We start from the raw sequence: 137,853 nt of genomic DNA, 5'->3' as shown, positions 1-137,853 counted from the left end.
AGTGTTTCGAAACTTTTCGAAACATTTCGAAAATCCCGAAAAAATCGGACACCGGCAGAATCGATCAGAAGTTTCAATGGATCGCCTGCTGCGGCTTCCTCGTGTTTCGGACGCCTCGTTTGCTGATGTTTGGATCAACTTCCCTCGGTTTTTCGCCGGGATTCCCACCTTTTCCGGATTTCGAAATATTTCGTAATATTTCGAAAATCCCGAACGGGTCGGAACACCGGTGGAAATCGATCAGAAGTCTCGCTGATGGTTTCGGATGGCTCCCTCGTGTCGCGAATGCTTCGTTTTCTGTCTGTAAGTCGATTTTTTGTGATATTTTTGCCAGACCCCGAACTCTCTCGCGTAGCGGACACATTTTCGAATGTCTCCAATACCCGAACGAGTCGGGCGAGGCAAGATTGTTCAAAAATTCCTTCGGATGTCTACGTCAAGCTTCGCACACATGGGAAGCTGTCATTGGTGTTGGATGGCTCCCTCGTGCCGCGTGCTTCAGTCTTCGTCATTTCGTCAACTTCCCTCGTTTTTCGCCGGCTTCTGAATTCCCCCCGATTTCGAAACGTTTTCGAACCTCTTCGAATATCCCGGGCGAATCAGAACAGGCGGAGAGCGATCAGAAGTCTCGTGGATGGATTCTAGTGCATCGCTCACTTCGGATGTCGTCGTTTGGCTCCACTTCCCTCGTGTTTCTCACCGGATCTGGAATTCCTCGCGTCTTCGAAGCATTTTCGAATGTTTTCGAAGCCCCGACCGAGCCAGAAATGGTAGAAATTGAGGAGAAGTATCGTGGATGGTCGTGTTTGATGACGCTCGTGCTGGATTCGTGTTTTTTCTCTTGTGTCGCTTCTTCCTTCGGGCAGAAGCAACTTGGCTTCTTTTTTGTTTGTTCTTTAGTGCCTCGTTGGCGAAAGACGCTCTCACTTCTTGCTGTGTTTTAACACGGGCTTGCCCGTTTGCGGAAGTGATAGTTGATTTGGGAATTCTCCGACGCCTCAGGTTTTCTGATGCCGATTGGAGCTCTCGGAATCTCTTCGGAGAAGTCCTTGAGAGCTTCTATTCGGACCGGAAATCATAGTAGGCGTCCGATCAGTTCTCTTCAATCAGCGTGAGTGTCTTCCTCGCTTACCAGCCGCTTTAGATAATAACAATTAAGAGTCAAGGTCCCTTCATGCCAGCTTGCTGGATCGGAGGGAGCCTCTTGCGGGTTCATTGTGTCACTTGGAGGTTACATACGTAAGCTTTATTGATTTATCCCCTCCTCGTCCGAACATTCTCGGGATTCGGATTAATTCGAAGCCCTCGAGAGTTCCGATAGGACCGGCGATCAATAATTCGCTTCCGTATCGATAATCTGCAATCGATGCTTTGGATTCAAGACATTCTCCGGAAGTTTAAAGCAATCAGAAGCTCCTGCGGGGCCGCCGAAAGGTAGCTCCGTGGTTTAGATTTTGAGAGCTTGAGCGGAAGGAGAATGTAAACGAAAACTGGGGGTCCCTGGTTTCGAGCATGGTTGTATTCGGCGACTCCTTTGTTGGTTTATCGATCTGCTTGCCCTCTCCGGAGCTCGAGTAGTATCGATTGCCAGTCCTCTGATTGCGCGATCAGCAGTTTTTACTGCATGCGATCCCGTTCGTGAGGCGAAGGATATCCCCGACATCGATATTGTCCTCCAGACCTCGGGTCGGCTGATGCTAGTTTCGGTACTTTTCTATTCTAATCGGAATCGTTCTGATTTGTTGAATAGTATGATTCTGATGCAGAGCAGGCGAGCCCCCTGGTGTGAAGCTTGTGTTGCTTCCGAGTATAGTTTGATGCTCATGCATACTCGTTAGTGATCGGTATCAGGGATGCCAGGCAAGAGACCGCATACTGCCATGTGTTGGAGTCGCTGTTGGCCTCAGGTGCTCCATCTTTGTATCGATTAGGAACTGTAACCCCAGTGTATCTCCGTCTCCCTTTGGGATTCCGACATACATTTGACTACAGTACCCCTCGACTGTTTGCGACACGGCGCAGGTGCATACCTGTCTCGTACTCCGCCTCCTCGAGTTAACGAGTCTCCATGAGATGTTCATTTAAGGTTCGGCCTATCCTCTCGCCTTATCGTCCTCGGATGATTCGGCAGTCGTTTGAGAGTGAGCGAAGCAAAACCTGCTATATGAGGGGCAACTCAAGGCTCAGAATTTCATAAGTCGTAGTAGATAGCGTAGCGATACGTTTGAGGCGACCTTTTACTGCTAATCTTAGAGCCCGAGCGGGAATAAGCGATATTTCCTAATCGGTTCCTCGAGACACAAGCGGTTCTAGTTGATTGCGATGGTGTTAATGCGAGCCTCGGCGATTTGATCTCCCCCGATTATTTCGGGTCTTTCGAATCCCCGTCACCTCGATAACACACCTCTTAAGTCTACTAGTGGTATCCTCGAACCCGTCCCTCGCTTTCAGACTCCTCTGATAAAGAGTGGATTACAGTCGATCGATTGTTGATCGTCCCCCAGCTCCGTATCAGGATTCTGGAGGGTTAAGACTGATGCCTAAAATCAAAAACTTTGAACGCATGCGTTTCATAGTGAGTAGATTCGAGGGCGATCGAGCAGTCGGTACCCTTTGTTCCCTGACCGGATATGGACGATGGGTCAATAGTCTTGATTGATTGGTCTTATCTCTTTAACTAAGTGAGTCGCTACTATCGCAGAAAAACTGAGTAATTTCACACACTGTCTTCTGGGAATAGATATATTCTCATGGGTTGATGAATCCTCGCCTTTGCCCCGCTATCCGACAGCCGCTTTCTTTAAGCGCCTGGATTTGCCGGTCAGAGCCGAACGAATCTCCTCTACGAGAAATGCTTAGTGCTAGCGAGTCATCCGTTTCGTGATAACGCTGCGCTCTCTTTCCGTTCTTCTATTCTCCGTACTAGTATGGATGAGATCGAAGCACCGCGAGGGACCGCACCCGTATCAATTGTAATTCGGAGAGCTAAGCATTAAGTGGGTTCCAGTTCGTTCTGATCTGATCGAATCGGCTGAATTTCGTATCGAGCGGAAGCTCTTTTGAGCATCCTTCCTCGGATACATGCGTTTTGATTTTCAACCGAATCCATCATCGTTAGTTCGAAAACTGACCTATCTACCAGAAGACTTAGTTGAGGTGCTGTATTCGAAAGGCCTCAGCGACCGACATATTCAGTAGTATGTAAATACGAGCTGAAATAGTCAAACCGGTTATTTCGGGTCGTAAGGTCACTCCCCTCGCAGCAGGTCGCAAGACTCGCGCTTGCGGATCGTCCTGAAGACTAATGGAGTAGGCCGTATTGGTTTGAGACGATATCTTTCGTTTACCGATTCTGGCTCAAGTATCTGAGGAGGACACTCCCTATGGAGCATCCTCTGGCCCCCCGGAGCGTATTGATTATGTTTCGGGAGGATTCTAGTACGAGTCTGGTTTAGAGACGACCATAGGCGATCTGGTGCATTTTCTCTCCGGAGCCCTCCCTCGTTAGTGATGGACGCTTACTTCCTGCTGTGTTTTAACACGGGCTTGCCCGTTTGCGGAAGTGATGGTGTCTCCTCGCTTATCGAGCGAGATTCTTCGGATCGGCGATGCACTCGGATCCTCTGGCCCCCCGGAGCGTGAATTCTAGGATTCACTGCTCCACGGTGCCATTGACTATGATAGTTTTTAACCAGATCTAGTGCTATCGGATAATTTTTGCTAAGAAAACGTAGATGATGTATGGAACCAGAGTTTCGGCTCCAGATCCTAGATATTCTATCATTCTTAACGCGGAACTCTGAGTATCTTACGAAAGATGAGGAGTACCGAGTGTAGTTCGGGCAAAATTAGTATACCTCCCCTCTTCGTGAGCGGAACGTAGAAGGTTTCCCCTAATTGCAACGGAATTCTTGAAGCGTTAATTTCGTTTGAAATCCGCTGTCCCGTCTGGGATTTGGAGTATTCTAGACCGTTTTTCGCAGAGTATGTCTCGTCACGTCACGTGGCTTTGTGTCGTTTAGACACAATAGTGATTGAGAAATCTCCTCCGAAATCTGAAGATTGTTTACAATCGTTGTCGAAAATACTTCCGGTCTTGAATTCCACTCGAGAAACACATCTGGATGAGAGAAAGAGCATAAACTAAGTGGTGTACTAGTCTGCGGTATAGGCGGATAAGAGCGAGCCGCCGGAGTTATGCTAGTAGGACAGTCGGGAGAGATGAGTATCGAAGTTGCTCTGATTCTATCAGAGCATTTAGCGTAGCTAGATATCATATTTGGTGCTTTATGCATCGGATTTGGTGATTCTATGCAGCGCATTTGATATTCATTTCATTAGTTTGGTGCTCAAATCTACTCCACCTACTCCTCTCGTCTCTAGATTTGTGGTGCGAACGCCGACTGAAACTCTTCTCACTCGCCTCCATCGAATCTTCGATCGAGCAGTTTGGTATGTAGTCTTCCTCGTGTGTGGATGAGAGTGGCTATTTCGAATAGTGATTCGTAATCTACCCTTCAAGTGTAATTCCGTCCGCTCACCCTCGAATCCCTCAGTAGTTATTAGTAGTCGTTTTTGGACTACGGATCCTCTCTGTCATTCAAGTCTTCGTTTCGTTTCTGCGTGATTCGGCGATAGACTGTCAGTGTACTCCTCGGTGCAGCGACTCTTAAGCGGATCGTTAGATTAACGGGCCGGCCGCCTGGCAAGCGGAGGGCCTTATTAGGCTAGCGATACCTCGACTCCACCACGATCTACACGGATAGTCACTCCCCGAGTCATACTTAAACTCGATGAGAATGATAGACGTTTAAGAGAGACCGTATTCCAGCTAATGATTACACTATACTCCAGACAAACTACATCACGGAATCTGTCATGATTCCGAAGCCTCTTGTTTTTTGCTTCCCTAGTATCGGTCCCGATCGATATGAAGTTAGCTTTCGTTGAGCTTTGAGATGGTTTAGTATCGTGTTGCGGCGAAACTTCTCGCGTAGAGCTCTAGTCAGTGATGTCTGAGAAGGTGACTCCTTCGACTGATGTCGTTAACTATCTCTCGTCATCTCGAACCTCGGCGCTTTGCATTTCGCAAGTTTTTCTTTTCTAGGAATTCGCATTTAGTTTTCTCTTATCTGCCTCCGTGATTTTTTCTTGTACTCGTATCTCCCAGAGTCAGTTGAGTCATATTTATTATGCTTCAGCTATCACTCGCGATCTACGATGTCGGGAAAGGGATCTCGTCCGCCTTCGGACAATAGAAACCCCTCGGAGCCTTCGGAGGGTAAGACTAACCGAACACCTAGAAAGAAATTGCAGATGATGGTGTTTTAGATCAGCTTCTGACGCGTATTGAGTTCGACCTTCTGGTGTCCGGTCAGAATGCATTGATGCATTCGTTTCATTACTTTGCCGACACGCTCCGAAACATGACTCCGAAATTCGATAGAATGTACGAGATGTTCCGCAGCAAGTTCAGCAATGATGTTGACCCGACAGTCTGTAAGCTCGCACCTCCACGCCTCGGTGACCCTTATCATGGAATCACGCAATTCGAGAAGGACCTTCGCAAACAGCGAAAACACTTTTTGGCCTGCACGGTACCATAAGCTGATTTAGATATCCCAGCATCACCAAAATGTTTCAGAGAATCGCAAGATTATTTGAGAAAGTCCTCGGAGACGTTCGCAAGGGACGTTTAGACAGCCACCTCGTGGATCGTTGTATCAGCAAATTTGCGTCTGAACATTGTGGTGAATCCTCGGATTCGTCTGACTCTTCTGACGACTCGGATGCCGGAGAATCTGATTCAGATAACCCGCCGTCTTCGTCCGATGATGAGAAAGATGATTCGGATGACAACGCCTTCGGGAACCTCGAATTCTCAGGTTATCTTGAAGAAATCGATTACTTCCCAGTAGGCCAAGCCAACTGAATCCCCCTGGTTGACTAAATTTCTGTTATTTCCCCTCGTTGTTAGCTCATCTGAATCTCTGTTGACGTTGACCTCGAATCCAATTGACTTTCTCTCGCTGGACATTTTCCATCTTCACGCGTTCAACGACATCTACAATCGGCCTAATTGCCTCGTCTAATCTCACAGTTTTGGTTTTTGATGTGCTTAATAGGTTTTCAATAAACTCGTTCCTCGAACCAGTCTACGGTCAATTTGTTCCGCATTCAAATTTATCTGGTTTCTACCAGCCCTTATTGTGATTGATATGATGATAATATTAGCCCCATTTAGAATTCCGAGAACAATCGAATGAGTCAGTCGAAGCTTCGAATGATAATGAAATCGTAGTGAAGGACGCCCCACCCGCGCTTCAGTCTGGGAACGTCGCCTCTAGAGTCTCTCTTAGACTATAACTAAGTCACTTTTATGCTACCCTCGTAATAAATCGTTGACGTCATGTGTTCTCTAGCCATTTTTCAAGTGAATTGTCGCTATTCAGAGCTATTTTGTCATTGATTAGTTACAGGAAGTGTAATTTTCAGTTGCCTCCAGAATATGACTGGGTCAAACGGTGTGGACTTTGGCTTTCCTGCGATCGGGTTCACTTTGAATTCGATAAAGTCGCACGGAGTTCCGTATCTCTCGGTTCGGGTTGATTATGATCCGCTTAACTTCGAATCCATTACGGAAGACGCAATTAAGTGGTATCAGTGGATCGATGATAAATTCGTGTTCTATCACGAACATCCTCCTCGACCTCCCCCAGAGTGCTCCGCCGAACCACATTCTCACGTGAGAAATTTCCGTTAGACTCACCCATGGTTCTGTATTTTAGGATGGATTTTTCGTGAAGGTCGAATTCGCGACTTGGCATCGGAATTCGGTTCCAGTCGAACATCCGCGTTGCAACTGTGATCCGTGGTACGATGACCCTCTGTACGATCACTCAGATCCGCCAGAATGTCAAGCCCTCGCATTCGCAGCTGTAATTGCCGATGGACTTCGAGCAGGGAAAAATATGGAGGATATTAAAATCGAGCCGCACCTCTTTGAGCTGCCCTCGACTACTCGTATCCGTACCTATTGGCCCTCGGGACCGACCCGCGCTGAGACTCTGTCCGAGATGTCGACTCTGAGAAGAGCTTTTTCAACCTGGAATCTCTAAGGACCCGTTTATCGGATTCCCTCGATCGTTCTACTAACTACTTGTACGTTTTTAGCACCATCGATTACTGATTTTAGGAAGAATATAGGCACTTCGTTCAAGAAAGATAACCATGAGGCCAGAATTACGAAATTTGATAGTTTTTTGAAGTACGCATACTTTTAAAGTAACTTTATACGAGCCAGCAGGCAGCTGACGCACTTCGCGTGTTACCTATTGCGCACTTCCGGTGTAGTCGTTTTTAACATGAGCAAGACTCATTTATACCGGTTGTGTTTCAGGTTCCTCGTTCAAATTATCGTATTTTCTCACCTCGATGCTATGTTTTATTGAATTTTGCTCCCCGAAAACTCCGTTGGACCGGAACTCTTTCGTGAAGTAATGAAGAGAAGATGGTAACGCCCCCCGTGATTTCTTTCCGTTGTTATGAAAGTTTTTCAGAAGCAACTGCCGATGCTAAATAGCGTTTCGTCATCGCCGGAACGAATTTCCTCGGAAATTCGTGTAAAGAAGTCACAAATCATTTTGAAAAATTGTTTTTTGGTGTGATAAAAGTTCCCCCGAAAATGCCCCCTTGTGTGTTCATTGATCCCTAGCGTGATTTTTTACGTTCATATCTTTGTTCTGTTCGCTTTACATAACGGGACGTTTTTGCGGCTAATTTTTATTACAGCAAAAGGCTAATTCTGAGTGAATCGTTACGAGCGAATGGACATCAAGCAGAATCCCTCGGATTGGAAAGATGCGGACCCTCGTCAGAGTATCCAAATCGATCAAATCCTAGCGATAAACCTTGATATTTCCAGCGTATCGTTCCCTCGCTGAAATCCCTCGCTATGCGAAGCCGATTAAGAAAAGTGTCAGTTTCATGGATATCTCGGAACCCAATTTCACTCGCTTTCGAGCTGTAGAGTCATATGGCCCACGTAATTATGAATTCAGACGCCTCGAGGAATCGACGGTTAGCCAGAAAAGCAGACAATTTTATCTAATGATGCCTCTAGTTTCAGATTTCTACAGCCCCCGCGATGATTGAAGTCGTAGTTCGAGCGTATCAATTCGTGTCACACTCCCGAGTGTGGTCAACGTGGATTCTGGTTGAAGTAGAGTCTCAGCGCGAACATGCTGTTCGGGCTTTCGAGTTGAATGGAGAATTCTTTCTCCAGAAGACTCCGGAGGCTCTTGGTGTACGTCCTTTTCGAAGCACGGGTCCTTCAGAACAGTGGGCGGCGCTGCATTCCGCAATCGTTGATTACGTGGATGTTACCGCCCCCCGCCCTCGCTACTCCACTTCAAGATTATCCTCGATGAGACTAATCCGTGAAAACGAATCAGTCTGCGGATGTCTACCCTCGCTATCACATCAGGACTCGAACGGCCTATCGGAATTCTGTAAAACCCGTCAAATCGCCCAAAAAGCGATGTTGCAGCTGCATCACAAGTTACAATCGAGATCCCTCGATTCGATCTTGTCACTCAAATGGAGATTCCCGTAATATCGACGAATCGCGACATTTTTCATTGTTTCTGTCAAAATAAAGCCTAATTTGTTGTGTTCTCGTAATTGCTTGTGATTCAGTAACTCGGTTTTTACCCAGTTCGATATCTGTTTCGTTTACGACTCGGTGAATTAATCATTATTTTTATATTGATTTAGCAACTTACTATGACCACTAGCAAATCGCGTTTTGATATGAAGCCGGTGCTCAATGACGCCATCCTCGATGCCGATCTCCCGCCAATCTCTCAGATTCCCTTGCCGGAAATATCGAAGGCTCGTGAAAATGAGCTCCTCGATGACCCAAAAGGTAATTTGATCGTTGGCATTGAGTGAGAGTGACTAGTTTTCTTTTCTAGAAGCCTCGCCTGAACCGTCTGTCTTCGGGATAGGCGCTGAACGCGCAGCGGAAGGAAAAGCACTCGAACAAGAAGAACTTGACTACGGTTAGTGCAATTCAGCTCTCTGAATCGCGGCTAATTGGCTCTATTTTCAGCAGAGTCCTCAGGTCACGAAAGTGACATCGGTGACGATACCTCGAAATTTGCCGGAAATTCACCCTCGAAAGAGGAAACGATCCCGCCAAATCAGCAGGTAATCCAAGGGCCTCTAAACTTTTTTGTTTACCCCGACGGAATACCTGAAAGTCCTATTCCCCTTTTCCAGGAATCGAAGAATAACGACCAGGGCCCTCGCCCAGTGTCCGAATTCGTCGAAAACGGTGAAGAGGAGATGACGGAAATCGAGATCCGAACCAATGAGGCTCTTCTGAATTTGGAAAAGATTCCCTCGATTGACGACAAGCTCAAGAATATCTTGGAATTGGTTCAAACTTTAGTCGATACTTCTGTCACCCCCGATCAGCTCAACAACTTCGTGACAAAGAAGGATCTGGAGAAGTTGGCTTTGAAATCTGACCTCGACACCCTCGTCAAAAAGGCTGACATCATCGATCGTTTGCCCACCCTCGACGTCTGGACTAATATGATCGAGAACCTCGCTCCGTTTGCTGCTCTCCAGGGATTGTCCAGTAACATGAACAATTTCCTGGTACAGCTCACGTCGATCGCGGAGGATCAACGTCGTATCTCCAAACGCCAGGGCCAAGGAAACGGTCTGGTTCAGCAGCTCATTGACCAGGGCAAGTTCGATCGTGAAGATTTCGAAAAGACTTCGTTGAAGATCACACGCGTGTACAACTCGTTGAGGGATTACATCGCCCGCAAAGTATCCGCCCTCGAGCAAGCCAACGAAGTCAGGTCACTGAAGACTCTGGTAGCGGACATCCGAGAGAAACAGGCCAGCTACAAGCAGATCCTCGATCTCGAAGATCCCGCCGAAGAGCATCGTTCGCAAGCCCTCGGAGAGATCTACGCGCTCGAAAAATCCTCGGAACTCGCACAGATTCAAAAGAATACTGAGCATATGGAGCGCAAGCTTCTCGAGAACCGTCGTCTCGTACGTTTGTGTGATTTTAGATCCCTTCTAATTCAGTTTTGTTCAGAACTCGGTGAAATGCTTCTTTTGTCACCAGAACCATGATGCGGCAAGATGCCAAGTCTATCCGGACCTCCCCTCGAGACGTCAGCAGCTCTTGAATGAGCACCGCTGTCTTATCTGCGGAAAAGCCGGATGTGACGGATCCGAAGCAACCTGCAAGGCCGCCAACCGTGTTTGTCGTAGCTGTTCCGCCTCGTTGCCCATTGAAGAGCGTCAACACCATCAGACTTTGTGCCCTCGTCGATATCAGAAGAAAATTTCTTCTGCCGTCGTCACGGCCTCAGAGAATGATGTTGTTGCTACCTCGATCGCTCCAGTAGCTGATGAGGAATTCAGTAGCAATATGGCCAAATACCTCGATCATACCGGTCCGCAACCTGCAGGTGGCTTCCGCGTCAAACCGGAGCATGTGATCCATGGATCAGGAGATTCTGATGAGGAAGACGAGCCTTCGTTGAAGCGCCCAGCCCTCGCTGCTACCTCCAGCAATGGAAACCGCGACGAGCCAAAGGCAAAGAAACAGAAGCACACTCGTGGCGGAAAGAAGTTCAAATTCGCCAAGAAAGGAAGGAAAGTCGAGAAGTCAGAAACGGCTCCAGTAGTCAAATCGGAGAACTCGATCAAGGAAGAGCACGGAAATGCCAAGAATTGAGATACCGCCCTCGTTATTAACTAATAACCGTTAAAAATTTATTATTTTTTGTTGTGTTTTTACGGGTCTGCCCTAATAAAAACAGTGTTGTTGTTAATTTCTCGCGACCTCAATTCCGGCATATGATATGAGTAAAAACTCATTATTATTTTAATTCTAGCTCATTCCTCGTTATTTACTTGCCTCCCTCGTTATCTGACGTCCAAACATGAACTGAATGCCACGAATCAGGGAAGTGCCGGCCAATTCGCAGGGCTCCCCTTCTTCTAAGTTATGGGTAGAAGTTAAACATCATACTCATATCGATCTTCGGATTGTGTGAGGCTAAAAGGAGTTTCATCCGTCTCTATGACCTCGTGTCTGAGTAAAATGATACCTTGTAAATCAGTCACTAAGTAAACGCCCTCAGGCTCATTTAGTGCATTTTGGTGCAATTTATTGCACTGTTGGGTAGATAATTAGCAGGCAGCTAACGCCGTAACTCGATTGGACTAGTTCCAGCGCCTCCGGGCATGAGATGACACACCAATTTGTTGCACTTCGGAGCATCTGCGGTGAAATAGACTCACAAATCGGTTACAATCTCCCCGTCTAATTGAATAAGCGTTCAATTGGAAAAACCTAGACCTGTAATCGGAGCGATGACTCTCAGGTGGCTCCTGAGATTAAGCCGAGATTCAGGGTAATCCGGGTCGGTGATCAATACGATCTTAAAAACCGGTCCATTCCCTCGGGATAAATAACTATAATCCGGATCTATGATGCTAACGCTAAGAGAAGGAGGAGGATGTAGATGATGATTTGCGATTAGATTAGATACTTCATGTCACTATTCAGTGACCGACGACGAAGTACCTATTATTGGTACATCAGGTGTATTTGGTGCGTCAAATACACAGTGTTTTAATCGATAAGTTAATTCTGTTCGCGAGAAAATTCTATGCCTGCAGCACGATTTCGAGCATCTAGGTCAATTATGAGTCAATCGAGCATGATCCCGATCCCTCCGCTGTGCCAATCGTACTTATCTCTCTCCCTCGGAGATTGAGATTCGTTCGAGCGCCACTGCCGAGCAACCGGCTATCACCTCGAGAACTCGAACTTAAGAACTAATGCACTATACACCTTTCGGGGCTATAACTGCAGAAGTTCGCGAATGCAACAAATTATTGCGCATCGGCTCTAATCCAGTTGAACCAGCTGGTGCAACCGGAGCGTACTGGTACAGATTTCGCAAGAGCGGAATTTGATTACATGCCATTACGTGGATTAATCGCCTCACAGAATAACTAGTCACAAGTGTCCAATTGATCGACAAAAGGGCCTTCGGGACAAGTTCTTTCTACCACGACACCTCGTTCATCCCTACACGTCACGGCTTCGTGACGACTTCGATGATGTCAAGCGACTGAAATTGAAGAGCCTCTTGTACCGAGATTTCATCTCAAATTCGTTCATCAATGTATTTTCTTCCCCCCGTATGGGAAATGGAGTTAATCGTTCATGTTCGGCGGTCTGATGGAATCAGAAGGCCCACCAGCGGAATATCTCGATTATCCCAGGGTGCGCGTTCTGAAACTTGACGATGGCAAAGGTGCCTGTCACCTCCTTGACAAGTGATATCATTTCGTAGTAATCTACAAATGAAACCTCAGTTCTTTCTAATGCTGCTTGATCGAACTGCAGCGTATCGCAAAAATCAAGGAACACGTCTCTCTAAAAGGAGGTTTTCTTCCTTTTTTCATGCATCGATGAAAATTCAAGCGAATTTACCATCCATGCGTGGTCATATCCCCTCGAAGATGCATTCACCGGTCGAAAGACCACCGAAAGCTAGTAAACTTTGAGAAATTTATGACACAACGAGATTATGCGTAAATTATTAGTGCGTGTAAACCTCGTAATCCACGTTCGAAAGAACGTGACCTCTCTTACGTGTGCTAATAAACTTGTCCTCGTGGCTGAAACCCACGTGGCTAAAGTAAGATCGGCATTAAGCGGCTCGTAGCGTTCAGTTCGTGTTTTTATATCACTTCCAGTACCCTACTCCTCCCTGATCCCGCCTTATTTTGGTTAGACGAAATGTTTATCGGTGCTAATCTGTAAATTCCAGAGATGGACGACTCTCAACCGTTCCCACAATGCCCCTCGCAGCAATTAGCGACGGCACTGGTCGTGTCAAGCAACATCTTGAACCAACCGGATGAGCTCTGCTCGTACGCTGAACGCGTCCCTCTGATCCGTGACGATGACCTCGCAGATTTGACAGATCCCATGTCTCGTGGAAACCTCTTGTGGTACATGAGAACCGGACACCTGCCACACCCTTCAAACTTCATTCGTGAAGTGACGAAGCGTGAGCCTTATATGGCTAATAATAGGCAACTCTTGGATTGGATACGCTCCATGATCAGAGGAACCTATTCGAAGACTCGTCCGGTTCCAGGCAACCGTTACGCGACGAACAGATGCTCCGCGTGCGGATCCTCGTGTATGGGCACTGCCCTCGAGGATCATAGCGAAAATGATTGTGGATTCGTTCGCTACCTTTCCAACGAGGAGAAACTGGAGTTCGCCGTAGCCAATGGCTATGCGTTCTGTGGTTACTGCAACTCTCGATCGGCCTCGCACACTAAGTGTGACATGCCCAGAAATTGTCGCAAGTGCCACAAGCAGGGTCACCAGCACTATCACGGTGTTTGTAACCTCGAGCTCACTCCACTTCAATTCCAAGAAAAGGTCCGAACAATCAGAATCAAACGTGGAAAACGCATCCGTTGGTTAGTCGAGAATGGGTACCTCGCGTTCCCGTTGCCTAACGATTATGTCCCCTCCGCTGTGCTTAATGGGATTCGTGGAAAACACATTCGTGGCGTCGGACCACTTACTAGTCCTGCAGCGGACGAGTTTGGAGTTATTCCGGAGTATGCATACCGATGGATGCCTTATCGCGGTCTCATGAACAGAGAACTGGAGCATCTCGATTTACTGGGCCCGGTCTACCTCGACGATGAGCAATGTGATTGGTTCATATTGCTCGAGGAAAGAGCACGAGAAGTCTATAAGACTAACCGCCGCTCTGGCAAGATCCCACTGATCGTGAAGCTTACATGTTATCTGCCGGATCCCGTGTTTCCAGACGATATTCATGCCCTCGGAAAGATTCAAGTGAGAACGGATGACAGTCCCCCATCTCAGGAAATACAGTCTCTTGATTTCAGAATCAAGGAGCACGTGTAGTCGAGCTTCCGAACAACGGCGAACGTAGTATCCCCCGCGCTCATGAAGTAAGACAGTCGTGAAAATGACCCATTGACTGAGTATTGTTACAGGAATTGAAGCCATTGGCCTCTACCTCGACGGCAAGCTCATCGAGAGCCCTCCCTCGAGTGTCCCAGTCGCAACCCTCGGTTGGTGTTAATGAAACTTTCAAGTTAAACTCTTGTCAGCTTGTAGGAGTATGGACCTCAGGCTAATCAGGCCAACAGCGCTGCTGTTCAGTCTGTACTGAATTACATCCACTCTAATCCACCCCAAGTGATGGATACCGACCTGAGGAGCAAGTTGATTATGGAGCCGCCTGGTGATTCTTTCAATGAGGAATTTGACCGAATTGTGGATGAGTACCAGGATCTCCAACTCAACGCAGCTATGATGGAAGTTGGTGGAATCCCCCCGAATGCCGAACAGCAAATGGAAGAGCAACTGAGTAACCTCGTTCTCCGCTATATCCGCTACAATGTCAATTGTATGCCGGATGATCGTCACTCTTTCGGAGTCGTCCCCCTCGTCGTGAACAGCTTTGAGTCCCTCGAGACTCCCAATTCTAGAGAAGCCATCATTTGGCGGATCCAGACTTGGCAGCTGATTCTGACCGGGCAATACGATTCCGAACCAGTGGGCGCAGATGTGTCTAACGACACCATCACACGCTATCTTCGATATTTAGTGGACCGTGGAAACTCTCTTGTAGGTTCCCCTCGTTGCTATGTTCGTCTTGCATTCGAGATGATCCCAGCCGACTATAGAGAGGTGTTTAAGGTGATTCCCTCGATACGTTTGTTCACAGACCCGGCCATGGATTTGATTGTGAATCGTTGGATGGCGGCGGAACCCGCAGGATTTGCCATTCTCAACGCTCCGGCCACTCAATTCCCCTACTCGGAGGAGCTGGGTGGTCCCGTTGACGAAGGCATTTCTGTAGAAGTGGAACGGGCTCGAGAACTCGAAGTTAAGGAAGCTATTCGCACCCTCGACTCTTCTCGCCCACCCCACCACTACCGCGCTAGATTTCCCTCGCTGGACGTAATCGACATCATGTTGGTTTATCCGTTCCCCGAACATAAATCTGAGGTTATCCACCGCATCAAGACGATCCAATTGACCATGACGGCCAACTGTGAGCATACGGAACGTCTCAATACGTGCCCCCACCCGCGTCTCAAGAGCTACCTCGAATTTTGGAGAGCAGTGCTCCTCGCTATTCGTTGCCTCGTCGAGAACGGAGCGTCAGCTCCGGTTCGCATGTCGGATTGCACTGTCGAGATGCTCCACGGAGGCAAGACCTCGCTTGATTTGGCATTCCCGAGTATGCGTGTTTATCGCTGGGAAACTGGGGACTGGTGGCTCATCTGGATAGAGAAGACCTTGATTCCACAACTGTGGAAAATCTCTGGTCATGTCTGTCGATGCACCGCCGGCCCAGATTCCACACGCCCTCGCGATCGTCAAGACGAGCAAGGTCAGTAATCACACCCTCGTACTCTCACTACTCGCTAAAAGACTGCTTCTGAAGTTTTATTGTGCCATTGTGTACGGCACGGCCTCCATTTTATCATCCATTAACCCCTCGCTCATTTTATTAATAAATGATCCGGTTCTTAGTGTGTTGATAGAAGTTTTGAAATACAATTACAGAGACATATAATACCTATGTTTAGCCATACCCATTCACGAGCTGACCCTAGATGCAAATAGCTCTCGGAGCTGACCGTGTATAGCTCTCCGCTCCCAATGGGCACTCCTTGAGACCTCGAGATCAGTATTCGGCAAAGGTTGAACGGCCTTCCCAAATAGCCAGAACGATGAGCTCAGAGTGAACTTATGGCTGACATAAGATATTTCCGGTGCATTTGAGCTCCATCAGAATCCTCGTCAACGGATGAGAGTAGTAGTATTTATGACTACTAGTATTTGATGCAAGTGCGCTAAGTACAGATAAGCAACTAATTTTAGAAATAAAAGTAGACCGATTTAAACAATTCCATCGTCCACCTCTTTAGGTTACAAGTCTGCACGTAATGAGAAAAAAAAGCCTTTCTCGAGAGCGAGTCTCTTGAAAGGGGTAAAATGTTATGAAATTAACTCAAGATTGAGTAGAAAGCAGGCTCGATACGATCGTTCGAGCGTCCTGGGGCGAGATCGTACTGCTTTTCTAGCGTGTTAAAATCGGTTTTTTGTTCACAGATGTGGTTAGAATTCGAGATATTTGAAGCATCGGATGCGTCAAAAATCAAAGGTTCACTGGGAAAAGTGGTAGTCTACGGAAGAAAGCGGCATCTTAGCCAGATGGGGAGCTCCTTAGCACAGTAATTCCGCGTCGGATTCATATTCGCAATGTTTTCCGCCAGTTGATGAGTGGGTCGATTCCCTCCCTCGTTCCACATAACCGAGTCTATTCTATGGTACAAGTTTAGAAACACGTACAATTTCATCTCATGTCTCTAGCTCAATCTTTTGCGGTGACACCGTGTAGTCGTAAAAGGTTGATTAAACGGGCGATTTCGATCGTCTGGTCAAGGAGGACATATTCCCGACTTCTCTAGGGGACCGAGCACGCAATCTCAGCTCTAGATCCTGTCTCATACGTATCCTCGATACATCAGAGATCTATAATGAGCCGCGATTCAAAATGCTACCTGCTAGAGAGGGTTTGTTGAAAACCGACAAGCGTCGGACAAGCCTAGCTTCCCTGTCCAGAAGCTACTATAACCTTGATCGAGTACTGGTATATATAACAGGTAACCAGCCACTCCCACCAAGTAGTAGTGCCCCACCGAAGGGTTCCGAAGTTCCTATTAGCAGATCCAGTTTCATCTGACGGACTACTTCAGGGTAAATTCGTAGTGTTTTGTCGGAAGACCTCTGTGTTATGGTGAGAAGCCACCAGACAGTGGAGAACACGCCCGCGATACCATAGTATATGACACTCCTATGAGTAGAACTTTGGTCCCTCGCAAATTGAATGGGTATTCGTCTGGTAAACGATATCCCAGAGCCAGCTCAGAACTGTTATCTGAAAAGGTCCCCCTCAATCTCAGAGTTGCGAGGCTCTGAAAGTGTTTAGCTTACGGTAAAGCGACGACACCCCAAGCCACTTCGATTCTGGAATTCTAGTTTTTGGTTGCCTCGACACTTCCGAATGTGAAGGTTTTTCACTGTCCGGAGTGATGGTCGATGAGCAGTTGAGCAATGACGAGATATGCGTTGTATAACATCCATTTAGGATGAACTAAGTTAGAGTTAGACGTAATTATAACTTGGTATTCGTCCTACCAAGGCAACGCCTCGGAGCTCACCTGACTCGTCCTCCTACTGAGCCCAGCTGATGCTACAATTTTAGCTTTTGTCGTGTAGCCTGGTTTTTCAGCTTCGAATTAGGCCAGTTCGTGGATGGACATCAGGACTCGCCCGTACAAGAGCGGACTTTAGCGTTTTGTTTCTCTGTTTTTTAATCTTTATAGCCCTCTGTCCGGTCTCAATTCTCTTTAAGAATACTTTTTTAATTTCAGCTTTTCATCTTCCTACACCTTCGTGTGAACAATCAACCATGTCTGGTACCGGACAACCCAACCCCCCGCGGAACGACCCCTCGTCAACATCTGGAGGAACTGCCGCAACCAACAACGTGATGCAACGACAGCCCTCGGAAAACTTCAAGAAGGCCCAAGTCAATGTCAAGAACGCCATCACCCGTGCAAGCTCCGCTGGCCTCAAAACCTCGGAGGACGCACAGCCCTTCATCGACTCCACTGTCGACCACGATGCTCTCGCACTGGAGACGATCGACAAACTACGAAAAAAGTTGATCGTTATTGCAGGAATGATCGAAACGGATACTCATTTCTTTGAGTCCATCAAGAACTCCTCGGAAATCTTGTCAAGCAAGGAACGAAACGGTCTACGCGAAGTGGCTAAGGCTCATCTCGACCTGAAGCCTCGGACCATCACCCTGCCCATCGTCAAGAAAACCATCAAGGAACTGCAAACTATCCTCGAGAAGCAGAATTACCACATCGAAGCGGTATCCTCCACTGACGCAGCGGATATCTCGGAGATTGTGGCTAATTCACCCGTAGACGATGAGGAACAATATGTGGACAATACTATCGCCCAACTCAATTCGATCAACAATCATGTTGCTCCCTCGTCTCAAGATGAAGACAACGAGAATCGTAATAATGCTCAGCATCACTCGTCTGTCGGATTCGCCAATTCTGGTGGAACGCAAGTTCCTCCAGTGGTCCCCCCGGTTATTTCCTCAAATACCGGGAACCACGAAGCCTCTAGTATGCTTCTCGGAACGGTCCCGAACTCCGCGTCCTCTGGACTGCCGATCTCGTGCCCGGTCTGTAGAGGTAACCACGATCTGTTCGACTGTGAAAGTCCGAAATTAACGGCTTATTGTGCTAGGAACGGTTTATGCGTTCTATGCATGTCGTCAGATCACCTGTCACGTCAGTGTCAGATTCGGGAAGCCGGGTTATCACCTATTCCTTCTGGCGCCATCAATGAGATGCATCCAGAAAACGGTGGTCGTTTCATAACCTCGTGCAAACCGATTGTAGCCTCTACTCCTCGTAATCATGTTCAATCGAACTTCCATTCTCTGTCTGACAGTGAAAGGAAAGAACACTCTGGTCCTGACCGCACTCTTGCTCCTCGGACGCAAAACGAAGTCTCCTCGGAAGAGGAAACTGACGACGCCTGCCGAGCGACTGAGAGAGGCAGAAAAATGAAGTCGAGTAACAAGGGGTTGTCTTATTACGACCTCGAAGCTATTCTACCGAAATTTTCTGGCGATGCGCTCAGATACAAGAAGTTCATTTCGATGTTCGAAAAACTTGGAGTAGAAAATCCGCGAATTTCCGATGAAATGCGACTGGCCATCTTGGAAAAGAAGCTTGTCGGAGACGCTAAGCGCTTCTATGTCGACTTAAGTGTCCCCGCCGAGGCGATCGAAGCTACCTTATCAGGTCTTCGTACCGCCTTCGAGGGTGACACTTCTGGAGTTACGGAAGCTCTGAAGCGCTTCAGAGAGCTCACTTTTCACGAGACTGACCAGAAACGTTCTTCTCGCCAACTACAGGAAGGCAAATCGCTTGTCCTACGTCTTCGAGATCTAGGGGAGGATGTAGATTCTCCCGCGTTTGTCCGCAATCTGATGGAAAAACTCCCGGTACCAGTGATGAATTTCATCAAACCGTTGTTTATCAACGGTGCGCAGCCCACGACGACTCAGATCCTCGATAAATACGAGAGCTATCATAAAGATCTTGCTTTCTTTGATCGTTTTCGGCCTGCTGCAGCCTCTGAGAGATTGAAAGAGATCCCGGACGAGTCAGTGATGACTGTATCCGCGAGCTCGAATAAATCTAAGAGTTCTAAAGGTAATTCTAACTCTGGCGTCAGTACTCGTACCGACCCCTCCGCCAACTCTTCTTCGAAGAAACCGAAAGTTAGAAATAACGACCCGCCTACTTCGAACAGAGACGGCAAGTCTAAGAATGCCTCTAAGAATTCCAAGTCGAATAATGTCGGCAATGGCTCTCCTGGTGAAGCCGGAACGGGACACTTCGGTGCTCAGCCCAATGCCCACCAGGGAAATATGACTCCTCGGAGTTATGGTTTTGCAGCCTTTGGGAACCCCCCGCCTCAGACTCCAAGAGGAGCTCCGAACGCCGGGAACTACCAAGGTGGACATCCCACGTCAACCCCGTCGACAGACAAGCCAAAGCCTCGGATTCCTGGCATGAGAGGACAACCCGGAGAAAAGCTCGAACCTTGCTATAAGCTCGGTAGAGGTTATGATGAGAGATTCATTCATCACACCTTCCCTCGAGACTCCGAAATCGCCTCGAAATGCTGTTTCATCTGTGGTCCCGGTCACTCCATTCTTCAGTGCGCTCTTTCTTCGTACGAAGTTCGGCAATACTTCCGTACCACTGGGTCCTGTCACAACTGTGCTCAGCAGACCCATCGTACCGAAGATTGCAAGAATTTCAGTACGTGTGCTTACTGTCAAGGTAAACACAACACGGGAGCCTGCACTCTGAAAGAGTACTACCGCGACCCTCGAAATTATCCATCTGACGCCCCGGCTCCAATTCTGTCTGAATTTTTTCGTGGCCCCCTCGGGGGCTCGCAATAAATTTCCAGGGGTAGACTCTGGGCCGTCCTTGGCTCGCATTCCAACTGTTGCCTCGCCAGCAACAGCGCCTCTAGAAAGACCTTCGGGTCCAGATTCTGATAAGTATCCACTCCTCTGTAGAAGTTTACCGCTATTCCTCGACCGTCTGACACAAGAAAGCCTGTATAACGCTTCCCTTGTTGAAGATTGTGGCGAGATCTCGAAACTTCCATTTGTAGCTCTTCGGACTACGGATGGTCACAAGGTTTTGGCACTAGTCGACTCCGGTGCATCGCTCTCCGTGCTCTCTCATAAGAGTGCCGAACGCTTTGGCCTGGACATCCTAGCAACAAAAACTTTGACCATTTCGGGATATAGCAAAACTACTACCGAGCAGTCAAATATTTATCAGATATCTTTCCATACGGATGGTAAACCATTCTCTATGCTAATCGCAGGTGCTCCCCGACTTCCGAAAACTAAATTTGTGTGCCCTCGTTTGAACGCAGCAGATATTAGCTATCTTCGAGACAAGAAAATTGACCCCCACAGACTATCAGCGGATAGTTCCTTTAACGGACAGTTCATTGATATGATCCTGGGTAACGATTTGTTGTCACGATTATTAGGAACCTCGAAGAGACTGTTGCTTCCATCAGAAAGATTCGTCGAGCTTACGAAGTTTGCTCCGATCATCTTTCCCCCACCTCGTTCTTCACTTCCCCCGTCCGACTCCATCAGTGATGAGATTGACGCATTCCATTGTGAAAGCTTCATCGGTTCACTGATGACTCCGGCGGATTCAAAAGATCCCGTGGATCGTCTCCATACGGAGATCTCCCAACTATGGAATCTCGAGAATGTTGGGATCGAAGAACCAGGACCTATTGAGGGAAAGAAGACGGAAATCAAAGACCTCGTTGCTGAGTTCGAAAAGAACATCCGCTACACCGAAGAAGGATATCTTCTAGTGTCCCTTCCGTGGAACGGAAAGCAATCACGCCTCGCGTCAAACCGCGGCGTTGCCGGTAAACGGCTGGAGCAGCTAATTCTCTCTCTGAAAAGAAAGAAGAATCTGATGCAAGATTATGACGATATTCTAAAGAAGCAACTCGCCAGTGGTATTATTGAGATGGTAACCCCGGAAATGGATAACGATACAGATCCGCTGTATTACATTCCGCATCGAGTCGTAGTGAAGGAATCTTCACTTACGACTAAACTGCGCATTGTATTGGATGCAAGTAGTAAAAAAGGTGGTGAGCTCAGTCTTAATGATTGCCTCGACCCTGGACCGTCCATGCTAGTTGATCTATTCGACATTCTCATTCGCTCTCGGTTATCTGACTACCTCGTGGTGGGTGATATTGAAAAAGCCTTTCACCAGGTACGTCTGGTCCCCGAGGATCGTAATTGTACTCGTTTTATCTGGTTGAAAGATATCACGAAGCCTCCTGTTAAAGGTAACATCGTCGAGTTCCGATTTACTCGGATTCCTTTCGGAATGACGTGTTCTCCGTTTCTCCTCGCTGCCACTATCGATCATTACTTAAATGCAATGACCGACGGCATCGCTGAGCGGATTCGGCAGAACATTTACGTTGATAACGTAATGTTGACCTCGAACAATAAGGCTGAGATACAAGATCTTCGGATTGACTCGAAGAAGGCGTTCAACTCAATGAACATGTGTCTTCGGGAATATATCACGAATAGCCAAGATGAGATGGCGAAATTCCCTCGGGATGAGATCACAAGCGAAACGACAGTAAAACTACTTGGATACCACTGGGATTCTGTAAAAGATACATATACGGTGAAGTTAGCAACGTTGCTAGAGACACACCCGACAAAACGTCAGGTGGCCTCCCGTATGGCTGAAACCTTCGATCCCCTCGGTGTTCTAGCTCCACTATTCGTTTCCTTCAAACTTTTGATGCGAGACTTATGGTCGGACGGTATCGATTGGAAGTCTAAAGTCCCTCGATCCCTACTTAATCAGTGGGAGGCTATTAGGAAGCAATTCTCCGAGTCATCAATTACGATACCTCGCATGTTGCGACCTAGTGGTCCATACAAGAAGAGTCATCTTCTAGTTTTCTCGGACGCTTCCAAAGATACCTACGCTTGTGCTGTGTACATACTCTATGAGTATGATGACAAACCACCCAAGGTTGGTCTCTTGACCGCAAAATCGAAGATTAAACCATCGGCTAGTAAGACTTTGACCATCCCTCGTCTCGAATTACTCGCGATTGAGATTGGAACAAGAATTGCTATGTCAGTAGAAACGGCGATGACTTCGGAGCGCCCAAGCTCCGTCAGATTCTTCTCTGATGCGATGGTCGCCTTGTACTGGATTCTTCGTAACGAGCAAAAGAAATGCTGGGTCAGTAATCGTGTAAAAGCAATCAATGAAGCATGTGATCGACTGCAATCCCTCGAGATTCCGTCCACATTTCATCATTGCCCTACCGATCAGAACCCCGCTGATATTGCCACGAGAGGAATGGGAAGCGAAGAATTAAAGAATTGCTCTTTATGGTTTCGCGGCCCGGACTTCTTAACGAATCCTCCAAGTACATGGCCATGTCGCCTCGAAGGCAATGTGAATTGCCCTTCGGACTTCCGCGAACTTATTTCCTCGGAAATAATAGCGGCACGGAAGAAATCTGACAAAAATTCTACTGAGAAATCGGTAAACCCTACTGAGCAATCGGTAGACTGTTCTGCTGAGAAATCGGCAGACATTGTCGAGAAATCGACAGATCAGCCAGAGTTTAACGCTCTGACTGAAGCCCTCCGGGGCATGTGTCTTCTAACTCAGTGTAATGAACAGTACGTTTCTTTCGTTCCATTCGAGCGAAGCAACTCCCTAGCCAGAGTCGTGACTTATACGCATTCGACCCTTAACTGCTTACTAAAGCTGTTCAAGCGTCACGTGTGGAAGAGTCCGATTATGACGGAGTTCATTAATGCCAAGTTATCCTCGTGCACCCCCGATATGGGCGTCCACACTAGAGCAATTGCTCGGAGACTTGTATTTATTGAACACTATAAGGAATCAGCTAGCTCCGGGCAGGAATTTCCGTCCAAATTGGATCCGGTCCTCGGTGTCGATGGTCTCTGGCGAGCCCATCGAAGAGTTCCCTCGCCAGTTCTTGAAAGTGAAACTTACAAGTTAATTCTGGTTCATAAGAAGCATCGTCTTGCTAGACTACTCGTGATGGAGACCCACCTTAAAAACGTGCATCTTCCTGCGACATACCTAGTAGCCGCGCTTCGAACGAGATACTGGATCCAAGCGGACAAGCAACTTGCCGATTCTGTAATCCGCAGTTGTGTTCCTTGTCAAAAAGTCAACAATAAGCCGTTTGAATATCCTTTCACTAGGACGCTCCCTCGCTTTCGTACAACTCCGTCTACCCCGTTCCAGCATGTGGGCCTCGATTATGGCGGCCCACTGAATTACCGCCTCGATGATGGTAGTAGTATCGGGAAAGCTTATTTCCTCGTATACACCTGCCTCGTCACAAGGGCAACTCACCTCGAGTTAATTCCTGACGGCACAACGGAGATGTACTTGCACGGACTGAGGAATGTATTCTCCAGACGGGGAGTACCAACCTCAATTTATTCGGACAATGCTCGTACTTTCACCCTCGGCGCAAAAATCCTTACGGACGACGTGAATCAGTATGTACCTAGTACATCCTTCACCTCGTTTCTTGCTCTTCATGCGATTGACTTCCGATACATCACCCCTCTCGCCCCCTGGCAAGGCGGCATTTACGAGAGGATTGTGGGTATCGTGAAACATCAATTGAGGAAAGAGATCGGGAAAACTCTGGAAGTCTTTTTTGTACTGAGCCACGTGATAACCCGAGTAGAGTCAATGCTTAACAGTAGACCTTTGACGCCCAACCCTCGTGATCTTGACGATTTGCCTGCTCTTCGCCCCGTCGATTTCTTGCTCCCGACTGTTCTGATTGATCTACCAACGGAACGGGACGGATTGAATCACGGAGAAGAATTTGACCCCTCCCGAAATCCCTCGTTAACTGAGCGTCGGACCCTCGATCACCTCGCGGGCCTCGATGAAGTTTTGGAGCGATTATGGGATATCTGGTCTGGAGCGTATCTGGCTTATCTAAAAGAGAACACCTATCCGGAGAAACGTACAACCACCTTACAACCTCGTGTTGGACAGTTGGTGTTTATTTACACAGAGAAGTTAGCTCGACACAATTGGCCTCTAGGAATAATTGAGACGTTGATTTACAGTAAGACTGGAGAAATTCGGTCTGCGACTGTAAGATGCAAAGGTAAAATCTACGAGCGGCCCGTGAATCATTTAATTCCCCTCGAAGTCTCCTCCTCGGATGACGTTCCCGCTCTTGAGCCGGTTCAGAGTGGTCATGACTCTCAAGCCCCTCCAGATCCACCCCGCATCGCAACATTCCCAATTCATTCTAAGAACCGCAAACCTAATACGTTGAAGACCAGCGTTGAAGGAAAGAGATTATTGAAAGTGCAAAGCTGCAGCGAAAAGTTGGATGTAGCAGATCCAAAGAAGATTCCGGATGTAGGAGTTTGTCGTTCTGGCACACCTACCGAAGGAATTGGACTGAAGTCTAATGGGACCGAGCCAAAACTCGTGCCTCTTTACCCGACCTTGGATGCTTGTCGATCAGGCGCACCCAAAGAAAGGATGGTACCTCCAGCACCGGATTCAGATGCTTGTCGATCAGACACGTCTGGAGAAGGATCCTGGCGGGAAGTCCCGAGCTTGGAAGCTTGTCGATCAGGCGCCCCCAAAGGAAGAATCGTACCTCCAGCCCCGGATTCAGACTCATCTGAAGAAGGATCCTGGCGGGAAGTTCCGACTTTGGACGCTTGTCGATCTGGCGCATCCAAGATAAGGATTGGACTAAAGTCATCTGGTCTCGAGCAATTGCCCGATAGTGGTTCCCCTCGAAATGCCAATTCATTGGCCTTCTACGGTACACCTCGATCCGGCACTGCCCGAACAACCGAATCTGCCACGGACATGGATGCTTGTCGTTCAGGCGCACCCAGGAAAAGAAGAAGACTGCAGTCTCCAGAATACGTGTCAATACCCGAGAGTGGTCCCCCTCGAATTGCTAATTCTTCAGCCTTTGATGGTAAACCTCGCTCTGGTACGGCCGTTTTCTCAGACTCAGGGTCAGTTATGGATGTTGGTCGATCTGGCACATCCAAAGGACGGATAGTACCTCCAGCACCGGATTCAGATGCTTGCCGTTCAGGCGCATCTGGAAAAGGATCCTGGTGGGAAGTCCCGAACTTGGTAGCTAGTCGGTCAGGCGCTTCCAAAGCCAAGGTACCTCCTCGTGCCCCGGATTCAGATGTTTGTCGTTCAGACACATCTGGAAAAGGATCCATACGGAGAGTCCCTAACTTGGATGCTAATCGCCACGCATCTAATAACGATTCTGCAAAGATGTATTCTAATCCTAAAGCCCCTCGACAACGAGCACCCGTTAACATGGATGACTGGACGGAGTCCTCAGGGTCTACGATCTCACATGACGATGATGGATCCACAGGCATTGGTAATCAATGCCCTGGTATCAGTTATCCCATGTTGTCTTCTCGTCCTGACACCGTTGATCATGCGAAAGCTCGATTACCCAGTCACCGTGTCCGGCCTTTCCAACCTCGCAAAGCGAAAGCTAACCTTGCATGTTATGCTTGCATAACGCAAGAAGCCGGGACTCAGACCCCCCGGAGTGTTGTCAGTCCCCTGGTCCCCGAATCAGGTCCCTGCCACACTCCAAACTAAAATGTAATTTATATTACTAAATTATTCTAATTTAGTTTATATTTATTACATATTTTACTTTCATTTAATTACCTCCCTTCTTCCCTGTTCCTTTAACCCCATTTCAGGCGGAAGTAATATTCCACTTTATTTAAATCGCCGCCATCGTCGTGTCTGCGTCTCTTCAGTCAAAGGCGCACGCTGTTTCCTCGTCGGGTCTCGCCGCGCCGCACATCCATCAACGACTGTGACCGTAATCGACCGACACCCTCACCTGGCCTAAAGCCATTAATTAAATCAGTCTTGTTTTTAGTTTTGTTCTTCTAACAATTCTCTCTTTTGTTGTTTGTTGTAGAAGTTGTTCGCGAGCCTCGCCGGCGTCTCTCTGGACACCCCTAAGCTTTAACAAGCTAGGAATCCCCTGAGCGACTCCTCGAATACCTCGCTTACTCCTTTTTTCTCCCTTTTCATGTAATTTCCGAAAGGAAATAATCGATCAGGTTTTTAATGCAGTCCCTCGCGGGTCATGCTTTTCCCCTGAATAAATCGGTTATTTAATACACGTGTTAACTGTACAGCGGGACACTTCCTTTTACCTCTGAACCACCTAAAACGGAAGTCTATTTTGGGCCCATGTTCCCACCCCACTCGGCTCATTACCGGCGGCCTTCTGGAGACAGAAGGGGTGGCCACAGGAGGTTCTAGTACGCTTCTTGATAAGTAGTCGGGCGGAGCGGGAGTTAGGTGCCGATAAAATTTTTTGCTCCTCAGTAACCATGTTGGACTTGATTCTTTTGGAAGTAGAAGCAATGAGGGTACGAAGTCGGAAGATTTGGTCCGCCGGAGGATTGGGAAGTTTTAAAAGTTTCGAGTATCTTTGACGAGCACGTTTGAGTTGACGGATAGAGAAGGAAGTCCGATGAGGTTTAGGAGGCGTGGATAAAGGAGTATGGGAGATGATAAAATCAGACAACATTTTAGAAAAGAGTGCAAACTTGTCAGTGGGGGAAGAAATAGAACTGAGGACTAAATCCCAGTCTACGTTAGCGATATCAGCGTTGAGGGATTTGAAATCACACTTCTTGTAATTCAAGCGATGTTCATTACGAAATGTAGGAGAAGTTGGCAAGGAGGCTGAGGAGTGGTTACTAACAGTAGTAATTAGGGAGAAATCAACACTGAAATGATCAGAGTTGAGTAATGGTGGCTCCTTAGAGATGTGGAGAATCGCAATATCAGGGGAAGAAAGAACAAGGTCAAGAATGTTGGAAGATGTGGCAGAAGTACGAGTGGGAAAGGTGACGTTCTGGTAGAGACCTTTAGACTGGAGGAATAAGGAGAATGGATGATTAGAAGATGGAGGATTCCAGGTAAGAGATGGGTAATTAAAATCTCCTGCGAGGATGCAAGAGGGAGATATTCATCAAGATGATCAATTAGGGCTAGTGATTGAGCTGAGGAAGCGTCTGGTGGACGGTAGACTAAGAAGAAATTAAAGGGCGTAAAAAGAGTGGAAGAATAAACTGAAGGAGAGATAAGACAAGCTAAAATTTCAGATTGGTGAAGCGGGTAATGGTGGGTCATGTTGATATCAAGGGTGGAAAGGGAGAGAGAGTTCTTATAAATAAAAGCAACTCCTCCACCACTATTTTTACGGTGAACAGTATTAGAACGGTCGAACCTGAGGATGGATAAGTCATGCAAGGAGAAAAGAGAAGAGGGAATAGTGTCGTCGAGAAATGTTTCGGTAAGAGCTAGAAGATGGTACCCAGAGGAGAGGAAGAGATCAATCAATAGTGCAATTTTAGCGAGCGTGGAAATGCCTCTTATATTGGCAAGCAAAAGTTTGAGACCCATGTCAGGTATTTTAGAAGTGGAAGTATCAGGAGCTGGAGAGGAGACAGGAGGTGAGGAATGAGATGAAACGTATGAGAGGTCTAAAAACGAGTGGGTAGGTCTAGGATTGGGGAAGGTCAAATGAGCAACGGGGCAAGAAGTTGGAGAGGGAGAAAATGAGGAGGCGGCAAATCGGGAGTCTAGAGAAAAGGAAGCGGATTCTTGTTGACGCGGTAATTGATATCAGACATGATGAAGATAGTCTTTCCAGCTTTCTTGTTCTCGTCGTAGACGTGCTTGCGAGAAGCACGGAGTGTTTCCCATTCAGGACGAGTCAGATCTCTTCGAGCACGTGGCTTCGACGGCATGGCAAGGATATCAGGGTTGGTACGACGAGCAATGTGGAATCCGTGTAGGAACGAGTCACGGTCGGAGCTGGATTCAAATTGAACTTTCAAAGGGCGGTACATTGACTTGCATTCGTGACGATGGATCTTGACTGGAACTGGAAGGTTGTTAGAGGATGCAAGATTCTGGAGAATGCGGAGTTGCTTTGTATCTTGCTTCTTGTCGTTGCGATCATCAGGGAAGCGTTCGATGACAACCCGTGTAGCTTTATCGATCAATTTAGCGGCCTCCCGCGCGATTTCCAATTTATCCAAGTGATTCGGCGTGAAAGAGGAGACCTTTGGGACGGAATTGGGGTTGGCACCAGCATTCTTGGAAGTCACGGAAGCATAAGACGTGGGAAAAATTGATTGCGGGAATACTTCATCGAAAACAGGAGGTGCCAATACGGGAAGTCCGATAGGTGACATATCTGGAAGTGGCTCACAAGTCAGAGCAATTTTCTCACCGAGTGTTTTTGATCCAGATTCGATGATACCCGACCTCAGTTCGTTGATGATTGCAGTGAGCTTCGACACATGATTGAAAAGTTCCATGTAATCCGAGTAGGCAACGAATTGAGGCGGATCGTCCGGCAACGTATCAGTATGTTTCCGTTTCGACATCATTGGCGTAGATATTCAATAGTCGGAGTAATTATATCACAGATGAGAATATAGGATAGATATCGAATAGAGAATACCAGTCGGTTCACGTCGCCTAACGGCGACTGAACCTCCTTCTCAACACCACCCTTCTAGGTGTTACAGCGCCTGCGGCGCTTCTCACATGGTTCAAACAATCGGGGTATCAGAATTCTCTTTCTCTTCTGGTCCTATAACTTTTCTTCGATTGTTGGTAGTTTTTATTAGCTGAGCAAACCGTTCCAGAGAGAACAATTAAAACACCCTTACTTTTCTGATAAGATTTCGACAAATTACTGTAGAAGAACAGGAACTTGGTAACTCTATTTTCCCCTCATCAAAAGGCAGGTGATCCTCTAATTATAAAGTTTCAACTTTTGATTGATCGGCGAATTAAAAAAAATTTAAACAAATTCTTATTCTAGAATTTGCTTCTTTTTTGAAGGTAACCGAGCTACGACAAAGTTCCTCATTCAGAAATCACGGGTCTCAGAATTAACTGTACTAAATACAGGGAATGTGTTCTTTGCCTGACTGGGTAACCCCTCACCAAAAGAGAATTTCCTTTTCACATCTTCAAAAGATGCGTTGAAAGTAGTCTTTTGAAGTTTTTGACTTATCGGCGGCGATGCCGCCTCCCTCCCCCAAATTCTTTAAAGATTTTTTTTCATATACACGGAAATTTTCTCTTAGTTTAATTTGATCCAAAACATTCTGCTTCCTAAATTTTGGACTGTTCGGCGGCGATGCCGTCTCTCTTCTCCAGAATACTTCGAAACTAAAACTATTTCACATATTTCTAAGTTCAAAAGTTAAAGAAGCCCCTTATTCAGTCTATTTTGATTTCAATCCTTTTCATTCGTACCTGAGTGCTTCACAAAAATTCTCAAAGTTCTTAAAGAAAACAAAACTTCTTGATTCATCGAAATATCTCACTCTTAACATGTCTACCTACTAAGTTCCTGATGGTTTTTTTTTATTTTCTCTATTGTGATTGTGTTAGTGGCTTTTGGTCCATTATCTCGAATAAAAACTAACTAACTAAAAAAAACAAAGAAGAAAGAATTTTGAGTTTTAAACGATCGGCGATAATGCCGCATGATTTCCCCATGAAGATTCGGACGAAAGGTTTATTGTTAACTACTATCATTTTCTGACCCGGTGTTTGTAGGATTGTGAATTTTTAAACACCGTCAAAGTTGGAACTCAATCATCCCTTCTGACAGAATTGTAGCGGTATGTACAGACTCAACAGAAAGATAGCTACTCCATCCTTTTGTTCTAAAATCTCGACCATAATTACAACTTTCATATACTGACTGTCTATGCTCTTATCAAAACAAAAAACCAAAAAACTTTTCGGACCTGGCGGGAACGAACTCACTACCCCATGGGTGAGAGTCATCTGCGTACACAGGTAGTTGGCGTGCGGACCGCATGCGGATTCAGTCCCATTTTCCGTCCACGTAGAGTCCGCAGCGGAAATTTGGTCCGCTGCGGACTGTATATGGACGCAGCGTGGACTTCGGGAAAAGAGGTGGAAGTGGGCGGCAGGCGTCCGCGCGCGGACCGTATATGGGCGCGCTGGCCGCGGCCGCGGCATGCAGTAGCTCTTCCGAAGCTCTCGGACTTCTCTCGGATAACGATAATTTTTTAATCATTTATGGAGCGTTTACGTTTCTTTCCCTATTTTTTCGAAAGTTTCGCTTTTCTTTATGTTTTTCTCTATTGAAATTTCTCTTAATTAAATTTTTCGTGTAAAATTCTCTCATTTTACTGTGAATGATCAGAAAAATATTGTGTTTTCAGTCAGTCCGATGATCCCAAAAAGAGAAGCAGCAGCGACAGCTAATATGGAATCAATTCATCGCTTTTCTCAAAGGTTTGTAATAGTATTCAGCATTTTCTATTGCTATTAAAAATAAAATTCTTTCAGTGAGGTAATTCGATAAAATTGGCCACTTCCCAAGCACAACACTGTATTTTTCCGGAGGGAGGAACCCATTTTCGAAAGTAAGTTAACTGAACAATTATATTTTATTCCGCAATTAATTGATTTTCTTTTCAGAAATACGAAGGGAAAACAGAAGTCAACGACTGAAAACTACTTCTACGACAAATGGTATTCGATGGATTTCAAGGGCAAGACTGCCGGACAAACTTCTGATTTCTAAGTCTAATTTGCTGCGTTTTCTTCTTTTTTTTATTATTTTTAATGTTACTTCTATCTTTCTTTTAATAAAATAGTAATTTTATCTCAATCCTTCTTTGTTAAATGACAATCTCAACCGGAAAAAAAGTAGGGAGAGGGCTGGCAGTGCGAGCGACAACGTCCGCGCGCGGACTCAAAACGGACCGTATACGGACCTCATACAATCCTCAGCGAATTCGTGCTGAGTCCACGCGCGGCCCATATATCGTCCATATTGCGTCCGTAGCGGACTACCTGTGTAGACCGCTACACCAAATACGCGCGGCCAGGGGCGCTCTCGAGAATGCAGTCAAGAAACACCGAGTCAGTAGTATGATTGATTTTTTGAACTTTCTTCCACCCTGTCGGGACACATCTTTTCTAAACGATTTCTACTGTTGAAATCGACATCGTTTTCAGAAGACGTCAAATTTGATATTTTTGAAAAAAGAAAAGTTCGGGCATCATCTAAGGGAAATTTCCAATCTATCTATCTAGTTTTTATAAAAATCGGTCCACTACGGAGGGAGTTATGACATGCAACAAATAAACAGACACACGGATCTGTTGAATATTATTAGTATATAAACAGACACACGGATCTGTTGAATATATTAGTAAAGATGTAGCAGGGTAGCAATCAATATGGCTATGAGAGCAAAGGGGATGCTGCCTCTCGCTAGCGAGAAAAAAAGAAGGAATGAAAAAAAAGAAGGAATGAGAAAAAAAGAAGGAATGAGAAAAAAGGAGGAAGAAAAAAGGAGGAATGAGAAAAAAGGAGGAAAGAAAATGAGAAAAAGGAGGAATGAGAAAAAAGGAGGAATGAGAAAAAAGGAGGAATGAGAAAAAAGGAGGAATGAGAAAAAAGGAGGTGAGAAAAGGAGGATGAGAAAAAAGAATGAAGGAGGAGAGAAAAAAGGAGGAATGAGAAAAAAGGAGGATGAGAAGGAGGAATGAGAAAAAAGGAGGTGAGAAAAAAGAGGAATGAGAAAAAAGGAGGAATGAGAAAAAGGAGGAATGAGAAAAAAGGAGGAATGAGAAAAAAGGAGGAATGAGAAAAAAGGAGGAATGAGAAAAAGGAGAATGAGAATATGTTGTAACTGAACTATGCAACGAGACGAGAACATGCTGGATTCAGCTGGAATTCTCGCAAAGTGCTGAAGTAGTTCTTGCAAGACGACTCTCTATTAAGGATTAAAGTATTGGATTAGTTCATATGCATAATGTTATATCAGATCATTATTATAAAGTTTGTGTAACTTTCGTGGCTCTACCACATGATGTGCTTCTTGTTTTCTCCACTTTTTCAAATCCGAGTTCAATTTTTTTTGGTTTTTGTTAAAATCAAGCATCAAAGTATTGGATAAGTTTTTAAACATAGTGTTCTATCAGATCCTTATCATAAATTTTGTTCATCTTATTTCGTCGACACTATACTTTTTTCCTCTCTGTTTTCGAAATAAAAACATTATCTTTTGTTCCGTATCGCATTGACTAACCTTGAATGTCACATGTGATTCACCACAGCCTCTGTATGATCGGGAACGCGGAAAGAAAAATGACAATAACAAAAATTTTGTGAGAAAATCATGCACTTAATGTTCTTGAAAATTGTAAACTGAGAAATTTTTATTTGTTAGAACGAGTCAACAAGCAATAACAAATATTAGAACATCGGTTTCTTTGTACCAATTACTTGTAATAGTTATTAGGGTAGATCAAGTTTATTTGGCAAGCGCTTCAAGTTGTTTTTGATGTTCCTTTGCTGATTTCATCTTTTCCTTGACAATTTCCAACACTCCCGTTGCAAACTTTTGCAGATGATTTTCAAAAAAATTCACACAATCAGAAAATGTCGGTCTTTTTTCTGGGTCCATATTCCAGCAGGTCAACATGAAGTTGTATCTGAAATTTAAATTCTCTTTTGAAATTGAAACCTTATCTTATCAATTTGCTTACATCTCCTGATGACAATACTCTGGTTTAGGGAGTCTTCTCCCTCTTTCCAGGTATTTCAGCACATCTTCCACTCCATCATAGGGCATTTTCCCAAGAGTGAAAAGTTCATAGAGACAGACTGCAAAACTCCAGACATCAGATTTTTCAGTGAATTTATGGCTTCCCAGAGTTTCAGGAGCCAACCAATGGAAGGGGAGAGGTAAGTCTTTGTGGACAATTCTGGAATATTAAAGTTTTGTCTGAAAAAATCTGAAAAAAACTGAACCTGTAATAATGTTTCTCATCATTCCTTCTAGCCAATCCCAGATCACCAATTCGAATCGTTTTGTCAGTTGTAAGGTAGATGGAGCGGAGAGCAAGTTGGCGGTGGACATACTGAAAATTAATTTAAAAAATTAAACATTCGCGTCACTATAAAATCTAGAAACTCACATTCAACCCTGACAAATAGCTCATCCCATTTGCTATCTGATAAGCGAATGACAGAAGATCCGACGTACAAATTGAGTAATTTTTCAGCGACTCCTCATTGTTTGACATTCTAGGGCTGAGTATCACAAACCCACTGTCTTCCTCGTTCTCCAGCTGGTCTTTAAAACTGTCTTGATGACTTCTGAGAAATTCCAACAGGCATCCATTTTCAGCGAATTCGGAGACAATTGACACGTGGTTTCTGAGAAAAAAGTGGACAATGAGCAAAAAAGTTGAGCAAAAAACTTCAACGAAAACTTACTCAGTACTCAATATCACTCCAACAAATGTCAAGATACTTGGATGTTTCTTGATGTTAGTGAGAACTTGGAGCTCATCGAGAATCATTCTCTGTTGTTTGGCATCTTCTTGTTTTGAAGCACTTTTCAAAACTACCGGCAACCTACTGCACCCTTTAGTGAGCTCTGCTTTTCGAACACTAGTGAACAATCCTTTTTCAATCACTTCCAGGAATTTCAACTTTTTAATATCAATCTCAAAATCTTCTTCATGATAGAAATCTGACTCCTTTGCATTGCTCATGATTGAGTTCTAAAATTTTCACAACAATTTCTAAATATTTCGCAATAAGAAAAAATGTCAAAAATAGTGAAGAAATAGATGAAAAAGATAGAACAGATAATCTTTTTTCTTTATGTTTGACTTGACGAAATGATAGGCGGAGATTGCGGGGGACAACTAGTGATAGATAAAAAAAAACCGGTTATTGTCGGAAATACCCTCCTCGAGATTGGATGACATGTGTTAGAAAAATATAAGCAATATGGGTTGTTTTTGGGTTTAGAACAGAAAAAAGCTGAGGAACAGTGACCTTTTTCTATTTTTAGGCTAATTAAATCAGATGTCATTTGGTATAAGGACAAGCTCTGTACTGAAACCTTTAAAAGTATGTTTTCTGTTAAATGAAACACAAAGAATCAAAAGTCAAAAATACGCCGTCTCCAGACAATTGATTATGGGTGACAAATTGTCACTGACAATCACTGAATTAAGGAAAAAAATGGTTGGGGTGTGAGATCAAAAGTTTATAAAATTCTTGGTTATTGTCTCTCCGAGAAGCAATGTGTTTTTTTTCGAAAATTCTAAAGTTTAGGCAGAAATTTGTGATGGGAATATTTCCAATAAATTTTTGAATTTTTGAAATATTAGTTTTGCTTAAAATAATTCTTTTAATAAAAAATGGAAAACGAATATTCCGCACTGCCACTGACTAGACAGATATCTTTCGAATAATAACAAAATATCAAATGGTCGTGTCTTATGTTTTGTGCCCACACAGAAATACAAGAGACATAGACGACAAAGAACAAAACTAACAGGCAGAAAAACGACGGGCAGAAAATACATGACACGATTTCATTGGTATAAAATAATGGTTTTGGGTTTCTTACCTCATCAACAAACTCGAAATGTTCACAGCTTCTCTTTTCTCTGCTCCTCGCCCAACTACAGATAACATTTTTTCATTGTTTTTTAATTTTAAAATGTTTTCCTTAAGGTGATGAATACCGCGCTGAACTTGTGTCTTCTGGACTCACTCAACAAGCCGTCGACGGGATTCTTAATATCAGTGGGACCGCTTATGTTTCTTTTGCTAAAAATGGTGCCAATGCCAATTTCGGGAATGCGATCGACGCAGTGACCAAGTGGAGAATGACTATGGAGAATTTCGTGAAGACTCAATCGAAGGAAGATCAAGACGCTTACGGAAAATTTTGCAAGAAGCAAGAGGAGGAATACAGGAAGAGATTCTTTTAATTTTTTTCTGAAATTTTCTATTCTGGTACGAATTGAATTGTTAAATGAATCTTTGCAAACTCAATGAAATTTTTTCTATATCACTTGCATGAAATATTTTAATTTCAGTTATTGGCTCCCGTATCTACTGCTGGAAGTATGGGTGACTTTTTATTATTAGTTCACGACCACGTGCGGGGGTGTTAAAGGCGCATCCATGTACAAAATGGTCTCCCATTTTTGAATCCGGGCCGACCGGGCCGGGCCAAGAGAAATTTCGGCCCGGCCCGGCCCGATTTTTGACAAGTCTGCTATTCAGACCTGCCAAGCTTAAAAACCCGGCGCGCGAAATTTCCAATAAATTATATGAGCCTTTAACAGCCCTGGCACGAGTTCATGAACCGATTATACAACTTTGTTCCGATCATTCATGCACTCTATAACGGATATCACATGATTAAGTCTTCTCTATGAATATGATTAATGTATCTTTTGTTATTACTTAAGTACCTGAATGATTCTTTTCGCCATAAAAAAGCAATTTCCGTGTAGGAAAAAGAAGTATAGCCACATACTCTAACTAGAAATCTTTGTAGAACATCAATACTTCCTCATTTTCATTTAAAATGCAACACTTCGAACTGACAGATATTCTCACTAAACTCGGTTTTCTTTTGAGTTTTCTGTTCAACTCATTCTTCATCTACCTTACTGTTTTCTATATTAAAGATGTCTATGGTACCTACAAGAAATTGGTCATTTTGCTCATAACTTTAATAACTCCCTATTATACTTCAGCTTAAATAATAGTGGTCCAGAGTCCCTTGTTATTTTTGCTATAATGCTTTGGGCCGGATTCTATGTGGTCATTGTTTCCTCTATAGCTGTGCAGTTTATCTATCGTTACCTGTGCTTATTGGATTCGGAAAAAGTGAGAAAAATGAATATTCTGAAAAATCTGTGCTGGATGTTCTACCCAGTTTTACCAGGAACATTATATACCGGAGCACTTTACATTCTGTGTTGGCCAGATGAGTACTCGGATTCTTATGTCAGAAATGTGATACTCGAGAATTATCAATTGGATGTTGCAAATCTTCGAAGATTTGTAATGACTCCTTACAACACCGACGAATCTATTAGATGGAACAACTTCACCTTTGGCGTCATCGCCGTCGTTCTCGTTTGCTCCCATTATTCCATCATAATTTTCTGCGGCTTCCGAATGCAGATTGGCATGAAACATGAGCTGGAGAAGTTCTCAGTGCAGAATCGAAAACTACAAAAGCACTTTTACAAAGCTCTCTTTTTCCAAAGTCTGGGTCCCTCTATTTTTATTTTCATGCCAGCAGTTCCAGTGCTTTTAAGTCCGTTGCTCCCTCCAGTTTTGGGGATCAAATTCAATTGGCAGACCGGATGGCTGTATTCATTTATTGGAGTTTATCCGCCATTTGATAGCGTTGCTTTCATGGTGATCGTGACAGAATACAAAGTGTTGATCAGAAGAAAGTTAACATACTTAAAGGATCCAGAGAAATTGAGAATTTCAGAACGTTTTCTCAATTTTTTAAACAAGAATCAGGAGTCAACGATACATGCCTCTGGATCACAACAGATGATTAACAGGAGCTCGGCTCTAGTTTTAACATGATAAGTGTGAAACTGTTTTACTTTTAGTTAATATTGCATACAAGTTTATATGTATAAATCTATTTTCCGAATCTACCTCACCCCAGCAACACGTTTCAATACAAAATACGGCGCAATTGATGGGTTTTTTGATTCTCTGGATAAAAGTTGCCGGGCTTCTCGGTTGCAGACCAAAAAAATGATTCCGTTGGATATTCCTGGAAAGAATGGTTATTTGACTCTGAGTGACTTCGCAGCCACATACCCGTGAGTAGTAAACTCGAATAATAAAATGGTCCAACCAACTCAAACATTGAGAATCCCATCAACTCGACCACGCCGACGCACACACTTGGAGTCGTCAAAAATAATAAAGATGAGAGTAAAATACATGTGGTGGTTTTACTAGCCTAAATTCCAAATTTAAAATTAGTAGTTTGTTCGAAAAATTACCTGTTGAAACCTTTTTTCTTGAGACGTGGAAACAATGGAGCCCAATGATTTCCCGTCATCCATCAGTTGTATTTTGACAAGAAGAGTTATTGATAGGATGATGACTATGAAACCGAATATCTAAAATCACAATTTTTAAGAAGACCATGACCAATATCTTACCATGTTAGAAATTCCCCAATAATATAAAAACTGATTACTCAAGAAACATCCGGCAGTGCCACAATTGGGGATTCGGGTTATTGGAGATAATGCAAGCGATAAGCATGCATCGAACATTCCCAATAGAAACCCAGTTATAGAAACAATTTCTGAAAAACAGATTTTCTCAATTTTCCGAAATGTTCCTGGAGAGAAGACAGTCATGCATCTGCTCAACGCAACTCCGATCGTAGCAGTTGCGGAAAATTTAAATCCTATCGGAACAGGAATTTCGGACACAAGAATGAAAAGAGGGTCGAGTTCAAAATAAATAGGGTCCCAGTTCTTCGTCATGTAGATTATATATGGAAATCCTAGTATGGCGACAAGAAAATTAGCAACTGATAGATAGAGGACGAGTCGGAGATGTTTATTTTTCAGAAGTGAGTCTAGTCTGAAAATCGGAAATTGGTTGGACATTAGTTTAGTGATAACTCACTTCACAAAAAGACAAAGAATCACTCCGTTAACCAAAGCACAAATTACTTGTAAAATTAAAGCTAAAATATAAGTCACAATCAGCATGTCGAAACAGGGTTGCTAGCTATGAACATGTGTTTGCATGAGACTAGAACAGAGTCACCAAACCTAGACGTAAGTTCATTGTCAGAAAAGTCCACTAGAATTTCTCACGAATTTTTGAAGTTTTAGTAAAAAGCTTGTTATGTATGTGACGTGGTGTCTCGCAATGGTTTCTTGAACATTCTGTTATGAAGAAGAGCCCGATTCTGCATGACTTGTTTCTTATTACATGTTTTTGATCTCCGAAATAGAACTTATTTTAAGATGCGTAATACCTGATTCCTGACTTTTTGGAAAAATTAAAGTTTTGTATTCATTCACAACAAGAATAGATTCAAACTAAAGTAGGTAAAAACTCATAAATTAATTTGTCTCAAACTTTGCCTATATAAAGAAAAATTGACGCTTTTTTCAAATCGAGGAACGAAAATATTTATCATAGAGAGGTCATGAGAAAACCGATACAGTACACCTTTAATTACTTGGGGGCCACACATTTATTGAGTGATGCATATTCGTTGTCTTCTTTTTGTAATACGGATGCGTCCAATAGAAATAACACGAAACAGTATTCACACGAAAATCCATCAGAATTGGTCGGACTAGTATCGCATAACCTACGAACCCTTTCGCGTACATGATTGAAATCTGAGAAACGAAAAATAATTTTCAAAAGTTGCTTTAAAAATTGAAGAAATACCATGATTAGTTGGTTTAGAACCGCTGGAATCGAAATTATCAACATAGGTACAGTGAGTGTAATTTCTGCTTTCATACTGTAAGTAGAGAGACTGCTTCTGTAAAAAAATGTTGATGAGAATTATATAATTGGACCTTATGGTTTACAATTTTTTCAAACTTCGAAGTTTAATCAACATAGTCATAGTCATAGAAACAATGCATAGCGTGACAATAATTGAGAAAATGTATTCCCCAAGACCTTGGAATCTCTGAAACATAAGAATTTCATAGTCACTTTTGCTTTTAAAAAATCTCACATTTTCAAAAGTAAACCTTGATAGAATCATGATTGCACCAAATTGAAATGGTTCACCGAGTTGTACTCCAACACCTCCTTTTATGAAATGGGGTATTGAAAACAGAAAACTGAAACTGATGGATAGAAATGTCCATACTTGGAAGAACAATGGGAATATCAGAACATTAGAAATTATAGTATTTTTCCTTCCAGACAGTTTTACCTGCGAATGTTCCCGATTATGGAAAAAGACTAGTAATCTTATAAAACACAACTGAACGGTTAGCAGATGAGAAAGATATTCGAATCCATTGAAAGCAGCTACCAGGCATCGAGTGATGTATTCATACTGATTATTACTAAAGTAAAATGTGAAAACTGATGTGAACGGGATTCTAATAATGAGAAAATCTACAATCGTACTGATAATTTGACCGGATTGCATTACTAGAAACGACTTGATAACGTAGGGATGGATGTCATGCGTCGTTTTTCCGGTCTTGTTATTTTTATGGAATAAAAACATTTTCGAAGTGGATATAATACAAGGAAGAAAACAAATGAATAAGGAACCGATGATAATTGAAACATAGTCAAAATGGTATGAGAAATTCTGATACTGGGGAAGAAAATTGATCGGGACTAGTAAATTTGAAGTCATGTTAGCAGCTGAAATATTCAGAAACTAGATGTTATAATGTATTTTTGTGTGGAGTCTTGTTCTGATCGAGTGTGTGGGAAATATTTCGAAAATATGTGTCATGTTGTTTTTGATACTTTTTCTTCGTGGGAAACAGACCGATAGACTTTTGGGTTTTCACGTCAACTTGATGTCCGTGGTAATTGGACAGAATTCTCAGACATCACGAAGCGTACTGAAATTTCTCAGACGAAAAGAATATTCTTTGACTAGACAGATGTGAAAACGGAAGTTTAATTACAAATATACAAGTCAGAAGTGGTCAAACAACCAAGAGACTGTGCCGACTCGTTGTGCTCATTTTCGCAAGATTTCTGTTCTAATCAGACCGTCTCGGACTACAGCGCTGATGGTGCTCAACAGTACCAAATGATCATAAATTAAAAACGGCGGAAGAGTTTGGACATTTCTCTGGTCAAAATTTCAGAAATCATCCATGCATAAAAGCAACGCTATCAAATGGCGGATAAACTCCAATAAATGAATACAGCCATCCGGTTTGCCAATTGATTTTGATCCCCAGCACTGGAGGGAGCAATGGACTCAGAAGCACCGGAACCGCTGGCATGAAAATAAAAATAGAGGGACCCAGGCTTTGAAAAAGGAGAGCTTTGAAGAATTGCTTTTGTAGTTTTCGATTATGCACTGAGAACTTCTCCAGCTCATGTTTCATGGAAATGTGCATTCGGAAGCCGCAGAAAATGATGATCGAATAGTGGAAGCAAACGAGAACGGCGGCGATGACGTGGAAGGTGAAGTTGTTCCATCTGATAGATTCGTCGGTGTTGTAAGGAGTCATTACAAATCTTCGAAGGTTTGCAACATCCAATTGATAATTCTCGAGTATCACATTTCTGACATAAGAATCCGAGTACTCATCTGGCCAACACAACATGTAAAGTGCTCCGGTATAGAATGCCCCTGGTAAAACTGGATAGAACATCCATCCTAGATTTTTCAGACTACTCATATTCATTGTTTTTTTCCGAATCCAATAAACACATGTAACGATAGATAAACTGCACAGCTATAGAGGAAACAATGACCACATAGAATCCGGCCCAAAGCATGATAGCAGAAATAACAAGATACTCTGGACCACTATTATTCAGGCTGAAGTAGAATAGAGAGTTATTAAAGTTATGAGCAAATGGTCTCGCGTAAACTCAGGTATTTTTTGGCGAGGGTTGGGCAGTGAAAATGTTAAAAGGGCCATGTGGCCATTGAATGGGGCAAGTTGCCCACAAAAAGGGTCACATGGCCCAGTGGGCACTAGTTTGGCGCGGGTTGGGCACAAGCTGGAGAGTTGGTTGCCGAAAGGAGAGGCTGGTCGGATGTGGGCACGAGTTGGGCACCTGTTTGGCGCCGGTTGGGCACCACATTGGCCCGAAGTGGGCACAAGTTGAGAAATCGCGCTCTACAGCACACGCTGATTTTTCACCACGATTTTTCTAATTTATTCCGTTTCTTTTTCAATTCTTTCGTCCTTCTATTTTATGCTACTTTTTTCAATTAGAAGATGAGACAATCTACACAGATCCGCCGATAAAACAGGTAAGACGCTAAATTTTTCTTTTTTTATCTTTCAATTTTTGACAAATTTCAGCGGAACAAGAAATAAATTCAGCAATACGAGCATCTTCATCAACTACGCGCTCCGGCTACTCCACTGCTCGTCTCTGTTAATTTTCGCATTTACTTTAGATTTTTCGTTTTAATTTATTTATTTGTAACTTTTACTAAAAATCATATTCTTTTCCTGTATTCCTATTCCCCATTTTAAAGTTTAACAAATTCTAGTTTATTTTAGTTCATTCTAGTTCCCCATTATTACTGAAATGATTATTTTTTGTTTAATTTTGATGAATAAATAGTAGAAAAGTACAAAAATGTGTAATCTGATTAATTATAGTGCTAGTGCGAAAGGAGAGAAATGCCGCTCGTTGTACCAAATCTCGGCACTTTGCCCACGAAATGGGCCATGTGGCCCTCAAAATCGGCACTAGTGCCGGCGTAGGGCAGGCCCCGCGGCCCTTTTCTCTGCGCCATGCTGCCCATTTCATGGGCAAAGTGCGAAAAAATACCTGAGAACTTCCAGTCCGGAGAACAAAATTCCAACAATTGAGAAGAAAATGACCAACTTCTTATATGTTCCAGACACATTTTGAATGTAGATAACAGTTAGGTAGATGACGAAAGAGTTGAATAGAAAACTTAAAAGAAATCCGAGTTTAGTGAGAATATCTGTCAATTCGAAGTATTGCATTTTAAGCAAAAATAAGGAAGAAATAGTGTTTTTATACTGCGAAGATTTCTAGTTAGAGTCAGTAGCTATACTTCCTTTTCGTGCTCTTTTGTAGCGAAAAGAAGAGTGATTATTCAGGGTCTTAAGGAATAACAAAAGATACATTTTTGATCAGCTAAATTGATGGAACAAAAATATTATTTACTTAACAATGCATTATGGGGTGGTTTTGCAGTATTCGTATTCCATTTTTGTCAAAGACTATTCAAAAATATTATTCACTTCCTTAAAAAAAATCAACAATACATTATAAGGCGGTCTTGCAGCTTTAAGTCTTGCTAAACAGATTAGGGTCACGTCAAGCTATATACATAGAGATTACACAATCCTGTGATCTTTAAATTTGTTAGTCCAATGTCGATGTGTTGCTACTGTTCGTTATAGTGTTCGTTCTGCGCATACTTCCAGAAGTAGGCACGGGAGCCAATAATTGAAATAAGCATACACATCTCTCTAATAAAGTTCTTAACTACTTTCTGGGATTACCTGCAAAATATTATCTTCACCGTCTCCCAGTGCTGAGTTTTTACATGCAAATGATGTAGAAAAATTTCCAATGAGTTTGCAAAGATTCATTCAACAATTCAATTTATACGAGAAAAGAAAATTCCAGAAAAAAATTAAAAGAATCTCTTCTTGTATTCCTCCTCTTGTTTCTTACAAAATTTTCTGTAAGCGTCTTGATCTTCTTTGGATTGAGTCTTCACAAAATTCTCCATTGTCATCCTCCACTTGGTCACTGCGTCGATAGCATTCCCGAAATTGGCATTGGCACCATTTTCAGCAAAAGAAACATAAGCGGTCCCACTGATATTAAGAATCCCGTCGACGGCTTGTTGAGTGAGTCCAGAAGACACAAGTTGAGCGCGGTATTCATCACCTTAATGAGAATATTTGAAAATTGAAGAAAAATTGAAGAAAAAATGATACCTGCAGTTGGACGAGGAGCTGAGAAAAGAGAAGCTGTGAACATTTTGAGGTTGTTGATGAGATATGAAACCCAAACCATTTTATACTACTGAAATAATGTCATGTATTTTCTGCCCTTTGTTTTTCTGCCCCTTAGTTTTGTTCTTTGTCGTCTATGTCTCTTGTATTTCTGTGTGTGGGCACAAAACATAAGACACGACCTTTTGATATATAAGACGGTTGAAATTTCAAAATTTTTTGCTGGCGAATAAAAAAAAGATTTCAGTGAATAATCTGTACTGAAAGTACAATATTTCCGTGAATTTGAATGATTTTGCAATAAACTGGCAATTGCAAGAAAAAGTTGCTCGTGAAGTGCAGAGTTTCCGTATTTCGGTTGGGTTACGTCATTTTCTGTACTTTTCTTAAAAGCTTGTTCAAAAGTACAGAATCGGTATCGATACCGATTATGTACCAAGAAATTCCTCCAGATTTGGTATGCATACCGATTCTGTACCAAAACAAAAACATTGTAAATTTTGGATAAAAGGTCACGAGAATAACTGGAAATCCACGATTTCGTATTGTCAATTTTTTTTGGGTATTCGTTTTCCATTTGTGTAGTTGCCCGCGTATAAATACGGGGTGATAGGTTCCGGATAAAAATAAGGCGACAAATACACAGTTTCTTACAATAAATAAGGTTTATTGCAAGAAATTAGAATAAGAGAGCGTAAACTTACAAAACCAAAGTTAAACAACCAACGCTAAAACCAGAACTAACTCTGAAAGCCAACCGACTCCAGAAACTACTTGTTGCCACGTGGAGTACACGTGTCCACGTGAACTGACGCGCTGAGGTTACGGTAGGCGCGTAAGCCTTTGGCGGAGTGTCGTTGCGTATTTATTGTGAGGACTCGGAGAACTACAGGGTTATGATGGTACCTTGCCACCGGCAACTGTGTCAAAGACTATTCAAAAATATTATTCACTTTAAAAAAAGTCAACAATACATGATAAGGCGGTCTTGCAGCCTTAAGTCTTGCTTAACAGATTTAGGGATAAGTCAAGCTATATACAAACAGATGACTTAATCATGCGATCTTCGTTATAAAGTCCACGAAATATCGGAAAAATTTAAGTTCGTCTAATTCCAAGTAAATTTGTTAGTCCAATTTCAAAGTCTAGATACTGTTCGTTATAATCTCCGTTCTACCCATAATTCTAGAAGTGGATACGGGAGCCAATAACCACTTTTTAAAGATTTCCTGCAAAATATTTCTTTTGCGGTCTCCCGGTACTGAATTCATCCATGCGAAAATATTTTCATACGTTTGCAAACATTCATTTAACAATTCAATTCATACCAGAATAGAAAGATCCAGAAAAAATCAAAAGAATCTCTTCTTGTATTCCTCCTCTTGCTTCTTACAGAATTTTCCGTAAGCGTCTTGGTCTTCCTTCGATTGAGTCTTCACAAAATTCTCCATAGTCATTTTCTATTTGGTCACTGCGTCGATCGCATTTCCGAAGTTGGCATTGGCACCATTTTCAGCAAAAGTAACGTAAGCGGTCCCACTGATATTAAGAATCCCGTCAATGGCTTGCTGAGATAGTCCAGAAGACACAAGTTGAGCGCGGTATTCATCACCTCAAGGAGAACATTTGAAAATTAAAGAAAAATGAAAAAATGTTACCTGCAGTTGGACGAGGAGCCGAGAAAAGAGAAGCTGTGAACATTTTGAGTTGGTTGATGAGATATGAAACCCAAAACCATTTTATACTACTGAAATCGTGTCATGTATTTTCTGCCCTTTGTTTTTCTGCCAGTTAGTTTTGTTCTTTGTCGTCTATGTCTCTTGTATTTCTCTGTGTGGCACAAAACACAAGACACGACCTTTTGATATTGTGTTACTGTTGTTAACGTTTCCCACATGTTTAGCGCTTCATTTTTTCATAAGTTCAGTATGAGAACAGACATAATATCAAATATAATGGATGTACCCTTCTCTTCCCTGTTTTTTTGCTTTATTGAACACCTTTTTATATCTCCTATGGAAATTGCATATTCATTCTGCGATACGTTTTTGTTCTGTTAGCTATCTGGCGGCTTGTAAAAAAACTCTTCTGTTAATTTCGAATCAAAATTAGGAAACGAGTACCTTTACCTTATCTGGTTTGTATAAAATTCTGAATCCAGTAATGAATTCACGTGCGAAAGCCCTAATTTTTTATGGAGCTTTGAGTACTATTATATTGGTTGTGTTGGTTTTTCAATTTGATAAGGTGAGATTTTGAGTTTAAAAAGTTAACTTTCAGAAAGTTTTTCAGGTATCTTACAGTCCATCACTTTCTTCGAACCTTTTCTCCGCCTCGAACATTGAATTATGGAACCGTTTTAGTAGACCTCAAGCAATAGGTGACGCTGAAAAAGTAGAAAAAGTATCGATCGACAAAAATTGTGAATGCATATCCAAGAAGACACAAAAGTCTTATGATTTTTGCTATAAGAATCCCAAGAACGCATCTCTAATTGGTCGAAAGTTTAACTGCAGTTATCTAAAAATATTAGAGGATTTGAGTAAGTGTACCTAAAATGAATTTCACTTGTCATTTTAATTTCAGAACTTGTCGACGCCCCGGATCAATCTTTAGTGGATCTTGCTAATCCAGATAGAAACGAAACTATTTTTGTATCAGCGATATCAGACAATCATTTTGGAAATTTTAAGGAAATGGTGAGTCTGAATGACAATATGAATACCGAAAAACCAATATCCTAATTCAGTACAAACTAATCAAACAACATTGGCCGAATCAAAAAGTCATCCTTTATTCCTTAGAGCTATCAGCTATCTACATTAAAAAACTGAAAACCGAGCGAAATGTCGAAGTTAGGGAATTCGACACCTCGAAGTATCCGAAACATGTCAAGAATTGGGCGGAGTATCGGTTCAAAGCGTTAATTTTAGCGGTGAGTTACATATAATTTTTGGTAGTTTAACAAAACTCAACTTGAGTTTCTTGCCAGGAAGCAATCCGTGATTTTCCTAATTTCTGGTGGACAGATTCTCATAATCGATGGAATCGACCGAAACCGCTTGCACAGTTCTACGGAGAGATTGCAAAATGTATGGGAGACGTGGATTGCGACAAGGTATCTGTCCCTGGGGAGGTAAATATTTTAACATAAACTTTCAGAAGTCATCGATATTCATGTTTGTCAATGCATCGCATAGCAACTATGCAGTTCTCACTGATGGGCTACTCGACTATTTCCCCACTTATGGTGTCAACACTTTGAAATATAACGATAAAGGGTTACAGCTATCCGCTGCATTCGTGTACCTTGCCAGGACACCACAGACACTAGAGATTTTGAAATGGTAGGTTGAACACAAGTATTCAAAAAAAATTGCTAACTGACTCACTTCAGGCACACTCTCTGTGCTCTTGAGGAAAGATGTATGAATCCACCGTCAGCTAAACAGAAATGCGACCGAGAACCACAATGGGATATATATGCAGGATGCTTCCGGTACGATCAGTCTTCTCTCAATCTGCTGATGTTCAATTTGTTTCGAGACCATAATCATTATTTTATGGATGCTGGAGAGATTTCGAGAACTTATAGTCATTATTAATTGATATTTTTAGGGTACGGGTGCTTTAGAATTCAGAATTGGAGAAGGGGTTTTGTTCAAAAAAGTATAGTATAAGATTTTTTTCTTGTTTCTTATCAACACATAAAAAATATTTTCGTCTGAAGTTTCGAAATTTGCAAAACTGTGTTAGAAACTGTCAAAATTTATCAAAAGACGTCTTATGCCAAGTGTAATGAATAAAAATTGAAAAAATTATCAAAAACTATAAAATAAAGTTAGAACAATAGTAACCAAAACTCCCACTGCCTTTGCTGAATTTCCTTTTTGAATTTCAAAGGATAGCCTCACGTCAGCTCCAACAGAAGCGGACAACCCAACTTGCATGTAGTTTCCATTAGCCATCACTTGAGAATTGGAAGTCTGATCTCGTGGATATCTAGAAACTATTTTAAATTCAGCACTCCGTACCTCCTGACTCACTGTTTATTCACTGCAGGTGTCCCACTTCCTGATCCAATTTTTAGTGTCATCTGGTCACTGCTAGCCGGGAAAGACATCTTTTGCATGTTCAACGTGAAATTGAAATTCTGTGAGTTGTCACGGAACTCATAGGTGAAATTGTTTGCCGCAGAAGTCCAAAGACTTGGAGAGAAAATGTACCCCTTGCGACCAACGTACGGTCTCTTCCATGCAGTGTCATCATTGATTGTATTGAGATTGTAGTCAGCTTTTCCCCTATAGATATTCATGGTGAAGACGTTCGTCGGCAGCATTTGAGGGAACTGATTGGCAGTCAAGGTGTTTGAGCTGTAATAATATTAGAAGTTATTTTTATACAGAAAAAAAAACTCACTCATATTGAATTAGTTGTTCCCGTTTATGAGTTGGTGTCTGCCCTTGTAAAGTGATGTACTTGTAAAGTGAAGTAGAATCGTAAAAACTAAGTTTAGAAAGGTAGAATGTTGAACAGTCAACGCAAATAAAAGTGTTTGCGGTTCCTTTGACACTCGTCGTGCTATCGTTTAACGTATTTGCCAGCATATTTCCTCTGGATGTGACAAAAACATTGTACTCTCCAAATCCATTCAGAGCGGATGCATCATTTCCAAGAACATAAGAACCGGATTTTTCTTCCGAAAACCGAACAATTGATACAGATTGACCAGTTGAACTTTTCATTACTTTTTGCAATTCTGAAAGTCTTCCTAGAAAATTGGCACCAGTGATGCTATCTCCATCGTAAACGAAATACTGAACGAGTGGAGAATCAGAAGATCCAGCTCTTGTACCTGGTGTCAATACGACCTGGAATTGTTATACTAGGAATCAAAGTATTCAATCTATTATATAAACCTTCTCTCCGGCCGAGAGAGATGTGACTGTTGTGAAAGTGTTGTCAGCCATTGATCGTAAAGAAATGGGTTCTCCAGTTCTTTTTGAGACTTTTGTATAATTGTCAACTGAAAACTTTTAATGTTTTGAATATTATTTTATGTAAAACTAACTTGATTGGTACACATAGCTCATAAAGAATTTACTGTCCCCTGATTTTCCAACAACTTGAACCTTAGTGCTCTTTGCTGGCATCCAGAGCTGCTTATCAAAAACTGGGTAAGAAAATTGGTGGAGACTGAATCTTGAGTTCCCGTTGTTGTCAAAAATGATTACAGAATCATTTTCTGATGCAAGTAACCAAGAGAACTTGAGAAGAAGGACATAATTCGTTGGAATGACAAACTGAAATCAGAAATTGATTTGCTTTTAATCAATATTCAAAGGGAATACCGTAAATGTGCAGTTAGTTCCATTTGGGACATCAGTCAGGTTATTAGCGCCAAGTGGTAGATTTCCGCCAAGCATTACAGAAGTTATCGGTTGTGTGTAGCATGCTGAAAACAATACAGCTTCAAAACCAAATAAGAAAAAATTATTTTATTTCAACTTACAGAAATCTACAGCACCAATGAATCCTGCTATAGAACATAACAAAATAAGAAACTTAAGCATTTTTGGTTGGTAGAAAATGAAAGACACGATATTTAGAAGGTATTTATTCAGAATGACAAAGCTATCAAGCACCATAAAACCAAACAATGACGTTGCGGTGTGCTTGATAACGTTGTGCAATAGTTCAATAGTTAAAATTTGGGGGGGGGGGGTGTCTTGTCTGAGTCTAAACTTTTTTATTGCTTGAAATGCTATAGGTCTGCAGCTTAAATTGAATAAAAATCATTATTTTGTAGCTCCAAATTGTGATAACACAATACATATTGAGGCCGTCTTACCGTTTTATGTGACATAATCTCATCTTTGGAACGGACAAAAACTGAAATTATGTCCAAAATATGTCATAAGTATTTCTAAGTCGCCAGGTGATGACTCGAAACTTTTTTCTGATTTCTTGAACTTTGTCTAAAGTTCACATGTTCTCCTGATGTCTGAGTCAACGTTTTATGGTTTCCTGCGACAACACCATTAAAAAACAGACTGTCAGAAAATTGAACAGAATTTTCAAAAAAGTTTTAATGTTTTGATACCGCTGTTATCAGTTCGAATTAGTGCCTTCGTATTAAAAAATCAAACGAAAAAGTCAATAAAAAGTTTCACAACGTTTCATGTCCCCATTTTAGAGTTTTTCACTTGTACAGGTGGTTTTCGGTTTTCTGAATAATTGCAAAAGAGTATTTTCATGCCAGCGAATAAGAGTTTGTCATGCCCGTGATATGGAAACAATTTCAATGAGTTTGCAAAGATTCATTCAACAATTTAATTCATAACCGAAAAGAAAGTTCCAAAAAAAAATTAGAAGAATCTCTTCTTGTATTCCTCCTCTTGCTTCTTACAAAACTTTCCGTATGCGTCTTGGTCTTCCTTCGATTGAGTCTTTACAAAATTCTCCATAGTCATTTTCCACTTGGTCACTGCGTCGATAGCATTCCCGAAGTTGGCATTGGCACCATTTTCAGCAAAAGAAACATAAGCGGTCCCACTGATATTAAGAATCCCGTCGACGGCTTGTTGAGTGAGTCCAGAAGACACAAGTTCAGCACGGTACTCATCACCTTAATGAGAACATTTGAAAATTAAAAAAATAAAGAGAACAATGTTACCTGCAGTTGGACGAGGAGCCGAGAAAAGAGAAGCTGTGAACATTTTTAGGTTGTTGATGAGATATGAAATCCAAAACCTTTATTTTATACTACTGAAATTGTGTCATGTATTTTCTGCCCATTGTTTTTCTGCCAGTTAGTGTTGTTCTTTGTCGTCTATGTCTCTTGTATTTCTGTGTGTGGGCACAAAACATAAGACACAAACTTCTGATATTTTTTGCTATGGGAAAGATCTATGGAACAGTTTAATTAATAAATTGGCTAATCTTGCATCTAAAATATGCCTGAATCAATGAATGGCCATCCAAGGGATTTCAATCAAATCGAAGTTTTGACCATTTTTTCTGAATATAAAGGATGTACTCTCTTCTCCCTGCTGTTTAATCTATTGGACATCTTTTATATCTGCTATGGAAATTGCATATTCATTCTGCGACACGTTTTTGTCCTGTTAGCTATCTGACCGCTCGTAAAATCTATTTTTTTTCAAATTAAAATTAGGAAGCCAGTATTTCGAAGCTTCACCTCCTTCTTATCCAGTAATGAAACCACGCGCAAAAGCACTAATTCTTTATGGAGCTGTGAGTACTTTCATGTTGGTTGTGTTGGTTTTTCAATCTGATAAAGTGAGATTTTGAATTCTAAAAAATTATTAGTTTCAAAAATCATTTTGTAGTCATTTTCCACTTGGTCACGGCGTCGATAGCACTCCCGAAGTTGGCATTGGTACCATTTTCCGCAAAAGAAACATACGCGGTCCCACTGGCATTAAGAATCCCGTCGACGGCTTGCTGAGAGAGTCCAGAAGACACAAGTTGAGCGCGGTACTCATCACCTTAATGAGGAAATTTGAAAATTAAAAAAATAAAGAGAACAATGTTACCTGCAGTTGGACGAGGAGCCGAGAAAAGAGAAGCTGTGAACATTTTTTATTTTTTTTTTATTTTGAGTTTGTTGATCTGATATGAAACCCAAAACCTTTATTTTATACTACTGAAAAGTAATTAATCCCTCAAATCTATCCGTTTCAGGGCAAAATATTGCGATTATGCTGTCCACTTGAAATTACTGTAACTCTCTAGAAAGCGCACATACAGAAAAGTTGTCAACTACAAAAATGAAGCTCTACCTTTGTTTTGTATGATTCATAAAAATTTGCATTGTGGGAAGAATAGGACATTTTCAACTGAAAAAAGACAAAATGTGATATCATTTTGGCAGGTACTTTACATTTTGGAGTGGCGTGTTTGATTGAACTTTGTCAGAAAGTTCAGACGATTTCCTGGTAATACATTCTATATGAAACAGAGAGTCAGAGAATTGAACAGAACGTTCAAGATGGAAATTCGAATTTGACCATATGAAAAAGTTTTTTTAAACATGTTAAACAATTTCAGTTTATTGCTCATTCCAATTTTTGGTGGTAATTCGCTACAGTTGCTTGGGTTGCTTGAGTGCTGTTTTGGTCGCTCTGAAATTAAATTTAAAAAAAAACAATTTTACAATTTATGAATCATTTTCCGATGAAGTTACAATAAGCCTGCTTTGATATCTCGTCGATACTGAAATAGTTGCAATGACCATCAACGAAAAATCGCGGTAACGGAAAGACACGTAGTTTCAGATAAAATCACATTTTGATACCGGAGAAGAAGCGCCGTGAGCAAATGACTCAAACAGGCCACAATTCTGAACTTTTGGACTTTTCTTATCTAAACTGCAACATCATTTTATTCAGCGTCATGTCCTCTTTTCATTGAATAAACAGATAAAATATAGAGTTTTGTGTGTATTGTTTGAAAAATATTGAACCCACTTTCATTGTCCAGTCTATATTGTTTAGTAGAGTTGTCTAAAATGAAAGTTACTCTACTTTTTGTATTGTTGTCTAGTGCAACTTTGGGCTTCAGTGAGTTTTTAAGATTTTATAATAATTACAGAAAAGTTTTCAGCTTGCCCAACAAATCCCATTACTACGGCAACACTTACGGGAAATTTATCATTTGGTGCCACTAATGTTCCTCCAGGAACTAACTGCACATTTATGGTTTTCACATCTTATAATTGAAACTCGATAAAGTTAAAGAAATTTCAGTTTAACATCCCAAACTACTACGTACTACTAATCAACATTTTTGCAACAGCCGGATACAAGGAGGATACTGTAACCATTTTCGACAGCAATAATGATCCAATATTCGTATCATCCGATAATCCAATGCCTGATTTACATTTTCCTCCGATATGGATTCCAGCAGGGAGTGCGAAAATTCAAGTTATTGGTGTATCTGGTCATAGTCAATTCCTGGCCACCTACACATACAAATCGCGTAAATTTTTGATTGAGTAGCACCAAAAATAAGAATCATAAAAAATTTTCAGTCGATAATTACCAGCAAATCAGAACATGGACTGGAGAACATTTTTCATTGAAGTCAATAGTGGATAACACTTATGTCACAATTACATCTTCTTCACCTGAAGAGAAAGTTTGTAGATCAAACTTTTTTTTTTACAATTTGATATAACATCATTCTAGGTCATTCTCACACCTGGAATGAAGCAAGGAGAAATTGATAACACGCTTCAAAATTATTTCGTATATGATGGAGATAATATCAACACTGCAAGATTCTTAGGAAGACTCTCTGAATTTAAATCTTCAATGAAGAAATCAACAGGCCAAAGTGTATCAATAATTTTGTTCTCAGACACAAAATCGAATTCCTACGTTCTCGGAAATGATGCGTCCACGTTGCAGCAATTTGAAAAATATTCTGTTATTCTGACATCAAAAGGGTCAGAAATGCATGGAGTGATGAATGACATCAGGAAAAGTGCTTACACTTTTATTTGCACTGATTGTTCTACGTACTCTTGGACTCAACTTGCTTTGGACTTTGTTGGAAATATTCAGTACGGTGGTCACATCACTTTACAAAAACTAACACCAACTCATAGAAAAAAGAAGCTGGCAAAATATGAGTGAGTATAATAATTTTTAGAATTTCTAAAAAAATGAAAGTTTTTTCAGCATGATGACATTTACAAATCAATACTTCACGGAGATTTTGCCCACCGAGGTCTTCACTATAAATTTGCATTTGGCGAAAGCTGAGTACAATGTGTACAGCACGCAAGATGATAATGAGTCTAGGAACTTAATTTCTGGGAGATCCTCACCAAACTTGTACACAGCTAATAGCAAAGATAATATTGGAGATATTTTGAAGTATCAAAATAGTACTGCTAGTGATCACCGGTCAGCAACTTTTGCTGGAACAGGAATACGACTCTCCTTCGAAATTCAAAAACGTAGGTCAGCTTCAGATGGATACTATACATCATTTTCAATAACTCGCATTTTATCTTTTTATATTAATAGAGTTTTTAGCTTATTGATATGATTGTTCATTTCGTTCTTGATGAAGTATTTGTACATAACACTTTGAGCACCGAACGTGTTCAAAATGCTTCCCTTCAAAAAATACGGGGCGTTTTGTAAACGGTGACGACGTGAAAGATTTTTTGATACCATTTGTCGCGGAATTAATAGGTCTTAATTCACGACCTAGCTAAATCACCAAAGCCACACAGGCTCTTACAAATAACAATCGTCTCCACTAGACTACAACTTTACACGAACAATTCATTAACCAATTCTACGTAACCTTCCAACTTCTCCTCCGGTCAACTCCAACTACAATCAGTCTACCGAATGAACGTGACCTTGGCCTACGACGATCTGACCTTTCGATAACCATCTGCCCCACATCTTTCTGCATATAAGGAAATGGAATCAACGGGAAACTTCACTCTTGCTTAAAAGAAGCCTCCTCAGCTCCCTTGCAAAACCGTCGTCACAACTACTGCACCGTCGAAGACTTCTGTGGATTCGAAGAAGGAACACCGATGGATCTCAAGATTCCCTCCTTTGGTTAGTGTAATTGAATAAAGTTGTTTATTATTTCTCTCTCTCTTACTGTTGACGCCAAACTCATCTGACTTGGGGTCCGCGCCCTATAAGTCAGAACATGGTGCATCGACCTGTGGACACAACCCATAGGTGGCGAGAATACTAGAGATGGAGGTTTACAATAATCAGGCACTAAAGGATACTCCCAACACAACACTTGTGAGAGCCACAATGAAAAGAGTCACACCAAACCCTAGCTCTGTTCTTATCAAGAAGAAGACGTGGCACTGAGCAGCTAAAGGGATCACAACTTTCTCAACCACTGAACCACTCACAATTCGCTATTCACCCAAACACCGAGTAGCTTCAACTCCACATTCTCGTATCACACTACGGAACATGTACGAGTTTGTAACTAGTGCTCATAATGCACACGACTAGTGCTCATAATGCACACGACTAGTGCTCATAATGCACACGACTAGTGCCAACAAGGCACACGACTAGTGCTGAAAATGCACACGACTGGTACCAATAAGGTACACGACTAGTACCAATAAGGTACACGACTAGTGCTCATAATGCACACGACTAGTGCTCATAATGCACACGATAAGTGCTGATAATACACGCACGCGATAATGTTAATTTTATCTTGTTTTGTTTTTTTTGGTTTCTTAAAACCAACAAGTACCTACACAAATTCCACAAACATATAGTATCGAGCGAGCACAACTTCACTTGATCAATACAAATACAACTTGGTTCACACAATAACCCCGATACAACATCGATCAAAGCAACACACCCACGAGATCCTCCCTTAACGGACTGTCATTACAGTTCCATCTGCGGATTCTTCGTGCCACACCGGCATCACTTCAGAAGCACCACTTGTGGCTTTGAATTCATCCACCAGTGCTCAGAGCACCTCTTGCCGCCCCCCAGTGTCGTGGAATTAATAGGTCTTAATTCACGACCTAGCTAAATCACCAAAGCCACACGGGCTCACAAGAATTGTCACAGTCCACACTAGACCACAATTTCGGATAACTATCACACGATAACATATCTATGCTGTCCTACAATTATAAAATCTATTGTAGACACTACTCACAGCAACAACAAACCATGATTAATGAAGATAGCTCACCAAGCTCCCTCACAACTATTTCAGTTTCACAAACTTCCAAACCCACATACATTATCTCACTACAACTGAGGGATCAACTCAAATCACTCGAGCAATCAGTTACAAACTACGATCAACACTTGTACTTAGGATTCGTACACATTCACAGCAGCAACTGCTTTTACACGATCACAGCATTTTGGGAGCCGCCACAGAGTTCTTCTCGTGGCCCCCCAGTGTCGTGGAATTAACTAGCCATTAATTCACGACCTTCAATAACCAGCCTAACAACTCTATGGCGTCTGTTAGATTCACAAATATCTAACCAAAATGGCTATAAGAAATGGTTTTGACAATGAATTCAATACGTGTTACGTGACCTTCCCGAGGAAATGCTCAACAACTATCGTCGACTACTTGCGTGCCCTGACCTCTGATTGTGCCGACCCCAAGATAACGATCGCCCTCGATTTGCTGCATATAAGGAAACGGAATCGTCAGTTCAACCACTCTTTCTTCGACTCTCGTGGCTCTACTCTTGTTCAACACTCTCTCGCTCTACTGGACATTCAACTGCTGGAAGCTCCATCAATCGACGCCTCAACCGCGTCTCCGACAACTACTCCACCTATGCTCCGGCTCCCGAAGAACTCGAGACACCTAAAGTATCCTCCTGACCCTTTAACACTATTGAATAAATCTGTCACACCTTTCCTCTATTGTTATTCTCGCATTCTAAGTCTGACGGGGTTCACCTTCCCTCTAACGTCAGCACATGTTCTGACTTATAGGGCGAAAAATCAGTGTGTTCGATCGGGACGACTTGTTGTGGAGGATCTGGTGCGGGTGACCGGGTGACAGACAAAGTTGAATTGTTTGGTTCCAACAATGGCGGAAGTACGCTGTTCCCTGTGCTATTGGTGGGGAAGGATTGATGGAGCTCGCCTTTATGTGGAATTGAGTTGCTTTTCTTGTAAGCAACGTCGTTGGAACTGGTAATAAGTTTGTGGTTGTTACCAACCAAGTTCTTTGACGTTGTGCGACGACGAGAATAGTTTATTGGACGATCGTAGTGACCCATTGATTGGTTGTCCGAGATGTTGAGACCAAATTGATCCACGTCCTTGGGTTGGCCAACGGTAACATCTTCTGGAGAGCCAGCGGCCGTTGGCGCTGTGAGAGTGTATGGAGCAGCCATAGTTGACAGACGTGTGATTGTTAGGCGAGGGCTCTGGTCGAGCGAAAATAGTGACTTGTTTGATTTCGAGTTTCTTTATATGCCCAGAATGATTGTTATCAGAGGTCAGGTTACTCGTCCGTGGGCAGGGGTCGCATGTCACGGGTCGTATGTCACGTCAGTATCGACGAATGTACAGAAATTGTAATCCCAGTTTTGGAAAGAAATGATCACGTGGTTTGGATTGTGTGATAATTATCAACAATCGTTGTCTAGAGTGGACTTTAACAAATTAATTTAGTGTAGATTGTGACAAGTCTGTGTGAATAGTGAAGCTAGCAATATCGTGAGGCTAGTAATATGATTGCTGCCATGACGGTCTTGTTATTGCACAGAAAGTCTCTGAGTCTCATATGCATGGATGAGAAAGTGTCTGTGGAGTCCTGGTAATTTGCGAGCAGTTCTTCTGCGGATTCTGGTGTGAACATAACGTTGTCCACATAAAGATTTTGTATGATCTTTTCATGGATTGGATACAAGACAGAGACCGGGCAAACAGGAAAGTTGTGGTCTATGCTCACAACTTGTCTCGTCACGAGAGCAGTCCATATCGAAGTCGTACCAGACAACACGACAGCAAGCTTCCTTCTGGCAATGAGAAGATTTATTGGCCGCAGAGGGTCCCCTAAAACTATAATTTCCGACAATGCACCAGCATTCACATTGGGATACACTATGATCAATGCTGACATAAACACATTGATTAACTCAAGTCAAACACTCACGTGTTTTCTCGCATCAAAAGCGATAGAAGTCAAACAAATTACACCATTCGCTCCCTGGCAAGGAGGGGTGTACGAAAGAATTGTAGCAATTGTCAAAAACATGTTTTATAAATCCATCGGTCGACTACAACTGTCGTTCCTCGAAGTAGAAACATTGTTGATAGAATGTGAAGGGATTATAAACAGCCGCCCAATAACGGCGAATCCCGTAAGCATCTCGGACACAGAAGCAATACGCCCAGTAGACTTCATCAGTCCACAAGCTGAGTTATCCCTCCCGAACCACTCCGGAGATACCACAACGGCCCACATGGGGTTAACAGAAAACAAACCAGAGAATACCTCAAACATCTCGACAATATCCGACTCCAATTGTGGGACCAATTTTACAACTCAATGTACACAGGGTACAATGCCCCAACATACAAAAACAAATCACACTGCACAATCGCTCCAGAACCCAACCAAGTAGTTCTGGTCCACACGCCAAATCTCCCGCGATACAGATGGCCTCTAGCACGCATCATAGAACTACTCCCATCCAAAGATGGACAGGTACGATCCGTAATCGTAAAGTGCAAGAACAAACTTGTAGAACGCACAATAAACCAACTCATACCGTTGGAACTATCGACGGCAGCAGTTGAAACCACCCCAGACGCCCCACCTGTGGCTTCGGGTCAACCCACCAGTGCTCCGAGCACCTCTTGCGGCCCCCCAGTGTCGCGGAATTAATAGGTCTCAATTCACGACCTAACACAATATACCAAAGCCACACCGGCACCAACACACTTACAATGGTCTCCACCGGACTACAACTTCACATGAACAATATACTAACTAATTCACGTGGCCTTTCAACCTTCCTTCCTGGCAAAGCAACTCCTCTCGATTCTATCAAATACCCGTGACCTTGGCCTTCAATCGTGATCGCCCGACGTGCCCTGGAGATAACGATCTGCCCTACTTCCAGTGCATATAAGGAAAGGAAATCAACCAGAAGATCACTCTCAACCAGCTTCCTGCGAAGCCGCTCATTGCCAATCCCCTGCCATCAACATGTCGTTGCCGCCGTCGTCCGTCAAGAAGGAGTCGTCTGCGAAAGAGGAGAAGAAGACCGTCGCGCCCGTTCCCATGGAACTTGGTGACGCCCCTCTCGTGAAACCGACCATACCGCTAGTAAAGGAACTCGGTTAGTGTTGTATTACTGTTCAATAAAAGTTGTTAAACCTCTTCTTTTTATTACTGTCGCCAAACTAGTCTGACTTGGGGTCCACACCTTATAAGTCGGAACAATTGCGGTAGTTCTCGATGAGTTGTTTGCGTCGATCGGTTTTTCTGTTGTAAACCCGCTCTAAGTTTGCGCGGAGATCCTCATAGGCGCTTTCCGACAACTCATCCGACGTTATAAGATCCTTTGAATCGCCTTCGAGTAGGGATATCAGGATATTTTGTTTCAAGATGGTATTGATTGACGGATTTGAGTGGACCAATGAATTGAATCTGGTGATGAACAGAGAATAGTGATCTGTGTCGCCGGAGAATGGCTTGAGGGTGTTAAAAATTGTGGTTAAGTCCGTGTGGTAGCTTGCTTGGGTGCTGATTGGTGAACAGTGAGTTGGACTTGGACTTTGAATCAACGGACTGGGAGATTCCGGTAACGGTGCTTTGTTGGATAATGTGGCATCATCTTTAGATTTGTTTCCGTTATGTGAGCTAGTCGGACATAATTGGTGGGCTTCGCGTGTGGACTGGGGGTCCATGGTTTTTAGGGAGTGTTCCTCACGTAGTTGCTGTTGTTGTTGTTCCAGTTGGTCCTGGACAATTTCGAGATTTTTTCTCATTGCCTGAACCGTTTGGATGAGGAAACTTTGTGCTTCTGCGTATTTGTCAACTTTTTTGTCCATTCTTTTAACAGCGGTGTTAAGTGTCTGTGTGAGCTCGGCTTGTATGGTTTCACCGAATCGGTGTAACATTGCTTCCATATCGTCAAGTGTTATCGCAGGATTAGCGTTGTAGTTGTTGTTTGGGAGAGTGGGTGGAGTTGAATCACTCATATAAATTCTGTGGTGTGGTTCTGACGACTTTGGTTTAGTCAAAATTGGACCATTCGGTTCGTAAGATGACGGGAATGAGTGGTGTCCCGTATTGTTCGTAGTGGAGCGTTGATAGTGTTTCTCAGTCGGGCTCGGTTGGTTGCCAACTAGTTGTTTCAACATCACTTCGATGTACTGCTGAATTGCTTTACATCTTGTGATCAAGGTGGGATAGTTGAGTTCGTTGATGTGATCACAAAGTTCGAGAACATTGCTGGTACGTATTTCCGCACTGGAGCACAACGCTGGGTGTTTCATAACAAGCGATATTGCTTCGCTGTCTGATTTTTCGAGCTTTATGAGTTGCTCGTTAAGCTTGTTGTAGCTTGTTCGGAGTACAGATATTATCTCCGGTTGTTGAGGATCTGTGAGGATGAGTTGTATATCCTTGATAATTTGAGCCGTTTTGCTAGCTCTTTTAGTGAATATTGTTTTGGCAGGGCCAAGATTGGTCCAAGGAACTTGGTGTTTGGTAACAGATTCAGTGGATGAGGTGGAGCGAGTTGATCTATTGCGAGTTCCACCGGCATTCTTCGAAGAGTTGCTACGGCGTGCACGACGGCTGGAGCACGAAGAATTCCTAGACGAGTCTGAAATGATAGACCGTTAGTTTTGAGGGTATCGTGGATGCTTGTGTTGATCAAATTGGTCTCGCGGTTCTTATGTGAACTTTTGGTATAGTGGTATTGGTGGTGATCGAGAGAAGTTGTGATTACTCGATACGATATGTTTACGGTGGTTCAGTGGTAGAATGCTCGCCTGCCACGCGGGCGGCCCGGGTTCGATTCCCGGTCGATGCACCATGTGCTGACGTTAGAGGGAAGGTGAACCCCGTCAGACTTAGAATGCGAGAATAACAATAGAGGAAAGGTGTGACAGATTTATTCAATAGTGTTAAAGGGTCAGGAGGATACTTTAGGTGTCTCGAGTTCTTCGGGAGCCGGAGCATAGGTGGAGTAGTTGTCGGAGACGCGGTTGAGGCGTCGATTGATGGAGCTTCCAGCAGTTGAATGTCCAGTAGAGCGAGAGAGTGTTGAACAAGAGTAGAGCCACGAGAGTCGAAGAAAGAGTGGTTGAACTGACGATTCCGTTTCCTTATATGCAGCAAATCGAGGGCGATCGTTATCTTGGGGTCGGCACAATCAGAGGTCAGGGCACGCAAGTAGTCGACGATAGTTGTTGAGCATTTCCTCGGGAAGGTCACGTAACACGTATTGAATTCATTGTCAAAACCATTTCTTATAGCCATTTTGGTTAGATATTTGTGAATCTAACAGACGCCATAGAGTTGTTAGGCTGGTTATTGAAGGTCGTGAATTAATGGCTAGTTAATTCCACGACACGACACCATTGGATTCGGAAAAAATAAAGGATTCCAAACGTGTTGTCCGTTTCCAGATTGATCCACGTCATAAAAAGTTATGACGTGATTTGTAAAAAGTGACGACGTGAAAGATTTTTTGATATCATCGGATTCAGAAAAAATAGAGGATTCTAAACGTGTTGTCCGTTTTCGGATTGATCCACGTCATAAAAAGTTGTGACGTGTTTTGTAAAAAGTGACCACGTGAAAGATTTTTTATTATCATCGGATTCAGAAAAAATAGAGGATTCTAAACGTGTTGTCCGTTTTCGGATTGATCCACGTCATAAAAAGTTATGACGTGATTTGTAAAAAGTGACCACGTGAAAGATTTTTTATTATCATCGGATTTAGAAAAAATAGAGGATTCCAAACGTGTTGTCCGTTTCCAGATTGATCCACGTCATAAAAAGTTATGACGTGTTTTGTAAAAAGTGACCACGTGAAAGATTTTTTGATATCATCGGATTCAGAAAAAATAGAGGATTCTAAACGTGTTGTCCGTTTTCAGATTGATCCACGCCATAAAAAGTTATGACGTGTTTTATAAAAAGTGACGACGTGAAAGATGTTTTGATATCATCGGATTCAGAAAAAATAGAGGATTCCAAACGTGTTGTCCGTTTCCAGATTGATCCACGTCATAAAAAGATACGACGTGTTTTGTAAAAAGTGACCACGTGAAAGATTTTTTGATTCCATCGGATTCAGAAAAAATATAGGATTCTAAACGTGTTGTCCGTTTTCGGATTGATCCACGTCATAAAAAGTTATGACGTGATTTGTAAAAAGTGACCACGTGAAAGATTTTTTATTATCATCGGATTTAGAAAAAATAGAGGATTCCAAACGTGTTGTCCGTTTCCAGATTGATCCACGCCATGAAAAGTTATGACGTGTTTTGTAAAAAGTGACCACGTGAAAGATTTTTTATTATCATCGGATTCAGAAAAAATAGAGGATTCTAAACGTGTTGTCCGTTTTCGGATTGATCCACGTCATAAAAAGTTATGACGTGATTTGTAAAAAGTGACCACGTGAAAGATTTTTTATTATCATCGGATTCAGAAAAAATAGAGGATTCTAAACGTGTTGTCCGTTTTCGGATTGATCCACGTCATAAAAAGTTATGACGTGTTTTGTAAAAAGTGACGACGTGAAAGATGTTTTGATATCATCGGATTCAGAAAAAATAGAGGATTCCAAACGTGTTGTCCGTTTTCAGATTGATCCACGCCATAAAAAGTTATGACGTGTTTTATAAAAAGTGACGACGTGAAAGATGTTTTGATATCATCGGATTCAGAAAAAATAGAGGATTCCAAACGTGTTGTCCGTTTTCAGATTGATCCACGTCATAGAAAGATACGACGTGTTTTGTAAAAAGTGACGACGTGAAAGATTTTTTGATTCCATCGGATTCAGAAAAAATAGAGGATTCCTAACATGTCGTCCGTTTCCAGATTGATCCACGTCATAAAAAGTTATGACGTGTTTTGTAAAAAGTGACGACGTGAAAGATTTTTTGATATCATCGGATTCAGAAAAAATAGAGGATTCTAAACGTGTTGTCCGTTTTCGGATTGATCCACGTCATAAAAAGTTATGACGTGATTTGTAAAAAGTGACGACGTGAAAGATTTTTTGATTCCATCGGATTCAGAAAAAATAGAGGATTCCAAACGTGTTGTCCGTTTCCAGATTGATCCACGTCATAAAAAGATACGACGTGTTTTGTAAAAAGTGACCACGTGAAAGATTTTTTGATTCCATCGGATTCAGAAAAAATAGAGGATTCCAAACGTGTTGTCCGTTTTCAGATTGATCCACGCCATAAAAAGTTATGACGTGTTTTATAAAAAGTGACGACGTGAAAGATTTTTTGATATCATCGGATTCAGAAAAAATAGAGGATTCCAAACGTGTTGTCCGTTTCCAGATTGATCCACGTCATAAAAAGTTATGACGTGTTTTGTAAAAAGTGACGACGTGAAAGATTTTTTGATATCATCGGATTCAGAAAAAATAGAGGATTCCAAACGTGTTGTCCGTTTCCAGATTGATCCACGTCATAAAAAGATACGACGTGTTTTGTAAAAAGTGACCACGTAAAAGATTTTTTGATTCCATCGGATTCAGAAAAAATATAGGATTCTAAACGTGTTGTCCGTTTTCGGATTGATCCACGTCATAAAAAGTTATGACGTGTTTTATAAAAAGTGACGACGTGAAAGATTTTTTATTATCATCGGATTCAGAAAAAATGGAGGATTCTAAACGTGTTGTCCGTTTTCGGATTGATCCACGTCATAAAAAGTTGTGACGTGTTTTATAAAAAGTGACGACGTGAAAGATTTTTTATTATCATCGGATTCAGAAAAAATAGAGGATTCTAACCGTGTTGTCCGTTTTCGGATTGATCCACGTCATAAAAAGTTATGACGTGATTTGTAAAAAGTGACCTCGTGAAAAATTTTTTGATTCCATCGGATTCAGAAAAAATAGAGGATTCCAAACGTGTTGTCCGTTTTCAGATTGATCCACGTCATAGAAAGATACGACGTGTTTTGTAAAAAGTGACGACGTGAAAGATTTTTTGATTCCATCGGATTCAGAAAAATAGAGGATTCCTAACATGTCGTCCGTTTCCAGATTGATCCACGTCATAAAAAGTTATGACGTGATTTGTTAATAGTGACGACATGAAAGAAACAACTGTATTCAATTTTTCTAAATAAATTTTACAGTATAAACAAGTACATCCCGGAAGAACAGAATATGAAAACTTTGATGTCACGTTTCCCGAATTTCAGTTCTTTCTTTGAAAACCAAGCCTCCCTGTTTCCAGCTTACATACCTCGAATGCCATTAGATTGCTCTTAGGTGTCATTTTACAGTTTCACATTGTGCTCGAACAAACCTATTACATTTTTAATTGTATTTCTGATACTTGCTCGCTGTGTTGACTTTTGGGCAAAACGTGTTAAGTGGGCGTGGTCTATTGCACTTAAAAGGCCGATAAGACGGTCAAAAAGTAGTCAGATTCCTTTGGTGCGTAGTTCTCTGGAATTTGAAAATGACTGCAAATTTTAATGTGTTACTTTTCATTTTGCTAAGTTTCGCGTTAACACTGACAGCACAAGAATTCAGTGAGTTGTTAAGATACTTTCTGGTTTAAGTTTTTCTTGAAATCCAGTTTGCCCGACAGCTCCAATCACAAAAGATGCCGGACTCACTGGAGTGTTACCAGCTGGAGCAACAGGTCAAGTTCAAGTTCCAGCCAACACAACATGTACATATACCGTGAGTAATTCTGGAATAATGTAAAGTTTTTATATAATGGGTTACAGTTCCAAATCCCGAAAGGATTCGCTCTCCGAGTTGACACCACCGCAGATTATGAAGTTTCGATGGAGAATTCTATAAATTTTGACAATATTTTGTGAGAATTTTGAATGTTTTCTGAAACTAATGTAAGGTTTTCTAGCATCTCTCCTCCAGCTGTCAACGTGGTAGACTACGCGATGAACACCGAAGTTCCATTTGAAATTGTGTCGAAAACTGGAGACTTGGCATTTATCACGAAGTATTCCTATATCGACCGTGGGTTTTTGCAGATGAGTATAAAATTTTTAAGATAAATTGCAGTGTCCAACTACAAGCAAGTAATAATTCCCACTGGAACTCATTTGAACACCACCTTGGATCCTAATAAGTATTACACTGTGAAAGCTAGCAATGACAATGACCAAGTCAACTTGCAATACGGATCCCGGCAAAGTAGCGTCGCTGACTTGACTCTTTCTGAAGTATTTATGTTCGATGGGAATGATATTTTCAACTCGAAATATATTGGCAGAGTGCCAAGTGTTTACGAAAAGCAAAACCTTTTTATTCAACCTCCAACACTGTAACTCTCGTCAATTTGTACGGTAACCCATCGAGCTCGCTGTTTTTGGGAAATGATGCATCGGGTATGACCAGTGCATACTGTAATTTTTTTCTTAACTTTCCCATTTTCAGTCATAAAAACGCTGAACAACTATGGAGTTCTTGTGATGGATTCCGATAAGGAGTACGATGACTGGATGTATCTTTTGAAGGATGCAACAGTTGTAACAGACTCATGGTATACTGTAATTTGCAAGGATTGCACCACGTTCTCAATTGATTACATGTTATTCGATACGGATAAGGACTATTCGGTATTGAAAAAGTTTCTTGAAAATTTTTGAAAGTTTCTATATTTTTATTTTAGAATGCAAACGGGTTTGTAGAAGTCCAAGGAATGACTCCATCCCATAAGCTGCAAACTATGCTGCATTATCAGTAAGTTTCTGGAACTTTGGGTTCTAATGATTGTCTGATTTAAAAATTTAAAAATTTCAGATACTCCACCTCCAACAATCAAAGCTTCCCACAAATCATCCCCGCACCAATGGCCACTTTCCATCTCTACAATTCATCCTTCCACTTCAAGCTTCGGCCTGGTACTCTACAAAAAGATTTCGACACCTCGTCAGGAGCGACTCGATACGTTTCATCCCCTCAACTCTGGAACCCCGATGCCAAGTCATCTTTCGATTACACGTTCTCCGATTTCAACAAGAATTTTAACTTTTCCATTAACCTGCAGAGTCTCAAGTTAGAGAATGATGGTGATTCATTGAATGTCGAAGTGGGAACAGCTGACGGGGACAACAGTTTGGATAAGAAGTAGGAAACCAACTTGAAAAATAGTCAAATATAAAAAGCAAATTTTTGTTCCAGGTACACCAAAACTAGTCTGGAAAACCAACAAATTGCTGGAATCGGGAGTTATCTCAAGCTAGTGTATACCGGAACAAAAAATTCAACTGTTTTGTTGAATTTTGAGATGATAGATATGACAGAGACTACTGTATCGATGGAGACCACAACAAAGGAATCCGTCTCTTCTCTGCCGCTTTGGGTGCTAATTGTAATGCCATTGTTTGTAATGTAACTTTATTAAAAATTGTAAATAAAAATATATGAATAGTTTCCGGCAAATTTTTATTTCGGAATCGCAATTATTCCAATCACAAACTATACTTTCACCTTATCTTTCTAAAAATAACTTCAAAAGTGTCGGCACGTTCTTCTGACGCACTTTCGGCATAGGGTCATTTTGTTTTTATTAGCGGTTCTCCCTCCCGGAAATGTTTATCAAGACACTGTTATCAGTCAATTGGAAACAAGCGAGGAACACTAAAAATGTAGCGTTTCTTTTAATGCTCACACCTACGAAATCAGTTTATTGTCATTTTATGGGAAGTTGCGGTCTTTGTTCAGTGAGAAGTCGTAGTTTGGGTGCGTTGAGTGAGGTGGAAGGGAATCAATTTGTACTCGAGAATCAGACGAGCTTGAATGATGTAAGACATGCACAAAGTTAGAAGAAAAAAAAGATACATCTAGCTGAATAATGTTTTGCACTTCTTGACTTCTAGATTATCCGACGCACCGGAAAATTGACAGAATTTCAAACTTTTCTAATGAGCATTGCTGAATTTATTAATAAATCTTTTGAATTCTGCTTGAAAAATGCATGAAATCCAATGCATGTGTGAAAAATTTGCTTGTTTCATTAATATTTCTTTTTTTTATTCTGTTTTACACGGTCTCCCACACTGCGAAGAAACTGCAAAGAACGTGAAGCCGATTTTTTCACGTTTTATTCAATTCTTTTATTTTTCGCACTGAAAATACAATATTTTTAGGTTTTTTAGACGTCGCAATGCATAAAAAAGGTCTCGTCCATCAGAACTGTAGAAAGTAAATTTTTCTATTTTATGAGCCAGACAGAAAGTGAATTTTGGTCAAAAATTGACATTTTTGATGCAGAAAGACAGATTTTCAGAAAAACAGGATTTTCAGCAATTTCAGACAACAACGGTTTCAGAGCGTCCTCCTGCAATTTTTGTCTGAAAATGTTTTCTGCCAAAAAATGTATACTCACGTTTCCGAAAATCTGTTTTTCTGTATCAAAAAAGCCAAAAAATTACGTTTTCTGGCTCATAAGATAGAGCATTATATTTTCTACTTTTTTGATGAATGGAAACTTTTTTCATCGATTGCGAATATCTGAAAATACTGGATTTTCAGTCCAAAAATAGAAGAATTGATTTGAAACGTGAAAATATCGGCTTCGCGTTTCTTGCAGTTTTTTTTTCGCAGTGTGGGAGACCGTGAAGTGTTTAAGACACATTCTCTGTGAAACTCGAGCTCCGAGCTGTTACCCACTGTACAGAAAAAAGTCAAACCGGTTTTTATGGGTTGGTATCATGCATAGTGGGTACCCAGACAACTAATAACATATTGGTCCATATTTCATTTGGCTCCGCCCCCTACCCTCTAAAATAGCCCCTCTGGGAGGTGAAAATTCTAAAAAAAAATCTGAAAGTTTTTTCGATTAAATTTTGACGGGAACAAATAGAAAACATTATTTCAAGCATTTTTTGTGTTTTGACCATATTTTTAGCGCCTCATTTTCACCGAGAAAAAATGTCATTTTTGTTAAATTTTCGGGTTTTTTTCAAACTTTTGTTTATAACTCAAAAAACTATCATTTGTTTGAATGAGATCTTTTCATATTCGGAATCTACAGGAAATTTGAAGTAATATAGGCAGTGTCCGGTCAAAAATCTCGGGGTACCTATTTTTGCTACAGAGCAAAATATGCAATTTTTTGAAAAATTTCAACGTATCCCTACTCATGGAGCAAAAATTCAATGTCGCCAAATCGTTTGAAATTTTGTCAGAATACTACACTATATGTTATCTATTTATTCCCAAAATTTCAGCTCATCCAGTTTGATCCGTAGCTTTTTTGAAAATCTGTGTGTCAGTTTTCAGTGTTCCAACCGAAAAAAATTCCATACAACACCGAGTGGCGGGGATCAAACCGGATGAGCTGAAATTTTGGGAATAAATAGATAACATATAGTGTAATATTCTGACAAAATCTCAGCCGATTTGGCGACATTGAATTTTCGCTCCATGAGTAGGGATACGTTGAAATTTTTCAAAAAATTGCATATTTTGCTCTGTAGCAAAAATAGGTACCCCGAGATTTTTGACCGGACACTGCCTATATTACTTCAAATTTCCTGTAGATTCCGAATATGAAAAGATCTCATTCAAACAAATGATAGTTTTTTGAGTTATAAACAAAAGTTTGAAAAAAACCCGAAAATTTAACAAAAATGACATTTTTTCTCGGTGAAAATGAGGCGCTAAAAATATGGTCAAAACACTAAAAATTCTTGAAATAATGTTTTCTATTTGTTCCCGTCAAAATTTAATCGAAAAAACTTTCAGATTTTTTTTTAGAATTTTCACCTCTCAGAGGGGCTATTTTAGAGGGTAGGGGGCGGAGCCAAATGAAATATGGACCAATGTGTTATTAGTTGTCTAGGTACCCACTATGCATAATACCAACCCATAAAAACCGGTTTGACTTTTTTCTGTACATCGCCATGCTCGAGTTTCACAGAGAGTGTGTCTTAAAATCTGAAAAATCCGAAAATCGAATTAATTGTTTTATAAACTCATTATTTTTATATTCTGTTTTGAAAATTATACCATAATTATCTTGATGCCCAACACTCTCTAACTGACCGGCAGTCAAATGAGACACACCTCTAAAAATACCAGCATGTCGGACTGTCAAAATCGGTACAGGACTCTTTGCTACGTAACATTTTGAACCAAACAATGCACCATGAAATTGAGACATCTCATAACCAAGTTGATTCAAAATTACAGTCAAAAACAACAAAAATTCATTTTGCTTCTTTTTACAAAATGTTATTCTTTTTTCAACTTGATATTAAAGCATATGTTTCAAAATTTTTGGATTTCAGTGCAATTGGTTTTCGAAAATGTTCAGATTATTTTGTCGTTTGTAGTTTTTGTTATTGTTGTTCAGGAATCCACAAAATTGTTATTCACTTGGATTTTTTTCAATTGTATCTGATTTTATAAGATATCATTTTGCTCTTTTTGTTATCATGTGTTGTTATCCCTAGATTACTAAAAATTTCCAATTTAAAATACAATGAGTCAGCGGAGATTCTGACTTTTTGAAAGCACTTGAGTATAGTTTGAGATTTTCCATTATTTTCTTTTGACGGAATAATACCTCTGATCATACATATGTTTTGAGTTCAATTCTGAATGGCAGTTTCTGAAAAACACTATATTTTCTATTTTATCTACCCAGACAACTTCTAAGCATTTATTTTTTGTTTTGAACACTCAAAACACACATTTCTCATTTTTTCAGTTTTTTTTCTATTGCAGATTTTTTTACAATAAGAAGTTGATGAAGTTGCATAGGTGACTCAAATGTTACTACGTTCGCATATCTTTTTTTGTTGTTATTATTCTTCATCAAAAACATGAAAAATTTTAAATGATTTCATAAGCCTATTCTTCATTTATGCACATTTTTTAAAATCTCCACAAATCTGTTGATAATCTAATCACCAGGAAGACTCGTTGAGTATAAAAACTCAGTCTGTAACTTTGCTCATGTAGGATTATTCATACTTTTCATGGTTAAAGATCGTTTGCTCCAGTCAACCGAAATCTCAAAAAATGTATCTTTCTTAGAAATACAGTGTACTTTGTTCATTTGCTGCTTAGTCTTACGTCTTGATAGATACAATTACAATCTAGGCAATAGATTGACTATAACATTTTATTGTTTTTCAGAAAGCCATATAAAAGAGATCAGGAAAACTCAGAAGAACGCACTTTTTGAAGCAATGGAGGACATTAATGTAACTGCTTCCGCGTTGCTACCGGTAAGTGATATTTTTTACTTTAAAGGCTTTTCTAGTCAACTATTACAGGCCGCTCTGGTGGGAACCGTGCTGAACTGGGCAGTGTTTTATTCAATTCACAAGTTGAAATCGTTCAATCATTCGTTTGGATTCTTGCTCACTAACCAGACGCTTTTTGATGCACTCAATTCCACGTCGTTCTTGTTCTACTTCTGCCCAATGGTCTTATTGTAAGTCGGACTAATGTTACGGGGAGAATCAAGTTGAGAGTTCACATACATATTTACAGTAGGTGCCAGGTCTCATTGACAGTCTTATACTATCCATATAGATATTTCTTGAAATATTTTGAATCGAGGGTTAAATAACTTTTCCACAGACTAATCGTCAGTCGGGCCGATTTGAAACATTTTTACGGGGTCGGCTTGAGTACAACTTCTAAATACAAATTGTTTGAAATTTTTTGAGTTTTTTGACTGAAATAGTCATATTCTTAATGAGCGATTGAAAAAATTTCACAATAAAAGTATAGAAATAATAGGATCATTTTTTGAATCCGGCCCGGCCAGGATTTCTTCTGCCTTTAAAGTTTCAGAACACACGTACAGAAAAGTTGTCAACTACATAGTTTCAATTTAAGTTTGATCTACACATGGTGACATTATCTCCAAGAAACCCACCTAAAATTTCAGTGATGTACCGATCATGAAGCAGTATTCCCATCACTGCGGTTTCGTTATCCTCCTCTGCTCTGAAATCTCTATCATGACTCATTTGGCAATCTCCTTCAACCGATTTTGCGCAGTATGGATCCCTTACAGCTACCAGAGTGTATTCAGCAACAAGAATACCAAATTTTTGATTGCTGCCATTTTGATCTTCTGTGTTTCAGTGGCATTGCTGTTTTATGAAAGTTAGTTGCTCCCTCTGAACTATTTAAATGTCATTCACTTTGATTTCTAGAGCTCTGCTATCTTTACTATGATGAGAAGATCCACTTCTTGACATTCAGTACTTCGGACCTTTGCAGTTTCATTGGTTGGTATGGAGACTTTCTGAAAAATGCGTCGATTGTTGCATTTGTTGTTTTTATGGATATTCTGACCGTTGTGAAAGTTAGAATGATAACGAAAAAGGTAGCGTTGTAAAATAATAAATCAATAATCTATGCAATTTATTTTGCAGGTGGAGTCGAGTATCAATGAAAACGCTCAAAACAAAATGTCCTCCCGTGAAATGCGTTTCTTGAAGCAGACCGTTGCTCAGGGCTCGGTTTTTATGATGGAGCTCCTCGCATACTTCTTTGTTCCACAGTACACCACCAATAAAATGATTGTCTTTTTCTCAACTTCATTTGCCTGGGTGGCGATGCATGCAGCTGATGGGTAACTTGGATCTAAGAGGATAAAGTTGTTGAAAAAAAACTTACAGAATGGTCGTGTTGATTTTTAATCCAGAAGTGAGAAGATTCTTGTTCTGTCAGGGAAGCAGTCACAAGGTCACGTCGACGAGCCAGATTACTGTCAACTTGAATCATCAATGAATTTTATGACCTATTTTGTATCTAATGTAATTATTCTGTTATGTTCGAAGCCTACTATCTTATTCATTATTTTCATATACATATTTCCAATCAAAATATTTCGAAAAAATAAATAAAAAAGGAATGAATTCACAAAAATGAGGTGATTAGACAATCTATAATACGTTTACTATCAATTACAGCACCGTGCAGTAAGATATTCAATTTGCCCTTTTTCAGTGGAAAATTACCTATTTTGAGAGGGTGTTACGTCATCACACAAAGTCAATTATGTATAAACCATACAGAACAAAGGTAGAGCTTTATTTTTGTAGTTGGCAACTTTTTTGTAGAAGCACTCCCTAGAGAGTTATGGTAATTTTAAGAGGACAGCTTAAAAATCATTATATTTTGCACAGAAATCGGACAATTATTTTGTCGATATGTAACTTTCAAAGGAGTGCTCGCACAAAAAAGTTGTCAACTACAAAAATGAAGCTCTACCTTTGTTCTGTATGGTTTATACATAATTTACTTTGTGGGACAATCAGTGACACCCTCTCAAAGTTGGTCACTTTCAACTGAAATGTTTAAATTTACATCTTACTGCACGGCACTGTACATTCATAGCCAGTATTTTTTGGATGTTTCCAAATTTGTAAATACAGTAACCTCCGCTAAGATCATGTGTCCATAAGAAAAAAGTAAGATCAAGATTCCATGAAAAACATCCAATAAACCCATTCTAGGTGCGATTTGATTTCAATCTCCGAACTTTCGTATCTCTCTTCTCCCTCCCCTCCATCCTCTCAAACATGCCCGATTTCCCACCGCCAGTTCATCATGTTCATTCAAACTAGGCACGATATTGCACTCCGCCCACTTCCACTTTTTCAGTGCAAACCCAATTTGAGATTCAGATCAAAGCAGGTTGAGTACACTTCTGTCCTTCCGGTCTTCTTCAATGTGCCCATTTGAAGAAATGATGGACTCCTCGGAAGGTTCTATAATGCTGTCCTCTTCAAGTTCTTCCATGTCTTCTAGTCCGGCTCCTTCCTCTTCGAATGAAGTCTGTGAAGTCTGTGGAGATCATAAAGTTAACAATAAAAGATACGGAGCATTCGCCTGTCTTGGGTGTACTGTATTCTTTCGGAGATCAATCACAAAAAACAAGAAATACAAATGTTTAAAACATCAAAACTGTTTTATTTCCAATTGTAAGTTTCACTTTATCTGTGTTGTCAAGTTTAAACAAATTGTTTTCAGTATACCGATGCGCGTGTAGATACTGCAGGTTCCAGAAATGCCTTCGAGTTGGGATGAGAGGAGAAGCTATCCAGAAGAGAGATGTTGTGGGCCCGCGAAACTTGATAATCAGCCCTGAAATTATTTTTGTGGAGGGTAAGAATCAAATAAGGGGTGACAATTTAAAAAAAACCATAAAAATTTTCAGACCCCAGTTTCCTCAAACCATGGGTTGAATTCCAGCGAGTGCAGGTTGCAGAGCATCTTCCATATTTTGAGAGCCATCAAGTGGATCCGGCTTTTTATAAAGATAGTTCGGTAAGCTGTTTCCCTTGAGTGCAAGAAACTGAAAAGTCTTCGTGATCATTCATGTCATTACACTCCCGTGAGGAGACACCATTCAAAACGGAAAATCACATTATTCACCGTAATTAGTCCGGGACGGAAGATCGAATGAACGCGGTTAACCTCCGTTTGGAGGAATAGAGAATTATGAAAAAGGGGAGAGTTGACGAGTGATTGGGAATATGTAGTAAGGAACAATCCGAATGCAATCATTTTAGAACTAGCCTTTAAAAAACCAGACGCTCTGAAACTGGACGCTTTGAACTTCTGAAAAAAAAATTTACACAGTAATAACCATATGACATGTCAGAAGTAAAGAAAAGGAAAACATTATTGTTTTTTATTTCTCTTGCGATCAAACGGTTTTGAATTCTGAATTGTTTAAATTTCAAAGAGACTTTTTGAGACACTTTTTTGGAAACTTTGAAATAACTAACTCGAAAAAGTTGTAAAAAACATGTTGTATTTTCGATTTGCTTTCTTCCCACCAATCTTTTGCTATGTGTGTTGAACGTGCTGTTATGGTATGTAGCCTCATCTCAATTTCACTTTCTCACGAAACAACCCCATGTAATCTAATGGTCTCTTTTGTGTTCCGAGGAGATGTTATCAATGATCACGCAGACTTTTCGTTCTTTTCGTCCTTTTCGTTCTCATCCGGCGGAATTTGTTTCGCTTTGCACATAACATTTTAATGAAAGGGGATTCTTTCAGAATACTGTAAAATACCGCCGAAGGGCTCGAGCTCATGATGTGGATATCATGCTGAAATTGTGTCTAAAACAAGCAACGGAATGGGGTAACCAGTTGAAGCCTTTCAAAAAGTTATCTCTAGTGTCTAAGAAGAATATTTTGGCGGAGTATTGCTTGGCATTTCTGCTAATTGATCAAGGATTCAAGACTGCAAAAGAAGCGGATTCAGGGATTTGGTTGCTTCAAAATGGAAGCTTTATGCATTCAGATTATTTTTTTGGACTACCATATGCAGCTATTGACATGGAAAGTATGAAAATTAAGACACAGTAAGTTGTTTCATAAATATATCATTACAAAATTTTCTTGCGGTTTCAGACTTCACTATAACTTTGTGTCGGATCTCCTGGAAACCGTTGCCAAACCATTTCGTAGACTGGAAGTTGATGAGGTGGAATGTGCCGTTTTGAAAATTTTAATGCTCTTAAAACGTAAGATTTTTCAAAATGTTCACCCAACCATATTTTTTATTTCCAGCTTCTTGCTCCGAACGAGCCATCTATTGCGGTCAAGAAGGTGTCGTTGCTGGGCTCTATTCTAGATGTGTGGATGAGCTTATGGAGCACACTATGGAGAGGTTTCCTGGAAATGGCGAAGAAAGATTCGGTGAATTGATATTATTGATCAGTGCAATAAGATGTGGGGTGAAGACACTTTATAATCAAACTCGGGTCTCCGATCTTTTTAATTTTATGAAATTTGATAATAGTGTGAAAGAGGTTTTGTTGACTTGAATTAATTTCAACCTTTCTTTTTTTGTTACGGATTTCCACGGGTTTGAGACTTTATTCAATAAATTTTAATTATTTAAAAAAAAATTTAGACTCAAAATGCCAGAGCACTAGCCTTGAAAGTTCCCTGCCCATTGTGTACAACTGTAACAATATTTGACTCGGCTAACACTTTCACCGTCGAGTTCACGCTTGCTATCAGCTTCCCACTTGCATCTAATACCGTCACACTGCTATTCCGCATTTCCAAAAACTGTAAATTGACTTGATATGGACCTGGTGCCACGATTTTCCAGGTGCAAGGAGACTGTAATCCTTGCATGCCATATCCATAAGATGTGAAAGTAGAGGGAGACATTAGGAGAGTTGTATTGCAATGAGAGTTGTCTTCAATTGGAGGGAGTGGTATCTTGCAGATGTTAGATGCTGTTGTATCACAGTCGGTTCTACTCCATAGTTGATGTACTGTAAATATCTCTAAGCAGTCTAGAGATTCTGGCATGTCGTCTAACTGATCCCGGAAATCGAAATCCCAGAGAGTACCATCTGCCCAGGCATAAGAGTTATTGAAAACTCGTTTTGCTCCGAGTCTAACATTTTCCGGAACTAGTGCCATCCGGTTTAGAATAAAATCGTTCTCCTGCTTTGAATGGATCGACACAACATGCCCATTGTTTTTTTGACATTCGATTTCTGCTTCATCGATAGATCCTTCCACAACATAATACGCGGAATTGTTGAAATTTTCAAACCATTTGCCATCGGACTTGTACTTTGATCCTGAAAAATAATTATTTCTGTGCATACCAACACGAACCTACCATCTACAGTAGTCGGCAGTTGACAAATAAATGAATAAAAATTGTGATTGCAGTTCGAGGAGAACCATCTTCCAACATGCGATCCTTTAGTTATCATGCTAACACAAGAGCCTTCCGAACCATTCACAAGAGGGTTCCCCGGGGCAAAGTTACTGTAGCTGGAGTCAGAGTAGTCATCGTTGTAACAAGACGATGAGCTATTTCCAAAACAGTACGATCCTAACCAGATTCTGTCTTGGCCTTGGTCAGATGCATATTGAACAACGGCTCTATTTTCCTAAAAACAAACTTTCGAACTGGAAACCAATTTTTAAAAAAAAACTCACGATTGCATTATTTATAGTGACAAGTGTCCCTCCAAATAACCGACATTCATAAATTTCAGAATGTATTTGGTTGTCTGATCCATAATATCGCAAGCACTTATTCATAACTAAATCGTACCCATACATGCATGTTAGATTTTGCGATAGGGTGGATAGTATAAAAGACAAAAATAGGAAAATAACTTTCATATTTTTGACTGGAAGGAAATATGACTAAAAATAATTATATCAGCAACTTTTATAGCGGTCGTTTGCAACAATTGAAAGAGTTGATATTCTGATTTTTGTTTCCGAAAAGGCGTTAAGAACAGATTAGAGTGTTAAGGTGTACTTAGTAGAAATTTGATGACAAAATTTTTGATTTTCGAAATATAGAAAGGAAGCTATGAGCACTTGATGTATGTAGTCTTATTAGTGTTGCCATATTGCTTTATTCCAGAAAAAAATTCTTATAAATAATAATAACGGAAAATTTATTTCAAACAAATTGATTATCAAGCGACCAACACTTTTGCCTTAAACAATCCTCCACTTTTGTGAACCACAGTTACAAAATTTGACGAGGCGTATACTGTAGTCCTAGATGTTGCAAGAGCAATCTCGTTTCCGTTTTCATCAAAAACTTCTACAGTACTATTCTGAATATCCACGAAGTAAATTTGGATAAAATATGGCCCTGGTGATATTATCTGGTATGTACAAGGTGTGAAAACTTCGGAACCGATGTTGTAGCCATATGATGTAATGGTTGTGGGAGCCATTAGCATAGTAGAGTTGCAGTGGGAATTGCCTTCAATTGTTTTTGGCTCAAGTGGTACTTTGCAGACAAATGATTGTTGAATATCACATCCGGCTCTCATCCATAACCCAGTATCGGTAGTCATCACTAAGCAGGGCCTCGTGTTGTCAGCAATATCGAATTGGTATCGCTTATCGAAATCTTCAAACAACGATCCATCGGACCATGCATAGACGTTCGGAAAATACTCTCTAGCGCAAAGCATTAAAAAGTAGACACTGGAAAATGTGTTCTTGATGAAATCGTTTTCATGTTGAGAGTTGATTGAGGCGACGTGACCATTATTCTCTTGACAAATACTCTCCGCAACTTCCAGAGGCGCATCATGTGTCGTATAATAGCAGTACCCATCGTAGTTTACACATGACTCTGCTCCCTTAATTGTTCCTAAAGTTAATAACGGTTGAGCTATTGTCCTGTGTTAATATCTTACCATTTGTTGTAGTCGGCATTTCACAAATGTAAGAATTACTTCCGTCCACACCATTGCAACTGGAACTATACCATTTTCCAGATTGTGATCCAGTTGTTACCATACTAACACATCCGCTATATTGGGACCCTGGTGCAAAATTATTTCCAATTGAGACAGGTCCCGAAAAGTCATCATAGAAACATTAAGAGGTGGAATTTCCAAAGCAGTAGACTCCAATCCATACTTTACTCAAGTTATTGTCACTAGCAAATTTCGAAATTGCACGGTTTTGCTGAAAAGAACTCCCTCTTACAGTCGAAGCAAAGACTGAAATCCTTTGAAACTCACAATTGCATTCTGAATAATAACCAATGTCCCGCCATAGCTTCGACACTTATTCTCAGCAAATGTATGGTTCTGAGGTTCATTGAAAATCTGAAGACACTTGTCTAGCACCATAGTGAAGCCAGGGTCACATATTAGGGTCTGTGATACTATAAGTTGAAACAAGCAGGAATAAAGAATGACGAGTTTTATAGTTTCACAATTATTCATAATGATTCTCCTTCTTTATTTATAGTTTATCCTAACAACGATTTTTTGGTCGATTTTTTTTGAATTATGTCATGAGAAATTCCGATTAATAACAAGACAATCAGAAACTATAACAAAATGATGTGAAATGACCTAGTGTTCTATGAGAATGGTCGTCGGAGTTTTAGAGCAAAACACAGAATAATTTTCTTTGTTACTGATAACAATTTGAAATGATTACACGCAAATTTGTTTAGTATTTGATTTTCTGGAAAGCTACAAATTGGCTAACAACGGCGGTCGATTGGGAATTTTTTATTTCTGTCGGCGTACTGGCTGGATAATAATAGAAATTAGTAAAATTAAAAACAACATTTTCATTTATAGCATAGTAGATGACCTTCGATAACTATTTTGTGTAGAATACATTTAGCAGAGTAGCGTGTGTAGTTTTGTATTATCTGTGATGTGCTGCTCTCAGTTCCAAATATAATAAAAGAAATTTCTGACTTGAAAAAATGATTTTTTGATTTTATTTCCTTCTCGGTGCAGAAGTTTGGTCACACAACCTTATCACTGAGTTAATCACGTACGGAGAGGATGATGGACAAACTACATGGAACAATCGGAGCAGAAATCACATACAGTTTTAATTATTTTATGATGCCAGCAGTTATCAATTATCAGAACGAGTGCTGATTCCACATGTATGGGTTCAATTATTTACATAAACTCATTGTAAAACAGAAAGTGGATGGGAAGTTTCGTTCATTTTAATTTTCAGAAGTTAAAATTATACCAAGAATACAAAACTCAAAGTAACAACAATAGATGCAAATAATTTAGAAACAGAAGCCAATTTTGTGGTTGTTGCAACTGTTGTAGTAGTAGTAGTTGTTGTTGTTGACGAAGAGTTTGTTGCCTGTTGTGGTGGATTTGTTGTAGTTGGTGTCGTCTTCATAATTGTTGTGGAAGATAGCAATGTTGTTGTTGTTAGTGATGCCGATGTCTGTGTCTGTGTCTGTGTCGTAGTAGTTGGAGGCGTCTGCGTAGTTGTAGTCAGCCGAGGTGGTCCTTCTGAAATGTATCTTACATGTGACAGTAGTTCTAACCACACTCCTAAACTCACGAATGATAAAAAACTGCGTGAAGATTGTAGAAGTATTATCTCTTCTTGATTTGATATCAAGCTTGTCACCAACAAATGGAATACTCCAAGACATTACTGCATTCCCCGGAATGACTGACGTGTTGTAGTAGCTGTTATCTGGTGGATTATTATATACTGCTACTTGAACTGAAGAACTCCCTGGAATGGTAGAAACAATCTGAAATTAAACCTTTTAGTTTTAAAGCTTGTTGTTCATTACATTGACACCAGTCACTCCCGTGTAATCAAGTGAGTCTTGCAAAATTCGATACGTCACAGAAGATTCTTGATCCGCTCTTTTCACATGTAGACCAGTAGTTGTGAAAGCAGTCGTAGCAACTAATTTCTCTAAAATTTAAGCAGAACAACGTTTTTAAACACAACAGAAAACGTACGATTCTCTCCTGGCTGAATTCGGAAACTGATTCCGCCGAGCGATTTCATGTGAAACGTTCTGCTTGGAATTGAGAAAGTCTCAACGTTCGAGAAAGATATTCCAAAATTTTGAAAATAAAGTGGATTGGCGAAAATTTGAGTGTTTGCTCGTTCCGCGACGCTTGACCGGAATCCATCATAGAGAGTAACTTGAGCATCAAGACCTTGATCCCATCTACTGAATGTCACGGAACTGGCATTATCACTATTCAGAAAAAGAGTGGTTATTGTCGCCGGGTTCTGCGAATTCAATTGATAGCTGATAGTTTGAGTATACGAAACATCGTAGACGTGGAAGTAATCTGAATTTGGTCTATGTTCCATTCATCCGATTATTTTGGATAAAAAAAATTACTATTTCGATCTTGATTCAATGTGCTTAAATACATAAATCCGGTCAATGTCTGCAACTGACTCGTAGTAAGGTTTGTGATCAAATAGACTGATATAAAGACTTCGTATGCTTGAAGTGCTCCGGTGATGGAATTTGTATTCAAACGTACATCGTTGAGTCTGAAAACAGTTTATTTGTATTTCTGAATCTCAATTAAACTTACGAAGTCATACGATTATTGTAATCTACTAAATAGATTTGCGAGAGTAGAGATTCATCATCATTGCTTGCAGAAATATAAATACCATACGACGATTGTCCGGGCAACGAATTTGATACATTTCCTCCGATAAAAGTGTTGAGATTGATCAGTTGCTCGACTTGCTGGCTCCCATAAATAAAGCTAGTCAGTAGAACAAATGATAGAAATTTCATTTTGGAGAGTTTCCCAGTCTTCCGGTAACAGTCCCAACTCGCCTTTTATATTGAAAGTTTTTTGCAACATTTAGTATCTAGTTTCATAACGATACGCAGTGCGTAATTTAAAAATTGTCTTTTTTATTGGATTCTCATCAAGAGACCATTTTATGAGGTGAGATAAGATGGTTTTTTGGTTTCATTTCGAATTTTGATTCGTCACTACTATAAAACGTGAATGAGAGAGTGTGCATCACTTGCAAAAGAGAGAAAATGCTTCGGCACGTTAACCACATACCATTGTTTATAATTTCCGAGTAGGAAACGTTTATCTCTGACGAATCGCAATGTCAATAAGGGTGACGATAACTGATAGTTATTTGATGTGATAATTCAGAAAGATCAATAATTTCTAAATGAATTTATCACTGAATGAAGTCAATAGTGATTTACAAAATTCAGTTATAAAACATCTCGATTCCCAATGAAAGTTATACGGTCTATCCGACATCTGTGATTTTTCTTGTATTCAACTGCATTTGAAGTCATTCACATCGTTTTTTTTCAGAAGAGAAAGTTCAAAATTTTGTCTAATTTTGAAACGATAAAAGTCCAGAGTATTTATTCATTTTACCATCTCAAAAATTACAATTAAATCAAAACCACATAGCTTAAAGAAACAACAATCGAAACAAATAATTTAGAAACTGATGCCACTTTTGTAGTTGTTGCTACTGTTGTAGTTGTAGTTGTCGTTGTTGTTGACGAAGAGTTTGTTGTCGGTTGTGTTGGTTTTGTTGTTGTTGGTGTTGATGTTGTTTTGACAGTTGTTGTAGAAGTTGGCAATGTTGTTGTTGTGGTCGGCGTCTGCGTCGAAGTCTGTGTCGTAGATGTCTGCGTCGTAGATGTCTGTGTTGTAGTTGTTAGAGGCGTCTGAGTAGTTGTAGTCAGGCGAGGTGGTCCTTCTGAAATGTATCTTACATGTGACAGTAGTTCTAACCACACTCCTAAACTCACGAATGATAAAAAACTGGGTGAAGATTGCTGAAGTGTTATCTCTTCTTGATTTTATATCAAGCTTGTCACCAACAAATGGAATACTCCAAGACATGACTGCATTCCCCGGAATGACTGACGTGTTGTAGTAGCTGTTATCTGGCGGATTATTATAGACTGCTACCTGAACTTGAGTGTTGTTTTTATTGTTGATGGCAAGAGTCTGAAATACTTTTTAATGATTTTAAATCAAAATATCATGGAGCTCATTACATTGAAACCAGTCACTCCCGTGAAATCTTGTGAGTCTTGCAGAATTCGGTACGTCGCAGAAGATTCTTGATCCGCTCCTTTCACAAGTAGACCAGTAGTAGTGTATGAAGAAGTAGCAAATAGATTTTCTTCAATTTCAGATCGTCATCTCTCATTTCGGTTTTTTTAAACTTACGACTTCCTGGCTGAATTCGATAACTTATTCTTCCCAACGACTTTATGTAAAACGTTCTGCAAGGCACCGAAAATGTCTCAACTTTTGGGAACAACATCACAATATCTTGAACTGCTAGTGGATTTGAGAAGATTAGTACATCCTCTCGTTCGCTTGAACGGAAACCATTATAGATGTTAACTCGAGCATCATCACCCTGATCCCATTTACTGAATGTTACGGAACTTTGAGATCCGGTATTATCTCTGCCAGAATTCAAAAAAAGAGTGGTTGATTGGTCCGTGTCATAACGACTTATGTCTTGAATATCATCAGCTTCGAAGACGTGGAAGTTATCTGAATTTCTCTGTTTGTTTAGAATCCTATATATCAATATTAAATTACTGTTACTCCACTGATCCCTTGTGCTTTGAAACAAAAATCCGGTTAATGTCTGTAACTGACTCGTAGTAAGGTTTGTGATCAGATAACCGGAGCTGAAGACACTGAATGGTTGAAGTTCTCCGGTGTTAGCGTTTCTACTCAAACGTAAGTCGTTAAGCCTGAAAACAGATAATTTGTATTTCTGAATCCCCCATAGTGAAACTTACGAAATCTTTTGGTTATCGTCATTTACTAAATAGATTTTTGATAATAGAGATTCATCATCAGCACTTGCGGAAACATAAATGTTACACGGACTCTCATTACGGCTAAATGGATTTGATACATTTCCTCCGATAAAAGTGTTGAGATTGATCAGTTGCTCGACTTGCTGGCTCCCATAAATAAAGCTAATTAGTGAAACGAATGATAGAAATTTCATTTCGAAAAGTTTCCAAGTCTTCCGATAACAATCCCAACTCGCTTTTTATAATGAAACCACTTTGCAACATTAGGCATGTAATTACATTATGATAAGAAGTGAGCGAAAAATGTTTATTCTTTGATCCTGATTGAGAAACCATTTTATGACTCAAAAACTGATTTTTCGATCCTATTTGCTCCTCTCAGTTCAGATACGTCACTACTACAAACCAAAAAGATGTTAGGAAATAAGAGAATGTCAATAAAAATTTGTTTCGCGGTGCAAGGAAAATGGTTCCGCTTGTTATCTTTATACCATCCTAATTGTTGATAGTTTCCGATTTGAAATTGTTTTATCTATGCATTTTGAGTGTGACGACATGCAATGCTAACAAGAGAGTCGATAATTAATCATCATTTGATGAAGCAAATTTGAAAGAAGCACACTATATGTAATAGCAGAAACTTTCAACCCGATATGGGATTGTTGATTGTCTTAGGCTCCCGCTATCTGGTTCCGATCTTCTTTACGTGAACAAAATCGAAAGTTATCGAGCTATTCACGTCCTGAAAAAAACGTTTTTTTTCCCTTTGCTCATTTACCAAAAAAACTTTTTTCCGTATTCTCCGGTAAATGACTCGAGTGAAAAACATTTTTCCGGAGGTGAATAGTTCAATTAGTTTTTCGGCTCGCCGCGCTCGAAAATGTTGAGGATCAGTTCGGTTCTGCTCGTGCTCGAAAACAGTTACATTTCCATTCATCGCAAACTTCCTAAAGTCGACCTAATGAAATTCCTCATAACTGATTGATTGTTCTTTTAAAAGAAACTGACAAGTTTATTACATTTTTCGTTGTTGATCTTCAAAATAATTACAAAATAAAAAATCAAGAAATAGAGCAAGCTGCCGAGTTGAGATGTCCGGGACGTAGATTATTCGCCTTCACCGTGATCGCATTTTCAATCGACGTCTCCAATTCTTCGTATCCTTCGATACTATTAACGTTCACATCTGCAAGAACATGATTAGTTCCCAATGGTACATATTCGCTAACCTCTCTCATGATCCACAATCTCCCAAATACTTTTCTTCAAACTTCTCGTCAAGAAATACGTCTCTGTCTGCCCTCTATCCTTTACATTAATCCTCCCGCGGGGACTAAACTCAAATCGTCCAGTTTCCATCGCCTTCTCGTATGTCCATTTGCTGCATTGAATCTTTCCAGCCATTCCTTGAGATTCCATTTGAGACGCCAGCGTGACAGTCTCCCCGAATAGACAATATTTTGGCGACTTTGTTCCAACAACTCCAGCGACAATCTTTCCAGAGTGCAGGCCAATTCTCAGAAGGAATGGATTCTTCGAAACAGGGTCCACCACACTTCTTGCTTCCCACATCATCCCTAATGCCACGTGACACATATTTTCAGCGTGCTCCGGAGTGAACTCAGTAATCCCCGACACTGCCATATAGCTGTCGGAGACTGTCTCCACTTTGAAGACCCCTCGGATCACAATAATACGATCCAATTTTTTAAAAATCTCATTGAGAATTCGAACGATGTCCTTAGGAGAACATTGAGGTATGGTTTGTTGGAAAGTTGGTAGATCACAGAACATCACCGTAGCGTCATGCTCTGCAGCTTCAATATGTTCTCCACTGAGCAACTGTTGAGCAATACGTTTTGGAAGCATATCTTTCAGAATTGAATCAGTCTTCAGACGCTCTTGCTCCAATTCCCTGGTCATGGTTTCAAGCTGCTCATTGTTAGCTTCTAGTTGGAGGCTGGAATTTCAAAATTGAACAGAAAAACTGTTTAGAACTCACTTCACTTCCACATCCGTCAATCTTTGCTGGTTGAGAAGAATCAAATCCCGTGTAGCATCATGAAGAGGCATGGCGGTCAGTCTCATCCCATACTGCATCAACTCATTTATAGATGTCACGTATGGAGAGCACAGGTAGATGATATGTTTCTTGGAGGATAGTAGCATCATCTGCCCTTTCAGTTTAAGATGGTGTCCCTGTGTTAGCTCGTTTGATTTGTCCTCCTCCTCTTCTAACGCTTCCCTGAAATATTCCGCAGTTAGAGAAAATCTTCCACTGACTTACACTTCCTGTTTAAGCTCCTCCTGGCTCATTGCATCCATTAATTTCTTCTTCAATGGAGACGTTTTGACTTGGAGGACAAATACCGCATTGATAAAGTTGCAAATATTTTCAAAATCCAATGGGATTTGAGGGCGATTGATTTCAAAGATACGGAGGATTGGAGTCCCAGGTTGAAGGAGCTCATTGGGGATATGATTGCTGGAAATGCTTTTTTTGTTTTATCTTGCAGTAGTAAGACTTACTGTAGCTCACTACCGCATTGAACCAGTTTGCAAGACTCATCAATCACAAAGTGATAAGGGAGAGCTTTGGAAAAGTCGTCAAGTGACATTTGGAGAGTGTCATCCAAAATTTCCGGAAAGTTCGGGTTAGAGGAAGCGAGCAGGCCGGCATGAGAGCCATCTGAATCTCGGCGGTTCTCTCCGACGTTCTAAAATTTCATAGCAAAATATTTGTGATAGTACTTTTCCTTACCTTAATCAAAAACACCACATGCTCCTCCACTCTCTCTCCATTATTCATGTGCACACTTCTCTGAGTTCTTCCTTGCACTACCAAGTTGATATCCAAATCGAAAACTCGTTTAGCCACCTCTCTCACCACTCCTTTTACAATTGGATACAAACCAGGGCGGCCAGTGAAATAATGCAGAAGGAGATCACCGTCCGAGTTTTCCTCACACCTGAATGACGGTCCACGTAGGTTAGCCTTGTATACCACATGATCAATAAAGTAGTGGAGACTATCAAGACTATCCAGAAACCCTTTCAGGTTTGGACTCATGCTCCGGACTAATTCATCCCATCCAATTTCCATGGAATATGTAATCAAGAAGCCGCCGTACATCTCCCAGACCTGGTCTTTCGTCACTTCTAAAATTTACACAATACATAGATACATCAATTTCAGTTCTAACACTCACTTATAACAAGAGAGACACTATCCACCAGAACATAAGTGTCTGTATCCGAGTAGTAATGATTCACAATATTCTCTTTTCCGTTCTCGAATCCAGCCTTCTCCAGAACTTGAATCCAAGTCTCTTCTCCATAGTTACGACAGATGAGTTGACGAATACTCTCATGAATGAATCCGAACTAAAATACGTGTAATTTTGGAATAATTTCTACCAGGTAGCTTACCATTTTATATCCGTTAAAAAGAGGAAAATAAACGAAGTGAAGTGGCCGAGAGAAAATAATCCTTCTCCTTTTTCTTCCCCTTTCGTGACATGAATACTATAATTTCTGACGACTTGCTGGCATTACCAAAAATAATCCAATATCTAATTCAGGTGGCGTGAGGAAGTTGTTTATTTTCTCATTTCTGACTTTGGCACACCTTCCAGTGTAAATGATGTCGAATTGTTGAGCAGATGTATGAGAGCTAGGTAATGTCTAATCTGAAGAAAAAAACTTCATTTTTCAAAAACATTTTCGAGTCTTACATCAAAGCAATAGTGAAGTGACTATTTCAGATGACAGTGATTATTAATGGAACAATGAGAAGAGCCCTAAACCATTATCACACAGACAGAAGACACATATAGTAATAGAAGATATGTAAACAGTTGAATTTGGATTTAAAAAAACAAAAGATGCGATAAAAAACAACATCAACATTTATTGAATAACAATTAACAAATTAGTCTTCCTCCATATTGACATCCTCCTCGCCTCCGTCGTCCTCCCCATCAGCATCACCACCATCATCTTCCTCCATTGGTTCGGCATCTGCGTTGAGATCAAGATTCCCGAGCATTGCAGTGATGGCAATCTGAAAAATTAAACTCATATTCAATTTACCGGAAAAACTGTATTTGAGGTGCGTGCAACTCTATTGTTCAAAAGGTCCGTCCGCGTCGGAGTGCAACTTTATTAGAGGGGCACTTCAAATAAGGGGGCACCTCAATTACAGTTTTTACGGTATTAATGGGGTTATTCAGGTCATGTAAAAGTGCATTTTAATACGGGTTTTCCTCCGAGAAACCATTTTTACAAATCTCCGTTTAGCGTTGGTCTAACAACATTCTTCCCCTTTTTCGTATTTTTCGACATGCTTATGTAGGAAAATGGAAAAAATATATTTAAAAAAGTACATTTTTCACCGTTTGTGAATAAGGCAAAATATGTATTAAAATACATTTTTATATGACCTGAATAACCCCATAACAAAAAACCTTACTCTCAATATTTGCTCCGGTGAAAACACGTTGATCCAATCAGCGCGGTTGGCGAATAATGGCGCGATGAACTGCTCTTGGGTGGCATCGAATGCGAGGTCCAATGCATCAAGACGGATTGGGTTAGGTTGTTTGATTTCCTCAACATCAGAATCCGAAGATTCCGAGTAGGTATCTGCATTGGACAGAAGAGTGTCCGTATCGCAGCCAAGGGAGGCGGCGTTGCTCATCTGAAATGAGGTGGGATTAGACTCCGTATACAATTAGGGATTCCTTACATTATTAGACACTGCGGTTCCGATAGTTGAGACCAAATCTGAAAGTGTAGTGGATTGGAGAACATAAGCTAGTGCAATTGCAGTAAGAAATTTAGAACTGGGTTATAACAGTCTGATCTATGAAACTTTAAAAAAAATGTAACCAAAAACCCGTTTATTCTGGAACAGTAGGCTTAATATTCTCTTTATTATCTTTGTGATCCGCATTTGGTTGCTCTTCATCAGCGATCCTTTGATACATCATCCGAAGCATGATTCTCAGAAGTCGCTCCCGAATAACGACACCATTGAAACGAGCAGTGCATTCACGAAGGATGTTCTCAAGCATTGTTTCACCTGAAAAACAACAAAAATCGATGAGAATCAAGTAGGAAAGTGTTGCACCCGTAAGGAAAAGAAATGGAGAAGAAAACGAAACAAAAAGGAGCGAACAACACGAAACATTATTTTCACATGAAATTTCTTTTTTTGGTAAGGGGTTTTGAATGTTCTTTTTTCCATCTTTGCACACCTTTTTTTGGGAAATGCAAATAAAATAGTTGTATTGTTTTGAGAGAAACTCACGAATGGGGGTTTGGAGAGAAGAGGAGACTAATGACAGCTGGATGTCACGTCCCTGAAAATGTTTTGAATGAATAGAAGAGAGAAGTAATATAAATGAAATGAGGAGAGGTGATATGAAAAGCTGTGTAGTTTACATGTCTAGTTCTCCGTAGCCATATAGTGATTTTCGTCAGGGCCGGTATCTCTGGAGGCAGCTCTAAAGTTGATGTAGGCATCCTCTTCTTCGATCATCTGAAAAATGCATTATTTTTCTATTGATAAGTGACTTATATGTACAAAATTACTTTTTCTGTTTTCAGGATCCAGCACCCAGAAAGTTTTTCTATTCCCGATCCTGATTTGCTTCCAGAAATATTTCAAATTTCAAATTCCTTGCAACTCAATCTCATTACCTCATTCAATGCCAATGTCTGCTCCCTCATCCAGTCTTGATCCGAATCCTTATTCAACTCGGCTAACAGGTGACGCAATGAATCGGAGTAATTCATTTCAAAAAAAGTGTCAAAAAGTGGCTAGAGTGTCAAAAAGCGGCACGAAAATTGCGCAATAATGTTATTAAAGTCGGCACTGTTTGAAAATGTTGCTCAATAACTTAGATTTTCTGGAAAACTTGGCACAGGTTCCAGTTCTCCTTCCGTACCTACACATATTAGGTTGGTGCATAATTTTCTTTCTTTTTTTGCAAAATTTTTATTATAAAATATTTCAAAGTAAATCAACTTCAATTAGGCGAAATATTGTCCATCAACATCCATGACTTTCTGCCAACGACCAGGCAATTTTTTGATTCCCTCCTGCCAGAACTCAGCCGGGCGCTCAGCGAAATATGAGGTCAACTCCTTTTTGATATCCTCCTTTGTCTTGAAATTTTTACCGTCAAGGTGATGTTGGAGGTGGCTGAACAATCAATAATCGGAAGGAGCAAGGTCAGGAGAATACGGTGGGTGGGGTAGAACAGTCCATCCGAATGACATCAGCTTGGCATTGGTCACTTTCGAAACATGAGGGCGAGCGTTGTCATGCTGGAAGAAAACTCTTGCTTTTTCTCCACGACTCGAGGCAACTGCTCGTTTGAGTTTTTGCAGTTGGGAAGAGTACACATCAGCTGTTATTGTTTTGCCCTCATCCAAAAGTTCCCAGTACTCGACACCACGAACAGACCACCAGATGGAAAGCATCACCTTTTTCACGTGAAGTTCAGGTTTGGCAACGGCTGCTGGTTGCTCATCTTCGTCAACCCACTGGGCCTTCCGTACATTGTTAGAGTAATGTACCCACTTTTCATCCCCAGTGATGAGATCATCCAGCCAAGCTTTGGTTCGGTGGGACGACAGAAGAAACATACTCATATCCAATCGACGCTTCTTGTCAAAGTCCTTCAAAGCATGAGGAACGAAACGACCCAGTTTCTTGACCTTTCCGATGGACTTCAATCCACGCACAATAGTTGAATGATCAACTCCCATTGCCATCGCAATTTCGCGACTGGACTGGTATGGGTCCGCTTCCACATTTTTCTGCAATTCGCTCAAGTCCAACTCAACTGGTCTTCCGGGATGCGTCCGGTCTTCCAAATCGAAGTCGTTCGCTTCGAATCTTTCGATCCAAAGTCTTATTGTGGGAGCAGTAGGGGCATGTGCTTGATAAATATCAGTTAACTTCTTTTGAATATCAGGTGATTTTAAGCCAGAAAGAAAGAGAAACAAAATCACATGCCGAATATGCATTCGGTTGGGGACAAAAGGAAGCGGCATTCTCGCTGGGAAAGGAGCGAGCAATGAAATAAAAAACTGATAACAAGACACTGAAAGGGACTTTCGATTACATAAACAAACGGGTTGAAAAACCACCTTCCTGATCAGAGACCGAAGGCCAAAGTCACACCTTCAAAAAAGAAAGAAAATTATGCACCAACCTAATACAATACCTCATTTTTCTTTTTTTAAAGTAATAAAGTGTAATAATCTACATATCAAGATGTTAGTTGTTATTGAGAATGCGCGAAATCGAGTGGTGTCGTAAAACCAGCGGGCTCATTTGTTTTTGTACACATCTGTTGCGGGAGAGAAAGCGAGGGCTCATTTATGTTTATGACCTCGTGATGAGGTGTCGAGGGGAAGTTACTGTCGGAAAGAAATAAGAAGAAGGCGACGACAGAATTTTCATGTGATGGAAAAAGGGGGGAGGGGTACTAATCAGTGGACCGGGCTGAATTCTCGTTTGAGGGGTCGAAAAGTTTTTCCGTGTAATGAATAGTCGAGAAAATTGAAGACGTGGAAGTTTTCTAGTTTGCCGGGTAAGTTTTTGAACAAATTGCTCGGATTTCAAAGTATGTAAATTTCACAGGCATAATTTTTGGTTTATTTCAGAACCCCCACAATTTCAGTATTCACAACAATTTCATATAAACAAGCTAGCTTATAACACTCGAAAACTGTAACAAAAATGACAACTATACTTAACTGACACCAGTGTGCATCTTCGAAGGCGTTTCGAGAAAATACTCGAAAAATTCCTCGAACAGAGTTTCGAAATTTTCTCGAAAATTTTTCGAGAAAAAACTTTCGAAATTTTTCTCGAAAAATTCTCGAAACTTCTTTCGAGAAAGTTTCGAGGAATTTTCGAGAATTTTTCGAAAAATTTTTCTCGAAAAATTTTCGAAACATCTTTCGTGTATTTTTTACTCGAAGCCACGTTTTCTCGAGAAATTTTCGAGACTTTATTTTTCAATACATGCAAAAAAGATGGTAATAAAGCAGAAGTAAACGCTCTGAGTTCGTTGAAAAACTAGTAATATTCTTTATTCAAAAAAATTGTGTTCTACAGAAAAAAAATGAGAAAATTATTCAAAAAAGTAAGTATCAAAAATAACAACAAAAGGCATAACAGTTTTTTGAATAAAAAAGATAATAAATGCCAAAAATGAAAGAAAACGAGAGAAATCAGAACGAAATTCAGCTATACTCTGACAGGTCATCATCCTTATCTCTCTACTCGTCGCTATCGTTCATTTCTTCATCTAACCTTCCTCTCTGACTCGAAATGACGTCATCATCATCCTCAGATTCGTCTCCAGAATCTGAATATTCGTCATCTGACTGTTCAAAGCAATTCTCATTGTCAGAGAATTCTGCACGATCTTGCCTTCTGGAAAATTACAACGTATTTTTTCATTTGTAAGACAATAATGCTCACTTAATTTTCGACAATTCAGAGACGGTTAATAAATTGTTCAATGTCTCCAGTTTGGCTCGGTTTCTTTTCCTCTGGCGAACGAAATCAGAACATCGGCTGTAAACTTTTCGAATAAGGTTTTTTTTTTTCAATTGAGAGGATTTACCTGAACGTTCTTTCCGAAACGGACGACGACGCAGGGCTGGCAAGAAGCTCTAGAGCGATAACCGACAACCTCTCAAAGTTCGATGACTGAGTCTTCCAGAAATCAAGTGGAGAAGAGCATGTCGGTCTATTGGTGGTGAGAAGGGCACGATAACGAACGAACTCGCTCTGAAAAGCATTCTATAATTGATAAGATTTATTGATTTCATACCTTAATATCGTTTTGAACGATGGAATCCGATGCTAAAGAGCTGTTCAAAAATTCATCTATATTTTCGTTATCAACATGACTGCGTTGTGCATTAATTACTGTTGGCGGTGCTTGATCATAAGTTTCCACCCAAGCTTCGACATCTTTCCATTCAAGAGGTTCAATCCACTTTTTCACATATGCGTATCGATGATCGCAAAGCATGGTGCTGAGAAGTCGATAATTGGACATACATGTATCCAAACGCTTTCTAACAAGATCAGCCAACTTTTGTGCCAGTGGTTCATCACTTTTCAAAGTGATAGTTTGCAAAAATATCAAAGTGGGAACGATTTCTGAAGCGAATGAGGAATCTCTTTCCATCTGAAACAGCAAACAATGATTATTTCGTTTATTTTTGTTCAGTTCATTCTTACCCGCAGAATTGCATCATGAACCGGCTTCAAAATTATTGACAACTGTCTCACTTGATCAATTTCCGACGATTTCAGCAATAAATGTTGAAAATCAGCCAAATTTTTTGCCGATTCATGCTGTAAAGATTATTTACTGAATCATTAATTGAATCTTTTATGGTTTGACTCACGTGTGCAAGATATCGGCACAAAAGTATACTTATTCCACCCCAACGAGTTGGTGCTATTGGTAGAGGGAGCGGAACATTAATTCCTTTTGCAGATGACATACTGAACAGTTTTGTCAAAAAATAAAATAAATTCGCAGGACTTACGCTTTTAAGTTTGATTTTAGTTCTTTGTGGCTTCCCAAAAATCTGGCAAACTTCTGAACATGCATCTGAATCTTATTGACTTCCTTAATTTTTCCAAAATCAGTGATAATCAAGTTGAGCACGTGACATGCGCAGTGGATTCTAAAAAAACCCAACTGTCTTTTACTTCTCATTTTTATTACCTGTCGATTTGATGCCTATCAGCTAAAGAAACCAACGGGGAACCAGCGTCTGCAGTTAGAGTTGAACAGTTAGAAAATTCTAAGCCAAACTCATTGAGAATGTCACAGATAGCTTCTCCGATTGATGCCGAATCGCCTTTTTTCACTGCTCGCAAAGCCAAAAACTGAAAAATCACACTGTTTTTAATCAAATTTTACAGATTACCGTGATGTTTCTTTTGAAACTTGCATCAATATAACTGACGTGTGCCGAATAGAAGTGGAAATCTCTTTTTCTATCAGAAAATCCATCGGAGAGTAATGTGAACTTTCCGATTGGTTCAAGTTGTTTTTTGACTTTTGACACATGATTTGACGCTATCTCATCAATCAAAACTCTCATTTTCATTGCATTTGGCAACACGTAGTCATCGGGAATTTTTTGAAGAAAATTCTGAAACTCGGGATTCTCGGCAAAACGGAAGGGAACCAAACCCGTTGCAAACGCTCTAAAAGGAATAAAAAGTATTATATATTACATTCTAACCTACTTCGCCAACTCTCTATTCGCTTCTTCATTTGATTTTTCATCGGAACTTGCGGCAGTTCTCTGGAAACGCATACATGTTTAACGTTAAAAACTGTTTTTCTTACCTCTTTTTGTATGATTTCCTCTATTTCCTTTCCGTGCATGTTCTCAATATGATTCTTTAATCCAGATGTCGTTCCAAGATATTTTAAACGTTTTCCACACGATGGACAATCAACATACTCCATTGATGGATCAATTTTTCCTTTAAAAAACTTCCACACAATTGATCGATTTTTGACATTAATTTTCACTTTTTTCGGTGACGGTGGAGTCATACTGAAAAAGAGAAAAAAATCTATGCAATTATCAACTAAGAAAAACAAAAAAAAACTGAGCGAAATTCAACGAAAAAAAAATTGAAAATAAATAAACAACGACACTCCGAAATAACGCATTGCGCTTTGTTTATCCAACTTTCGAGGAATCCTCGAGGATTTTTTTCTTTCGAGAAATTTTCGAGAAAAATTTCTCGAAATTCTTTCGAGAAATTCTCGAAAGTTTTAAAAAATCTCGAAAAAATTTCGAGAAAATTTCGAGCAAATTTTCTCGAAATTTTCTCGAAAAATTCTCGAAAAATGTGTTTTTCGAGAAACCGAGTCTCGAAGATGCACACTGACTGACACAACATATACACACAACAAATTCCTAAACAAAAAATATGCTCACTGCTCACGCTGCTCCTCCACCGGCTCTTCCGGATCAGAATCGAAGACGTATTCAACGTCTTCGTCTGAATCATCGCTGTCCTCCAACTCATCATCGGCATCACCATCAGAATCACTAAACTCCTCATCTTCTTCTTCTTCTTCTTCGATGTTTTCGTCATCGTCATTCGGAACTGGCGGCGGCGGTGGCATCCCCCAAATTCCATTGTTGAAAAATACAACGCCGTAATTTTCCTGAAATGTTTATTATATTACACAAGAAAACGTGAGTCATCAGAATCACTTACTCGAATGGTGGCACGGAAATCCACTGTGTCTTGTCGCTCCTGGTCTTGAATCGATCCGGCATTTAGAGGAGCTAATGGTCGACGGCTCATGTTGAGTAATATCTTAGAAAGTCACGATGAGGACGTCGACCTCTGATGAGTAATAAAGTGGGGGACGGGGTACGGTGCTGTTTATAAAATTAGTAAGGGGGAGAAGAGGTCGGTGCGTACAATAGTATGGGTGGGCGGAGTCAACACAGGTTCAAAGGTTGGAAGGGAACCTGAAAAAATTGAGGGTCAATACGGTCCGAATTTCAGATAGAGTGCATCAGATCCGAAAACATTTTTTTAACACAACTGTTTTTTAAGTTTTTATTTAAAAACCATAATATTGCATAATACAAAATGATCAGATTTCAATCGTTGCGGGACTCCTGAAGTTGCTCTTCCAAGTCATCATCGACTTCCATCTCACTTTCAGAATCCTCATCATCGTCGCCATCATCATCTTCGCTTTCTGTTGCCGAACTAATTTCAGTCTCATTATCGTCGTCCTCTTCATCTTCCTCCTCCTCCTCCTCTTCATCATAATCCCTTAAATTCTCCTGCGCTATCTCAACCCAAATATTGCCAAAATCGAAATTAGGGGTGTTCTGAAAATTTCAAGGAAATTTCAGGCAAATATAATTTAAGCTCCTCGAATGCTCACTTGCTCTTCCTGGTGACGTGCGATAGACTCTCGATGCTCCTCGTGTTGATCCGAACTCTCATTGAGTTGGGCTAATGGGCGGCGACTCATTTTGGACAGGGGGGGTTTCTGGAAACTGTGGTTTGTAAACCTGTAGGTTTAGTAGTTCGAGCGATAAACAAAAAATATATTCTTTTCATAGCAATAAAACCTCCCCATTCCCTCTTCCCTTTTTTTCCCCACCGGTGACACATTAACCGTGAGAAACAATGAGGGTAGAAGCTAACCGCCATGTGGTAGAAATGATTTTTTTTTTGTTGTTTTTCGTTTTGTTTTGGAATGAGTCAAGGAGACAAGGTCAGTAATGTTTTATTGGAAAATGAATCAAATGCATACAGAAAAACGATGTTTACAAAAGAACGGAAAGGGACGAGCGGGAGTCAGAGGGGAGATCCCTATGGTCAAGAGAGATAAATAGACTGTAGTTCACATTTTCCATGAACATCTGAGCAGCTGTTCAGGCTCCTCCCACTTCTGGAGCGATGCAAAGTCTTGAATCTCTGCCACCAGTGGCAAGGTGCTGCGCGTATATTTTGGAGCAGCAGAGAAAAGTGATGTCAATTTTGGAGTTTACGATATGAAGAAGAACTACAGAAAACTTCAAAGAACCACAGTTTGCAGGAAGTGGAAGACAGTACAGAAAAAAACCAAACAATTAAAAGTTACATAATTAGAATAGGGACTACACGAACGTGCGCGTAGTCCATGTACGTCTCCTGCACCCTGAATGTCAATCTCCCTGGATTCAGCAACTCTTCTTGAACATTTTCACCAAATTTTCTTAAGATCTCAGCCTTGATCGTCGGAGCTCCATCGACCCTTTCCCCGTGCCCGGTGATCAGTGTGATCGCTGAAAATTCTTAATTAAAGGTCTTCTGAAAAGTTATTTATTACGTTTGTGCTTTGCTTTACTGTTTTCTATTGCCGATTTGATGTCGCTGACATACTCCAATGCCCCTTTTACAGTGAAACCATGGAGATCAAATATCAGTTTTCGAGAAAATCCCAATGAGTGATTCCTCTCACGAACCAGGTTATTTATTACAGTTTCCAACATCTTCTTGACTTGTGTATTGTTTTCTTTTATTCCTTGGCTTCTTTGATTCTGAAATCTATGAAATCATTTAACTTTCTGATTATATAAACAGATTCCCTTACATGAAGCTGCAAAATTATTGACCAAAACAAATGATAACGTTGCAGATATTGCTTAGTCTTCAAAAAATCGTTCATGTTTTCAGCATATATTTCTTGAACCAGAGGATTACATATTTCTGGATGAGTCGGAGCGACAAATTCCTTTTGCAGTTCTTGGAGTTGTTTGGAGGAAGTGGGAAGTTCCATACTGTAAAAGGTCGAACTCAAATAAAGTTTTTTTTAAATTAAAAAAAAAACTTATAATCAAATAACTATAAAAAAAAACAAGCCGCCATGATTGTTTCTATATGGGCTGCCAGGAACAGAGAGTTTAGAAGGACGCCGCCGATGTTCTCTCCATCTCTGTCGTCTCTTTTATGTCGTGTGTGGAGGAAACTGTCGAAGGAGGGTGCTCTCTGCATCTGAAGCATATGGTAGACAAATTATGATATCATTTGAAGAGATTTGAGCATTATAGTTATACAAAGTTTATTGAAATCCTAAAATTTAAAATTAAGGAATGTAATAGACAACATAATTAGAAAAAAATTAGACAGAGGTACAAAAATGAGCTCCTAACACCTGATAGCATCACTATACGTTGGTTTCTTTGGAATGGTCAAAATCAAAACTCCCGGATTGCCGCCATCCACCTTGATATGGAGTCCGTACTCCTTCTGAAGCGCTTCCCGGATGATTGACGCACTATTTACAGAATGGTTACCCACACCAGTGAGCAGCTGGATATCTGAAATTTTTCAGTTTGTTGGTTTTAGAATCCTAATTCTGAATCCACTTACCAACGCTCCGATGGTATAGATGTGGAGAGCCGGAGTTCATCTTTTCCACAATTTCCTTCACGTATTCCAAAGCTTTCATACAACTAAACCAGTGGAGGTCGAATTTCAGATGCTCAACTGGGATGTTGAACAAATCGTCCAGAGAAATATTTCTCTGGCGCACAATTTGGCTAACATCGGATTCGGAGTTCTGAAAATTAGCTTCATTTGAAATTTGATGAATTTACTTTTTAATTTTTTCCAGAAACATACATGAAGACATCTGATTGTAACCCGCCGAATCTTGTCCTCTTTCAAGTAGGTAGTTGTCCTGAGAAAACTTCCTTCATTAAGCAAAAAATTATGAGCTATCCAGTAATTGGAAATCCCATATTTTCCATTTTGAAGGTACTTGTCTTGAAGGGATTGCAGTTGATCCATAGCGTCCTAAAAGCGTTTTATCATTTCAATTTTGGGAATTTATAAGAAAAACTTACAAAGATTCCGAATGATTCATTGACCATTTTGGCTGTGACACCTTTGAAGACATACTAAAAAGTTGTATTATTAATTTTTAACTTAGAATTGGAAAATGATACCTCATTGCTTGAAACATTACCAATGAACAGGTTCCGAAAGGAGTAAGTTGCTTTCTGGAAAATAAATCTATATTTGAGACATTCCATTACAAAAAAAGTTACCTTCCCAAATCCCAATTCCTTTCTAGCCAAGTCCACATTCTTTTTTGAATCGTAGTAGGTGATCTTCACAATATTGTGCGGGTATCCCGTCTCTCTTTGTAACTGATCGACGTGTCTGGCGTTGAGTCTTGAGTTGTTTTGTCTGCGTGGCATATTGGGAAGATTCTGGAAAAAGGATAATGAAACATGGTGAGTTAAGGGATCGAACAAGGTGAAATAAGAAAAATCCGAGACGATGTACAAAAAGCGTCAAGCCTAGTGGTTTTAGGACTTCACTCTCCGACGCCTTCTCGATTGCATTTTGAATTATAACTAGCACATTATCTTGTTGGGTTATTACACTTTGGAGATTATTATTTCTTGGAAAAGGAACAAATTTTATATAACACGAAACTAACAATACTTTTGCAACAAAAAAACACTGAAAACACAGAGCTATTACTCCTTAAAATCCACGAATATCAATAATCGTAACAGTTTGAAAAAAAGAAAAGTGGAGAAATCAACCAAATGGAATAAGAAGAAAAAGTAGAAAGAGGAAAATAGGAGATTTTTTTCCGAATGACCATTACATACGTGAGTAATACAAAAATCTTTGTCTCCCCCTTCTTCGTGGCAGTGCTCCTCATCGACCTTGTGACAAAGAATCAGAAAAAAAGATTTGGAAGGGGACAGTATGGCACCGTGGTTCAGAGTAAACAGTTAGTCATCTCAAGGAGACGACTCCATCGGAACAAGTGCATTAGTAGATGACAGAAATAGATTCCAGCTACAGTGAGATTGTTCCTTTTCCTATCAAACTAAGATAATTTCAAAGCTGAAGTCTCAATGAGAATGAGGCTAAAACAGAACTTTGCGATGGGATGCTGTAGAACTAGGTTCGATTGAAAATTAGACAGAAAATGGAGAGAAGGAAAATGGAGAGAAGCTGGAGATTTTGAAATACAGTAGCGAGCATAAGTGAGCACCCCTTCATACTTTTATGTGTAACTCTGCCCAATCGTGTCCGTTTTGCAAAAACTTTTTTTTGAAAGGTAGCCAAAGTATTCATCAATAGGGATATATGTTTTTTGAAAAATTTCCATTACTGATTTTTTCGATAATCGATTTTTCCTGATCTTGATTTGAAAATCCGAAAAAAAACTTTTTATTTTTCTCTTGGAGTTATTGAGTTTTTAATGTCAAAATGTTGGAAAACACTCAAATAAACAAAAAATTATGTTGAATCAACATTCTACTTTCTGAGCATCGTGCCACAGCTCCAGAAGTCAAAATTAGTGCCTTCGGGAAAATTATCATAACTCATCAAAAAATGCTCCAAATGTGTCGAAACATGTATCAAAAAACGTGTCTTGAGTTTTTCTACAAACCATCATCAAAAAGTTTTAATTTTGGAAATAATAATTTTTCTAATTTTTTTCACTCAAAAATGATTTTATTCTTATTTTCTCTCCATTTCCCGATATTTTCTGGCTATAAAACGAGCACACTTTTCAAAAACTGGATACAAAGTGCTTTATCACACATAATAAAACACATATCTGTATTATTTGATCGTTTTATAGCCAGAAAATATCGGGAAATGGAGAGAAAATAAGAATAAAATCATTTTTGAGTGAAAAAAATTAGAAAAATTATTATTTCCAAAATTAAAACTTTTTGATGATGGTTTGTAGAAAAACTCAAGACACGTTTTTTGATACATGTTTCGACACATTTGGAGCATTTTTTGATGAGTTATGATAATTTTCCCGAAGGCACTAATTTTGACTTCTGGAGCTGTGGCACGATGCTCAGAAAGTAGAATGTTGATTCAACATAATTTTTTGTTTATTTGAGTGTTTTCCATCATTTTGACATCAAAAACTCAATATCTCCAAAAGAAAAATAAAAAGTTTTTTTTCGGATTTTCAAATCAAGATCAGGAAAAATCGATTATCGAAAAAATCAGTAATGGAAATTTTTCAAAAAACATATATCCCTATTGATGAATACTTTGGCTACCTTTCAAAAAAAAGTTTTTGCAAAACGGACACGATTGGGCAGAGTTACACATAAAAGTATGAAGGGGTGCTCACTTATGCTCGCTACTGTATAAGTTAATTTTAGTCAGCAATCAAAATTTTTTGGGACTGAACTTTTTGGGACTGGTTTGAGAATTAGTCCAGTAGCTTATCCATATTAGTAATTGTGAGAGTCTACTACAAAGGCAAATTTAATTTTTGAATTCAGAAGAACTTAAACTTACTATTCATATGTACAGTACCGTAAGATATTCAATTTGGCCTTTTCAGTTGAAAATGACCAACTTTGAGAGGGTGTTACTGTATCACTGATAGTCCCACAAAGTAAATTATGTCCAAATCATACAGAACAAAGGTAGAACTTTATTTTTGTAGTTGACAACTTTTTTGTACGGACACTCCCTAGAGAGCTATAGTCATTTTAAGGGGACAGCTCAAAAATCAAGACCAAATTGTATATTTTACTACTGTATACCACTTTCTAATTCGACAATTAAACCGGTTGGAATATATTTATTAAAAAATTAAAAAATTCACACCATGCAAAAACATACAGATCAAAGGCGCCGAACTCTGTTGCGCCATGTGGGTTACGCAGACTTTTCATGTTGGGAGGTCAAGCCGGTGAGAGGTAGAGAGGAGGGGGGACATTTTACATTTAGGGGAGATCATTTCATTTTAGGAGGCGTTGTCTGTAAGATGAGGATTCCTCTTGGCACAGTTGCAAAAAGTTGTTTCAATCCGAACTCTTTTTACAGCATATATACCCCTATGGTAGTGATTTACAAAAAATATGTCACCAGTCCCCTATGACGTCATCATAGGAATATATGCCCAATAATCGACTTTTCACCCAAAAATTCACAAAAAATTAAATTTTCCAGATAACTCTGTGAAACTTTTGGTACATGTTAGGAGTGTTTCTGACTACTTCTACACAAATTTTCAGCCCTCCAGGCACCCCAGAAACAGTTCAAGTGAATTTAATTTTTATGTTTTTTCAACTTTTCTCAAAAAATCCCTCTAGAAGCCATAAAATTTTAAATCGTATTCTTATTCCCCGCTAAAAGTTCTATTAGATCCAATTAAAATCATCAAAAAGTAGGGGGACCATTTTGAGATATTTCGATTTTTTCAAAAATCACATAAGGGTCCCCCCTTATGAAAAAAATTTTTCACGAAAAATTCGAAAAAAAAAATTTGTTCCGAAAACAATCAGAATATTGATAAAACACATGAAATAAACCAATTCCAAAATTGTTCACCTTAGAAATTGGTTTGAACAGATTTCAAATTTTGCTTCATCAAAATTTTTTCCCATTTTTTGAGGTTTTCATCAATAATTTGTACAGAAGCCATAAAATTTCAATTAATGTACTGAATTCCCGCAATATTTAACACACGATCCAATAAAAATCATCGAAAAACAAGGGGACCATTCTGAGATATTTTCATTTATTTCGAAAATCACATAAGGGTCCCCCCCATGGAAAAAAATTTTTGATGAAGCAAAATTTGAAATCTGTTCAAACCAATTTCTAAGGTGAACAATTTTGGAATTGGTTTATTTCATGTGTTTTATCAATATTCTGATTGTTTTCGGAACAAATTTTTTTTTCGAATTTTTCGTGAAAAAATTTTTTTCATAAGGGGGGACCCTTATGTGATTTTTGAAAAAATCGAAATATCTCAAAATGGTCCCCCTACTTTTTGATGATTTTAATTGGATCTAATAGAACTTTTAGCGGGGAATAAGAATACGATTTAAAATTTTATGGCTTCTAGAGGGATTTTTTGAGAAAAGTTGAAATAACATGAAAGTGAAATTTACTTGAACGGTTTCTGGGATGTCTGGAGGGCTGAAAATTTGTGTAAAAGTAGTTAAAAACATTCCTAACGCGTACCAAAAGTTTCACAGAGTATTCTGAAAAATTTAATTTTTTATGAATTTTTGGGTGAAAAGTCAATTATTGGTCATATTTTCCTATGATGACGTCATAGGAGACTGGTGACATATTTTTTGTAAATTACTACCATAGGGGTACATATGCTGTAAAAAGAGTTCGGATTGAAATAACTTTTTGCAACTGTGCCAAGGCCCAACACAAACATTCTCACTCTTACAGATAGTGCCTCTTAGGGGAGATCATTTCAAATTTTGGCGAAGTAATGCACAGGGAGGAAGTGACATGTAAAGCAATGTATAACATATACGAGAGGGTCATACAGTAAGATACAGTTATAGCTAGACAATAATTTTCTACTTAAATTTTACAAGAACAACTCCCGGGTTGCTTGGATCCTCTCTGGTCGTGCAATAGCCCAACCATCCCAAATCTCGCAAAATCGCATTTTTAATGACAGCAACGCCATTAATACTACGATTTCCATTGCCAGTTACCAAATGGATCTCTGTAAAAATCAGATGTGCTTTATTGTAAAACCGTTTGGCTCACCTTTGTACTTCTTCTCCTTTTTCTCTTTCTCCACTACCTCCAGCGCATATTCGACTGCAACATTAACAGTCAGGTAATGGAGATCGTAGCGATTCGGTGGGGATCTGCACTCGTTGAACTTTCTGCCTTTTTCATACATTTCCATCTCGATTTTTTGAACAACTTCACTACTGCTCGCATTTTTCAGTTTCTCCTGAAACAAACTGATAATTTCAGTGAAACATTAGTTTCAAGTCATACATGAAATTTACTCATTTCTAAAAAATGAGCGTTTTCGTGATGGGTTGGACGTACATAAGTGGTTGAATGAACTCCACAGCTATCCTGAAGCGTGCAAACTGTGAAAATTAGAAATAAATTGATTCTTACCGTTGTCTCATGTCCCAACGACTTCAAAGCTTTAGTCACGTCTCCTTGATTCTCACGGTATGCTTCATTGACGGTCAACGTATCGTGGCCAGTCCGTTTTCTTAAAAAGTCACCGTTTTTCTGGTCACGATGTTTTCTCGTGGACATCTCTAAGTTTTCTGAAAAAAACTAGAACAGGTTTTGATGGTTTTAAGACAAAACACTAATTTTGAAAGAATTTATTTCAAAAACTTGATACAATTCTATGTAGAATGAGAGGACAGGAACACATGTCCAACAACTGTGCACAGAAGCCCACATGGATTTCTCTTCCTACTCTCTTCACTACAAATTCTGAAAAGGTCACTGACCTACGCATGGATTTGGAATGATGAGTCAGAAATTGAATTTATTAAATTAAAAACGAAAAAACAAAATTATCACACCATCGAGTTACTTCTCAATGAAAATGCAGTAGTCGAAGGATCCTGGGATACGCCAAACAACAGCCATCGGAGTTGTTCTAAAAAAGTTGCGATAATCAGTTTTATTTGATTTTTTAGTTCTCACTTCTGATCACTTTCTTATATTCTGCAACAATAATCATAAATGCAATACTATCGAATGATGGGTACAATGCAATGAGAGAGAACAACCACCCCGTCTTTGTACTTCTATATCCAGTAACGGTGCTTCAACTGGTGTCAACAGAACCGGTGCAGCTGACAGAACCAGAAAAATTGTTGGTCTAAGAACTTCTTCAGCTCCTTTTTCATATTGAAATGCATTTTGATCCCACAATATAAGATAACGAGATAGTGTGAGCAGACTAGGAATAAATCCATTGTTATATTCTGAAGACTTTCTATTTTGATACGACCATCGCTGTCATATGAAGCCATGATGAATCTAGGGACTTCACACTCTGACAGAAAGTCTGACAGAAAATCGTAATAAATGGGATATCTTTTTTTTTTGGTTTTCAGAAGGATGTTATGAAGATAACGGAAATTAAAACTGAGGAGCTAGTTGTATGCTCACAAAACACTTATTCATCAATAATGGAAATTAGAAAAATGAGTTCCTTGTCTGCATGTGACGTTATTACTGTAGCTTCACAAAGAGGATGAAATTTTATTAAAAACAAGATCTTAAATTGAAGAAAAAAAAAGTAATTAATTATCACACCATTCTCACTGACAATGCTGTAGTCGATGGATCTATGGGTACATCTGGTACCTTCTTTAGGAACTTTGCTGAAAAAAAATTAAACTCATTCGTTCCTTTCAAAAATCCCACTCACTTTTAATAATCTTCTTGTATTCTGTCACAATCAACATGAATGCAACGCTATCAAATGGGGGAAATAGACCGATGAGTGAAAACAGCCAGCCAGTCTTCCAATGTACTTCCATACCCAGTAGCGGTGCTACGACCGGGGTAAGCAGAACCGGCGCAGCTGGCAGAACCAGAAAAATAGTGGGACCAAGACTCTGTATAACCAATGCTTTGAAGAACTGTCGTTGAAGTTTTTGCTGTGGCACTGAGAACTTTTCGAGCTCCTTCTTCATATTGAAGTGCATTCCCAGCCCGCAATATATAATGATAAGATAGTGGGAGCAGACAAGGAATAAGTCTACTGAAATATTCTTCAAACTTTCTATTCTGAGATGACCATCGCTATCATATGGGACCATGATGAATCTTGGGACTTCACTGATATTAAATTCATATGTTGAAAGAATTTCATTTCTGAAAAAATAAAGATGTTAGAACACACATGTAAAAAAAATATACCTCATATAGCCATCTGTGTAGTCGTTGGGAATACAGAAAATGTGAAAAGCATAAGTGTAAATAGCTCCCGGAATAATAGGATATAAACCCCATACAATTGTTCCATAACCATCAAACTTTTTAGCTGATTTTGTTCCAAATAGACTTAAATAACGGTACACAAACTGGACAGCGATAAAAGCAATAATCAAAGAATAAAATCCACCCCAAATTGAGATTGATAATAATAGAAGTTCGTGAGGAACTCCCAACTTGCTAGAACTGAAAAATATCAGCGATCCATTGAAGTTATGGGCGAATGGTCTTCCTATGACTTCCAATCCAGCGAAAAGTATTCCAATCACAGCAAAATAGACTACCATCCGTTTGTAGGTGACAAAAACTTGTTTGACATGAAAAATAGTCAAGTAGATCAAAACGAAGTTTGATAGAAAGCTAATACAGAATCCTATTTTAGTAAGAATATAAGCGATATCGAAAAGGGACATGTTGAATGATAGAATTGTGATGAATGGTATCGTTAACCGTAAAATGAAAGCTTCTTTTTTCTGAGAAGTCTGATAAAGACAGAAAGGGAAATTAGAGTTCTGAACAATAACAGAATAAATTGAAGCTACAAAGTAAGAACCACATTATTCATCGTTACACGTGAGAGGAAATTAGAAAAAGGCGGTTCTTGTCTGAAAAAGTAGTATTGTATTCACTCCCTCTGTTATACTAATGAAAATACTCCTACCCAAAAAATATTGTTGATTGCTCCTTCGAAAAATTTCATAACAAAATTCTTTGCTCTGGATTATACAAATTCAAAAATTTCTTATAGAAGTGAAAGACTTTTATAAATGTACAGAAATTATGAACTCCATACTACCTAATCTAAGGCAACTGTCGATTTTTGAAACTTTTTTTTGATTCTTTAAAAAAAGTTTCCTGTATTCAAAAGATTTTCAGATTCAATAACTTCATGAACAGGAAATGGAAATAGTTTTATACTTGGTATATCAATGAGAAAACGTGATAAGAAGAAGGATATGTCCTTGTTATAGTGATAAAATAATAACTTAATCCGACAACTTCTGCATAATAATCTGCTTTGAACTTTTCCTTCTCCCAAAAACAAGATCTCTCTCAGCACTGCATCCAGGGATCAACCTCCAGACTGCATTCCGATATGAACTATGAACCATCAACACTGATAAACTCTCTCCAATACCATGCAACCCAGCCACTATAACTGCGATATTCATCCATTTCTGTTCCAGATTATCCGTGAAAAATGCTAGCATAGAGTAGGTAATAGGTGCTACCAAAAACACCACGGGGATTCCGGTTTGAAATATCAAACCGATAAAAAATTGTCGCTGAATTTGTCTGGTAAGAGGGGATGTCGATTTCGTAGGAGCAATAAAAATGTAGTATACTGTACAAGCGGCATGGAATAACCATGACCAATTGAATGAAATAAAAGGAAAGGGATAAGAAACCAGGTGTAAAACCGAATTGTATCAGTATCAGTAGTCACTATGAAAACGTTTCCAAAGAAAAATTCAGGAGTTGGACAGGGGTCCAATGCCAAAACTTGTAGTCTAGCTGAGTCTGTGTCTCCAGGTACACTCCAAAACATACCAAATAGTGATAGATCGAGTATGAAAATTGCAACATGATAGATAAATCTAGATGTTGATTTTTTGAATTTGAATCGATTTTCTTGAAGAGAATTACTCCGACTTTCAAATAAATAAATATAAGATCCAGAAGCACCTAAAACACAACTATTTTGAGATAAAAATATTTTGAACGTCTAACTCACAAAACGCTACGAGAATTGCTAAAACAATTTGAAATAAATATGGAATACCATACCAACTAAATAACCCAACGCCAAGAAACCCGAGGTAGGAAAGGAATATGTATGGAGTAGAGAAGGCGCAAATAGTAAAGTCGAGCCAGGTGCACCTAAAAATGTTCCAGTCTGAACTGCATGAACCAACATGAAACTCTACAAAAATACTTACCAAAAATGATTAATCAATATCGGCCACTTGACAACACTCATATGATTCGGAGTGTTCTTCACAATAATATAAAACGTTAAAGCTTGAAATGGAAAGGCAATACCTTGAATTATATGACTCGGCCATGCGAGACCTTGCCACGAAGCCAGAAAATCATACTGTGCGTTACATTTAGGATATTCAAACAAGTAATATTCAGATAAGGTGGAATACATTTGACTGAAAACTCACGAAAATGAGCGGGAAACTCTAATCAAAATTGAAAAGTTGCAGATCAGAGAGCAGGTGATTAGTAGGGCGGAATAACATAACTTTTGATATCTAGTGATTTCATTTACTCGGGGTCAATAAACAAAAATCAACATATTAGGAACTCAATCATTTAATTTTTGTCTGGAAGCTTTTGTTTCGCTAAGTTGTTTTCCTTTTACATTTGCATCTTGTCCGATTTGGGAAAAATGAGTTGCAATTTCATGTGTTGAAAAAATAAGGAATTTTTAAAACTTTGAAAATACTTACCACTTTTTCTGATATCAGGTTTTGGCGTATCATAAGATTTTCTCAATCCTCATATTATTTGTTATTCGGATCATGAACATCGGTTTTAAACTCACAGATACTTTGGTCGTCTTATCAGTATGATAAGGTTGTTTTTTAGACTAAAAGTCAATTCATTATTTGCCTAGACGGACCAAAGGTTTGATAGAGTTGTTTTTAACTGATAAGGATTCATTCAGTTGCATATAAAAACCACACCGTTTCAATCTGAAACTCAACATTTTCTACAATTTCTACAATGAAAACTGCAATAATTTTCCTGGCTCTCATCGCTGGCATCTCTGCCCAATTCAGTGCAACTGCTCAACAACAAATCGTTGATGCACACAACAAACTGAGATCTTCTATTGCAAAAGGAACTTATGTGGCGAAAGGAACCAAGGAACCGGCAGGAGCTGATATTTTGAAAATGGTATGTTTTTCGCAGAGAAGATATTTTATAATGACTCATTTAGAAATGGGATTCCTCGATCGGAACTTCCGCCCAGAACTACGCAAACACCTGTCCAACTGGCCATTCTGGAGCCGCTGGACTCGGAGAGAATATCTTCTGGAGCTGGACCAGCGGACAGTTTGGAGCCCTCGACCCATATGTAAGATATCCTGATCATATTTTTGATTGAAGTCACCAACATATTTAGGGAGTAACTGCATCCAACTCCTGGGAGAAGGAGTTCCAAGACTATGGATGGACTTCCAACACTCTTGACGTGACCACTTTCAACACAGGAATTGGACATGCTACCCAGATGGCATGGTCGCAGACCGGAGCCCTCGGATGTGGAATCAAGATGTGCGGACCAGACCCATCGGTCAAGAACTATAACCGACTTGTCGTAGTCTGCCAGTACAAGAATCAGTGAGTCATTCTCTTTCTCAAATGATATTCTATTTTATTATTTTTCAGAGGAAACGTGCTGAATAGGCCAATCTACAAAAAAGGAGCCACTTGCTCTGCCTGCCCATCACCAACCAAGTGCGAGACCAGCTCCGGACTTTGTGTCTAATTGGACATCTTCTCTTTATTTGTTTTCTGTAAATTGTTTCAACAAATAAAAATTTCTGATTATAATTTTTTAGCTGTACTTGTAGTTATGGAATTTAGAGTACTACTCTTTGTGTTGGCCATAAAGATGATGTTTTCGCACGAAAAGTTGTAAGAAGTAGTGCACTGATCAAAAACAATGAGTCTAACGTTCAATATTTCTCACAGAAAACACGTTTGATTTGAATAAGTTTCTTTCTCTGTATTGTAAATGTTCTATTAAAATGTGTAGGATGTTGTTATGTAAAAGGAAACCGCGCCACAGTTCTGGTATAAAAAATGCAAAGCCTCGGATCTTTGATACTGTCTGCCCTCTATAAAAGACTGCACAAAAACAAAAAACCAGAACAAAATGAACTCTCTGTTTTTCATTTCACTGCTCTTCTCCATATTCTATGCCAAAACTGCAACGGCCACTTGTTCAACTAACTTCACACCGTTCCAGGGATTAAACTACGCAGTGAGTTAGAATATTAAACGTCTAGATCGTATTAAATTCAAAAGTTTCAGTTAATTCCCACCAACGCTGACTGGGACACTTCCTTAGTGGCTTGTCAAGACTGTGGCGCAGACATGATGGGAATGCCGTATGGCGACAACAAGACATTTGTTGAACGTATTTTATTTTTCAGTCTTTAAAGCAGTTGTATTTTATTTGAAAATTTCAGAAACACTCGGAGTAAACACTGTAGCATGGGATACCGCCTGGGTGAACATTAAAAGTGATGGCTGGTGCTCATTCTACACTTTCAAATCGAACAAGCAGTTCTTTGGCACAAACTGTGAGAGCACGGCTGCTTATGTTCTTTGTGTCAAAAACTGAAAATGTATTATTTGTACTCTGTGAATTTGGTAACATCTGTTAATGATAAATTTATATTACCGAGTTTCTTGAAGTTTACAGAACACATAAACCAGACACGTCTTAAACAGAAAGTCCGGAGCCGCTCTTGTTTTTGATCAGGATTACAAGAACAGTTAGAAAATTACAATCAGAAAATTTTATTTATTGAAACAATTTACAGAAAACGAAAGAGAGAAGATGTCCAATTAGACACAAAGTCCGGAGCTGGTCTCGCACTTGGTTGGTGATGGGCAGGCAGAGCAAGTGGCTCCTTTTTTGTAGATTGGATTATTCAACACGTTTCCTCTGAAAAATAACAAAATAGATTATCACTTGAGAAAGAAAATGACTCACTGATTCTTGTACTGGCAGACTACGACAAGTCGGTTGTAGTTTTTGACCGATGGGTCTGGTCCGCACATCTTGATTCCACATCCGAGGGCTCCGGTCTGCGACCATGCCATCTGAGTGGCATGTCCAATTCCTGTGTTGAAAGTGGCCATGTCAAGAGTGTTGGAAGTTCATCCGTAGTCTTGGAACTCCTTCTCCCATGAGTTGGACGCAGTTACTCCCTAAAATTTGTCAGTGATTCGCAATCAGGATAATGGGGTGTCTTACATATGAATCGAGGGCTCCAAACTGTCCGCTAGTCCAGCTCCAGAAGATATTCTTTCCGAGTCCAGCTGCTCCAGAATGCCCAGTTGGACAGGTGTTTGCGTAGTTCTGGGCGGAAGTTCCGATCGAGGAGTCCCATTTCTGAATGAGTCATAATAGAATATCCCAGCTACAAATAACGTACCATTTTCAAAATATCAGCTCCAGCTGGTTCAGTGGTTCCTTTCGCCACATAAGTTCCTTTTGCAATAGAAGATCTCAGTTTGTTGTGTGCATCAACGATTTGTTGTTGAGCAGTCGCACTGAATTGGGCAGAGATGCCAGCGATGAGAACCAGGAAGATGATTGCAGTTTTCATATTAGAAAATGTTGAGTTTCAGATTGAACCGGTTTGGTTTTTATATGCAACTAAATGAATCTTTATCAGTTAAAAACAACTCAATCAACCATTGGTTTGTCTAAGCAAATACTGAATTGATTTCAGTCTAAAATACAACCTAATTATTATACTGATAAGACGAAAAGTATTGTCAGGGTCTTAAACTAAAGTTCAAGCGTTGATCTGAATAATGAACTGAACGAGTAAAATATTCTAACTCGGACGTGTTTAGGACATTGTCGCAAAGTTTCACGGATCCGCGCTTTCTTCAATAAGATTACTCTGTCAGTATATAGTTTGCTTATGTATTCCTGAAACACTCTCAAGTTTGATTCGTCACTCAGACAGTTGGAAATCTCTCGAGAACTTCAAAACCCGACATTGACTCAGACTCAACTTGTTTTTCTCTATTGTTATTACTGCCAATATTGCTCATGGGATCTCGATTTCACCTGTAATCTTTCTGTTTGAGAACAGACATATATTAAGTTTAATTATGCGTTGTCGGGAAATTCAGTTATCACAAGATTTCTCTGTCGAGCAAAACATATTCTGAGGCTTATTTGTTTTGAAGCCAATTTAAAATAAAATAAACTTTTAAAAATGGATACTGCGAATGAAACAACGCTCCCCTTAGTGCCTGTAAGTATTATTTTTTAAATTTTGAAAAAAAAACTTTACTTGTTAGATCTCGTTCCTCGGCTCTGTTGTCAACTGGGCAGTTTTATACGCATTTTACAAGTTGAAATCTTTTAATCACTCTTTTGGTTACCTCTCTGCTAACCAGGCCATAGTAGATGCTCTCCATGGAACAATTTTCCTGCTATACTTCTGTCCGATGGTTTTATTGTGAGTTTTTCTATTCAAATATTTTTCTAAACCAGCAATTTCGGCTCTATAGGCAAAGAATGGTCCCAACCGCAAAGAACGGTCCCAACCGCAAAGAATGGTCCCAACCGCAAAGAATGGTCCCAAAATTTTGGGTGACCCAAATTTCCGAATTACATGGTCCCAACCGCTAAGAATGGTCCCAACCGCAAAGAATGGTCCCAAAATTTTGGGTGACACGAGTTTCAGAATTGAATGGTCCCTACCGCAAAGAATGGTCCCTCGAAATTGATACGAAAAACTTTTCACCATTCTCTTAGGCTTAGGTTTCTTAGAAATTGGTGAAAAAATTGACAAAATCGGTTATTAATCGTATTTGTCAATTTTTTCCCAATTTCTAAGAAACCTAAGCCTAAGAGAATGGTGAATAGTTTTTCGTATCAATTTCGAGGGACCATTCTTTGCGGTAGGGACCATTCAATTCTGAAACTCGTGTCACCCAAAATTTTGGGACCATTCTTTGCGGTTGGGACCATTCTTTGCGGTAGGGACCATGTAATTCCTTGGGACCATTCTTTGCGGTAGGGACCATGTAATTCCTTGGGACCATTCTTTTATTTTTTGGGACCGTTCTTTGCGGTTGGGACCATTCTTTGCCTATAGAGCCGCAATTTCTAGTGACATACCAATAATGAAAACCTTCTCCCATCACGCTGGCTTCTTACTACTCCTGTGTTATGAAGTTTCCGTGATGACTCATCTCATAATATCCTTAAATCGCCTGTGTGCTGTCTGGGCGCCCCGTCGATATCCGAATTGGTTCAGTGAAAAGAATACTAAACTCTTGATTGTCTGGGTATGGTCTTTCACTGGCTCTGTCGCAGTTTTGTTTTATGAGAGTGAGTTGGTAACCGGGATCCGTTATGATAGAAGTTTTTATTTTGTATAGTGCGTACACAATCAAGGGATTTGTCTGAATGAAAATAATAGTGAAATTACTTCAAGTTTTGTTTCAGTCTCCTGTAACTTCTACTATGAAGAAAAAATCCGATTCTTGACATTCACCAATTCTCAACTCTGTGGATACATTGGTTGGTACGGTGACTTCCTCAAAAACTCATTTATCGTAGCCGTCATTATGTTTCTCGACTTGTTGACAGTAATTAAAGTTAGAAAAATGTCGAAAAAGGTACATAAGATATTATTATTATTCATTAATATCACGTGACATAATTTCAGGTTGTCGCTAATATCAGTGAGCAAGCGCAGACTAGACTCTCGTGTCGAGAAATGAGATTTCTGAAACAGACAGTGACTCAGGGAACGGTCTTTATGTTGGAATTGTTGTCTTATTTCTTCATTCCACAGTATTTTGAGAACAAGTAGATTGTCTTTTTCGCTACATCGTTTGCCTGGGTGGCTGTACACGCGATTGATGGGTAAGGAAGCGTTGGTGAAAAGTATTACAGTAGGACGTGTCTATTTACAGAGCGCTGGTTTTTCTGTTTAATCCGGAGGTTCGGAGGTTTCTACTATGTCAGGAATGTAAGCACAGGACAATATCACTGAGTCAGACTACCAGTTGATAAATAAAAATATAAACTGGCCGAACATTTTTTGAACATAATGATTTTGTAAATTCGCTTTTGATTAAATATATGATTACCGCAATGTCATATGCCATAAAACCCTGTCCTATACATTTATTATAGTCTCGAAACCATCCAACAGGAAAATTTTTTACTAGAAGTGCTAAATTAATTAATAATTCTTTGAATTTCAATATAAACTGTTTTCTCAACTAAACTTGTCAAATTTCGGCAAGGATTCAAAAAATAAACTTATTTTATATCATATTTTTCGAATTTTTTTCAATTATACATCAAAAAGTCCGAATTCTTGAGGCATAACTAGTTTTTGATGGAATTCTGAATTATGTTTTTTAGTTGGTCATTTTTTGTATAAGCACTCTCTAGTTACAGTCAATTAGAGTTAACCGGTCAAAAATCGCACTACTTTGCACTGAAATATGTCAATTCGAGTTTTTCTAACGATGTTACGATTTTCTTACGACGTTTCTTTCTTCATCTCAGCTGCTTTTTGGCGGAGTTTTTTGAAGTGCCGATTGAAATACTGGAGATACTGTAATTTCTATGAGAAAGAGTACACTTTGTTTTAGTGTGATATTTTATCAAATTTATTATGTGATTAGTTTCAGAATGTACAAGTTTTTACTCTAGTTTTATGACTTGCTGCATTGAAAGGTTGGAATGATGAGTTCTGCGATAACGTTCGATAAAATAAAAATGATTCAATAGGAAGTCCGGCACTTTGCAACATTGCTCCGTGTGGCCCAACATTCTGGAATTGAGAAAAAGAGGAATATAAAGTATTTTTTAGTTTTGCAACCAAAAGAAGAAATGATAATCTTTTCCCAAGCAAATTCTGGTTTTGAACTTACTTGAAAAGAGAATACAACAAATTTGCTAGCCGAAATTGTCGATTAGTGCGAGACGATTTGCCTAAAAAACAATTGGCATTGAATTTTTAGACCGAATTTATATATAACCTAGACAGATGCCGGCTTTCACGAGTTTTATCTCGGTTCATCAGAAATAGTTTCAGACAAACTAGAATAGAGAACGAGAAAATAAATGTAAATATAATCTGGAAGAAAAAATAAATTGCTATTGTATCATATAGTTTTAGGAATCTTACCAGCTTATGAGTGCTCCAATACATGAGAAAACACTTGTTAATAGCACACCCAAGTGCAGCACACGTTTTTCGAATATTGAAATCATAACGGCAAAACCCGAATAGAACTATTGGCTCGGCGAGACGAAACGAGGCGGCTATAGCAAGAATTGGAAACGGGGGTGAAAATATGCTTGTGATTGTGTAAATATAGTGGAGCGTAGACGGCCTGATATTGTCAAGGCATTAAATTGTTTCCACTTGAAAAAACTAACCATCATTCTTTCCATAGAAATTGATAAAATCACAATTGACCTTGTCGCTTTAAGACTAGTAGATGGGAGTGCGATATAAATTAAAAATTGTGATATTCAAACAAGTTTTCCGTGAATAATGAATAGAAAATGACAGATAAAAAGTAAAAAGTGTGAAAGAAACGCATAAGAAAATCTACAACAAATCGACAATTGAATATCAGAATTTCATCTTTTTCTCTGAAATTAGTGGATTGGTTTCCTTCCTATTAGCTATAGCTCACCTAACTTGTTATAATTTTTGAACAAGAAAATGGTAATTCCAGAAGTAAATACAGCTGACACAACTCCTACTAAAGATATGGCTACAGCAGAGATATTCATGATAATCATTTTGAAAATGAATTTCTCCGAGTTCTAGACTTGCAACAAAGAATGGATTGGTCGAGAGAGGGAGAGTGAACAACAAAGTATTTTTTGATTAATAACATGCTAGTAAAAAATATTTATGACAAACGAGTATTTGAAAGCGGATTAGCAAAAAAATTAATTTTTTCAGGGTTGTCCTATGTTAAGTTTTTCTGTTCTGACCTTGAACTGCTGAAAACTGCTGAAAACTGCTGAAAACAAACAATTTTACATTCAAAAAATAATCGAAAAAATACAGAAAAAAATTACACCACTCTCATCTGCTCTCTCCTAATGACTCGTCGCATTTCCTCGACTTCCTCCTCGGTATCAAGGATATTCCCAATGACTAACAGATCGAATACACCTGATCGTCGGTATCAGTGATACTCATACCTTCCTGGGAAATCTTTTTGACTTGGGAAACTGGCGGAGTCGATCTATCACTCATACTCGCCTTGCCAATCAGCCAAAAAGTCTCCATGACACCTTTCCCCTTGATTATCACCTCTCCACGAGACCGAGTCTCGTATTGATACGGAAAACTATTGGTCAGTTGGGTGTGCGCGGCTTCTGTCATGTGGATTAGCGATGGTTTTCCGTTCGATTCCATTCGGGACGCCGTGTTCACAGTGTCACCGAATAGACAGTAGCGGGGCATCGAAAGACCGACGACACCGGCGACGCATGGGCCTTAAACATGGGCAAATTTTATTTTTAAGCTAAACGTTTTTTTATTTAAAAAAAATGGCAACTCACCACTGTTAATCCCAACCCTTAGCTCTACACGTTCTCTCGGTAAGTGAGGAATTCGAAATTTCTGACAAAACTCCATGAAACGAAGGGACATCTCCACGATTTGTCTGAAAAAATGTGCTAAAATGTATATCACAAAAAAAAGGCCGAACCGGGGATTGAACCCGGGACCTCTCGCACCCAGAGCGAGAATCACATCACTACACCACACAGGCAAACCGCTCAGGATCAAATTTGGTCCAAATGCGGATGAACACTCGGCGTCAAAATGATACCAAAAAGACATCAAATTTGGTCCTAATTCAGACCGATTTTGATCCTCGGCGTATGTTCGCCGTTTACGAGCGAACTTACGAGCCGCCGATGTCCAGTTTTTGGAACTTAGCGCTCTACCTGTGTAGTGGTATGATTCTCGATTTGGGTGTGAGAGGTCCCGGGTTCAATCTCTGGATCGGCCCATTCTTTTTTTTTGTTGCTTTTTTTGTGTTTCGCAAACAACTTACCTTATATGATTCACACCATTCCTTATAGGCAATCCGGACACACAGAGGTAACCATCTCCGATGGATTCTACCTGAAAGCAAAAATTTTGAAAAGAAAGAAGAAGAAACATACCTTATAAACATCGTGCTTCTCTATAATTGCATCGAAGTTACTAAAAACTTCATTCAACAAATTTACCGCTTGAAATGGAGTACACTTTGAAGCCAGATTGGTGAACTTGACAAGATCCGAGAAGAAAACGGTGACGATGTCGAAAGTTTCCGGTTCTACGGCTTGACCGGCTTTCAGGCGTTCCGCTACTTGTCTGGAATTATTTCTCAAAGAATACACATTTTCAGCGCAAAATTCATCAAATTTCAACAGAAAAAAGATACAAAAGCACTGTAATTCAATCATTTTTAATGAAAAAACTAAAACTATTGTGAACTTTGAAAAATGTATAGGTCGATGCACCTTTTCGAGAACTGCCTGCATTTTTCCGATTTTTTTTCTTAAATTACGGAGCTTGGAAAATTCCACCGTCTCACAACGGTCAGCAGAAAAATATAAACCGCGACGCGCACGCAACCAGGCTTGGTCGGAGAAAAAATTTCGGAGAATCGGAGAATCGAAATTTTCTCCGAAAAAAAAAAGTCGAAGAATCGGATATCCGACTTTTTCTCCGAAAAAAAAGTCGGAGAATCGGATATCCGAAATATTCTCCGAATTTTGTTCTCGGAGAATCGGAGAATTTCGGAGAATTTCGGAGAATCCAAAAATGTTCCCAAAAATGCTTCTAAAACGGATTTTCTGTTGCGTTTCTCAGAATTCAACTTTCTAAAGCATGTTTAATCCTCATAAAGAGCTTTCACCAGTAAAAATACAACAAAAACAGAGTTTGGAGTGTCGTCGTCTCCGGTATTCTCCGAAATTCTCCGAATTTTTTTTCGGAGAATCGGAGAATTTCGGATAATTTCTCCGAAAAAAAAAGTCGGAGAATTATCCGTCGGAGAATCGGAGAATCGGAATATCCGATTCACCGACTCCGACCAAGCCTGCACGCAACGCGACTCGGAAAAATTCAACATGTTCGTTGCGAACCTTAGACCGCGCACTGTTGTGTTATTGTTGGTTTTTGCTGCAATTTCTTTCAATTCCGCACAAATTCTTTTTTTTAATCATCATCAGAAATTTCGGAAATTGCAGAACCAAAGTTTTTCCGAAAAAATTTCTCCGAATTCGAAAATTTCCCGAACAGGATTGAGTGGAATTTCGCCTTCCGTTTTCCTTCATTTCGAAAACCGCATTCCGCTCAACCTTGTTTCGAAAGTGCCGAAAAACAATTAAAGAAATGTTTCCGTTCCGCACGTCCCTGCTCTGATGCATTCACCATAATCAGTGACCTACTTTGGCAACATTCTACTCAGAAGGATATCCGACTTCTTTTTCTCCACGGACAACTCTTTCGTCCTCTCCTGAATATCCACCTCCAGACTAGCCGTATACTCTTCAAGCATAGCAAATACATGATCCATCAGATTATCTTTCGTCTTCGGTGTCATTTCATGTATAATATTACAGATAGTTTCAGCCGACGGACGGTCGTCTGGATTCTCCGACCAACAGTCTTTGACCAAAGCGATTAGGGTTTGATTCACGTCTGGGTCGGTGTGAAGATCCGGGCGAAGCACATCTCTACCGCCCTTCTTTACGGCGTAGATTATTTCTGAAACAAATAGGAGGACTAGAAAAATCTAGGCCAGTCAAACTTACCTTGATAACCCTCCTTCCTCTTATGCAAGTTCCATGCCTCTTTTTTCGTTAAAATCTCCGAAGCAATTATAGCAAAAGAATAAATATCCACACTTGGTGCCATCTGACTAACCGTCAATGATCCTCTTAGTACTTCTGGAGCCACCCAGAGCAATCGTTTCTTCGCTGGTCTCTCCTCCTCATCTACCAAAAAATCCAAACCGTAATCCGATAGTTTCACTTGCCAGCTCTCATTCACAAGGCATATGGCAGAGCGGAGCCTTCCATGAAGACGCAGAAAACTTTTGTGCAGGTAGTTCATGCCCTGGAATTGGTGAGAATCTCTAAAGTGGGGGCGATTTCTAGTACGGTTAGTGCAAACTCTAGCTTCAAACATGTATGCTTTATACCAGTTATGAAACCGGAGGTTCTAATACGGCCGGTCTCAATTCGGGCTGTTTTGGCACTGTTATAACTAGGGAAGGATCCCAGGTCGAGATGGAGTAACAGGTCGAGATATATATCACCAGAACTTGTGAATAAAGTTGTTACGTTTTGTGGCTTCTAACTATAAGTGCAAAAATGAGCAACACTAACGTTTTTCTTTTTTTTTCTATTTTATTCTGTTGTAAGTGTATTTTCAATCGCTTAGATTGTACAGTCCACTATCATGCATGCGCTGGCGTTAAAAAGCTTGTTGCGTAGCTACTCAAAAAACTAATCGACATCGAAACATCACAAATAGGACCGCCCGTATTAGAACTGCGCCAGAACAGTCCGTAATGAGATTGGCAGAATTAGAACCGTCTGTTTCATAACTGATAAGATATGCCTGTAGGCACAATCAACTATCATACATTATACACCAGTTCGTTGCACAGTGACTCAATACTGCTCGGAATCAAAACATCTCGAATCGGAACCTTCCGTAACCGCCTGTTTCATAACAGGTTTATATTATAGCTTGCCTGTTTGAACCTTAGTGGCGGCAAGGCTGTCAAAGTGGCGGCGATTAAATGCATATTTTCAATTTTAACTAAAGACGACGACTCACCTCCGCCACATCCCTAATCATACAAAACATAAAGAAATAGTCCATCGAGAAGTTTCCTTTCATTATGATATCTCGCAGCGATCCCCTCGGACACATCTTCCACACCGCCATACATCTCGACCCATCAATCGATAATCCGATGAACTTGTTCAGATACTCGTCATCCAGTTTTCTAAGTTTCACTAGTTTCAATTTTTCGAGGTTAGTAAGCTCATGTGTCTGATGAACAGTCGTTAGGACTAGGTCGTTCTCCAGAATCTGTATTACATAGTTCTCATTGAATTTACGGATTCCTGAATTCCTAGTGCTTCCGGAGACGTTATCATCTTCAAATTCCTCTTCAGAATCCGCTGATAAAACCGACTTTCTCCGATGATTGTTCATTTTTGGGAGTCTCAACTTGATCGCATGGATCTGCCACTCGGAATTTAGGCGTTCTTGCTCGGCACATCGATTCCTTATCATGGAAGTGAGGCACGTGAAAATAGCTAGTATCAGGAGGCCTGTTACTGTCACGGCGACGATTATCAGGATACGGTATTGATCGAAAAACGGGATCGGGCAGGTTTTTCCGAGAAACCCGCAAATCGGAGTGTCTAGGGGGCGGACGCCACCCCAAAAGTGCCAGACATCGGTGGGCTCATCTTTGTAGGCGAGAGTGACTCTCTGAAAAAAAAAACTAATAAAATTCGCTAAGTATCGCTGCTGGCGACGATATGGAGCCTATTAAAAACCTCGAACAATATATAGCCTCTTTAATTCTGATGGGAAATCAGTTTTCAAAAATTGCTGAATGATCTAGAATCCAGACATCATGGTTTGAAAACAATTAAAACCTACCGCACTTCCATTGACCAAACTGATATTCATAAGCGATATCTGGTCATAATCATTATTCAACGCATACACTTGGTACAATGGCATCCGTGACAACTCATCGTTTAGCGTGACCAGTCCCGTCATTCCTGGAAATTTTTAGTTTATTAGTAGAGCGCACTTGCAACACATACCATCAAATGCCGTTGTGAACTGAGGAGTCAATAATGACAAGTTACGATACACTTTGGGGTCCGTGGAGTTCAGGCTAGACACTGCTAAGCCGTACATATAGAAGACGTCAAATAGATGACGTGCGTAGGCGCCCATGAACTGAAAATTAATGCACAATACCTTACGGCAAATTGCGAGCCACAATAAAAAGAAGCGAGGAATATATTACTTTATTCGTTTTCTGTGAAAACTGCTCCAACTCACCGTCCCATTCGCAGCCAAGCATTCCGGAGCCGTACAACTCAATGGTGGTTCTCTCACTGCATAAACTATATTCTTGGTCATGAATTCCAGAAATCCTTTGTCACGCACTTCACTGTTGGTGTCTATCTGAAAAATTGATACAGAAATTGGGGGAGCAAATAAAAAAAGTGAATCACCACAAGCATTTTCGCAGCTGTACTCTTTGCCAAGTCCTCGAATCCATCTGGCTCGAGTTGGAAGGATTCCCACACTGGCGGTAGGCCGGTTTGTGTTACTGTAAGTGAAAATTGTGTGATAAACGGTACATGACTAGAAAGCTGCAGCTGTACGGATTCCGAATCCGTATGAAATTTTGACGTTTTATAAAAATGAAGGAAGATACACGACCGTTTAGTTAGAGCTCGTTAAGGTGACTGAGATCCGGCATTCTTTGTAAATGGTGCTCTAACTAGTTTTGTTCTTATGCTAGGAAAACGTTTGGAGCAAATTCTGCATTCTCATGATGCAAGAATTCAGAATCTGTATTCAAATTTGATCCACGGTCAAAAATAACCGAGTTATAGCAATATTTAGCCAAAGGTGTTTAACTGCGTCAAAGTTGACACACGATCACTGTGAAAAATTGGGCGTGGCCTAAAAACTCACAGAGCTTCTTGCCGACCGCTGAATGGACTCCAAAACCAACACTTCTCATCGATAACATCACATGAACGTATTCACTGGTATTCATTTGTTGGCGTGCAGCTTGAATCAGGTAGTGACGTTTCTCGACACCGGTTTGAGCACACCAGAGGATTACTGAAAAACTTTTACTTGATAATCCCCGTTTCCTGTTTTTTATTGATACTGTCACAGGCCAGTCTCTGACCTGTCTCTACTCTCTTTTCCTCGGGTTCTCTCTCGACTGAGATGACGTCTTACTCTCGGTTTAGCGGGGCGTAAACAACCCAGCGGCCGGCCGAGAGTCCCTTTTCTCCTCTTTACATTTTAGTTTATACTTCACTGGTGCGGGGGAAGGACGAGAGTCCTTCTCCTTGTTATACCGGAATAATAAAAGATTGCAATCTAAACTCAATGTACCTAAAACAGACAGAAATGTTAAAATACAGAGCAGGCGCAATCTGGTATTTTACAATACCCAACTTCAGTTATCCAAACTCACCCCTCGCTTTTGATTTGACCAACTGTAGGGTATTGTTGAAGCTATCGGGGTTTTTTTTGTCCAATTCTTTTTTTACGACCACTCGCACCGTCTGAGACATATTTTCTTGGTATAGCAAAGATTCCACGTCGAGGATAGTAGATTGACAGTAATTGAACTCGTTTTTGAAATAGAGCAAAGCGATACGTTCCCAGGAGTATAGTTCCAGAAGTTTCCAGACGACGACGCCAAGGCTGAAATGCGGAAAAATTACTGAAGTTCAGTCAGTTATTTCATTTTGCAAGTCTGGTTATAACAACATGTAAACTGTTAAAGATCGTGGTGACCGAACTTTTGCACTGTTCGGCCAGCAATCATAATCCCTAACTAACCAGTGACAGAAATATTTATGTATCTATTGAATACGATAACAAGTATCAAGAAAAAAGAAAAACTTACTGAAATTAAATATACCGTAAAAACTCTATTTGAGTTGCATGCAACTCTATTGTTCAAAGGGTCCGTCGGAGTGCAACTCTATTAGAGGGGCAATTCAAATAGAGGGTGCAACTCTATTGTTCAAAATGTTTTTTAAGATGAAATTTTAATTTTTTAAAACAACAAATTTAACAAGATTGGATTGAAATGAGATTAATCAATTTAAATTTCATCAACATCAAGTGATTCGTCACTGGAAAATCCTTCAACTTCTTCAGTTTCAAAAAATGCGTCTTCGCTGATTTCCGAGTTATCGATCAATTCCTCAACTGTGTCAGTTGAAATTGCCGCTGCGGGGCAACTCTATTAGAGGGGCAATTCAATTAGGGGGTGCAACTCTATTGTTCAAAGCGTCCGTCGGAGGGCAACACTATTAGAGGGGCAATTCAAATAGAGGGGCAACTCAAATAGAGTTTTTACGGTACATCAGAAAGGATTAAACATGATGTTAAATAACTAACATAAGACAGAAGCGTACACTCATAATGAGATTAGTAAGTCAGAGAATGGGATGAGGTGAAAGGTCAGTCAGAGCTGATGGAATCCATGCGACGTGCGGCGAGAAAAGAAGTTCCTGTTGAATATGTTGTTACTGCGTGTTTTAGTGAATGTATTTGCTGTGAAGAAGTCATCAGTGTTAATATCATTTTTGCCTAATTGCATTTTGAGTATCATTTTGCAATGTGTTGATTGTCTACGATGCTCTAGGGAGGCTTGGTCATACGTTGATTGGCTGATAAGAAATCAGGGTCAGACGGTGTAAGATACCTGCCAATCTGTCGGCTGAAGAGGCTTTCGACCTGATATTGCATTTTTTTTACGGTCTACTTACTTCTTTATCATATTCAAGCTGGTAACGTTTTTGGGACATCCTTCACGAATATATTTAAAGAAGAAAACCGGAAATAGGACTGAACCTTGAGCGACCCCGGATAAAGCCTTACGTTTAACTGAGTACGATTTGCCCACTTTCACCACAAATTCGGAATAAAGAATTGATTAATCTGATTTGCAACAGATTAAATCCAACAACGACAAGTTTAGCTAGTAGTAAATCATGTTGCAATCGATTAAATGCATTTTACATTATCGAAATAGACAATATGAGTTAGCCCGATATAGGGTCCATATTAGAACCGTTCCGACAATTTGTTTTGGGTGCTGTTTATCAGTACTTTCTGTAATGAAATCACAAAAAAGTGAAACCATAATTTGTTTTCGATGAAAAAATGAGTGGAAACGGAGAACATGTTGAAAATTTATAGTAAGAATAATTTTATAGTACGCGAAACAGCCACAAGCAGTGGTGGTATGAACCCGATCGAATCAATGAAACCTCAGGTCGCGCATGGGTCCTGAATGAATCCATAATGGATCCGTCTGACAGTATCACAGGTTCTACGCGCGATCCACTTTTTCATCCAAAATGTGAATCAGTGAGGTGATGGTTGAAGTTCTCATTGATTTTTTTTTCTTTTTTTGTGCGAAGTGATAAGTTTTAAATGATTTTTATAGAAGTCAAATAAACACGAGTCGCACCCGAGTCCTGCGGAGCCCGCAGGGAGGCGGGGGGGGGGGGGCACTAGTCAACTTACAACATGGCCTGGCAAAAGTTCGGCAATCAATTGTTTTTTTGTTACTTACGTCTCTGAGCTCGGCAGCACCGATGTAACATATGGGAATCTTGACATATCCGAAAACTCAGATTCAGTCACAAACCCCCATCCAAGCACTGGTTTCTTATAGAGCGTAGACAGGGTGCCCATCATTTTGAGAGCAGGAGCGCAAGGAGGACCAATGACTACATCGTAATCATTAGTTTTCATGAATGAAATGCCTGCTTTCACAACGGTTGATAGATCGCATTCGGTGTACTCCACGTGGAATCTGAAGAAGAAGAAGAAATTTGTTGGATTTTCAGAGGACTTTTGGGACACACTCGAAATCAAAATCCTTCAAATAGCCGTGTCCTTTTAAATACTGCAACGCCAGAGGTACTGCACCGCCCGTGTATCCCCAACCGATCGAACCGTTTTGAGTCTTCAAGACTGCAGCTATACCGACACGGATGAGGGGCCTAGCAGTGATATTTTGACAAGATTTTGATTCAAACAAAAGGAAAATGGATATAGAAAAATGAAGAAGACGCATTTTGAAAGAAATAAGGAATGAATAGTAATAATAAATGAAGTAAGGGGTTGAGTTTATAAAGCAAGAAGTAGGCGGAAGAAGGGCTTCTTCTGGTTAACGGGAGGAAGTGACGTAAAGGATCAAAATTATAAATTAACAATGTTGGATATTTTTGGGAGATTAAGGATTATGAGAATTCTGTAAGAGAACGAGCGATGGGAAAAGATCTATGGGCACACCACGCGTTTTCTGTTGATTACTCAGGAAATCTTGAGCGGATTGCCCATTGTTTTGGCGATTTGCTTACCAATTGGGCCGGCGTGCACTTGCCCAACGTTTGATTTATTTTAATTTTGAGTCTCTGGCACTTCTTGTTGTTGCTGGCTGTGGGAGGTGTTGGTGATTGGGAGAATTCACTGGAGATTGAAGAACACACAACATGAGCAGATATCGATCATTTTCAAAAAAGTACTTTGATTGAATATTGGTATGGTTATGTTTGAATTTAATGGAAATTAGTCATTTTCATTTTTTCTGTCTGTGTTTATGGCTATGTATGAGATTGGGATTCTTTCTAACTTTTAGTGTATCCATGTACTAGACTTTGTCTAAAAGTTTGGCAGTTTCATTTTTCACATAGTTTTTCTCACGTTTTAATGGAAAAATTGAAAGTAATTAATCAATTTTTGAGAACACAAACCAAGACGAGAAAGTGATACGAAGAGAAATTTTTATTTACCACTTTGCTATTAACTTTATGTGATAATTTTATGAGACATACATTTTTGTGGCTCGCGATATTCGAGAGTATGCTGAACTTTATGCTGGACAAAACGAGAAAGAACGAAACAAGAATATGCTGGATTCTGCTGGATTTCTCACAAAGTGCTAAAACTGATTCTCGCGAGGCGACACTCTAGTGTGAAGATTTTGGAGCGTCTTGAAATCTTTTTTAAAAGGTGTGACTCCTAAATCAGACTCAGACCAAAGAAATCAAAAAAAAATTGTTTCTTTCAATGATGTATTTCGTTCCATTATATATCTGATAATGCTCGCTTACATCTAACAATGCTCAAAAAATGCTCCTATGTTTGGTCGTCGAAAATTTCTAACTGAAAGAATAATCATAATTCATTTCTATTGAATCAAGAGATATTGTGAATATTGAAAATCATAACTGAAATGAAATAAAATAAACTGATTTTCCTGTTTTTCCATTTTCCTGCAACGAGTCGAACGTCTGAACACAGTCGAAAAGAAAAAAACAAGTGTCGGAAGACGCATATATCCAATTTACATATTAACAATCAATGAACCTAGTTTTCTTGAGAAACGTGTCTCATTCTTCGAATAGTGGTTTGTATGAAAGTATATCTCTTCTTCTTCGCCTAGCAAATTGAGATTTCATCTGATATGGGAATGACCCGAAGTGTCCCACCTGGAATCTTCCCATATTTTGTACACAAGTAGTGTCTGGCGTAACTAAGAAAAATCCAAAATTATAGCGTCGCTCTCTGAGGTTTCGGGGAGTTACACAACTTTTTTGGAAATTTTTGAAAATTTCGGTGTCTCCACTTTGAGATCTCGTAACTTATTGAGTTTTTAAGCTTCCGTAATGGTTTTAAGCTCATTCGATAGGCAATAACACTGACTTCAAAAACTTCTTTTTGAGCTGTCGACAAAACACATAACCTGCTGAGCTGTAGTAGAAAGTGGGAAAAAGTTGTCAGTGTGAGGTTTCGAAAAATGCCAAATTTCGACACTCGGGGAACTGGGGACTACTACCTGCGTACTCCTTACTCTGAGTTATGTCTGTATACGTGTTCAAATATAGGTCAAGCCTTTGAGTTACGGGAGTTACTTCAGTTTTTTAGAAAAATTTCAGCTTTTCCACGTAGAAGTATTGAAAACACTATTGAATTCAAGAAAGAGTTTGTCCTGAAAAAAGCAGAAACAACCGATGTTCGTAAGTTTAATTTAAAATACTGCAAAAACTGTTTTCCTCTCTTTTTGAAACATTTCTACAGTCTCAATCTTTAAAATGTGTATTTCTTTCGATTTTCGAAGTCTAATTTCTGAGGTTTTAAACATTTGAACACGTCAAATTTTGATCAGATTTGGATCATCCAACTAATCTTTTCGAAATTAGATTCCATCAAAGCTTAGACAACAGTTATCTGTTTTTGTACAAATTAGCGCACTGATCTGAAACATCTCTTAGTTAGTCATGTCTCTGTCTGAACCACTTCCTGGTTATGTATATCCTTCAGCACAAACTTTCTGCCTTTCTGGAACAATATAACTTCCGTCGTCGTTCCAAGAACCAATTCTTTGTAGACTTTATTTACCTGATAAAATTGTGTCAGTCTGGAAGTTAGTCTAACTATGTTATTGGCGAAATCAACGTTCTGTTGTTGGTATTTCTCTCCAATTACCTCCAATTTCTCACTTTTGATTGTATTTATGCATATTTCACTTAACCGATGCGCGAATTTTAGAAGTTTTGATCTTATGCAGTTTCTTTTTTCAACTTTCGGTGTTATTCACTTCAAAATAAATCTTTTTAAACAGTTAATTTTTAATCATGGTGCTCCGATCAAATTTTATAATCATAGACAACTGGGACAGCCAGTTTTATACTGTTTTTGTGGTAATGCCCGTAAAACAGGAAATTGGAAATAAATTTGAAATGAAGTACCGTAAAAATTGTATTTGAGGTGCCCCTCAATTTGAAGTTCCGCTCTAATAGTGGTGCCCTCCGACAGACCTTTTGAACAATAAAGGTGCACCCTCTAATTGAGGTGCCCCTCTAATATAGTTGCCCTTCACTGAATTACATTTTTCTCTTATATCATCATTAACTGACTCCGAACTGTTCTATCTCATCACTATTTTAGCATTTTTGGGGTCAAAACGTAGTTTTCTATAAAAATTCAGGATTTTCTCCGTTTTTTACGTAAAAGTTCGATGAATTCGACATAAAAACTAATGAAATCTAACAAATTCAAAAGATAGTTGGGTCCCGGGGTCGGGCAAATTCGCCGACGAAAAATAGAGGTGCACCCTATTTGAATGGCCCCTCTAATAGAGTTGCCCTCTAACGGACCCATTGAACAATATAATTGCATGCACCTCAAATATTGTTTTTACGGTATGCATATTCATCTAAAATTATTGAATCGTCTATGAGAACTTAACAGTTTGTTTTCTTTTAATCACAATTCCCTGAAACCCTGTATCATACAAATCCCTTTTTCATGTATCGTACTCTTTGTTCGCTCGTTTCCAGTTTTTTTAAACATAAATCAAAGCTTCATAGAAAATTTTCGTAGAACTGAAAATTATCTTTTCAGATATTCTGATGTCAGCACCCAATTTCAGTAGATGCGACGAAAAATTAGTTTTAGCTGTACAGAACTCGATCTTTCTTCATGCTTCAGAATTACTAATGTTGATTTTATCATTCATATCAGTTCCAATTTTAGTTGCAACATTGCGAAAGATTATAAAAGATTCATATTTCCATATAAATATTAAAATGATAATTGCTGTTCACTGTTTTTCCATTTTATTGCATTGTATCGGAAGGTCAGTTAATGTCAATATTAGTCCTTTTTTTTAAAGAATTTTAAATTTTAGAATTGTTCAACATTCTTCGGATTTATATTTGTGGTTGACTCCACTACCAGTTTGTGATAAAAGACAGTTCTTTGGGATGTAAGTTCTTCTGTATCAACTCAATAAGGTTACATATTTTCAGATGCGTCGTATCTCGGAGTTTATTCAGTTTTGGAGTTTATTGTTCCAGTTTCACAACTGTATTCATTGCAATCGAAAGAACTATTGCGACACATTTATCTAGAAAATACGAAAATGGAAAGTCTAAATATGGAGTTTTACTTGTTGTGTCACAGGTACCCGTTAGTTTATCTAAATTTAGAAATCTATACTTTCTCAGATACTGCTCAGCTTGGTTATTATTATCTGCTTGTTTTCCGGCGATGACTTCCCAGACCGCCCTGCTTACTGCATGTTTTATAGCCGAAAGAATTTCGCGACAATTGTTGAAATTGTGACTATTACTTCTAATCTTTTTTCATTTGCCCAGTGCTACAGACTGTATAATATCAACATGGTCAGTTTTCAGTTTTTTAAAAAAATTTCTTATTTGTTTCGAATCCAGACTCTTCGTGCAACCGACGCAGTGACAAATTTAAGTCAGAAATATCAGATTGAAGAGAACAAAACTCTGATTCCAATCTTATTGAGTTTCACATCTCTGGATTTTGTTTTCATGGTTATCTATTTCCTGAGCCTTTTAATTGTGGATATGCTTCGTCTCGAAAAGTCAGATAGTACATATTTGGGATTACTTGAATGTGAGTTTCATTTTTGATGGAATTGCAGAACATGACGATTTTTTTCAGTGATTCAATGTGTTCCGGTATACGCAATCGTAGTGATTTTTGTAATGTCGAGAGTGATAAAGAGAGTAAGAATTCATTGTTTTTTAGTATAAAAAAAGACCATCAGTTTGTTATTCCAGATTCATCACAAAAAAGCAGTTAAACTAAATGCAGAAGTGCAAGTCAAGGACGAAGCTTATTTTATTTATCTGAAACAACAATGGTCTCATTTCAAATAGCTTTTGTTTGTTTTGTAGATTTTCATCATTTGAAAAGAATTCTTCGGAAACAGATTGTTCAATAAAGATCATGTTTATAGTTCGAAAACATTCGAGAACTGAGTTTTGATCTAAACCGAGTGTTAATAAAAGTGATGGAAAAACATATAAATTCTTTCATTATTTTCTGTTAGAGATGAGCCAACGGTCCCATCAAATTTTAGGGTACATTAGAGTGTTTCTGAGTAGGATTTCGAGGTCCGAACTTATCATGTTTCACAACTGCAAAAAATTTCATTAGAGAAAAAAACTTCCTAATGAAAAGCCTCTAAGAGGAACATATTCTCGGAATGCCAAAACAAGATCAAGCATTTTGAAAATACATGTTTTCGAAAGAGTTGATGACTTATTCTTAACAGATAGACGCGACAGTCATTAATCTTGAACGGCTCATTCGGTTGAAACTAGAGAATGAGCAAAAAATGGGGATTGGAGAACGGAAGCGAAGCATTCTATTCTTATTTTCATCAGCACTTACTTTCACTATCTGTTATTCGATTTACAGTTTCAAATGAAAAATTGTACTACGTAAGTCTTCTTTCTGAACTTCAAGCTGCATTTTTAACAGCATACTTGCTCTCCAAACATTTATGCGAAGAGGGATCTTCGAATTCTGATTCTAATGCTGTCACTTTAGAGCAAGCTATCCCAGTTTTTCAAGTTCTTCAAAAAGTAATTCTGGGGGAGAAAGAGCGCAGCAGAGAACCAATTTGAAGCTTTCTTAGCAGCCTGCGTAGGTTTGTTAATGGCTGGAATCATCTTATGTTTTCTTGCTTATTTTGGTTGGCCATGAAAAACCTACGGATAGCTTTGCTCAGTTTCAGATTCAACTACAAGAGGAACTCTGTTTTGTCCCTTACTCCTGTCCTTTTTTAGTTATATTAACCGTGTTGTTTTTGTTTTAAGTATGAACGCGTCTATCTGAAATTTTTGACATGAATATTCAGAACACTGCAAACATAACATGACGTATTTTTCATAAGATAAATAGAATCGACTCCATGAAAACAAAATATGTTTTTCATGTTCATTGTGTATTTTGCATGCATTTTTTATTGTTTATCATTGTTAGTGACAGTTTTGATAGATGATGTGAGAAGATTACGCAACGGGAACGTTCACTGGGCGTACCAGGAATTTGTGAAGTGGCACTGACTGAAGAATTTGAAAATAATTGTGCAAATATTATAATGAGGGTTATGTTACTTACATGTTTGAAAATACGTGGCTGATGCACAAATGCTGGTAACCATCCACGTGCAGAGATCATCAATCCAGAACGAGGAATGACGGGCTGTTGGTCAGTGGAGGAAGTAGTAGGTTTTGTGAATTCTTTTTCTGGCTGGAAACGGAATAATTTATTTTCAATTAAACAGCATTTATTAAAAAACAAAAATTTAAAACACCCTATACACTAATTTTTTTTAATTCTAAGTTTTGTATAATAAACGAATTTGTCGAAATGACACAAAAAGAAACCTTAGATATGTGATCTGTCATCTCGTAGCCCCCTGAAAGAAAATCCGAAGAACCCGCGCCGGAACTTTTTAGGATCAAAAGTGGTCCAAAATAGGATCAGATGTTTTTTTTTCATTCGAGTTTGGAACACTTGTGATCCTGGTTTACTTGTGAATGCTTATGTTGTGGCCCACAACTTGTGGGGTTTGGAGATCAATTACATACCGCAGGTGCTTCGTAGTCTTTGCACGCGGAGAAGGTGGCGACGGTTGCAGTGGTAACCAATAAAACAAAGATCCAAATAGATTGCATTTTACCTAAGGAAAGGAATCGATAATAAATGGATGAATTGTCTTAGGGAATATGGAACTTCTTAGAGCATCAGAAATAAATAATTTACTTCAGTATAAGGTAACACCTCAAAGTTGACTTATGAACAATAGACATCTCGATCTAGGATCAGAATGTGGAATTCGGCGAAACGTGTTAATCAACATTAAAAATTCAGGGGTTAATCCAGATGAATTATGTCTTCAACTCTATATTAATTCCTTACAAGTCTCAGTTCCACACTCTTGGCGAACCTTATATACTGGAATTCTATTCGTACGTGTTCGACGTCTCTAGCACAAGTGGGCGGCGCCGCTTGGACCAGTGCTCTGGTGATGTGGCGGGGTATATTCATAGAAAATAAAAAGAGTACTTGTTACGTTTCTAGAAAATTGGTCCACAAAAAAGGACTGGCATGTCAAACGAGGCATACGTACTGTGATTAGCATTTGTTACACCAGACTTGTCAAAAATCGGGCCGGCCGGCCTCCGGAATAGTGAAAAACATCGTCAACTAAGAAGTTCTTCAGTAAACCTTCCCCCCCCCCATTTCTCCTTCATTATCGATTCAGCTTTAAAAATTCGTGACCAATGCACCGTGTGCCCCAAGTGTTCGTAGTAGCAGTTTGTTGTTTTTATAAAGTGACTCCTGTACAATCTATATTATCGGTTCTCCTGCATATCACATTGGTTTTTGTGCACCCATCGGTGCCTACTGTATTTCTGACACCGTTTCAATTTTTATTGTTTCGTTATTCACATTTGAAGAGCCCACGTATTCTCAAAAAATGTGTTGACTTCCATAACTGGTGCGATCGCCGCTATATCACATTTTGTGCACACTAAAATAAAGCCCCAATATTCAATAGAAATGGGTGGATTCTACTAACACGTGGGAGCCATTGTGACAGGTGTTGTTGTTACAAATAATTGTTGACCGGTATATTACTGAATTCCTGTGGTTGATCGTGAAACCTTCCTAGCAGCGGCGCAGAGTCTCTTTTTCCTTGTCACATCTGGATGTCTGGCACGCGACCACGAAATCAAACGCAGTACTTTTTTTCAAAAGCTGGTCATAATGTTGTCCTGATTCAAAAAATATACCGTAAAAACTGTATTAGAGCGACATATTTAATAGAACGACACCTCTAATCGACTTTTCATTAATTTTTCATGTTTTTTTCTTCTGATTTCACTTTCATTTGCATAAATCGAACCTGAATGATTTTAGTATGTCGAATTCGTTTGATGATCTTGCGACGGACAACGGAAAAAGCAAAAAATATGTCAAAACTACAGCATTGCGTTCAAGACTTTATGTTTCTTGACAATAAAGTTTATGAAAGTTTTTGAAAACTTCGTTCGAAAAATAAAACAACAGCCTCTAGTAGAACGGCAGCCTCTAATAGAACAACAACAAAAACCTGCTCGAAAAATAGAGCGACATGTCGCTCTAATACAGTTTTTACGGTAGTTATTTTCTTTTATCAGCCCCTAGAGTTTATTTTCTATGCAGGGAAATACAAGTCTCAATACTTATCAGCCACCCTGTACAAAGGCACCACGCGATCCTTTTCAATATTTCTTTCCCTTCCTAAGATTCTGGTACCCTGATTCTTCTCATTCCCTTATTTTCAATTTCCAGCTCCCGTTTTACTTCTATTCCCCTTATTGTATTCACTTTATTATTCTTCCCTTATAAAGGCTATAGTAAATCACTGTCGTCCCTTGCAACCCTTTCACCCCGTGCAATGGACACAACATTTTCTCTTGAAAGTTTATAAACGATGATATTGATTTTGAAAATTAGTTTTCCCTTTGAATTTTTTATTGCGGTCCCTATAGTAGTATGCTTCTTGTTACGGTGTTTTCACCAACGGTTAAAATTATTATCGAAATCAGATTATTTCTCAATCTTGATTTATGAAAATTCAATTTTCCAAGGCAGACAAAAAATATAAAAGAATTTAATCTCCTGGCCCGTTAATGATGTTTTTCTGTGTTCTGAAAAAGCTGAATAATATATTTTTCCAACCAACCGAAATATTACTTGCTGTTGTTTTTCTAGACCTGATTTTTTTGTTGAAAATTTAGTTCCAGAGAGCAATGCCACCCGACACATTTGAACCGATTGCAGTTGCCTACCAAAATATTCGAGGTGTCCCATTTTATATGAATTTTGAATATAAATTAAATTGGGTCACATTCATGACTATTATTGATCTACTAGTGAATACTATCGGCACTTTGATATTCATTCAAATCCCTATATTTTATTTCAAAAATAAACAGAAAATCAAGAAAATCGGATTACGACTTGACGTTTTTCAATCATTTTTGTTGATGCAGATCTGGAGTATTTGTATGACAATCGGAGAATTTCTATTGTTCAAGATTCCAGTCACTGGAATTTTCACAAATTATTGTGCTAATAGTAATCCGCAATTTCTACTGAGATTCGTTATGTTTTTCTTTCATTGGGCACACTATTCCTCTTTATTGTATACATTATTGTTTTGTGTACTAAGAGTTGCTATTTTGTACTCCAAGTCTTCTGAAGAAAAGGAGAAAGTGAGTAACAAGACATCAAGTAGTAGGCGCCGTGCTAACTGGCATGCGCCCGCAACGCAACCGTATCCTAGATAAATTCAAATAACTTTTTAAAATTCAGTTATTCTACTACCTCATACCACCTTTCATCATTTTTCCTTTTCTGGCTAGTGTACCTCATTTGTTAGCCGAAGGACTCTGCCTACAAATGGAACAACCGTATCCGTTTGGGGCACTTATAATAAGTTCAAGATTTTTTGAAGAGAACACAGTCAGACTTGAAACATTCTCTATTTTAAAATGCAGATTGATATGTTACAGGCACTGTCCGCATTTGGTAATTTTGTATTAACCGCGACGGTGACTTTCACTATAATTGGGTTGAATATTGCAATGTTTTTTAAAATAAGGAAACGGAAGATGTCGTGAGTTCATCAATTTTGATGTAGTAGACTTGCGAATCGGGGACTTGAATATATTTTCAGATCTGTTGGTCAATCCTACTCCACTCAGAATCAAAAAGTGGCAAGAACGCTGACAGGAACTATGATAATTATGTTAATTCCCTTAATCGTTTATCTATTCGTGGCGGTTAGTTATTTTAAAAAATTCAAAAGAGATCATCTAAAACATAATGCTTAGACTGGGGAAATCATACCTAACAATTATTTATCTTTTATATTGTACGGTGGTGCTACTGCGAACGACATTCGAGTTCACATCGTCACCTGCTATTTTTATTTTACACATCCGGTTTTTAAGAAGCACGGGATGATAAAGAAGAAAGATGTCTCCCAGAAAATGACAAGTCAATCAGAAAATTTTTGACACTATTTGAGAATAAATGATTATTTTATTAGAAAAATGCGACCCCGAAGTGGTCTGGATCAAAACAAGTTCACCGTCCGTGATATCCGATTCCTCAAGCAAACAGTTTTTGTTTTTCTTCGAAACTTGTTTTTCTTCAGAAAATTTCTATTGGGAGAGAAGGCTACATATTCCAAAGAATTGGCAACGTACGTCATTCGAAATTCGTTTGACTGGCCGAAAATGACTTGCCTTCCAATAGAAACCAGATCAAAATTTGATTGTCTTCAGACAGTCTCCAATTCGATTTTGAGGATTACTTTCACAGTTTATCCTGAAAAATGATGGCAATATACGGCTTTGTAATAGACCAATTACTGTCTGCGACCAAATCGTTGTCAATAAGGACAACATAACTGTGAACGCAACAGCGTTGGAACTGGTTAGCATCATTAGATTGAAAATGTAGCTGTGATCAACCAATTTATCAACCATTATTAGTCCAAAAACCAGAAAAACGACTTTTGGCAATATGGCTATAACTTTTTTCTCCCTTCTCTTTGATGCATTTCGTTTGCAGGTGTTAGACAGGAAAAAATGTCCAGTCATGTTAGGGAAAGTTTCCCGTGCCCACCCTCGGATATTTTTGCATCAGAAATGTATCCAAACCTTTGCTACCCACTTTTTGTTTAGGTGGGTGTTAGGTGTTCAAAGATTCAGCAATCAAAGGACAGAAAATATATTCTAAGGTTCTTTCAGGGATCTTAATTTGTTCTCTCCAAAAAAGGCGTTTAGTTCTCGGTGGAAAAAATTTGCAAAGTACCGATGGTTCACCTTATGATGTTTTTATGGGTACACCTCCAACAATTACAGATAAAAAAAGCATATCAGACTTTTCCAGGTGTTTTATCAAACTGCGTCTGACTTGGACTAATTCGTAACGAAGAATTCCACAACATGTATTCGATGACTTTATTGTTTACCATAATCAGTATTCAAGACATTCGGCCCAGTACTTGGAATCTCTTTGGCAACTCAGAAATGATATTATAGACACAATTAATAAACTCTTATTGTACTGTTGGCAGGTTTGTCAAAGTTTTGTCTATTTTTCAAAGTATTTTATTTTTCCATTTTCATTCAGCCATACTATTTCAATGGTATTTTACCACCTTCAAAGCGTAAGACTCTTCGTTATTCCTCATTTCCCCTTTTCAAGTCAAATAATTGTATCTTGCTTTAAGAAATTCATTTTCTTCTATTGAACCCATTTTCGCACTTTTCAGTCCAATTTTTCCATTCTGAAGTTTGATACTAAAAATAAAACAGTTAATACCCTCAACAATGAAACTTCTATCAGGGACACATCAGGTTATCCTTTTGCCGCGGTTCTCTACTTTTTTCGCGAATAGTTTGATTATGACTTTGAATCCATCATATACGAAGAATACGAAAAAACGAAGTCGCTGGTCAGCCTTTTCCCTTTGACATTTTCATTCCGAAACTAGTTTCCTCGCGTGAATCTTCGAAAAGAGAGAGGAAGAAGCAAAGTATGTAGACGCTAGTATGATCAAAGAGATCTGGTGATAAACAACGGTCAGGAAGCCCCACCCACTGATAAGAAAGATGATGTACGCTGATGTCGAACATGGCTTCTCCAATCGAATATTTTCACCTCTTATTCTTTTCATTTTTCTTTCTTTATAAACATTCTAACTGCTTAATTCACTTTCCAATAGCAATGAAATTTTCTCTATCGGTGATAGTGCTACTATCACTATCTGTTGCCGTGGTATTTGGATCAGAGTGTGGTGACACTACGATTCCATACAGTTTAGAGGTGAATGAAGGGGATTTATTTAAATTGTGTTAGTGACAAACTTATAGTCTGAATGAAATTTCTGAACCTTTCATTTTCAATGATGATTTAATTGATTTATTTTATCTTTCTGTTGAACTTCTGTTGAATGCCTCAACGCAACTTATTGGCTCAATAGGCAAAGCATGGTCCCAACCGCAAAGAATGGTCCCAAAATTTTGGGAGACACAAATTTCAGAATTGAATGGTTCCAACGTATTTTTTTATAAACGTGGTAGAATTTTAAATAACAAGCCACGTTGAGAATCGTCCTTTGTTTTTTGAGTGACACGTCATTTGTTTTGATGATTTGTTTTATTCCTTCTTGCTGGTAAATTTGCTGCTTGATGTGATAAGAGATATAGCTCCATACATTGAAATATGCCTATTCCAGAGAAAATTATTGAATCCAGGTAAGAAACAACCACAAATTTGCAGATTTTTCATATAATTTTCCATTCCCACTTACTTGGGTTTTTTAAATGCTAATTGGACTACTCAATAGTGTTTAGAAGGTAACTTAACGATTACGGTTTCAAGAATAACCCTTTCAGATTTTCAGATATATTATATTGTGTTTGAAGCGAAATTTTATTTATATCAATCTATCGTTGTTATTGGTTTATGTTGATATCTTACAAAATGCTCTTCTAAGTCTCAATGAGGTTTGTCGTTTTCTTTTTTTTTGTCAATACGTTCAATTCGATTTTAATTTCAGGTAGCTCTCTGAAACTCATACACAACGATACGTGGATAATTCCCAGAGTTGTAACAGTTTCGATTTTGAGGAGGCCCGAGTTCGCCACGTGAAATCAAAATTATTCTAATTTTCACGTACTTTTTTTTCTGTTTTTTCACAAAAGTGTAACTGTTACGTTTCTGTGTTTGTCTTTTTAAAATTCCTTCAATAAAATTTTTTGTGAACATTGTTCCAGTCTTACCAACTTGTCGTTAATCAAATCCTAATAAAGAGAAAGTTTCAAGTATGAGTTAACTTTTCCAGAAAAATTCGACTAGCTGAGAATTCATAAAACTCTGTTAAAAATCACATACTTTTCAAAAATCCGCCAGATTTCAACAATTATGAGTTTCTCATTTTTTGCCAAATACAAAGAGAAAACTGTCGAGGAAAAAAAATTTTCGAATTTGGCCTGTCTTATATTCCAGCACGTTTAATTTATTTCTCATTCCCGCATAATTTCTTGCTGGACATTACGAGAATCTCGCGAGACGAACGTGAATAATTTTTCTGTGAGAAAAATAGAAAAATCTATGCTAAAGTGTTATTTCCGTGATCTTTCATTGTGAATCAAGTACAGTGTTCCTTCATTTTGAACTTTTTTCGAAGGTCACGGTTCTAACAATGTCAATTTTGCTTTATTTTCAACATTCATTTCGTAAAAATCTGCATGAAAAAAATGAGTAGAAACGTCAAAATTATATTATTCCTCCCCATTCGGGTCGGGATAATACATTTTCCTGCTTCGGTATCGATCGAATAGAAACGAAGTTTCTACAACAAACACAACGATATATATTACAGTTTTATTGCTTGTTTTTAGGCTTTTAGTGGCGTTGTTTTTGGTAGCTCTTTTAGTGGCGTTGTTTTTGGTAGCTAGGTGGGGTAGGTAGGTGGGGGTGTGGTCCGCGCGGCGCGGACCACATTTACAGATGAAACAGGGGCGTCAAACAGTCAAACAGTAACGGGAAAAAACGGGCAAGTAGATTGATGACACATTGATAGAGGGCGGAGGATACATTGATTGATTTTTAGAATTTAGAGAATTGGAATGCTCGGGATGAGAGGAAAACGAGTGAGAAAACAGAAGGAAATCTTAGACTTCAAATTTAGAGGCATATGTTCTTCATGAGGGTCGCGGACGTCTTTTTGGCTCTCAACTTCTTCTCAGAATCCTTGAGCATCGGGGCTGTCGCGAAGATGTCGTTCTGGGCCTTGGTCGCTTGTCCTCCTTCCTCTCTTCCTGATTTCTTCTCCGTTGTCTTGCCCATCGTTGGTGCTCCTTCCTTCCTGTAGTCGTGGTGAGTTCCTTGCAGTCCTAAACGTAGCATCCATCTCTTTTCGATCGACGAAAAAAACGGCGAGGTGGAGAAGGTTTTTTCCCGTTCAGCATACTTGGAAGACGATGACGTTGCTTTGTTGTTTTTCTCTCCATCTTGGCGACAGTCGTTTTGGAGTGTTTCCTGGCTGATCGTCGACGGCTATGTCCTTCCCCGACGCTTGCTGTTCGTTCTAGGTCGATCGCGCAGTCATCTGGAGCGTTGAGATTGGCTTCTGGTGAACTTTTCACTCCTGTGCGTTCAGCGACTTGGAGTTTCGATCCTTCTGAAAATACCTCAGCTTATTTCTCGGCCCTCTGTCTCTTTTCGAAGTGCGTTTCGTAGGGTGGGGACTCTAGGGTGGGAAACGAAACGCACGTAGAATGGTTCATATTTCTCTGTTCGCCGCTCTGTTAACATCCCGATCGCGGTGGGACCTTTGCTCATAATTGTAAGCGCCTTTAATCGCGCACTCTGCGTCTCTCTCGAAAACTCGGTTCTCTCTTCCTCACAGGAAAATAACTATTATTCCTCCCCATTCGGGTCGGGATAATACATTTTCCTGCTTCGGTATCGATCGAATAGAAACGAAGTTTCTACAACAAACACAACGATATATATTACAGTTTTATTGCTTGTTTTTAGGCTTTTAGTGGCGTTGTTTTTGGTAGCTAGAAACTGAAAAGGCGAAGTTTATCTTGAAAAGTCTAGCATCGCCACCAAGACTTCATTGCGCATACAGATGTGTTCGCTCTACCGCTGTGTTGGGAGCCAGCGCTCCTGACGAAAGATTTAGATTTCTCTTTCCAAAATCGACTGAAAAGAAACGTAGTATTTCCTTATGGGCATCGCTACAAAACACCTAATTGGCGTATTTTCTGTATTCGGCAGTGACAAAAAAACGGGACACGAGACTTGGTAGATGCGCGCACCAAGCAATTCTCGTCTCGATGCTCTCGAGGTGACTGCACACCCCGCTGCTTGTGAGCCTGGAACGAAACGACTGTATTTAAGCCTTTTCCTTGCCTGTGGCCCCTTCTCCGTCAAATTTTCTCTTTTCTGGCCTGGACCCGTAGGAAGACATACTACTCGACTTTCCGGATATTGAAATCGGCGTTTCTACCCGCGAAAAACAGCATCTTGATATCAGTTCTCTAGGAAAAACCACGAAAAACTGAACGATTCCTACTGTGTCCCTAAAATTTGCTCGGGGATCTCATGCAAATGCTAGGTTCATCAAACCTTTTCTCAAAATCTCACTGGATCCTTATGCGACCCTTCATCGGTCTTGCTCACCTTCTCGTCGCTTCAGTTTTCTCCTCGCACTCGATTACTTTTATGCCTCTCTACTCTTCGCGCTCGGTCTCAATTTCTGCTCGCGTCTTCTCTCGACCGGGACAGTACTTTCAACTAACTCACCTCTACTCTTTTCCGCTTGACGACCTTCCGACCGACCAGCTTTCCGAGTCTCCGCTCCACTCGTCTACGGACCGTTTCACCAAGCGACGGCTTTGTCCTCTGCAACACACAGTATTGAAAATCAACGATTCCAGAAATCGTTCTCGGCCCAGGACCGTCGGAGCCAGGCTCCCTTTTATCACTTCCAGCCGGTGCAGCACCGCTTCATCTCTCTTCTCCGACAGTCTGACTGTCTTTCTCTCAGGTCTCTCACGCATGAGCCCCGTACACCCGGAAACAAGGTTCCCAATAACACTTTTGTTCTATACCGCTCATTATTTGCCCCTATCTCTCTACGGATTCAACTCGCCCGGGGCGGTTTCTCTGGAGAAAAACTGCTCACCTCTGAGGCTCCGAGACGGGTGATTCCCTCTCTTCGCGAAGAGCCCGCGACAGTTCTTCAAATCTCTTCCTTTTCTGTGTTCCAGAGTCTCTTTGCAGCAGCGAAATCGGCATCACCAATCGAACGGTCGCTTAAACCTCCAACACTGTTCGCTTAAGCCTCCAACACTCGAATTCAACAGATTCGTCCGCGTAGTCGCTCTCTCCAGCATCGCGGCCGCTCGCGAATCGCTGTCCACCATTTCCGACTCGCATTTCTCGATTTGAGCATATCAAAAATCTTCTTCAGGTCTTCTTCGTCCGGACAATTGTCCAATTTCTTTCCATGCAAGTTGGCCACCTTTGTGTTAAAATCAGCTTGCCTTTATTTCGGATTATCTCCTCGATTGTCCATTCTGCACGCCTTCATCTGCCACCTCGACTCTCCACTTTCCGCCTGACACTCCCTTTCTCAAGGACTTTTCGAATTTTCTCGGGAAAAATTTTGACGAAAAACTTCAATCCCGCTTATAAAATTCACTGAAAATGCATTATTGTACGAATTTCTTCGTGAGAATTCGATGAAGACTTCACTCCACGCTTCTAAAATTCACTGAAAATACATTAGTGTACAAATTTCTCGAATTTCTTCGCGAGAATTCGATGAAGACTTCACTCCACGCTTCTAAAATTCACTGAAAATACATTATTGTACAAATTTCTCGAATTTCTTCATGAAAATTCGATGAAAACTTCACTTCACGCTTCCGAAATCCGCAGAAAATACATCATTGTACGAATTTTTCTCCGACGAAAAACTTCACTTCAAATTTCCGAAAACCACTGAAAATACGCTTTGTACGACTTTCTTGAATTTCCTCGTGAAAATTCGACGAAAAAACTTCACTTCAACTTACAAAATCCACTGAAAATACGTTATTGTACACATTCCTCAAATTTTTTCGTGAAAATTCGGTGAAAACTTCACTTGAAACTTACGAAATCCACTGAAAATACATTATTATACGAATGTCTCGAACTCCTTCGTGGAAATTTGACGAAAACTCCGCTTCAAACTTACAAAATTCACTGAAAATACATTATTGTACACATTCCTCGAATTTTTTCGTGAAAATTCGACGAAAACTTCACTTTAAACTTACAAAGTTCACTGAAAATACATTATTATACAAATTTCTCGAATTCCTTCGTAAAAATTCGTCGAAAACCTCACTTCACACTTCTAAAACCACTGAGTAATACATTATTATTCACAAATACCCACTCTAACACGTAATTCAAACAATTTCTACCAAAAAACGAACGAAACGCACGTAGAATGGTTCATATTTCTCTGTTCGCCGCTCTGTTAACATCCCGATCGCGGTGGGACCTTTGCTCATAATTGTAAGCGCCTTTAATCGCGCACTCTGCGTCTCTCTCGAAAACTCGGTTCTCTCTTCCTCACAGGAAAATAACTATTTTTTTATACAAAAGAAGGACCACGTTTGTCCGCGAGATTCTCGCAATGTCCAGCAAGAAATTATGCGGGAATG

The 137,853-nt window shown here is 39.8% G+C and overlaps 37 protein-coding genes and 1 pseudogene across 38 annotated transcripts; 15 read left to right on the top strand and 23 right to left on the bottom strand.

The window, feature by feature from the left end:
* Positions 1 to 3,206: 3,206 nt before the first annotated feature.
* GCK72_020544 lies at positions 3,207 to 5,932 on the top strand (annotated as a pseudogene). The gene is made up of 4 exons: positions 3,207 to 3,249; positions 4,357 to 4,452; positions 5,317 to 5,597; positions 5,645 to 5,932. Coding segments are annotated over exons 1-4 (708 nt in total).
* Positions 5,933 to 6,508: 576 nt separating this feature from the next.
* Positions 6,509 to 7,118, top strand: GCK72_020543 (uncharacterized protein; the record flags this gene model as incomplete). Its single annotated transcript, XM_003102558.2, has 2 exons — positions 6,509 to 6,745; positions 6,789 to 7,118. 2 exons carry the CDS (start codon positions 6,509 to 6,511, stop codon positions 7,116 to 7,118), a joined length of 567 nt encoding a protein of 188 aa, XP_003102606.2.
* Positions 7,119 to 7,826: 708 nt separating this feature from the next.
* Positions 7,827 to 8,614, top strand: GCK72_020542 (uncharacterized protein; the record flags this gene model as incomplete). The annotated part of the gene is made up of 3 exons (XM_003102586.2): positions 7,827 to 7,872; positions 7,925 to 8,079; positions 8,129 to 8,614. The coding sequence occupies 3 exons, from the start codon at positions 7,827 to 7,829 to the stop codon at positions 8,612 to 8,614; spliced, it is 687 nt and encodes a 228-aa protein (XP_003102634.2).
* Positions 8,615 to 28,016: 19,402 nt separating this feature from the next.
* On the bottom strand, positions 28,017 to 28,832 carry GCK72_020541 (uncharacterized protein; the record flags this gene model as incomplete). Its single annotated transcript, XM_053733643.1, has 1 exon — positions 28,017 to 28,832. The coding sequence occupies one exon, from the start codon at positions 28,830 to 28,832 to the stop codon at positions 28,017 to 28,019; it is 816 nt and encodes a 271-aa protein (XP_053582556.1).
* A 3,930-nt stretch (positions 28,833 to 32,762) lies between these two features.
* GCK72_020540 (uncharacterized protein) lies at positions 32,763 to 34,011 on the bottom strand (the record flags this gene model as incomplete). The annotated part of the gene is made up of 5 exons (XM_003099322.2): positions 32,763 to 32,943; positions 32,998 to 33,216; positions 33,263 to 33,372; positions 33,430 to 33,670; positions 33,731 to 34,011. The coding sequence occupies 5 exons, from the start codon at positions 34,009 to 34,011 to the stop codon at positions 32,763 to 32,765; spliced, it is 1,032 nt and encodes a 343-aa protein (XP_003099370.2).
* GCK72_020539 (uncharacterized protein) lies at positions 33,153 to 35,247 on the top strand (the record flags this gene model as incomplete). Its single annotated transcript, XM_053733642.1, has 3 exons — positions 33,153 to 33,196; positions 34,317 to 34,375; positions 34,988 to 35,247. The coding sequence occupies 3 exons, from the start codon at positions 33,153 to 33,155 to the stop codon at positions 35,245 to 35,247; spliced, it is 363 nt and encodes a 120-aa protein (XP_053582555.1).
* An 820-nt stretch (positions 35,248 to 36,067) lies between these two features.
* GCK72_020538 (uncharacterized protein) lies at positions 36,068 to 36,877 on the top strand (the record flags this gene model as incomplete). The annotated part of the gene is made up of 1 exon (XM_053733641.1): positions 36,068 to 36,877. One exon carries the CDS (start codon positions 36,068 to 36,070, stop codon positions 36,875 to 36,877), a length of 810 nt encoding a protein of 269 aa, XP_053582554.1.
* GCK72_020537 (uncharacterized protein) lies at positions 36,221 to 37,587 on the bottom strand (the record flags this gene model as incomplete). Its single annotated transcript, XM_053733640.1, has 5 exons — positions 36,221 to 36,475; positions 36,958 to 37,073; positions 37,121 to 37,265; positions 37,309 to 37,428; positions 37,471 to 37,587. The coding sequence occupies 5 exons, from the start codon at positions 37,585 to 37,587 to the stop codon at positions 36,221 to 36,223; spliced, it is 753 nt and encodes a 250-aa protein (XP_053582553.1).
* Positions 37,588 to 40,140: 2,553 nt separating this feature from the next.
* Positions 40,141 to 40,686, bottom strand: GCK72_020536 (uncharacterized protein; the record flags this gene model as incomplete). The annotated part of the gene is made up of 1 exon (XM_053733639.1): positions 40,141 to 40,686. One exon carries the CDS (start codon positions 40,684 to 40,686, stop codon positions 40,141 to 40,143), a length of 546 nt encoding a protein of 181 aa, XP_053582552.1.
* A 1,949-nt stretch (positions 40,687 to 42,635) lies between these two features.
* Positions 42,636 to 42,988, bottom strand: GCK72_020535 (uncharacterized protein; the record flags this gene model as incomplete). The annotated part of the gene is made up of 2 exons (XM_003099383.2): positions 42,636 to 42,895; positions 42,946 to 42,988. The coding sequence occupies 2 exons, from the start codon at positions 42,986 to 42,988 to the stop codon at positions 42,636 to 42,638; spliced, it is 303 nt and encodes a 100-aa protein (XP_003099431.2).
* Positions 42,989 to 45,126: 2,138 nt separating this feature from the next.
* On the top strand, positions 45,127 to 46,568 carry GCK72_020534 (uncharacterized protein; the record flags this gene model as incomplete). Its single annotated transcript, XM_053733638.1, has 7 exons — positions 45,127 to 45,210; positions 45,256 to 45,505; positions 45,550 to 45,662; positions 45,713 to 45,898; positions 45,956 to 46,081; positions 46,126 to 46,310; positions 46,361 to 46,568. The coding sequence occupies 7 exons, from the start codon at positions 45,127 to 45,129 to the stop codon at positions 46,566 to 46,568; spliced, it is 1,152 nt and encodes a 383-aa protein (XP_053582551.1).
* Positions 46,569 to 46,784: 216 nt separating this feature from the next.
* On the bottom strand, positions 46,785 to 48,536 carry GCK72_020533 (uncharacterized protein; the record flags this gene model as incomplete). The annotated part of the gene is made up of 7 exons (XM_003091332.2): positions 46,785 to 46,965; positions 47,010 to 47,336; positions 47,383 to 47,834; positions 47,883 to 47,989; positions 48,035 to 48,266; positions 48,315 to 48,418; positions 48,476 to 48,536. 7 exons carry the CDS (start codon positions 48,534 to 48,536, stop codon positions 46,785 to 46,787), a joined length of 1,464 nt encoding a protein of 487 aa, XP_003091380.2.
* A 795-nt stretch (positions 48,537 to 49,331) lies between these two features.
* On the bottom strand, positions 49,332 to 49,682 carry GCK72_020532 (uncharacterized protein; the record flags this gene model as incomplete). The annotated part of the gene is made up of 2 exons (XM_003099333.2): positions 49,332 to 49,591; positions 49,640 to 49,682. The coding sequence occupies 2 exons, from the start codon at positions 49,680 to 49,682 to the stop codon at positions 49,332 to 49,334; spliced, it is 303 nt and encodes a 100-aa protein (XP_003099381.2).
* Positions 49,683 to 50,304: 622 nt separating this feature from the next.
* GCK72_020531 (uncharacterized protein) lies at positions 50,305 to 50,565 on the bottom strand (the record flags this gene model as incomplete). Its single annotated transcript, XM_003091335.2, has 2 exons — positions 50,305 to 50,474; positions 50,523 to 50,565. The coding sequence occupies 2 exons, from the start codon at positions 50,563 to 50,565 to the stop codon at positions 50,305 to 50,307; spliced, it is 213 nt and encodes a 70-aa protein (XP_003091383.2).
* Positions 50,566 to 51,496: 931 nt separating this feature from the next.
* On the top strand, positions 51,497 to 54,517 carry GCK72_020530 (uncharacterized protein; the record flags this gene model as incomplete). Its single annotated transcript, XM_053733637.1, has 8 exons — positions 51,497 to 51,548; positions 51,592 to 51,686; positions 51,735 to 51,969; positions 52,022 to 52,128; positions 52,179 to 52,624; positions 52,674 to 52,954; positions 53,481 to 53,576; positions 54,399 to 54,517. The coding sequence occupies 8 exons, from the start codon at positions 51,497 to 51,499 to the stop codon at positions 54,515 to 54,517; spliced, it is 1,431 nt and encodes a 476-aa protein (XP_053582550.1).
* Positions 54,518 to 55,017: 500 nt separating this feature from the next.
* GCK72_020529 (uncharacterized protein) lies at positions 55,018 to 55,545 on the top strand (the record flags this gene model as incomplete). The annotated part of the gene is made up of 1 exon (XM_053733636.1): positions 55,018 to 55,545. One exon carries the CDS (start codon positions 55,018 to 55,020, stop codon positions 55,543 to 55,545), a length of 528 nt encoding a protein of 175 aa, XP_053582549.1.
* Positions 55,546 to 63,184: 7,639 nt separating this feature from the next.
* Positions 63,185 to 65,092, top strand: GCK72_020528 (uncharacterized protein; the record flags this gene model as incomplete). Its single annotated transcript, XM_053733635.1, has 10 exons — positions 63,185 to 63,257; positions 63,305 to 63,411; positions 63,459 to 63,550; positions 63,596 to 63,711; positions 63,757 to 63,917; positions 63,968 to 64,082; positions 64,132 to 64,313; positions 64,367 to 64,437; positions 64,498 to 64,824; positions 64,879 to 65,092. The coding sequence occupies 10 exons, from the start codon at positions 63,185 to 63,187 to the stop codon at positions 65,090 to 65,092; spliced, it is 1,458 nt and encodes a 485-aa protein (XP_053582548.1).
* Positions 65,093 to 68,897: 3,805 nt separating this feature from the next.
* GCK72_020527 (uncharacterized protein) lies at positions 68,898 to 70,458 on the top strand (the record flags this gene model as incomplete). Its single annotated transcript, XM_053733634.1, has 6 exons — positions 68,898 to 68,936; positions 68,985 to 69,145; positions 69,608 to 69,828; positions 69,879 to 70,051; positions 70,101 to 70,300; positions 70,347 to 70,458. The coding sequence occupies 6 exons, from the start codon at positions 68,898 to 68,900 to the stop codon at positions 70,456 to 70,458; spliced, it is 906 nt and encodes a 301-aa protein (XP_053582547.1).
* A 961-nt stretch (positions 70,459 to 71,419) lies between these two features.
* GCK72_020526 (uncharacterized protein) lies at positions 71,420 to 73,514 on the top strand (the record flags this gene model as incomplete). Its single annotated transcript, XM_053733633.1, has 6 exons — positions 71,420 to 71,654; positions 71,704 to 71,838; positions 71,891 to 72,000; positions 72,742 to 73,049; positions 73,099 to 73,211; positions 73,258 to 73,514. 6 exons carry the CDS (start codon positions 71,420 to 71,422, stop codon positions 73,512 to 73,514), a joined length of 1,158 nt encoding a protein of 385 aa, XP_053582546.1.
* A 91-nt stretch (positions 73,515 to 73,605) lies between these two features.
* On the bottom strand, positions 73,606 to 74,784 carry GCK72_020525 (uncharacterized protein; the record flags this gene model as incomplete). Its single annotated transcript, XM_053733632.1, has 3 exons — positions 73,606 to 74,291; positions 74,486 to 74,609; positions 74,659 to 74,784. 3 exons carry the CDS (start codon positions 74,782 to 74,784, stop codon positions 73,606 to 73,608), a joined length of 936 nt encoding a protein of 311 aa, XP_053582545.1.
* Positions 74,785 to 75,152: 368 nt separating this feature from the next.
* On the bottom strand, positions 75,153 to 75,993 carry GCK72_020524 (uncharacterized protein; the record flags this gene model as incomplete). The annotated part of the gene is made up of 2 exons (XM_003116040.2): positions 75,153 to 75,844; positions 75,891 to 75,993. The coding sequence occupies 2 exons, from the start codon at positions 75,991 to 75,993 to the stop codon at positions 75,153 to 75,155; spliced, it is 795 nt and encodes a 264-aa protein (XP_003116088.2).
* A 1,206-nt stretch (positions 75,994 to 77,199) lies between these two features.
* On the bottom strand, positions 77,200 to 80,991 carry GCK72_020523 (uncharacterized protein; the record flags this gene model as incomplete). The annotated part of the gene is made up of 12 exons (XM_053733631.1): positions 77,200 to 77,483; positions 77,536 to 77,734; positions 77,777 to 77,904; positions 77,952 to 78,293; positions 78,347 to 78,504; positions 78,549 to 78,802; positions 79,424 to 79,707; positions 79,760 to 79,961; positions 80,012 to 80,139; positions 80,187 to 80,522; positions 80,571 to 80,728; positions 80,777 to 80,991. The coding sequence occupies 12 exons, from the start codon at positions 80,989 to 80,991 to the stop codon at positions 77,200 to 77,202; spliced, it is 2,688 nt and encodes an 895-aa protein (XP_053582544.1).
* An 867-nt stretch (positions 80,992 to 81,858) lies between these two features.
* Positions 81,859 to 84,629, bottom strand: GCK72_020522 (uncharacterized protein; the record flags this gene model as incomplete). Its single annotated transcript, XM_053733630.1, has 8 exons — positions 81,859 to 81,983; positions 82,027 to 82,757; positions 82,800 to 83,042; positions 83,085 to 83,282; positions 83,327 to 83,514; positions 83,559 to 83,956; positions 84,007 to 84,181; positions 84,615 to 84,629. The coding sequence occupies 8 exons, from the start codon at positions 84,627 to 84,629 to the stop codon at positions 81,859 to 81,861; spliced, it is 2,073 nt and encodes a 690-aa protein (XP_053582543.1).
* Positions 84,630 to 84,728: 99 nt separating this feature from the next.
* GCK72_020521 (uncharacterized protein) lies at positions 84,729 to 85,496 on the bottom strand (the record flags this gene model as incomplete). Its single annotated transcript, XM_053733629.1, has 2 exons — positions 84,729 to 84,860; positions 85,269 to 85,496. The coding sequence occupies 2 exons, from the start codon at positions 85,494 to 85,496 to the stop codon at positions 84,729 to 84,731; spliced, it is 360 nt and encodes a 119-aa protein (XP_053582542.1).
* A 3,602-nt stretch (positions 85,497 to 89,098) lies between these two features.
* Positions 89,099 to 91,416, bottom strand: GCK72_020520 (uncharacterized protein; the record flags this gene model as incomplete). The annotated part of the gene is made up of 10 exons (XM_053733628.1): positions 89,099 to 89,255; positions 89,304 to 89,399; positions 89,449 to 89,615; positions 89,659 to 90,021; positions 90,075 to 90,191; positions 90,245 to 90,344; positions 90,571 to 90,734; positions 90,815 to 91,058; positions 91,101 to 91,159; positions 91,204 to 91,416. The coding sequence occupies 10 exons, from the start codon at positions 91,414 to 91,416 to the stop codon at positions 89,099 to 89,101; spliced, it is 1,680 nt and encodes a 559-aa protein (XP_053582541.1).
* A 2,066-nt stretch (positions 91,417 to 93,482) lies between these two features.
* On the bottom strand, positions 93,483 to 94,164 carry GCK72_020519 (uncharacterized protein; the record flags this gene model as incomplete). Its single annotated transcript, XM_003099324.2, has 3 exons — positions 93,483 to 93,670; positions 93,715 to 93,925; positions 93,979 to 94,164. The coding sequence occupies 3 exons, from the start codon at positions 94,162 to 94,164 to the stop codon at positions 93,483 to 93,485; spliced, it is 585 nt and encodes a 194-aa protein (XP_003099372.2).
* Positions 94,165 to 94,532: 368 nt separating this feature from the next.
* Positions 94,533 to 95,590, bottom strand: GCK72_020518 (uncharacterized protein; the record flags this gene model as incomplete). Its single annotated transcript, XM_003116171.2, has 6 exons — positions 94,533 to 94,705; positions 94,758 to 94,947; positions 95,010 to 95,183; positions 95,234 to 95,287; positions 95,336 to 95,389; positions 95,438 to 95,590. The coding sequence occupies 6 exons, from the start codon at positions 95,588 to 95,590 to the stop codon at positions 94,533 to 94,535; spliced, it is 798 nt and encodes a 265-aa protein (XP_003116219.2).
* A 4,131-nt stretch (positions 95,591 to 99,721) lies between these two features.
* GCK72_020517 (uncharacterized protein) lies at positions 99,722 to 100,433 on the bottom strand (the record flags this gene model as incomplete). Its single annotated transcript, XM_003116039.2, has 4 exons — positions 99,722 to 99,873; positions 99,918 to 100,110; positions 100,158 to 100,241; positions 100,287 to 100,433. 4 exons carry the CDS (start codon positions 100,431 to 100,433, stop codon positions 99,722 to 99,724), a joined length of 576 nt encoding a protein of 191 aa, XP_003116087.2.
* A 285-nt stretch (positions 100,434 to 100,718) lies between these two features.
* GCK72_020516 (uncharacterized protein) lies at positions 100,719 to 102,424 on the bottom strand (the record flags this gene model as incomplete). The annotated part of the gene is made up of 4 exons (XM_003116661.2): positions 100,719 to 100,788; positions 101,467 to 101,521; positions 101,569 to 102,017; positions 102,063 to 102,424. The coding sequence occupies 4 exons, from the start codon at positions 102,422 to 102,424 to the stop codon at positions 100,719 to 100,721; spliced, it is 936 nt and encodes a 311-aa protein (XP_003116709.2).
* Positions 102,425 to 103,123: 699 nt separating this feature from the next.
* Positions 103,124 to 103,348, bottom strand: GCK72_020515 (uncharacterized protein; the record flags this gene model as incomplete). Its single annotated transcript, XM_003116106.2, has 1 exon — positions 103,124 to 103,348. One exon carries the CDS (start codon positions 103,346 to 103,348, stop codon positions 103,124 to 103,126), a length of 225 nt encoding a protein of 74 aa, XP_003116154.2.
* A 1,525-nt stretch (positions 103,349 to 104,873) lies between these two features.
* On the top strand, positions 104,874 to 105,642 carry GCK72_020514 (uncharacterized protein; the record flags this gene model as incomplete). Its single annotated transcript, XM_053733627.1, has 4 exons — positions 104,874 to 105,047; positions 105,091 to 105,228; positions 105,277 to 105,494; positions 105,543 to 105,642. 4 exons carry the CDS (start codon positions 104,874 to 104,876, stop codon positions 105,640 to 105,642), a joined length of 630 nt encoding a protein of 209 aa, XP_053582540.1.
* A 390-nt stretch (positions 105,643 to 106,032) lies between these two features.
* On the top strand, positions 106,033 to 106,503 carry GCK72_020513 (uncharacterized protein; the record flags this gene model as incomplete). The annotated part of the gene is made up of 3 exons (XM_053733626.1): positions 106,033 to 106,140; positions 106,191 to 106,296; positions 106,349 to 106,503. The coding sequence occupies 3 exons, from the start codon at positions 106,033 to 106,035 to the stop codon at positions 106,501 to 106,503; spliced, it is 369 nt and encodes a 122-aa protein (XP_053582539.1).
* Positions 106,504 to 106,730: 227 nt separating this feature from the next.
* On the bottom strand, positions 106,731 to 106,988 carry GCK72_020512 (uncharacterized protein; the record flags this gene model as incomplete). Its single annotated transcript, XM_053733625.1, has 2 exons — positions 106,731 to 106,830; positions 106,879 to 106,988. 2 exons carry the CDS (start codon positions 106,986 to 106,988, stop codon positions 106,731 to 106,733), a joined length of 210 nt encoding a protein of 69 aa, XP_053582538.1.
* Positions 106,989 to 107,045: 57 nt separating this feature from the next.
* GCK72_020511 (uncharacterized protein) lies at positions 107,046 to 107,497 on the bottom strand (the record flags this gene model as incomplete). The annotated part of the gene is made up of 3 exons (XM_053733624.1): positions 107,046 to 107,096; positions 107,143 to 107,280; positions 107,324 to 107,497. The coding sequence occupies 3 exons, from the start codon at positions 107,495 to 107,497 to the stop codon at positions 107,046 to 107,048; spliced, it is 363 nt and encodes a 120-aa protein (XP_053582537.1).
* Positions 107,498 to 109,097: 1,600 nt separating this feature from the next.
* GCK72_020510 (uncharacterized protein) lies at positions 109,098 to 109,732 on the top strand (the record flags this gene model as incomplete). The annotated part of the gene is made up of 3 exons (XM_053733623.1): positions 109,098 to 109,245; positions 109,363 to 109,535; positions 109,586 to 109,732. The coding sequence occupies 3 exons, from the start codon at positions 109,098 to 109,100 to the stop codon at positions 109,730 to 109,732; spliced, it is 468 nt and encodes a 155-aa protein (XP_053582536.1).
* Positions 109,733 to 112,054: 2,322 nt separating this feature from the next.
* On the bottom strand, positions 112,055 to 120,794 carry GCK72_020509 (uncharacterized protein; the record flags this gene model as incomplete). The annotated part of the gene is made up of 15 exons (XM_053733622.1): positions 112,055 to 112,398; positions 112,465 to 112,568; positions 112,965 to 113,035; positions 113,143 to 113,269; positions 114,352 to 114,670; positions 114,718 to 115,021; positions 115,751 to 116,416; positions 116,591 to 116,715; positions 116,761 to 116,899; positions 117,005 to 117,130; positions 117,181 to 117,278; positions 117,650 to 117,802; positions 118,167 to 118,399; positions 120,288 to 120,530; positions 120,583 to 120,794. 15 exons carry the CDS (start codon positions 120,792 to 120,794, stop codon positions 112,055 to 112,057), a joined length of 3,264 nt encoding a protein of 1,087 aa, XP_053582535.1.
* A 3,517-nt stretch (positions 120,795 to 124,311) lies between these two features.
* On the top strand, positions 124,312 to 125,418 carry GCK72_020508 (uncharacterized protein; the record flags this gene model as incomplete). The annotated part of the gene is made up of 7 exons (XM_053733621.1): positions 124,312 to 124,361; positions 124,413 to 124,490; positions 124,534 to 124,687; positions 124,732 to 124,908; positions 124,957 to 125,152; positions 125,201 to 125,265; positions 125,320 to 125,418. The coding sequence occupies 7 exons, from the start codon at positions 124,312 to 124,314 to the stop codon at positions 125,416 to 125,418; spliced, it is 819 nt and encodes a 272-aa protein (XP_053582534.1).
* Positions 125,419 to 126,558: 1,140 nt separating this feature from the next.
* On the bottom strand, positions 126,559 to 127,227 carry GCK72_020507 (uncharacterized protein; the record flags this gene model as incomplete). The annotated part of the gene is made up of 3 exons (XM_053733620.1): positions 126,559 to 126,612; positions 126,668 to 126,799; positions 127,141 to 127,227. The coding sequence occupies 3 exons, from the start codon at positions 127,225 to 127,227 to the stop codon at positions 126,559 to 126,561; spliced, it is 273 nt and encodes a 90-aa protein (XP_053582533.1).
* Between the last annotated feature and the right edge of the window lie 10,626 nt (positions 127,228 to 137,853).

This window comes from Caenorhabditis remanei, chromosome V (genome assembly GCF_010183535.1).
Source record: "Caenorhabditis remanei strain PX506 chromosome V, whole genome shotgun sequence".
NCBI lineage: Eukaryota > Metazoa > Nematoda > Chromadorea > Rhabditida > Rhabditidae > Caenorhabditis > Caenorhabditis remanei.
Note: the sequence above shows the minus strand (reverse complement) of the source record. Positions and strands in the feature narration are given on the sequence as shown.